The sequence below is a fragment of the Tenrec ecaudatus genome, chromosome 8 (genome assembly GCF_050624435.1).
Source record: "Tenrec ecaudatus isolate mTenEca1 chromosome 8, mTenEca1.hap1, whole genome shotgun sequence".
NCBI classification, from domain to species: Eukaryota; Metazoa; Chordata; class Mammalia; order Afrosoricida; family Tenrecidae; genus Tenrec; species Tenrec ecaudatus.
The window spans coordinates 40,121,933-40,250,643 of NC_134537.1; the positions used below are offsets into that span (position 1 = coordinate 40,121,933).

Here is a 128,711-nt window from a genome sequence, read left to right on the forward strand (position 1 = left end):
CTGGAAGAGTTTTCATTATCTGTCTTTTTATGCTTCTTGGATTGTGGGGATGTATTATCTTGCATATTTAAATGATCTTAAAACATTGCAAATAAGGAATTGTGGCATCTTGGCTTGCACCACTCTGGATGGCCTTTCTCTGCCTCTAGGTATTAGAATCTTATCCAAGAAAGTTTTTCAGCTTGAGAACTTGCGAGTAATCAGCATTATGGATTTTTGTTTAACTTAGCTGTAGGATACTATTTTAAAATCATCTGAATTGCCAGGTAGAGTGGAGGAGCTTGCAGCAGACCCCACTGTGAACATGTCATATATCATTCAATAGTTACATCATGGAGAATTGTACAATCGCCCCCACGTCAACCCTAGAGCTTCCCCCTCCTCCATGGTTAAATGGCCTCTAAGATGAGTTATGCAATTGCAGTCTGTGCTAGTGTTCCCTCCCCCTCCTGTCTTCATTAGTTACTCCCCAAACCCCTTTCCCTCCCTATCTTACCTTAAGATGCAACTTTAAAAGCTTCAGAACGTGACCGAAACAATGAAGATGAAAGCGGCTGAGAATATAGAGAGGAGAGGCTCCCTGAGAGCTAAACTTGATGTTTCACCCACTTTCCCTTTGTTTTAGGTGTGCTTTGGGTACAGTACAAGTCTCAGGCAATATTGGTGAACAGAAACTCAGAATTCTTAAGAGCCCATAAACTGGAATGATAATGTTAGAGACTTGAGAGCCGGCAGGTATTTCTTTCAAGATAATTGCAGGGTTGAATCTGCTCAGATCAGAAGCTAAAAAAGCCTGTAAAGATTTTATCAGGCTCACAGTGCTGATGAGACCAAAGATGAGGGGGAAGAACTCACCCCCCAGGGTCTAGGTGGGGAGAGCAGGGTTCTGCACTACCAGGGACCTGTGGATTCCTCTGTAGGGTTACAGTGATCTGACCTGTAAAGAGTTGAACTATGTATAGAACTAGCACTTCTTGCATAAGGTGGAACCACTGGAACGGACATGTACAAAGGAGCAATCACTGCCAGGGAGTTGGTGCTGACGTCGTGATCCTCTGGGTTTCAGAGACTAGCTCACTACTACCACCTCCTCGCCATTGATTTTAGATCTCCTTCCCTTGTCCCTGGGTTTCTTGGCTCCCCACTCCTTTCTCCCATCTCTTCCTCCCATGTCCCCTGGAACCGACCATCCACTTGTTTCTCCTCGGGATTGTAAACAATCCTCCCTATCATACAGATAGACATGAGGAGAAGGTGGGGGAAAAGCCTACAAATAGTTCCAGGTCTGTCTGCTGACCTTTATGAATGTTTTCCAGTCGGGTCTGATGAGGTGCCAGGCTCTGTCCACTGAGTCAAGTCTGTTTACGGGATTCCTCGGGGATTTCCTGGCCTTCCTTCCCTTGCTGCTCTGTGCTCCCTTTGTGTTTCGTCCTGGGTGGGGATGGGGGGGCCAGTTTTTTTATCCCCTTCTCCCCCCACTTGCAGGGTATGGTTGAGGGTTTCGGCCATTCATAGTGGCTGAGTTTAGGTGTGTGTATGACATAGTGTTGCTCATTTCTAGTGTGCATGCCCAGGTGACTCATCGGTACATGCCCACCTTTGGAACATTCTCACAGGGGTCTAATGTGCCCGATCACTTTCAAACCCCTTTATTGTGGCATGGTCAGCTAATTTTGTTTAGCTTAGGCAGTCAGTGGAGACAAACCCCTGTCCCTCATCTAAATCGAAACCACGTGCTCTGACAAGATGGCTACTTGAACCCTATACCTCACTACCTCTAAACTGTCTGCCTTCCTACTCCTTTGTCATTCCTGCTTCCATGTTTTGCTTTGTTACCTGCACCTCCTTAGGCCTCTTCCCATGGTGGTGTCGGGAGAATGGTGCCTGTGCAGCTGCTGTGACCTGGTACTCCTTCCACCTTCCTTTTCCTCTCCGGGACACGTCGCCCCTCATTGTTGCTACCTTCCTTTCCGAGATGATTGCGTGTAGGGAATTGGCTGCACAGGTGTTGACGCAAAAGAAGATGCTGGGATAATCCAAAGATGGTAAGTGCAAGAGGCAGCTACCACCCTCCGCTGGAAAACAAACGGGAAGAGTTTTAGAAAAGCGCAAAGGAGCTTATAATAGCTGTAAGGGCTCCTAATAGTGATGTATGTGTGCACTGTGATATGTTGTATGAGCCCCTAATAAAATGATTAAAAAATTTGAAAGGAAAAAAACAAAACAACAGGAGCTGAGGCTGCACGGAGCGCAGGCCCTACGGACTTGATATGCAGGCCTCTGAGAGCTGCTGCTAGTGCCTCTGAAAGGGCAGGGAGATGAAGTCTAGAAAGACTTGAAAGAATCGGGGGGATGGAGTTGACAACCTCTGCTGTGGCCATGCTGACAAGCACAGCAAAAAGAAACCCAGGAAATAATTCTAGTAATTTTTTTCCTCAAAGCTATGTATGTAAATTTGGTTTGGTTTTTTTGTTTGTTTTTTTTTAAACAAAACTACATCACCTTCAAAGTACTCCCCATTACACTTAATACCTTGGTCAAATCTGTGATTTCATTCTTTTTTCTTTTATTTATTTATTTTAATCGTTTTATTAGGAGCTCATACAACTTTTATCACAATCCACACATACATCAGTTGTGTAAAGCACATCTGTATAGTCATTGCCCTCATCATTTTCAAAATATTTGCTCTCCACTTAAGCCCTTAGCATCAGGTCCTCATATTTTCCCCTCCCTCCCCCCTCCCTCTTGAGCCCTTGATAATTTATAAATTATTATTTTATCATATCTTGCCAAGTGTGACGTCTCCACCCACTTTTCTGTTGTCTGTCCCCCAGAGAGGAGGTCACATGTAGATCCTTGTAATTGGTTCCCTCTTTCCAACCCACTCCCTCTACCTTCCCAGTATCACCACTCACACCGCTGGTCCTGAAGGTATCCACCCTAGATTCCCTGTGTTTCCAGTTCCTATCTGTACCAGTATACATCCTCTGGTCTAGCCAGACTTGCCAGGTAGAATTCGGATCATGATTGGTGGGGGAGGCGGGGAGCATTTAGGAACTAGAGGAAAGTTGTATTTTTCATTGGTGCTACATTGCACCCTGACTGGCTCATCTCCTCCCCTAGACCCCTCTGCAAGGGGATCTCCAGTGGCCGACAAATGGCCTTTGGGTCTCCACTCTGCACTTCCCACTTCATTCACTATGGTAAGATTGTTTTTGTTCTGATGATGCCTTATACCTGATCCCTTAGACACCTCATGATCGCACAGGCTGGTGTGCTTCTTCCATGTGGGCTCTGTTGCTTCTGCGCTACATGACCATTTGTTTACCTTCAAGCCTTTAAGACCATAGATGCTATACCTTTTGATAGATGGACACCACCAGCTTTCTTCGCCACATTTGCTTATGCACCCGTTTGTCCTCAGCGATCGTATCATGGAGGTGTGCATCCGATGATATGATTTTTTGTTCTTTGATGCCTTATAACTGATCCTTTCAGAACCTTGTGATCACACTGGCTGATGTGCTTCTTCCATGTGGGCTTTGTTGCTTCTGAGCTAGATGGCCGCTTGTGTATCTTCAAGCCTTTAAGACCCCAGACGCTATATCTTGATAGCTGGGCACCATCAACTTTCTTCACCACATTTGCTTATTCACCCACTTTGTCTTCAGCGGTTGTGTTGGGAGGGTGAGCATCATAGAATGCCAATTTAATAGAAGAAAGTATTCTTGCATTGAGGGAGTACTTGAGTGGAGGCCCAATGTCCTGCTACCTTAATACTAAACCTATAAATATAGGCACATAGATCTATTTCCCCATCATATATAAATACATTTGCATATGTACATGGCTTTATCTAGACCTCTATAAATGCCCTTTGCCTTCCAACTCTACTCTATTTCCCTTGACTGTCCTCCTGTCCCACTATCATGCTTCGTCTCCACCTGGGTTTCAGCAATACCTCTTGGTTGCATTACCCTTGATCATGCCCTATCAGGCCTCCCACACCCACCTCACCACCAATTCGAATCACTTGTTCCCTTGCCCCTGGGTTTGTTAACACCACTTCCTTTCCCCCCACCTCTCCCTATCCCCTGTCCCTCCAGAACTGTCGGTCCCGTTGTTTTCTCCTCCAGATTGTTCATCCAACCTATTTTATTTAGACAGACCTGCAGCGATAATAACATGCACAAAAACAAGACAGAGTAAAACCAATAATATACAGGAAAACAACAACAAACCACTGACAAAGGACAAAACAAAACACAAGAAAGAAAAGCTTGTAGTTAGTTCAAGGATCATTTGTTGGCCTTTAGCAGTGTTTTCCAGTCCAGTCTGTGGGGGCATCACGCCCTGGCCCCAAAGTCCACCTTCAGCATTATTCCCTGGGGACCTTGCTGCTCCGTTCCCTTGCTGTTTTGCTGCGCTCCCCCAGTGTTTTGCCTTGGTGTGGCAGGATCAGGACGGGCGCAGTTCCCACAATCCGGTGCTGTCTCCTGCAGGGCCATGGGTCTGTGAGGGGCGTCATATCTCATAGTGGGGCTGGCCAGGTGGTCCTCTCTGTGGACTGACTGCTCTAATTGGGGTCATCGTCCTCAGGGCCTGGTCGGCCACATCTCTAGTAATTCTTACGACTAGAACTTAATAGCAGAGTGACAATGGGGTCTGGTGAAATGTTTCTTATATCACAGAACAGAGTTTAGAAGGATAGATTTGGAGCTCAACAGTATGGCAAGTATAGGTTTCCTTTCATGGATTCTGGGACTAAGACATCTTGGTATTTCTAAGTAAGAAACCTGTGAAGCCCTATCCCAACCAGATGGAGTGCTATATGTGAGAAGATGCTACAAATATCCAGAAGAGGTTGTCAAACCACAGAGAATGCATCGGGGGGGTGGGGGGGGGAAGGAAAGGAGACTTCTCAAGCACCTGTAGAATGTCTTCCTAATTGTTCACTTTCTATTGTGCTAATTATATACCTACCCTGGTATTCTCATCTTGACCAATGCTAGACAAGAGTCACCTAAACCACATGCTGCCCCAAACCCTTGCAGGTTAACTGATTTCTCCCCCACAAGGATGCTAAGAACCCATTCTGAAATTTCCTCCACATAAAATTTTACCCTCGGGCACTATCCCTAAATTCCTGGACTTCCTAAAGACCATACACCACAAAAAGGATAAAGATAGATCATCAGGTGAGATTTTGTTTGCTAATTGAAGGGAGAGCATTTGAATAAGTGAAAGTAGACCCTAGAGCAGAAACTCCAGTGTCCATCTAAATTACAAAAAAACCATATGATAGACAACAGGGTCCCAAACTTATGCTAAGTGAAAGGACCCACTCATAAAACAGCACCTAGTATATGATTCCATGCATATGAAAAGTCCAGAATAGGGAAATCTAGAGAGAGAGCTAATGATGTTAGGGCTGGGAAAAGGACAACTAGAAAGCATAGGAGGTGGCAGCTAAAAGATGCAAGGTTTCTTAATGTGATGAAAATGTCCTAAAACTGTGTCAACCCTACTCAAGTCCTCCCTCAGCATGAGAACACTTAGTTCTAATTGGCATTCTGAGCTGCTCACCTTCCGGACATGATTGCTGAAGACAAAGCAGGTGCATAAGCAAATGTGGTGAAGAAAGCTGATGGTGCCCGGCTATCTAAAGATACAGCATCTGGGTCATAAAGGCTTGAGGATAAACAAGCGGCCATCTAGCTCAGAAGCAACAAAGCCCACATGGAAGAAGCACACCAGCTTATGTGATCATCAGGTGTGGATGAGATCAGGTATCAGTCATCAAAGACCCGGAGCAAAAATCATGTGAATAAGGAGGGGAGTGCAGAGTGGAGGCCCAAAGCCCATCTGCAGGCAATTGGACATCCTCTTACAGAAAGGTTTTGGGGAGAAGGGCCAGTAAGGGTGCAGTGTGGTGCCGATGAAACATACAGCTTGTCTCTGGTTCTTTAATGCTTCCTCCCCACCTCTATCATGACCCTAATTCTACCTTAAAAATCTGGCTAGACCAGAGCATGAACATGGGTACAGATAAGAGCTGGAAACACAGGGAATATAGGACAAACTCCTCAGGACCAATATTGAGAGTAGCCATACCAGGAGGGGAAAGGGAAGGTGGGGGGAGAAATGGGGAACTGATCACAATGACTTACCTATAACCCTCTACCAGGGGGATAGACAACAAACAAGGGTGGAGGGAGACATCAGACAATGCAAGATGAGAAAATAATTTGTAAATTACCAAGGGTTCATGAAGGGAAGAAAGGGAAAAATGAGCTGATACCAAGGGCTCAAGTAGAAAGAAATGCTTTAAAAACGATGATGGCCACAAATGTACATGAGACAATGGTTATATGTATGGACTGTGGTAAGAGTTGTATGAGCTGCAATAAAATGATTTTAAACAACTTAATAGTGTACGTATCTGTGAGTACACTAAAAGTCATTGAATTGCTCATGAATTGAACATTTTAAGTGGGTGATTTGTTTGATACGTGAGTTATATATTAATAAACTTTCTAAAAAATACATCTGAAGAATGATTGTTTGGAAAAACACATTATTATAAACAAATTACTTAATTCCTTCTATTGATAAATGTAGTGAAACTTACCTTTAAATATTTTATTTGTAAAAGTTTAAAATTTTTTAAAAAGTTTAAAATTATATGCATTTAACTGGTTTATTTTCAAAATAATTTGAGAGTGTTTAAACCAGCAATTACTTTGCTTTCAGAGTTTGGTCTTAAAAACAATTTTTCCTTTGGGACTTATAAAAACAGGTCACAGGCTAAAAATTAGATGAGAGGCCTACTTACCCAAGACTTCGGCCTTTAGCAAGGAAAGTGACAATTTTAATGTTGCTTAATAGCAAAAGCCCTGATTCTTAGATCAATCAAAATGGTGTTAGCTAAACCAACTACTCCTCTTTACTTAGACAAATAGTTTTTTAATTAAAAGAAGAATTTTAATTAAAGAACTATGCATTTTTCTAAAATACACATTCTCATGTATATTCAGTGTATTCGGTGTCTTCAAATGTCAAAATCTGATTTTTGACATTTTACCTTAATTTTATGGAATGCCCAGGCTTTACTTCAGGGTCCTGAGAACAACTACTGGGGAAACCAGTTCTCTTTATTTAGAATGAAGATGAACTTTTGCTTTTGCTTTTTTTTTTCTGTGATGACCTGGGGTTATTTGTACTTATTTTTCTGTTTGTGTTCTCTGCCTATTTTTCTTTTGGGTCATTGTTTTTTCTCCTTCTTGATTTTTAGGAGCTCTTTATATGGAAGGAAGATTGATTGTTTGTATGTAATGAATTATTTAAGAGTGTTTCCCATGAGAATAAAGAAAGTTCCCATACCCTAGGAAAAGACTGATTGTCCTGTAGCCATGGCAACATGTGACCACCCCAAACTGGTTATCCACCTGTCTAATCAATCAAGGACAACTGGTTCATTGAACCCCTATGAAAATCAACTAATCAATCACAGCCTCATGCTTTGAAAATCAAGTAATTAGCAATGGTCTCACCAGTACACACACTTCTATGGCAGACATCAACCCTCTCCTGCCTCTGTAACCCAATCAACACTACCACGTTCCGTAAGATTGGGTATCAATGCATTTTACATACTGTGAATATATCCTATGGTCTCATGGAGAAGCCGAGCTTTTGAGCACATTTTTAATGTAGTTTTGGTGCTAAAGTTAGGTGCCTCAGCTGATATTTGGTCAGCTTATACTTGAGTATGTACGGTACATGACCACCAGCATACATTACTCCACTTAAGCAATAAACTCACATTTGGTGGTCTTGTCCTTTGACTATAAGGGTTTTTTCTGGGTGGGACATGCTGAAGTTCATTTTTATGTAATTTAATTGGATTTTTAAAAAGCAAATTTTGGAGTTTGTGGAACAAGGGTTAGTATTTTCTCGCAGCTACAAAGGTTTTCACACAGACCCTTAATACTGTGCTTTTGTATATAACATCATGCATAGAACATGCCTTGAAAATGAATGCTTGAGAGGGTGATGTCGTTTCCAAAAACTGTATAATGTGCACACTATTTGTGTTAAAGTGCAGTACATGTGGGTCTTATTTTTAACATTTAAATATTCAATCCACTTGACATAATCTGGTATAAGAAAAAAAGGTAAGCCCTGATACTTGCCTCTTCCACTTACTCAATTTTTCCAACATAATTTTTTAAAGTCCACGATTATGGTCACTAATTTGAGATGCCTCTTTTTCATAGACTAAATTCCCATGAAAGCCCAGAGTCTGTTTCTGGATTTCCTATTGTGTTCCGTTGGCATTGTGTTGGTAGCACCCTCTAATTACTGAGGTCTGATGGTGGCCAAGTTAACCCTCATTGCTCTTCCTATCACCTGGCTATTCTTATTTTTCTATATAGGCTCTAGATTCCTATTCTGTCTCTGGCACTCTCGCCTACGGCCACTTCCTTCTTTCCCTTCAACACATACACATCTGACACCACGGAAACTGCCCCTGCCTTCTAGACTGATGCCTTCACTTAAATCTGTCCCCACTGAGCCTATGTAATTCTTTCTCCCTACCTCCCTCAGCTACTCCTACCAACTCTCATCCGTGATCTATCTATCCTCAGATCTGCTCTCAGGACTTCCACACAGAATGGACCCTCATCTTCTGAAGATAAAGACTTGTGGATGTTTTTCTGAGATCTGCCACCTCTAGGACCTCAGCACTTCCCACTCTTCTTCCTGTTCCCCTTCACACCCACTGCATCTTTTTGGCTTCCCAGGTTGTTCCCACTAGGATTTGGAGCCAAGTTGGGGAGCCCCATGTGACAAGGAACTCTGGATTCTGAAGATGGCCTCCAAGTAGCAGCCAACAAAAAATGGAAATTTTTTGGTAGTATATTGGCAAGGAAATATGCCAGCACTCATAAAAGTAGGGAAGTGGATCTTTTCCCAGTCAAACCTCCGATGAGAACCTATCCATGGCCAACACCTTGATTGTAGCCTGGTGAGACTCTGAACAAGGATTTTGCCAAAGTGTACCCAGACTCTCGACCCACAGAAACTGTGAGATAATATATATGCCATTTCAAGTTGTAAATTTGTGACGACTCATTGCAAAACAGGTTGCTACCAAAAAAAATACAGATACCTACTACACTCACTCCTCACTTACCAACATGGTAAGGTTCTAAAAGACGGGATTGTTATGGGAAAATCAGTGTTATGTGAAAATGAAGAAATACTACATCAGTTTACAAACTAGGATGCCTAATCAATGCCTAATCTGTATACTAATCAATTTAACACAGATCTTCTCTTGGCCTCTCCAGATCTACTTTACAACCATGTCCTTAGTGTGTCTCAAAGACATTAAAACTAAAGGTACTCTTTTGTGTTCTGGTTTATCACTAAGTTATGCCAAGGGGAATCCTGGCAGGTGGGAGGAGAGGATGATGGGAGTATGTGTTTGTCTGGATCATTCCTGGCAGGGTTGCCCTAGTCAAGGTGGTGGGCTGTGTCAAGCAACTGAAAGTCACAGCTCCTGTAAGGTCTCCATGACCAGGACACAGCTTTCTCTTTCCAAGTCTTGGTAAGAGGTTTGTTTTCATGATCTCTCTGGTCAAGGCCGGGTAAGAGCGCTCTAGTGTGGCCAGGGACCAGCTTGTGTTTCCCCTACACTCTGCTTACACTTTTGTAAAGAATCCTTTTATAAAATACTACTCAAATCATTCAACTTAACTGACCATTTCTTTGCCAGGACGATTGTTAGTTAGCAAGCATCTAGTATAGATGTTTAACATCTGGTGTAGATGTTAGCAATCGTGGAAATGATCCATGTCGTGAGTATGGTCCTGTTGATTACAAGGCAATATTCATTTGTCAACGCACACGGAAAGGCACACTAAAATGAATCCATTTTTTAGTGCATGCAAACTATACCATAATAAACCCTATCTTTAAAATAATCAACCTATGTAATGTCTGGCCCATGGCCACTAGTCTGGCTCATTACCATTAGTTCACATTGACCCAGTACATAGTCCCCTTATCACATGATCCCTTGCATCACAAGAGACCCCTGTATTGGACAGGGTTCTCTAGAGAGATAAACCAGATTGCTAGTAATTATATATAAATATATTTATAAAGATAGATATATAATTCAAGAAATAAACCATTAAATAATATACAGATAGATAATACAAGAAATTAATAGTTAAATTATAAAGCAGTGAGACACTAGCAGTCTTTCAAGTTTTGAGAGCTGCCAGGTGCCAGTCCCCTTCTATAGAGAGAGCTGGGCTATATATATATACCCAGGCAGCAAACAGCAAGGCAGGTCCCCAACTGTTATCAACTGTCAGTCCCCAGCTCCAGAGATGAACATTCCAATCGTGTGGGCTTAAAGAGACCTCAACTTACAGCGACACAGTCCACAAGCTAAGCATCCCACAGGTAGTGTACCCCTTTAAACAGGCACAGAACAACCAAGGTGAAGCTCACCGAGCCATTTATCCCTCTACCCTTCAGTTAATCCTACTTGTGTTTATCGGCCAGCCTGGCACAGTAAACTATAGCAACCCCTTAAGTCCAGAGAAAAATCGTTAATAGGAAAAAAAAATCCTTCATGACTTGCTCATGTTACTGTGTTAATTTCACACACTTGCTCTGAACAACTTTTAAAAGTTTGTAATTTCGGTTGTGTGTGTGCTTCCTTGTTCTTGTTCTTGCCTGCAGGACTTTATGGTTTTAGTAGGAATATTTTAATTACATAGTACAACCCATGAGTATGTGTGTGTGTGTGTGTGTGTGTCATATGCATAGGCATGTGATTCTTCCTGCAGTTATTAGTAAATGGCAGAGACTTACTTAAAATTGGAAGCTTTAGCCCATTGTCTCCTATCTTCTCCTTACCATACATATTCCCCTGAGAAAAACAAACAAATCCAAAATCCTCTTCCTTCGTTTTAGAAATTTTCAACAAGGAGAAAATAATTCTTCTCACATGTACTATTATGTGACTATATTGAACCAAAGAGAAAATTAAGTTGTTTACATTTTTGTAAAGGCGAATTCACTGCCATCAGATCAATTCTAACTCATAGCGACCCTATAGGACAGGGAGATGGGAGTTTCCAAGACTGTAACTCTTCATGAGAGTAGAAACCCTCAGCTTTCCCCTCACATTGGACTGCAGGTTTCGAACTGCTGACTTTTCAGTTAGCAGCCCAACATGTAACCACTATGCCACCAGGGCTTCTTATGGGAGTAGAAGGCTTATCTTTGCCCTGAAGAGTGCCTGGTGGTTTCAAACTGCTGACCTTGCCATTAGAGCAGCCCAGTACATAACCCAACAAATCTTTCTTGGAAGAAATCCAGCCAGAATGCTCCTTCGAGACAAAGACGGTGAGGCTTTGTCTCAAGTACTTTGAACACATTGTCAGGAGAGGCCAAACCTTGGAGAAGGACAGGATGCTTGGTAAGGTGTCAGGGCAGCGAAAAAGAGGAAGGCCTTTGACAAGGTGCATGCACCCAATGGCTGCCCGATGGCTCAAACAGAAGAACAATGTAAGGACGGCAGAGGGCTAGCTAGGGTTTCCTTCTGTTGCACCTTGCCTGCTATGAGTCAGAACCGACTCGGTGGCGCCTTATGACAACAACAGCACACATTGTTGTTATTTGCAATTATTAGATAATATAGAGAAAGCTATCTAGAAATTTAGTTCCAAATGTTTAGTAGATTACCAACCACTTGAAGACACGTTAACAACCACAAAGTTTGGGGAAATTCTGTTGAAAAGGTGACTTTACCTGGGATAGCTGCAGCCGCCCCTCTCGAGTCCCTTTCGTCAGGACTGCCTCTGCTTTTACAGCACTTTCTCTGGGACGCCTCTCCAGGGTCTCCGCAAGGCTTAGCAGGCCTGACTGTGGTCCTGGCACGCTGCTGAGAAGGGATCTTGGGCCAGTTCGGAAGATGTAATGGATTACATGCTCTTTTGAGTGCAGCTTTCTGTTAAGGGAGAAACAAAAGGGTTCCTAATTCTGCCACCCTCTCACCATCAGGGGCTGCGGGGATGCTTGCCTTGGTGGCATCGTCTCTTGGAGACTGCAGCCACTGGCCAGTTCTGACATGTTGATTTACAGCACAAATTCACATCACCTATATGGTCCCTGTATTACACAGGGTTCTCTAGAGAGATAAAAACAGATTACTGATATAGATATATATATATATATATATATATATATATATATATATATATATATATATATATATAAAGATATATAACATAAGAAACAAACTGTTAAATTATATTCAGATAGATATATAATACAAGAAATGAACAGTTAAATTATAAAGCAGTACAAATGGTTCAGTGCAACTCACTCACATGAGAGAGATGTGAGACACTAGCAGTCCTTCAAGTCTTGAGAGCCGCCAGGTAGTCCTCTGTAGAGAGCGAGGCTGTCCCAGCACAGGCAGCAAACAGCAAGGCAGGTCACCAACTGTCAGTCCCCAGCTCCAGAGATGTAAATTCCAATCGTGTGGTCTTAAAGGGACCTCAACTTATAGCGACACAGTCCACAGGCTAGGTATCCCACAGGTAGTGTACCCTTTAAATTGAGGCACAGAACAAGCAAGGCAGCTGCACACTGTTCCGATGATTAAAGAGCGAGAGACAAGAAAGGCGAGGCTCACCGAGCCATTTATCTCTCCACCCTTCAGTTAATCCCACTTGTGTTTATCGGCCAGGCTGGCACAATAAACTATCTCAATCCCCAAAACCTCATTATCAATTTAGCTTAAATTGGTCCCACTGTGGTAGTGGCGTTACCGGAGCCATTCAGTTCTAACTCATAGCGACACCTTACAAATGAAGCATGGTCCCATCCTGTATCACTCTCACAATCATAACCACGTTTGAGTCCCTTGTTACAGCCACTGTGTCGATGTATCTCTTTGAGGGACTTCCCCTTTCTTCAGTGACCTTCTACTTTAAGAAGCATGATGTCTGGATAACATGTCCCAAGTGTGTGAGACGAAGTCTCACATCTGTGCTTCTAAGGAGCAGTCAGACAGCACTTCTTCCACGACAGATGTGTTCAATCCTCTGGCACTCCATATTATATCTAACATCCTTCGCTAACTCCATATTCACATGCAACAATTCTTCAGTCTTCCTTAATCAGTGCCCAGCTTTTGCATAATTATGAGGTCAGATGCATCTCAATCCTGAAAGTGACATCTTCACTTTTTAACACTTTAAAGAAGTATTTTACAGCAGATCCACCCAATTCCATAAAGCTCCACTAGACTTCGTGACTGCTGTGTCCAAGTTCAATCGTTTTTCCATCCATGCTGATGATGTGAGGATTTTCTTTCTTTCTTTTTTAATGTTGAGGTGTCGCTGTACTGAAGACCGCGGTCGTTGCTCTTTTTCAGGGAATGCGTCGATTCCACCTTGCTTTCAGCAAGCACTGTTCCGTCCCCTGTCTACGGCAAGCTGTTCAGGAAGCTTTCTCCTGTCCTGACACCATGCTCCTTTTCCTGGAATCCTGTTTCTCAGATTATTTATCCAGCACACCAATTGAGTAACTATGGTGAAAGGATACAACCGTGGTGCCCACCTTTCAGGATTTTAAGTCATGCAGTCTCCCCTTGTTCTGTTAAAGGACTGCCTCTATGTACAGGTTTCACACGAGTACCATTAAGTGTCCTGGAATTCTCCTTTTTCACAGTGTTATCTGTGTATATCAGTATACCTCCTCACATTGTCAATAAAACGTGAGCATCTTTCTTGTATTCTTTCAACCAAGATCCATCGGACACAAGCGATGAGATCCTTCATCCCATGTCCGCATCTGGTGCCAGTTTCTGGTAGCTCCCTGTTGAGCTAGTGCTACAATGGCTTTTCAATTATCTTGAGCATCTTAATAACATTGCTTGACAATTTCCACATTTTTGGGGTCCATTCTCTTTGGTAAGGGCACAAATATGTGTCTTCTATCAGTTGACCAGTTGTTTCCTGGCATAGACTAGTGAGAGCCCCCAGCACTGCATCGGTTAGTGGAAATATTTCAATAGGTAATCCGCCATTTCCTGGGGTCTTGTTTTTCGCCATTGTCTTCAGTTGCAGCTTAGACTGTTGACCTTTTGCTTTCTTGAAGAGCCCTGATGCTGTGGAAGAGACACTGTGGAAGAGGCTGAGCATCCTGGAGAGAGAGCACTGCCCAGCACAGCCCACTGAGGGAGAAGCCTGTGACCTGTGTGCAGAGCATTCTTAGGTGAATTCCTTCAAACTTAAGGTAGCCTCATCCCCCTCAGCACTGATGAGGTAGTAGAAAAGTTAGAGAATATTTTCCAGGAAGAGTTTTCCACATCTTCCATGAAGGGCCTAGTGCTGCAGCTGACCAGTCCTACCAGAGGATGCCAGGCAATGCCATGGTGAGGGGCTTCTGAGTGACCTATAAGTGGCATGTGCTGACCATGGATGATTTAGGGACCTTGTATGGACAGAACTGGCTCTGTGACCAGGTGATGAACATGTATAGAGACCTGATCATGGACATGGTCCCAGAAAAGGTGCGTTTCGTCAACAGTTTCTTCTATGATCAATTCTGTACCAAGGGTTATGATGGGGTGAAAAGGTGTACCAAAAATGTTGACAGCTTCAATAAGAAGCCATTGCTAACCTTCACCCACCTGAAGGCGCATTGGTCTCTCATCTCTGTTCACCTGGGGCAATGCGCCATTGCCTATTTTGACTCGCAGCGCACTCTAAACCGCCGTTGTCCTAAGCATATTGCCAAGAGTCTACAGGCAGAGGCTTTGAAGAAAGACTGACTGGATTTAACCAGGGCTGGAAAGGCTCCTTCCAAATGAATGTGGTCAGGCAGAACCACTGTGGCGCCTTCGTGTTGCAGTTCTGCAAGCAGCTGGCCCTGTCTCAGCCATCCAGCTTCACCCCGCAGGACATGCCCAAACTTCATCGGCAGATCTACAAGGAGCTGTGTCACTGCAAACTCACTGTGTGAGCCTTGTTAACTCCATACCCCAAGCCCTTTAATGGACAAGTGAACGTGAGAAAACTCTTCCTTCCCAAGAAACTCCCAATTCCTCTCTTGCCTTTTCCCACCAGGTTCTTTTGGTTTCTCATATTTAAGTGTTTTAATTCCTGTATTCCCCACCCCCATCCCCTTTGAGAGAATATTTGTTGACTTCTGATGGGCAGGGGATAGCCATGGTCATGCCTCTTTGTCCCTCTGTAAAGGAATGTGGCCCTGTGGCCTTCATGGGGCAAGCAGCCCTCATCTATGTGCAAAGGGCAGGAATACAAGTGCTGAGGCCTGGGGGACAAGCAAAGGATTACTGCCTGCCCAATCTTTGAACATTTTTACCTGTTGAACATTTACCTGTTGAGCTATTAACCACAAAATCAGCAGTTCAAGCCCACTGGCAGCTCCAAGGGAGAAAGATGAGGCTTGCTGCTTCCATGTAGATTTATAGCCTCAGAAATGCTCGCGAGAAGTCCTACTCAATCCTATAGGATCGCTATAATTTGGAATCGACTCCTTGGCAGTAGGTTTATTTTTTGTTTGTTTATTTTCATTTTCTTCATGCCATCCCACAACCTGTCTGGTCTTTGGTTGCTAGTGTTCAGTGCATCAAATCTATTCTTGCAGTATGGTAAACGAAAAATTAAACCCACTTAAAAAATTTTTTTAAAACCTCTAAACTAAACCGACTGCTCTGGAGTTGATTTTGACTCGTAGTGTGCCATTTAAAAGCTCGCTGGTAGCAAAGATGTGCCCCCTCTAGAGAAGCGTACCTTCATATTACACCTCAAAGAGTTCCCACAAAGAATGGCCTGCTAAGAAAATAAGCATCTCACCATAATGAATGAATAATGCTTACAAAACTCCAGACACCATGTATGAAAAGCAGTATAAACAACAGGCAAAAGGCTCTGAATTGTAAAGAGGTCGATACTGGAATCACCAAGCACAGAGTATAAGAGAAACTAAAATATATTTTGAAAGCACCTGCAAAGTAAAAAAATTTCTTTTCAAGTAGTAGATTTGATGCCTCAATAGACCTTCTTAAAATAAAAAAGATAGTAATTTAAAATGTCTTTCAGCCATTTGAAATGAGAAATTTCAAACACATAGAAGAGTTGAAAAGCCACATAGGAAATGTGTACTGTGCCCATTATTGAGACCCAACACTTGTTAATAATTTATCATGTTTATTTTATTCTTTATTTGCTGAGACATTTGAAAATAAGCTGTAGACACTATACATATTTGATACTGTACTTTATACCTAAGTCAGAATGCATCTCCTAGAAATACTCTTCTTAAAAAAATACTCTTCTATAACTACATAATTATCACATATAAGAAAATTAACATTTCTTACTATTATCTCTTATCAAATTCATATTAAAATCTCCTATAAACTAGGCTTTTATAGCTTTATTTTAATTGTTTACAACTAGGACACAAAGCAGTACAGTAGGTTGTATAGGCATACTTTGTTCTATTGTGATTGCTTTATTGAGCTTCACAGATGTTGTGTTTTTATAAATTGAAGGTTTGTGAGAACCCTACATGGGGCAAATCGATTGGTGCTATTTTTCCAACAATATGTGTTCTCTTCATGTCTCTATGCCATCTTTTGGTCAGCCTCACAATATTTCAAAGCTTTATATAATGGTATTCCACAGGTAATAAACTACCAAAACTTCAACTCAAACCCACTGCCATTGAGTTGATTTTAACTCACTGTAACTTTATAGGGTTTCCAAGACTAATTCTTTACAGGAGCTGTAACTCTTCTTTCAGCGAATGGCTGGGGGCTTTGAACCACTGACCTTGTCTGATGTTTACCTGGCAGTGCCACAAGAGTTCTTTAATAGACTACAATATAGTGTAAACATAGCTTTTATACTGCAGTGCAATGAATCATTTAATATGGCTCTTCTAGCCATCGTCTTTGTCACTCACACCAAATAACTTTTCCTGATGGGTTTGGGGAAGAGAAATTGGGGGGGGGGTGGGAGGGGTACTGATTGTATTCAGTTGTGAGAGATTATTAACAGGGCTTATTGTGACCATTCCAATTGAAACCACTAGCTGCGCTGTGGGAGAAAAATGAAGCTTTGTGCTCCTGTGAAAAAGATACAGTCTTAGAAACCGACAAGGGTAATTCTACCTTGCTATGAGTTGGAATCGACTCGATAGCAGAGAAACGTGTTTGTTTGTTTAAATAAAGTTTCCAGTGACTTGTATCTTCTTTCCTAGTGACCACTTTAGTAGCATCGAGCAACTTGGCAAGGGTCAGGACTACTCAGAAGGTTTCTAGGTAAGAACAGAATGGGAACAAAGGGAAGTGGAGGAATAGTTTATCGATCACAATGAAGTTTTACAAATGGAGCAGATTCTGAACACAGCTGGTATCCGAACACTTCCCCTCTTTCTTCTTAAAGTTTGGGTGGGGCTGGGGAATGGGGATGGTCTTCACCTTCCTCTCGACAGTCACATGCTCTACTAAACTAGGTACACTATCTCATGGCCCTTGCTTGTGATTGATTTAGGAAGATAATTTAGACTCAATTCAGACTAATGAATTTTGAAGAAACATCTTAGGAGAGATTCATTATCGAGCTTTTAACTAATAGATGGGTGGTTCACATCCTCCAGTCGCTCGGCAAGAGGAAGATGAGGCATTCTGTTCTTATAAAGGGGTTCAAAACCCAAAGAGGCAGTTCCACTGTGTTCTACAGAATCACTCGGAATCAGAATCGACTGAGCAGCAGTGGGGTTTTGGATGTGAACAACTTAACACCCATCCCACACAATGCATCTTTTGGTGTCAGTAATGCTGGGTCCACCTGGGGAAAAAAGGAACAGATTTTTCTTTTTTGAACTCTCTTTTTGTAGTTGCCTTGTACCTCACTTCCCTTCCTTTTGGTCATTTTTGTCTGAGTTCAAATCCTGTGGTCACCCCTTCCTTTACAGAAGTGTCTCATTTTTAATGGAGTCAAATGTATTACTTTGTATTACTAAAGTAATACAAGTCTATTACTTTATGGCTCCTGGTTTTATGTCTTCCCTGGGAAACAAACACCTCTCTTCCTTGACCAAGACTTCCCTGATCCACAACTTCAGGGCAGTCCAATAACACTGTGTCCTACGTGAACTTGGCGTTGTGCGTGGCACAGTTCTACTTGAAGTTATTAGGATCAAGCCAAGCTCACTGCCATTGAGTCGATTTCAACTCACAGCAAGCTTACAGGACAGAGTAGAAACGCTCCTTTGGCATCTGAAGCTGCAAATCTTTACAGGCGAAGATAGCCTCGTTTTTAAACCTCAGCACAATTGTTGAATTTGAATTTCTGGCCTTGTTAGAAGTCCAACATGTTACCAGGTACACCACTAGGGCTCCTGTCATGTGTAAGTACCTGTATTTTCCTCTGGAAATGGAAAATGTTTACAATTTTCATTCAATTCTTCAATAAGTATATCTAGTTTTGAATCTGCTACAATGTTGAGATCCAATTTTATTTGATCTCAGGGCCATGGATTGACTAATCCATCCTTTCCTCCACTGATTTGGAATATCACTTCTCTGTGTTTGTGTGTATTTTTGTCAGTGTCTGGACTCTCTCTCCACTTCCATCAATACTACATGATCCCTATTAATTTCTCTTTATAATAATTCTTCAATCTGGGGAAGAAATCCTTCCACCTTGTTCTTTTACTTCAAAACTGTCTTCACGATTATTGATCGTTTAGGATTGGACTATTGCTGCTCTTAAATTTTAAAACCACCTTATTAAAAGATCTAAGAATGTCTGTGGGATTTTCATTGGAATTTGATGGAATCTATTGATTACTATCTAGAAGATAGACACCTTTACAAGACTGCATGAAATTAGATTTCTTCATTTATTTAGGTCTTTTTTAATGTCTATCAATAAAGGCTTACCATTGTTTATCCCTAAGTTTTTGTATATTTTTGTTACATTTATGCTTAGGTAGCTTACACTTTTACCTGGGCACTGGTGATTTCGTGGTAGAATCCTTGACTTCCATGTGGAGATATGGCTTCTGCAGCCACCCTCCGTCTGTCCCCGCAGTGGATGCTTGAGAGTTGCGATGATAAAGACCAGTTCCAGTGGTGCTTCCACCCTAAGGCAGATGAAGCAGACATGCCTAGTGATCTCACTTCTAGAAATCAGCCAATGTGAGGATTTAGGGGTTACAGTTGTCTGATCGGCAACTGACCGTAGAGCGAGCACAGGACTGGACAGCCATTTGTTCATTATGTGAAGGGGCCCCATGAGCTAACAACTAACAACATTTTTTTGTGAAGCAGGGCTGTTTTGGGTTGGTTTTGATATCAAAATTATGTTTATTTCATAGAATGAGTAATTTATCCCTTTTGATGTTTTTCCTGTGGAAGATTTTCTGTAAGTTTCAGATCATCTGTTTCTTAAAATTTTTTTCCAATTGTATAAAGCGCATTTGTACATTCATTTCCCTGATCATGCTCAAAACATTTGCTCTCCACCAAAGCCCCTGGCATCAGCTCCTCATTTTTCTCCTCCCTCCCCACTTCCCCTTCCCTCAAGAACCCTTGATAATTTATTATTATTTTGTCATATCTTCCCCTGTCCAACATCTCACTTCACCCACTTTTCTGTTCTGTTCCCCAGGGAGGAGGTAACGTAGATCCTTGAAATCGGTTCCCCTTTTCCAACCTACCCTCCCTTTACTCTCCCAGTATCACCCCTCACACCACTAGTCCTGATGGGATCATCCTCTCTGGATTTCCTGTGTTTCCAGTTCCTATCTGTACCAGTGTACATCCTCTGGTCTAGCCAGATTTGTAAGGTAGAATTGGGATCATGATAGTAGGGGAGGTGAAAGCATTTAAGAACTAGAGGAAAGCTGTATTCTTCATCGGTGCTACATCGCACCCTGACTGACTCATCTCCTCCCCTGGACCCCTCTTCAAGGGGATCTCCAGTGGCCTACAAATGGGCTTTGGGTCTCCACTCCGCACTCCGCCCCTCATTCACTGTGGTAAGATTTTTTTTTCTGGTGATCCCTGATCCCTTTGGCACCTTGTGATCACACAGACTGAGGTGTTTCTTCCATGTGGGCTTTGTTGCTTCTGAGCTAGATGGCTGCTTGTTTACCTTTAAGTCTTTAAGACCCCAAACGCTATATCTTTTGATAGCCGGACACCATCGGCTTTCCTCACCACATTTGCTTATTCACCCGCTTTGCCTTCAGCAGTTGTATAGGGAAGGTGAGCATCATAGAATGCCAATTTAACAGAAGAAAGTATTCTTGCATTGAGGGAGTACTTGAGTGGAGGACCAATGTCCTTCTGCTACCTTAATACTAAACCTATACACATATGCATATAGATCTATTTCCCTATGCTTATATATAAATATATTTGCATACATACATGCCTTTATTTAGACCTCTGTAAATGTCCTTTTCCTCCCAGCTCTTTCTTCTATTTCCTTTGGCTTTCCTCTTGTCCCACTATCATGCTCAGTCTTCATTTCGGATTCAGTAATTCCTCTTGGCTACATTACCCTTGATCACGCCCTACCAGGCCTCCTACCCCCTCCTCACCACCGATTTGAATCACTTGTTGTTCCCTTGTCCCTGGGTTTGTTAACACCACTACCTTTCCTCCCACCTCCCCATCTCCCATGTCCTCCCGGAACTGTAGGTCCCGTTGTTTTCTCCCCCAGATCGTTGATCCAGCCGATCTTATTTAGACAGACCTACGGAGATAATAACATGCACAAAAACAAGACAGAGCAAAACCAAGTAACAATGTACAACAAAACAACAACAAACCACTGACACAAAACATAACAGGAAAGAAAAGCTTGTAGTTCATTCAAGGATTGTTTGTTGGTCTTTAGGAGTGTTTTCCAGTCTAGTCTGTTGGGGCACCACGTCCTGGCTCCAAAGTCCACCTTCAGTATTCCCTGAGGACCTCGCCTCTCCGTTTCCTTGTTGTTCTGTTGCACCCCCTTAGTGTTCTGCCTCAGTGTGGCGGGATCAGATCGGGTGCGATTCCCACAGTGTCTCCATTGTTGTTCCCTGTAGGGCTATGGGTCAGTGAGGGACGTCATGTCTCATAGTGGGACCGGTCATGTGGTCCTCTCTGTGGACTGACTGCTCTAATTGGGAACATCTTCCTCAAGACCTGGTGTGCCAGGATGTGCTCCACTCTCTCCTCCTCTCCTGGAGCTGCAGATTCAATGCTGTCCTTTGAAATAAATTCTTCTGTGGGGAGGGGCAGGTGTCCACTTAGTAGGTGGGATTGGGACCGGCCCCCCCAGACCTCTCCATTGGTTCCCTACTCCATGCTGGCATGTTTCATTCACATCTTGGAGCACTGGGTTGAAGTCTGGTCCCTCTTTCCCTGTGGAGATAAAAACAATACCCTCCCCTTGGGTGGGTTAGTGCCCTGTGTCCCCACTATCCATTTCTTTTTTATTATTATTTTATTTCTTTATTTAACTTTCCCCACCTCTTTTTAAGTTGTCTACCATGTGTATCCCTGTATTTGGTCTGGTACCTGCCATATAACCCAACCTTCACTCCAGTAATGTTTGTATACAGTAGCTTTTTCCCTATGCCCCATTTGCATTTTTTAAGCTTACCTCAGCGAACTCATGTTGTACTTGTCCTTTTGTGCCTGACTTACTTCACTTAGCGTGATTTCCTCAAGTTCTTCCCATGCAGCAATGTGCTTCATATGTTCATCACTGCCTTTTAGCATTGCGTAGTACTCCATTGTATGTATATATCACAGCTTTTTAATCCACTCATCTGTTGATGGAAATTTGGGTTGTTTCCAACTCCTTGCAATTGTGAACTGTGCCACAATGAACATTGGAGCACAAATGTCTGGCGTTGGTTTATTTCTTGCCTCTTCTGGGTTTATGCCCAGTAGGGGGATTGCTGGGTCATATGGTAGGTCGATTTCCATCTCTTATAGATATCGCCAGGTCGATTTCCATACTGCCTATACATACTTACAAGTCCACCAGCAGTGGATTAGAGTTACTGTGTCCCCACAGCCCCTCCAAAACTTGTTGCTTTCTAATTCTTTTAATTGGGCTATCTTTGAGGGTGTTAGGTGGTACCTCATTGTTGTTTTAATTTGCATTTCTCTTATGGCTAAAGATCAGGAGCATTTTCTCATATGTTTGTTGGCCATTTGGATTTCTGCCTCTGTGAAACTTCTGTTCAAGTCCTTTGCCAACCTATCAAGTGGGCAATTAGGTTTTTTTCTTCTTGGAAGCTAGCAGATTAGTTTAGATTTTAGTAATAAGGCCTTTGTCTGATGTGTCATTGCTAAAGATGCTTTCCCAGTCCGTGGACTCATGAATTCTTTCGATGTACACAGGTGTTTTATCTTCAGTATATTCCATTTGTCAATTTGTGCCTCCTCTGTGTTTGTGTCCTTCCCTTTTTCTGATAACCTATGTATTCCCTGTGCCAAAGTTTTCAAGTTGGTCCCAATTCTCTCACTGATGGCCCTAATAGTTTGGGGTCTAACTTCAAGATCTGTGATCCATCTTGAGTTTATTCCTGTGCATGGAGTGAGATAAGGGTCTTGCTTCATTTTTCTTCAGGTAAATATTCATTTTTTTCCCAGCAGTACTTGTTAAAGAGGGCATGCTGATGATTTTATTTCTGGGTTTTCAGTTCTTTTCCATTGGTCTTAGTATCTGCCATTGTACCAATACCATGCAGTTTTCACAACTGTAGGTATATAGTATGTGCTAAAGTCAGGTAAAGCAAGCCTTCCCACTGTGTCCTTATCCTTGAGGAGTTCTCTGCTAATTCTAGGCTTCTTCCCTCTCCATATGAAGTTGGTAAAGAGTTTTTCCATTTCTTTGAAGAAAGATGAGGGTAATTGTATTGGGATTGCATTAAATTTACATAGTACCTTTGGCAGAACTGGCATCTTGACTATATTGAGTCTTCCAATCCACGAGCATGGGATATTCTTCCATTTGTTGAGGTCACTGTTGGTTTCTTGTAATAGTGTTCTGTAGTTTTCCATATATAAATCTTTTGTTCTTTAAATCAGGTGTATCCCTAGATATTTCAATTTGTGTTTAGCTATTGTGGAGGGTGCCACCTTTTTTTTTATCTCCCCTTCTGTGATCTTATCCAATGTGTATAACAGTCTGATGGACTTCTGTTTGTTGATCATGTATCCTGCCACTCTGCCAAACTCCTCTATTGCTTTCAGTACTCCACTTGTGGAGCTTTTGGGATTTTCCATATATAAAATCATATCATCTGCAAATAATGATAGTTTCACCTCTTCCTTCCCCAAACATATACCTGTGATGTCTTTTCTTTGCCTTATGCTGTTAGCTAAAACCTCCAGCACGATATTAAATAAGAGTGGGGAGAAGGGGCATCCTAGTCTGGTCGCCTTTTCAGTGAGATTGTGTTAGTCTTTTCTCCATTGACTACCAGGTTGGCTGCTGGTTTTTCATATATAGCTTATATTGTCTTGAGGAATTTTCCTTCCATTTCTATCTTCTCAATTGGCTTAAACAGGAATTGGTTTTGGATGTTGTAGAATGCTTTTTCTGCATGTATTGGTATTATCATGAGGTTCTTACAGTTTTTCATGTCAATGTTATGAATAATACTAATGGTCTTCGTATGTTGAACCATCCCAGCATCCCTGGTATGAATTCCACTTGGTTTTGGTGAATTATTTATTTTATATACTTTTGTATTCTGTTGGCTAATATTATGTTAAGGATTTTTGTATCAATGTTCATTAGAGTTATTGGTCTGTAGTTCTCAACTCTTGTGGGATCCTTGCCCCGTTTGGGTATCAGAGTTATACTAGCTTCATAGAAGGAGTTCGGGAGTTTGCTGTCTTTTTCTATGTTCTGAAAGACTTTGTGTAGGATTGGTGTTAGTTCTTCCCTAAATGCTTGGTAGAATTCTCCAGTGAAGCCATCTGGTCCAGGGGATTTTTTTGTTGGTAATCCTTTGATATCCTCGTCCATTTGTTCTATTGCTATGGGTCTGTTGAGATTCTTGACGTCCATTGAGAATTTGTCCATGTGTTCCAAATTGTGGAATTCATTGGAGTGCAATCAATCATAGTATTGTGTAATTATCCTTTTGATTTCATTAGGGTCTGTTGTAATGTCCCCTCTTCTATCCCTTATTCTTGCTATTGAAATTTGCTCCCTCCTTTCTTTGGTTAAGTTTGCTAGCGGTGTGTCAATTCTGTTTATTCTTTCAAAGAAGCAACTTTTAGTAGTATTATTTTTTTTCCATAGTTTTCTTACTTTCCATCTCCTGATTCTCAGCCCTGAGTTTTATAATTTTCTTTTGCTATTAGTAGGATTGTCCTGCTGACTCTGCTCTAGATATTGTATATTTTGTGCCAGCATATCAATCATGAGTCTCTTTTACTTTCTCAGGTGTACATGTATTATTATGAAACTTCTCTGATAATTGCCTTTGCTGTGTCCCATAAGTTTTAGTATGTCGTGTGCTCATTCTCGTTGGTTTCTAGAAATTTCCTAATTTCATCTGTGATCTGTGCCAGTACGCAATCCTTTTGTAGTAGAGAGTTACTCGTTCTCAAATTGTTTCCTCTTATTTTCTTCATTTTCCTTTTGTTGATTTCCAGCCTATGGCACAATGGTCAAAGAGAGTTCTGAATGATATCAGTGTGCTTAAATTTATGGAGATTCACCCTATGTCTGAGCATGTGGTCTATCTTCGAATATGTGCCATGTGGGCTTGAGAAAAATTTGAATTTGGATGAAAAGCTCTGTAAATATCTCTCAGGTCAAATTGGCTAATGGTAGTGTTGAGATCTCTAGCCTTCCTTGTTGAGCTTTTTTTTTTCCTGTGGTCTATCTTTCTTAGAGAGCGGTGTATTGAAGTTACCCAGTATAATTGTTGAGGCTGTGATTTCTTTTTTCATCTTTTGTAGTGTTTGGTTGACGTATTAAGTGGGTCTCTCATTCAGGGAATATATGTTTACAGTGCTTAGTGGTTCTTTGTTTAGTATTCCCTTGAGCATTATATAGTGTCCCTCCTTATCTCTTTTTATGGTTTGCACTTTGAGGTCAATTTTATCCGAGATTAGGTTTGCAACCCTGCATTTTTTGAATTGCTGTTTATTTGGTATTCCTTTCTCCAGCCTTTGATTCTCAGCCTATTTTTTCTGTAGCATTGAGATGTGTCGCCTGTAGGCAGCAGATTGATGGGTTGTGTTTTCTAAGGCTGTCTGCTAGTCTCAGTCTTTTAATGCCTGAGTTCAGGCCATTGATATCCAGGGTTATTATCTCCATCAGAAGACTCTGTGATGTCATCTTATACCTTTTTTGTTGGTGTTGTCCAACTTTCCTTTCTTTTTTTTTTTTAACATTTTATTAGGGGCTCATACAACCCTTATCACAATTCATACATATACATACATCAATTGTATAAAACACATTGTACATTCTTTGCCCTAATCATTTTCAAAGCATTTGCTCTTCACTTAAGCCCTTGGCATCAAGTCCTCTTTTTACCCCTCCCTCCCCACTACCCACTCCCTCCTGAGCCCTTGATAATTTATAAATTATTATTTTGTCATAGCTTGCCCTATCCGGCATCTCCCTTCACCCCCTTTTCTGTTGTCCATCCCCAAGGGAGGAGGTCACATGTAGAACCTTGTAATCGGTTCCCCCTTTCCAACCCACTCACCCTCTACTCTCCCAGTATCACTCCCTCACACCCCTGGTCCTGAAGGTATCATCCACCCTGGATTCCCTGTGCCTCTACTCCTATATGTACCAGTGTACAACCTCTGCTCTATCCAGACTTGCAAGGTAGAATTCGGATCGTGGTAGTTGGGGGGAGGACACATTTAGGATCTGGGAGAAAGCTGTATTCTTCATCGGAGCTACATCGCACCTTGACTGATTCATCTCCTCCCCTAAACCCCTCTGCAAGGAGATCTCCAGTGGCCGACAAATTGGCTTTGGGTCTCCACTCTGCACTTCCCCCTTCATTCACTATGGGAAGTTTTTTTTTTGATGATACCTGATCCCTTTTACACCTCTTGATCGCACAGGCTGGTGTGCTTCTTCCATGTGGGCTTTGTTGCTTCTGAGCTAGATGGCCAACTTTCCTTTCTCATTAATGTGTTTTGCATGTTTGTGTGTGCGTATCATTCTTGACTTCTTTCCTTCCTTAAACCAATGCTATCTTGGAGTTTGTTTTCTCTTTGTTGCCCTCTGGGTGACGTTGTTCTATGTGGTGGTTTATTATTTATGCTTGGTGAGTGTTGTTCTTCTGCCCATACTGGGTCGGCAAGGATCTTTTGTAGGGGTGGATTTCTTCTAATATATTCTTTGAGTTTTTCCTTGTCTGGGAAAACTCTTACTTCTCCATCTCCCTTGATCGATAATTTGGCTGGGTAGAGTCTTCTTGGGTTTGCGTTGTTTTCCTTCAATTATTGGAATATGTTATTCCACTCTCTCCTCTTCTTAATAGTTTCTGCTGATAGGTCTGAGCATATTCTTATTTGGGAACCTTTATATGTTATTGTTTGTTTTTCCCTAGCTGCTCTCATGATTTTCTTTTTTTCCACAAAGTTGGATAATTTAACTATTATGTGCCTTGGTGACTTCTTCTTGGGATTCAGTGTAGTTGGTGTTCTTTCAGCCTCCTGAATGGTTGCCTGGTTTTCATTCATTAAGCTGGGGCAGTTTATCTCCAAGAATTCTCTGACTATTGTAGCAGATGACATCTTTGTTTTGTCTTTCTCTGATAAGCCAATAATTCTAATGTTGTTCGCTTCATAGCATCAGACATAACTCTTAGGTTTTCTTCAGCTTTTCTGATGATCTTATTAGATTTTTGTTTGCATTTGTTAAAGTCAGCTTGGCTCTCCTCCAAGTCACTCATACGGTTCTCTACTTCCTCAAGTCTCTTCTCAAGGTCTGTGTTTTTGCTACTGGTTCTTGTTATAGCTTCCCTAAGCTCCTGTATTTCCCTTTGGTGTATGGTCTTTATCTCCTCTACCATTTCATCCTTTTTCTGTATTATTTCCCTCACATCCTGTATGACTCCAAGCAGCATTCTGAAAATTTCTTTTTGTGACAGCTCCAAGTCTGCTTCTATGCATGTCGTTATGTTCGGGACTTATTCTGCCATTGCCTTTTGTTTCTCCTGTTATTTCATTAGGTCGTTGGGGTCATAGCTGTTTGCCTTCCGTTGTTTTAGAGGAACCAGGTACAATTTTCCAGGGAGTTGAAGAGCACTGGCTCTCTCTGGGAGACTTGTAGGAATACTTCTTCGAACTGCCTACAGCTTATTTCACTATGGAATTATGCTACCACTTTATCCTCCTGTGGCTTCCCTCTCAAGGGAATGCCCCAGAAAGCTGGTGGGTTGCCTGCTTTGGTATTACGGATGTTGGGCAGAGGTTCCTTCAGTAGCTTGGAACATTAACAAGTGTTGGCCGAGCTGCCTTTGGTCCCCAGGTACACAGGCAGGAATTCCCCAGTAAGAAGTTGGGCAGAGTATCCCGTGGTGGATGTCGGCAGGGCTTTCTCCGATTTCAGGCTAGCTGCACAGGGTGGAGCTCACCTAGCTGGGCACAGACATAAATGCCCTAGCCTAATTGGAGTGCTCTGGAGGTTGGCAGTGGAGTGTGAGGGAACAGGAAAAAGACAAAGAGGAGAAAAAAAATTAAAAGTGCACTGAGACTGTGCAGGTATATAGAGAAGAGAGGGAAGCAAAAGTAACAATGTAGTTGAATCCCAATCTGCAAGGGTTTATTCACTGCCCTGAGGAAGGTGGTCACAAACTGTGGCTGTGTTGAGATTAAGCTCCCTTACAGGCTCCAACTGGTCCCAGCTCCGGCAGAGACAGTGGTGGGGCTAAGGTCAAGCCCTAGCTGGCCTCCACTGTGGTAAGCCAAAAGCCCTCAGCCCCTCAAAACCCTGTGGGTCTGTGCCTACTTATCTTTATGATGCTCCTTCTGCATTCCAGCAGTGATGGATTTCCCTCTAATTAACTCTCCTGGGCTGAATTCTGCGGAGTCCCTCTGGTATGTGTCACTCCGTTGCCATCTTCCTGGAAGTCCCCTTACATTTTTTTAGAAATAGAAATATCCTGTGAAATCACATGGGCCTGGTTGTCTCTTTTGTAGGGGATTACATTTAGCAGTCATAAGTCTATTAGTAGTCGAGTAAACAATATTTTCCCAGGAAACTGCCCTGTATGTGTTTTCATATTGCTCTAACCTTCTTCATAAGATTCTTATTTTTTGAAAGACTACTGTATTTGCTACACCCCTTCTTTCATTTTTAATAGTGAATGTCTTTTTTCCCCTTAAAATATAATTTTCCAAAGGCTTTTAATTTTACTTGTTATTTCAAGGAATCAGCTTCTGGTTTTATGGATCCTCTGGCTTTTTAAATTTTGCTTTCTATTTTATTGATTTCTGTTATTATTTCCCTACTGCATTTCCCTGAGTTTAATCTGTTGTTCCTTAGCTAATGTCTTGATTAGTTGAATAATACACTGCAATCCATTTGCTTCTAACTCACAGTGACCCTGTAGAGCAAAGTGGTACTGCCCCGTCGGGTTGCTGCAGCTGTAAATCTTTGTAGAAGCAGATAGCCTCATTTCTATCTCGCAGACGCTGGTGGGTTTAAACTGCTAACCTTGAAGTTAGATCACCACACCTTTTGGCCTAAAAACCTCTGGGGATCTTGAACCTTTGTTTTGGTTTAGTGGTTTGTTTGTTTGCTTTTAATGTTCCAAAACATATATGCGTTATTTTTAAAATCAACTTCTAGTTTACCTTATATTTAGAAAAAATGTTCTATATGATAATTCACTGATATTTGCTGAGACTTGCTTTGTGTTCTTTACATGGTCAGTTTTTATAAATGTTCCACGTGTGCTTCAAAAGAATAAGTATTTTCTATACCTTTATCATTTTTATCTGAGAAAAGGGAGTTTTAAGATCGTCCATTTGACAAATTTATTTTTAAAATATTAATTATTCCTCCCCTACATTTGGTGTCATGTTCTTAGGGGCATCCTGGTTTAGAAGTTTCTTTCCCTGGTGACCTTCTTTATCCCCAGTGACTTTCTTCTTTTCAGTCTATTTTGACTGGAATTAATATGATTATTGCAACTTCCCTTTCCTTTGTACATTAAAATATTTCCTTTCCCTTAAAATTTTCTTTATCCTTATGTTTTAGGTATGTCTCATATTAGCAGCATATAATCGAATTTTTACAGCTAAGTAACATAATTATCTTTTTAAAAACACAAACAATATTATTACTGTAATTTACAATCAACATGTACCAGGCTTCATTTTGCCACTGTGTGACCTCGATTAACTCTTTCAAACTCTCTGAGTCTCAGAAGAAGATTGAGTCTTATGTTGAATATCCCTAATAGGCCTTTTATTTTGTCATTCCATCAGTTTTAGGAACATGCTACCCACTGTTTTATGACAAGGGGTCTTAAAACCAGACCTGAATTATAAAAATAAAATGTTGGTATAACTTGGTGTAATAATTCAAATTGTAATTGATGTTAGTATTTATATTCACCCCTGTGTCATTTAAAACTTTAAAGTTTCATATTTTTGGAGTTTTATTTCTTTACTGAGGATAACCTTTTTCTAAACATATTTTCCATGATTTTAGGGATATACTTAATATATTTACCTGAGGTTTCAAATATCTTTCTTATTCAATAATAATAACTTTTCAATGTTATATTATTCATTTATTTTTGATTCTTTACTTTTTGATTATTCTATTATCTTTTAATTCCATTTTCCATGAACTTTTTGAAGCCCTCTACATCATAAAATTTTCTACTTTAACAACTTTATTTATTTATTAACCAGTTTTATTGGTATATAATTTACATAACATACAATTCAATACTTCTATCATACTAAGTGTTTTAGAATCATCACCACAATCAATTTTAGAACATTTTCTTCTTTTCTGTACTTATTATTATTAACTCCCCAATCCCTCCTCCCCCCAGTCTCTGCTGCCATGCCTCCAAGAAACCATCAAGCCTGTTACTGACTCTATAGAATTACCTATCTTGGATTTTATATACAGAAAAACATACAAACAACAACAACAAAACCAGCAACAATGATAAAATAAAACAGAGAAAACCTCAATCAAAATGAAAGCAAAACATATTAAAAATACAAAACATATTTAAAAATTTTAAATGGGTCAAAAGGGAGATCAAATGGTAAGTATTAAATTGTAACCTAACTGCACCTTCAACAATCCACTTTCCAATGCACTTTACATAATAGCAAGGCTGTTCACCTCCTGGTCTGTGGTCAGAGGGCATTCACGGGAGGCTTAATCCATATGTTGACACAGAAATGGATTTGGGCCTTCCAGTGTCATCCACAGCCTTCTGTAAACCAGGTGTTCACAATTTAGGCTCTGATACCATTCCTTCCTTCCGGTTGGGGTTTTATTATTTATCATCCTTGGATAACACAAGCTGGTATGCTTCTTCCATGTGGACTTAGTTGACACCTTTGTTAGATAGCTGCTTGTTTGAAAAGAAGCCTTTAACACCCCTGATGCTATTCTTTCTGATAGCTGATTACTACCTCATTGTACTTTGCTGTATCACCCATTGTACTTTGCTTTCCTCATTGTACTTTGCTGTATCACCCATAGCTCAGTGATCTCTTCATGAGAGTGAGCATCAAGCAGGGCCATGTCATATGAAATAATTGGTTCCCACTTTAACAACTTTTAAGTGTACCCTCCAGTGGCATTATGTTCAAAGTGTTGTGCAACACTTTCATCACCTCAAACTAAAAATCGGTACCCATTAAACAATTCCACTAGTCCCTGGTGACCTCTTACTATTCTTTATCCCTATACATTTGCCCATTCTAGATATTTCATGTAAGTGGGAACATGCAGTATTTATTCTTTGTTTCAGGCTTTTCATTTAAGATGTGGTTTTCAAGGTTCATCCATGCTGTAGCACACACTGGATCTCATTTCTCTTTATGGCTGATTAATATTTAGTTGTGTATGTCTTAGGCTGGGTTCTCTAGAGAAGCAAAACTAGTGAAGCTTATATATGTGTATGCAAAGTGCTTTATCTCAAGGAAATGACAGACACACATGCAGTATTCCCTTATTCTGTTCCCACAACTGCCTCTTGATCCATGTACAGGTTCTGCATGAGTACAGTAAAGTGTTCTGGAGTTCCTGGTCTTCACAAGGCTATCCATAGTCTGTCATGATCAACACAGTCGAATGCCTTGACATAGTCAATAACACACAAGTAAACATCTTTCTGGTATGCTCTGCTTCTAGTCAAGATCATCTGACATCGGCCATGATATCCTTTGTGCCACGCCCTCTTCTTTATCTGGCCTAACTTCTGGCAGCTCTCTGTCAATGTACTACCCCGACTGTTGTTGGATAATCTTCAATAAAATTTTACTTATGTGTGGTATTCATGATATTGATCTATCACTTAAGCATTCCGTTGAGTTACCGTTTGTTAGAATGGGTACAAATATGGGTCTCTTCATTCAGTTGACCAATTAGTTGTCTCCCAAATTTCCTGGCATAGACAAGTGAGTGCTTCCCCTGCTTCATCAGGTTGTTATTATGTCATCAATTTCTGAAGCTAATGCTTTGGCTAATGCTCTCAGTGCAACTTGCACTTCTTCCTTCAGTACCACTGGTCCTTATTCACATGCAGCTTCCTAAAATGGTGGAATGATGACTAGTTCTTTTTGATACAATGACTGTGTGTACTTCTTCCATCTTCTTTAGCTGCTTCCTGCATTAAATCTGTTTTGAAATTTGGTTGGATATACTCAAGGTTATATTTGGGCTTTCATGGACTTATTTACATGTTCGAAAACTTCAATCTAAACTTACACAAGCAATTGATAGTCTGTTCCACCGTCAGGCGCTGGCCTAATTTTAGCCACTGATATAATTTCCTTCTGCAGATGTTGTGAATTATATTTTTCTGCCTTCCTTCTGGAGACATCCACATGTATAGTCACTGTGTGTGTTACTGAAAAGAGGTATTTGCAATGAAGAAGTTCTTAAGTCTTGCAAAATTCTATCAGGCGATCTCCATCTTCATTCTATCACCAAGATCATATTTTCCAAATACTGTTTCATCCTCTATGTTTCTAGCTTTTGTATGCCAATTGCCAATAATTATCAATGCATTTTGATTGCATGTTTGATCAATTTTAAATGGAAGATATTGGTAGATTCTTCAATTTCTGCACCATTGGCTTTATTTGTTGGTGCTGAAATTTGAACAATAGTTGTAATGATTGGATTTCCTTGAATGTGGACAGACATACGATCACAGGCAGCATTGTACTTCTATATATTGAAATGCCCTTTTTAACAATGAATATAATACCATTCATCTAGCACAGTGGTTCTCAACCTTCCTAATGCCATGACCCTTTAATACAGTTCCTCATGTTGAGGTGACCCCCAATCATAACAGTATTTTCATTGCTACTTCATAACTGTAATTTTGCTACTGTTATGAATCAGTCAACCCCTGTGAAAGGGTCATGACCCACAGGTTGAGAACCGCTACTCTAGACTGTGTCACTCCTGGCATAGTAAACCATCTGATTTCTGATACAAAATGGCCAATATCAGTCCATTTCAACTCACTAATGCCTAAGATATTGATCTTTATGCATGCCATTTAATTTTTAATTATTAATTGATGTTTTTAGCTGTTTCTTTTCATTTAGTTATACCACATCAGCAAATGAAGATCCTGAAAGCTTTATTCCTTAAGACTCAACTCCATCGGTGTCATTATTGACTCTACTTTGAGAAGATAGCTCTTCTTCGGTCATGTTTTCCAGTGCCTTCTGACTGGAGGGGCTGTCTTCTGGCACTACCTCTAACAGTGTTCTGCTTCTAGTTCTTAGACTTTCTGTATCTGGCAATGTTTTGATGTGATACATATGGTCTCATTAACTAATTCCTCTGAAGTAGGCAATCTATTCCTTCTTTGTAGTCTGTTCTCAGTCTGGAAGTTCTGACGAGGTGTGTCCACTTTGGGTAACACTGCTGGCATTGGAAATAGCAGCAACATTGCTTCCACCATCCCAGCAACACACAAGCCATTACAGTACAACAAACTGAAAGACAACTGGTGGATTGAGTATGTTAGCTGTGGGTTTTTCATATAGGGTTTTTATCATGTTTTATCATTTCCTTCAATTCCTAGTTTCTTGAGTATTCTTATTATGAAAGGGTGCTGAGTTTTATTAAAAATTTTCCTGCATAAATTGAGAGTATGATGTTGCTTTTTCTTTGTTCTAGTCATATGGTATATTGCATCGATCATTTTCCTTTTGTTGAACTAGCCTTGCATTCCTGTGCTAAATCTCACTTGGTCTTGATGTATAACCCTTCTCATATGGTGTTGGAATCAGTTCGATAGTACTTTATAGAGAGTTATTGTATCTACAGCTTATCTAATTTTTAAGTTCTATACAGATGCCACAATCTATCATTTTTCACAATATTAATAAAAAATCATATCACTTTACATGAATTACTTCTAAATAACTCTATGGATCTCATTGTCAGTGTCTCCAGTTGAAGGAAGAGCAGTAAGAGCTAGATTTACACTCTTGTGGTTAACGGTTTCTGCTATTTTATTTGCAGCCTGACTTTGCTATAGTGAACCATCCACGAGAAAGAAAGAAGCCACGTTACTTCCTACTCTGGATCTTCTTTCCCTCCACACCCCGCCCCACCTTTTCTTTCCCTGCATTGAAGCATCAACTGTGAAAAAAGCAGCTTATGTGTCGGGTGTCAAAGTTTCTTAGTTCATGCAGAGAACAGCAGCATTCAGCCTCAGAGGTAGTGTAAGAACTAACCTCTGTCTTTTAATTGACAAGCTTAAACCATTTACACGTATTGGTACTAATGCTATATTTGGACTTTCCCCACCTGTCTTATCTTGTGCTTCTTATTTATACTGATTTTTCCACTCTCCTCCCACCCCCATTCTTTAAAAAAATGTTTTTTAAAATAATTTTCCCACCCCCATTCTTAAGGATTGATTTTCCTTATTTTCTCTTCCCACTCCCATCCACAGATGCTCTGAAGAGGAGACATTTGTAGAATGTTTTATTACTGCCATAACAATTACTCTGGGTGATCTGGAAGAACTCTAGCTATTGTGAAATGCACAAGAAAATCCCTTACATTAAGAAAGGCTGACACGCTCATCTTCAGTGGCCCTCACTGAAGAGGTCGGTCTGATGCTCTGGACGTGTGCGTTGGTTCCCTGGGTCGCCTTTGGGTTACGGAAGGCCTGTGGCGTGGTCCCTTGGATCCCGTGTGAGTCGCCCGCTTTCAGGCCCGTGCGCTGACTCTCACGAGTCCAGCTGTGTCCCGACCCTGTGGTGCCTCCTCTGGCCTTGAGGGTGGCGGGACCCACAGAGAGGTTGGCGGGATGGGTCTTCTGTGCTCCCCGCACCCTCTGCCCGCTGCAGGCATCCCGGGCAGCCGTGCCACGCTTAGCGGAGCACCTTCCACGCCCCGTGGGCTCCATCTCCCGTGTCAGGCACTCTTCGTGTCCTTTTGGCGGCTGTCCTTCAGTAGCCCTGGGTGGGTCTGGCGGAAGCAGAAACCGGGCCTTTAAAAAAAAACACGAAAGAAGTATTATATCCTGAACAACTATTGAAAATCCTGCCAGATATTAATGAAAAAAATACCCATTAATAATTTTGCAAGCTTAACTCCATTTTATAAATGAATCTGAAATTTTGGCTTGTTTCTTTCCCTTTTGGCATGGATTTATTATACAATGACATCTCTAGTACTACCAATTTTGGAGATACAGTAGTTTCTTCAATCCTTCTCAAGGTATTTTACATTATGAAAAAGCCTTGGATGTCATAGATAGCATAATCATTCATAACATCAATTTGTAGTTGTAACATGTTATGGTAACTATATGTATAGGTAAGAAGTCCTAGTGGTGTAGTGGGTTATGTATTTGGCTAATTACAAGATCAGCAGTCTGAAACCACCAATCACTCCGTAGGAGAAAGATGAGACTTTCTACTCCCATAAAGAGTTACAGTCTCATAAACAGATAAAGGCAGCTCTACTCTGTCATGTAGGGTCGCTAGGAGTGGAATTAACTCTATGGCTGTGAGTTTATGTGAAGGCACAAGCATCTGACTGCTTCATTGTTTTCTATTACACACATGCTTTACTTATTGACATGGTTAGATTCCAAAGACAAGGTTGTTATATAAAAATCAGCCTTATACCAAGATAGATGAGGACTATAGCATTATAAAACTGAAGGATTATATTATTACATAATTGCCAAACCACTGAGAATCATAACCCAGCCAAAGAATTATACACTGTCTCCATGATAGCCAGTGTTACTCTCGTCTTCCACCTCAGCACTGTCAGATATATACCATGAATGCATAAAGTAGTTGGATAGATTTTTACTATTGTTATAAATACGAACTGTTGAATAAACATATAGTTGATATGTGAGGATTAAGAGAATTAGCCCACCGCCAGCATTTACCTAATCTATATATAATAGGAATATATTTATTACATATCTGTTATAGACCTTGGGTGGCACAAATATTTAAGGATTCAACTCCTAGGCAGCTTGAAGTTACCCAGGGAAGCCTTGAAGATAGGCTTCACAGTCTGCTTCTGAAAGGTTACAGCCTAAAGAATCAGAGCTTTCTGCACATGTGGCGTTACCATGAGTCTGAACTGATTCAAGAGCAACTGATAACAACTGTAATCTTTGTGTTATAATGATTTTTATTTAAATGAGGACAGTATGTACATTACAAATGATAGGTCTAGATAGAATTTCATTTCAGGACAGTGAAGCAGAGTATTATAAATTAGGTGGAGGTTTCAAAGAGTTCATGGAAAAATGGAATGAAAAGATAATGCAACTTTCCCACAAACGTTTTGAATTCCCCTCATATTTGTATATGTAAAAAACATGCGGGTCTTATATGTTTAAAAAAGAAATATTAAGATGTATTAGTTACTTATTTCTGTGTAACAGATGACCTCAAAATAGTTTTGGCTTTAAAAAGCCACACACATACCTATCATTCTTGTATTTTCAGTGGGTCAGGAATTTGAGGTCAGCTTTACTGAGTATTTGTGCTTAGTCATTTGGTGCTGGGACTTCAGACATCTCACGCTTTGGCAGGGCTCACGTACATGGCTGACAAGTTGATGTGTGGGTGGTGGCTTTGGTTACTCTGCATGTGGGCTGCTCCCAGATGGCCTCCCCCAAGAGATTAATTCAAGAAAGTAGGTAGAAGTCATGGTGTCTTTCACGATCTAGCCTTAGAAATAACACCACTGCTTCTCTGTATTCTACTGTTGACTCAATGTAGGAGGAAGACTGCACATGAACATGTGCATGAGGGCACAAGGATCCCTGGGAGCTGCCTTGTCCTTGCTGCCCAATCACTTTACCAAAGTGAGTGATAGCGCCACCTGGAGGGCACTGTTCGGATCCACTCACTCTCACTGCCAATGAGTCAATGTCAACTCATAATGACCATATAGAACAGGGGAGACATGTCTCCGTGGGTTTCCAGGACTGCAACTCTCTATGGTAGTCGAAAGCCCCATCTTTCTCCTGTGCAGTAGCTGGTGATTTCAGGGTGGGTGGGGATGGAGGGGTGGGAGTGGGCTGCAAAATCAGATGCCTACACTTTTTCCTGGTTTATGGCTTCTAGTACAAAAGGTCTCTAGAGGGGTGTTGAGTAATTTTTCTTCTTTTTGTAAAGGGGGTAGTAGCCCAAATAAGTTTGGAGCCTCTGGCTGTCGATGTTCGGAAGTTATGCGTGCATTTCTATCTCTATCCTTTCAGTGGTCATATCTTACTTAGTGCTTTAGTGCTGCCGTAATATACCTAGCAAGAGTGGGTGGCTTTAACAAACAGAAATGTACTCTTTCATAGTTTAGGAAGTTAAAAGTTTGAATTCCTCAATGTTGCTGAGATCTCAGCGACCCACTTAAAAGAATACTTGTTATGATTTGGGCAGGTCTGCGTGGTCTGTCACGATGCCCTTGCTTTGCACAGAGTAGAGTACTCTTGGTTAGAAATCTATCTGATTTTATATGAATCATATTTTCCCAAAACTGCAGTCCTATAATTAGCCTTGATTTGACTTGGTTCTTTCTCAATTCTCTCTAATCATACATTTACAGGTTGTTTCTTAAGAATTCTCCAGATGACTCAGCACATCTTTTATTGGACCATTTTCTTGAGAAGATGCAAGGAGGCTGGTGAAAGTGAGAAGTCTAGGACCTAAACCAGGGCTCATTAACCATATTCTCTGGTTGGAATGTCATTAGAGCTTAGTGTACATCACGCATATCATTCTATCTAAAAATATCTTAAAAGATGCAAGTAACACCCACATATTCTTTAACAATAAAAGATTGTATCTTTCATATTAAAAAAATCTTTCATTAAAAAAATCCCTTTTCAACCTTGCTCTTTCCTCGTGGTACCCATTATCAGCATTTGAGGGTATCTTTGCAGTACTGTTTCAATACATTTTCTTTCCTCTCTACAGGATAAGGGGGCTTCAAAAAGGTTTCTGGAATTAAAAGATATTAGCACTCTTTGAAGCCTCCTTGTATAGACCTCTATATATTTTCATTGTACACAAATGACACCTCTTTATTTTATAGGTTTCACTCACTCAACATCATCAAGTCAATTCCAACTCATTGTGACCCTCTAGGATCGGGTAGAATTGCACCTTTGGGTTTCTGAGAGTGTACCGTCTAGGGAGTAGGCAGTCTCATCTTTCTCCCACAGAGTGACAGATGGTTTGAGCTGCAGGCCTTGTGGTTTGCAGCTCAGTGCATAATCCACTTTACCACCACTGGGCTGCTAACCACAAAATCAGCAGTTTGAATCCACCAGCCACGTCTTGGGAGAAAAATGAGGCTGTCTAATTCTATAAAAAGTTAGTCTTGGAAATACACAGGGGCAATTCTACCCTGTCCTATAGAGGCACTACAAATCAGTATCAATTCAGTGACCAAGGTTTCATTTTATAGATAAGGACTTATAAAATGTATAGGTAAGTTGGACCCAATTGGGAGAAACGTGAAGTTAAATTTATTGGAGAAATTGGACTGAAACATCATTTATTAAAATTCTACTATGTATAGTATTGGCCCCACCCCAATGAAAGAGAAGAAAGGAAACCAATGCCTGGAAGAAATTAGTCCACATGGTCTCATCTCTCCTGAGTCTAGAAGCAGATGGGGCCCAGTTAGCACTATCCTTCTGATCAAAGGAACAGCATTGTTGTTCCAGTCAGCTCTGACTCATAATGTCCCTATGTACAACAGATCACTGCCTGATCCTGCAACCAGCCTCACACTGTTTTGTGTGAGTCACTGCTACAGCCACTGCGCCAATCCGATCCCATTGGGGGTCTTCTTCTGCACTGCTCTTCTACTTTACCGAGCAGATGCCTGTGGTAGTTACACAATCTGGTGTCAATTTGAGAGGATTACTAGTGAAGGGGTAGAGTCTGGCCCGTCAATCAAAATATATCCAATGAGGCCTCTGTGTGGGCATGGCCGTCTCCTGAGAATTCTGGGAAATCCTATTTTTTCCTGCGTGGAGATGGGAGACAGACTCTCTCTCGGCTCACTCCCTGGGGGACATTGCAGCTGACAAGACACATGGAACTATACTAGTGTCCTGAGCTGGAGAAGCCACATGAACCCTGATGCCACCAGACCTCTGGAGTCAGAGAAGCCATGTAGAGACCCCTGCCAGTGCTGAGATGCTTACAATGCCACTGGATCCAAATACTTTCTGTCCACTGGCTTGTGATCATCCTGCATTCGGTGCCATTGCATGTGTTTTGTGAGTCTGAAGAAGACTTTATAGATTGGTATTGGATATATGGGCGAAGATCGGCCTTATGGGCTTGGACTGCCTGGGTTGGAATGTTTCCTTTATATTCAATTGGTCTTGCATATAAATCTCTTTCTTATAGACATATGAGTGTCTCTATGAATTTGTTTCCCTAGTCTACCCAGACTAACACAATGTCCTTATCTAGGGACTGGTCTCTCTCCTGATAACATGTCAAAAGTACATGAGACCAAGTCTTGCCATCCTTGTTTCTACGGAGCATTCTGGCTGTACTTCTTGCAGGTGAACAATAGAAAGTCCCAGATAGAAGGGGAGAAAATAGAGACCAAACTCAAATTCCTAAAATAGTCAGACTTAATGGGTCTACAAAGAGTGGAAGATTCTTTGAGACTATTGCCCAAAAATACCCTTTGAATTTGGAACTGAAGTCACTTCCTGAAATCAACTGTAATTCAGTTAAATAATAGCTTATAAAATAAACAATATCACCTCTGAATGCTGTGCTTCCTTAAAAAATCAACTGTATGAGACCCAACAATAAACATTTACTCTAAAGCAAATTTTAGAACACAAATTGGGGCAGGGGAGCTAGGTTAATGGGAACTGAACAAACAGAATGGAAATGAGAATGCTGACACATTGTGGAAAATGTAATCAATGTCACAGCATGATCTGCATCAAAGTTGCTAAATAGGATCCAAATATGCAGGGTAAACCTTCATTTTACAACACACCAAGGTAAACAAAACAAAATAAAACCCCACTAAAGTATTATTAAAAAACAAAACAAACACAAACCTACACTGTATCAAATACATGACTTGTCTGTCATACTGTGGTGGTGTGGGTGTTGCTGTGATGCTGGGAGCTATCACTGGTATTTCAAATGCCACCAGGGCCACCTAGATTGGACAGGTTTCAGTGGAGCTTCCAGACTAAGTACAGACTACAAAGAAGGAATAGGCTGTCCACTTTGGAAGGATTTGCCACTGGAAACCTTACGTACAACAACGAAACACTGTCAGATATGGACGGCCAAATGATCAGAAACAGAACATTGGCAGAGTTGGCACCAGAGACGAGTCCCTAAGGTTATAAGGCACAAATATGACTCTGGCTTCTCAAAGTAGGGTTGGCCATAATGAGATGAATGGAGTAAAGCCTGTGGAAGGAAAGCCTGTGGGGCCTTCATTTGCAGGTGGGGCCTGAGTCAACAGAAGAAACAGCTGCAAAAATCTGCTAATAATCAGAACTTGGAATGTATGACATGTGTGTCTGGGAAAATGGAAGTTGTCAACAATGAAATGAAAAGCATAAAGATCAATATCCCAGGTATTAGTGAGCTGAGAGACTGGTGTTGGTCATTTTGAATCAGAAAATCATATGGTTTAGTATGCTGGGAATGTAACAATCAAGAGGAATGGTGTTACATTCATCATCAAAAAGTATAGGTCTATAATTAAACTATTGGATTGTATGATATGTGGATTATGTCCTAACAAGACTTTTTTTTAAAAAAAAAGAACATTTGGGTTAGGGTTAGGGTAAAGAAAAAACAAAAAAAATATTTTAAAAAAAATAAAGAAAAAAAAAGAACATTTCACGATCTATCTTAAATCACAATTCTGTTGTGATGATTATATCTAAATGTACTTATTTATCTATCTATAAATCCAATAAATAGGGCTATTGTTCAAATCTATAGACCAACCATTAAAGTCAGCGAAGTAAAAATTGAAGAACTCAATGTCTTCAGTCTGAAATTGATCAAACATGCAATCAAATACATTGATAATTATAAGTGATTAGAAGACACAAGTTGGAAACAAAGAGGAAGGAAGAGTAGTTGGAAAATATGATGGTCTTGGTGATAGAAACAAAGATGGAGATCACAAGATCACATGACAGAATTTTGCAGGACCAACGACTTTACCATAGCAAATACCTTTGTTCTACAACAGACTTCTACAGATGGAATACACAGAAATCGAATAGACAACATCTGGGGGAGGAGACAACGGAGAAGCTCAAGATCAGCACCTAAAATAAGGCCAGGGGCTGACTGTGGTACTGACAGTCAACTACTTATATGGAAATAAGGCTGAAACTGAAGAAAATTAAAACAAGTCCACGAGGGCCAAAATAGAGCCATGAGTATATCCTGTCTGAAGTTCAAGAGCATCTCAAGAAGAGATTTGATGTATTAAACACTAATGACAGAAAACCCGATAAGCTGGGGGAGGACATCAAGCATGCCAATTACAAAGAAGGCAAAAGGTCATTAAGGTCATATTTTGGATATGTAATCTGGAGAGACTAGTCCCTGAAGAAGGAGACCGTGCCTGGTAAGGTAGAGAGGTTGTAAAAAAAAGATTGACTTTCGACAAGACTTCGATAAGAGAGGTTGTAAAAAAAGAAGACTTTCGACAAGATGGAATGCAACAATGGGCTCAAACATAACAATTGTTAGGGGGTCGCTGTGAGTCAGAAACCTAACACCAATCGTGTGTCCAATCCTGAGCCATGCTGTCTTAGCATTAAAGGTTCTGAAATGTTACTTCTGCTACACAAGCTCGCTGCTCCAGGATTGCTCAAGCAATTAAAGACGTTGGAGACCAGGTTCAGGAGTTGCAATATAGGATTTTGATTTGTGCTTCTGCAAAGTAAGCCGCAGGTTACGGGACTACAGAACAAAACACCTGTAATCGGCTGTTGGCTCTGTCAATAAAGCCTGGGAAGCTGCAACGCTAGTAACTTGCTACCTGCCAAGGCCGCAGCTTTCTCCCGAACCCAGGACCTGCCCTTGGAGTTTGCGGTGGGAGGCAGCAGAGGTTGCCCAGCAGGACGCGGCTAGCGGCCAGCAACCGAGCAGCCAATCACGAGCGCAGAGCGAGTGCTCCCGGACCGGCGGGGACTGCGCTTGCGCCTGACTCTCGGCGGCCCGGGAGGGGCGGAGCCTAGGGGGGCGGCCGGCTCAACGAGCCTGCGCAAAGCGCGCTGCGTGGTGGGGGAGGGCCGTGCGAGTGTGTCTGTGTTGTTGTTCCGCGGCAGCGGCGGCGGCGGTAAGATGGCTGCCCACGGGGGCTCCGCGGCGTCCTCGGCGCTGAAGGGGTTAATCCAGCAGTTCACCGCCATCACCGGTGAGAGACGCGGGTACCGGAAGGTGGGGAGCGGGGTCCGCAGGGGCGGCGGGGCTGCCCCGGGCTTCCTCCCTTCGTGCGTTCCTCCCTCGGGCTTTCCTCAGCGCTCCCGTCCTCCCTCCTGAGGAAGCGGCGACGACGGCGTCGGGGTCTCGGGGTTCAGGCGGGAGACAGCCCCCCTCCCCCCACCCTTCCCTACGTTCTCGTTCGCGGGCTCGTAGGGTGGAAGGGGACCGATCACTCCCCGTCCGCCCAGTGGGACCGATGGGCCGAGCCCACCGGTCCCCGCCGGCCCGGGGACCTGGGGGCGGGAGGAGTGGGGGGCCGCACCCGGGCCACCGCCCTCCTCGTCGTCCTCTTTCATACGGGCTTCTAGCCTCCGTCCAGCCCTGGGGTGCCGTGCATCCCCTCACCTCCTCCTTCCTTGACCCCCGGGCCAGGTCCTTCTCCCGGCGCCCGGTCTGCCCTTCCCCTTCCTGGGCCCTCGGAGCCCTCGCCGGGGCCTGGCGTGCTCGGGCCCTCCCGCCTTCGCGGCGGAGCACTGGGCTGCTCGGCGTCTTCCCCGATCCTGGGAGAGCGGCCGCTGGAAGGGGGCGGGGGGTGCTGAGGAATACCGTAGGATCTGGGGTCTAAGAGAAAAACGGGAACCCCCCCCCCAGCTTAATTGTGGAAGGATGCGGGGTGGCGTTTCCCAGCTCCCTATAATAAAATCATAAAGACCGAGACTATGGCGCCGGGGCTTCCTGCCGCTGAAATAGGGATGGCGGCAGAAACTTCTCTCAGACTACGTCGGTTTCTGGGTGTCAGTACCCCTCAAATCCTGGGCCTAGGGTCTTCTTTTTCTTAGGACCCCTGCGGAGGGGCACCCGCAGAGGCTCTAACTGCTGGCGGAAAGGCCCCACGCCGTTCTGTGAATTCTGTCTGTCTGGTTTCTCTCGGATGGTGCTGAACTTTTTTTGCATGAGTTATTAGAGGGCGGAGCAAATGATGAAGTTCTCAGTGGAGTGATTTGAGGGAAGCCTCCTCCATGTGCCGGAGTGTAATTTTGCCTTTCTAGTTTGTCATTTTGGAAGGAGGTCGGAATGTTCCTTCCATCCCTGAACAGATCCATACCTTATCTGATAAGTTTGTTAAATACTGAGGCTCTTTAGTGTTCTTAGAATTTGTCGTGCAAGCTCTGGCTAAGTAAAAGCTTATGTTTAAACCTTGTAGCTTGTATGCTACCTTTTGTTTTATAATTAAATCTAGTTTTATTTTTTTCACTCTGCAGTTAGATCTAGATGTTTGGTGCCTTGTTATCACACTTGTGAGCCTGTAGCACCATGCTGAAGTCAGTAAGCAAAATTTAATAAAAATGGAATGGGGAATGGGATGATTATTTAAAGATAGTATGTATTTTGCATCATTGAACCACACCACTGTCAAGAGGAAAATTAGAAAATAATTATATGTTAACATGATTGCCTTATGTTTATATAGAAACTTCTCTGTAGTATGTTAGATGTAGGGTGAATATCAATTGCACGCTTTTCTTGGGTTTTCTAGAGGTGTTTTAATTTAAGTAATCACTAACCTAATTTCCAAGTCTTATGGTAACTGGCGTACTAGGCTGTGCATTGAACAGCTAACAGCAAGGTGAGCGGTTCAAACCAACCACTCTCTCTGCAAGATAAAGATGAAGTTATCTGCGCCTGTAAAGATTTAAATTCTTGGAAACCCAAAGAGGCAGTTCAACTTTGTCTTTATAGGGTCATTTAGAGTAGATATCCACTCAGTTGTAGGTGGGTTTGTTTGTTTTATGGTAACTACAGGACTGGGACAGTGTTTCATTCTGTTGTACATAGAGCTGTTTTGAGTTGGAAATTATTCTGTACCATCTGACAACAACAACTACTACTGGCTCCATTGGGAACTCATATTACTTTAATCTCACATTATTTCTTTTAATGTAAAGTTTTTGTTAGATATAGGCAAAATCTTAAGCTGATTCACTTATTGCCTTTTATTCTGTTTCTTTCTGCTAGTCTACACTATTTGTTTCCCATTACAGGCTTTTATTCCTGAATCAGTGGAATGCTCACAGTACAGAAGTATCTGAAAGTCCACAAAAGGAAATACACAGATTGTTAGTGTGTTGCAAAATTTTTTAATGATTTCTTTTAGATTTTTTTTAACAAGGTAGTGATAAACATCAGAAACGTTAGACCTCCTCCACCCTTTTTGAAATAAAAGCATAAACTCTTTTAAGGTCAGTCTAATTTACCTAGTAATGAATTAAAAAGCAAATACTTCTTTCATAAATGATATCGTTTAAAAAACTTGCGAAAAGAGATAATCATGAGATTTATATTCACTTGTCTTAAAAATAAATCATGGCGTTCTCCACCTTCGTATATATTTTAAACTAGGGCTTATGATTTTTAACAAGTACTCACTTTTTTTTATTAATTGCTTTGTGAATTAGACTGACTTTAAAAGCTTAAGCTCTGATTTTAAAAAAAGGTTACTTATCTAGAAACTTAGCCTTCTGGTAGAAGCAACTCATCCAACAATTGTTTTAAATTTTATAAATAGTAGAAAAAATTGAAATATTTCTTAATAAATAAAGCTTCTTACTAGATTAAACTTATGTATGAATATAGTGTATATGCATGAAATAATGAATCATTTTTAATTTAAAATATTTTGAAAAAGAAGGAAACTGCGATATTGGGAAAGCGTTAGGTACAGAGACCAATAGAAGACTGCTGCATACATCCAAAAAGATACTAGTGCCCTGAAATAAGTCAGTATCCAAAGAGTGAGCTCTGAAAGATAGGGGGGAAATTAGAGGTGTCAAAATCAAGCTTAGGAATCCTGTTTTGGAGATCCAATTATATAACATATATATTTGGGTGTGTGTATGTACATGTGTATAAGCTTTTGAGGAAAAGATAATTAGTTCTATTTTGGGTAGGTTAAGTTACTATCAATGAAATTTCCAATTGGAACTATTCAATAAGCCATAGGCTCCCAAATTTATTTGTCTGACTGCCTCTTTTTCAGAAAGAAAGGGAAAACAAGGCCCTTGTGGCAATGGAAAACATTTACTGTATATACTTGTCAAGTTTATAAGTTACAAGTGAAGTTTTTTTTTTTCTGTTTTGTTACCTTTTTAAAAAATCATTTTATTGGGGGCTTGTACAAATAAGTCAAGTTTTGGGGCACATTTTTAATGCTGTTTTTGTGGTAAAATTAGGTGCCTCAACTGATATTTGGGTTGGCTTATACTCGAGTATATACGGTGTACTGTAGCCTGTAATCCAAGATAAAGTGTAAACCAAAGGAAACTCACTGCCAATGAGTCAATGCTGATTAACAGTGATCGCCCTGTGGTTTTCCGAGATTGTAACTGGAGTAGAAAGCCCAGTTTTTCTCCTGAAAAACTCCTGGTAGTTTTGAACTGTTGGCCCTGTGGGTCACAGCCCAACTCCACCACCTACTTTTGCAGCCCCTTGGATAATTCCAGCATTACCCACCCTACCCCAGAGGAGCATAATCATCTACTTTGGGAAACATTGCAGTAAACAAGTGAAAATTGATTTTAGAATAAATAGCGAGATCTGAGGAGTTGTAGTTTTGGCGTTTGAACTTATAGAAGAGGATGACATCTTGGCAGAGGAAAGTGTGAAAAAAAAAATAGGTTTCAGGACACAAAGCCAAAAGCAACAATCATAAGAGAAACCAAATATGTAGGATGAAAACTAGGAGACAGTCCTAGGCCCTCAAACATCAACAATAGATTGGTGTCTCAAATCAAACTAATTCCCATTTGTCTACTCCAACTTATAGAGACTTTATAGGACAGAATAGAGGGTTTTTGGAAGTTGTAAATCTTTGTGTGAGTGTTTTGGTGACATCTTACAGAGTAACTTAGTTTTTTATTCTGTAATTTATACATGCTTGTTTTATAACAGTTGCAATTCCTTCCATGTGAAGCCCTCTTCTCTGCCCTCCCTGGGTTGCCTGTTTCCATTCTTCTTTGCTGCCCTTCCTTCCTTCTGATCTTTGTTTTGGGGCACATGGCACAGTTGAGCTCTCCAGTGGTTGATGTTTGTGAGTAATTCACTCAAGAGTGTTTTGACTCATTTTCTAAGCCTGTATGTTTGACTGCAGCGTGATTCCCTTGGGGTGGCTTCAGTTTCAGGTCTAAAGGGCCATTGTCTCAGGGGTTCTCTATCAGAATAGTAAGTCTGGTCATCTTTTTTTTTTTTTTATCATCTTATTAAGGGCTCATACAACTCTTATCACAATCCATGCATACATCAATTGTGCAAAGCACATTTGTACATTCATTGCCCTCATCATTCTCAAAACATTTGCTCGCTACGCAAGCCCCACACCGGCATCAGCTCCTCATTTTTCCCCTCCCTTCCTGCTCCCCCCTCCCTCATGAACCCTTGATAATTTATACATTTTCATTTTTTCATGTCTTACACTGTCCGATGTCTCCCTTCACCCTCTTTTCTGTTGTCTGCCCCCCAGGAAGGAGGTTATATGTGAATCCTTGTAATCGGTTCCCCCTTTCTATACCACCCTCCCTCCACCCTCCCAGTATCGCCACTCTCACCACTGGTCCTGAAGGGATCATCCACCCTGGATTCCCTGTGTTTCCAGTTCCTATCTGTACCAGTGTACATCCTCTGGTCTAGCCACATATGTAAGGTAGAATTGGGATCATGATAGTGGGAGTGGGGGTAGGAGGAGGAAAGTCTGGTGGTCTTTATGATGTTTAATTTTGTTCTACGTTTTCCCTCTCATCTGTTCAGGACCTTCGGTTGTCCTCGGTCAGCAGTGGTACCATCTAGTTCTGGTTTCAGAGCAATGGAGGTTGTGGCTCACATGGTCTGTTTTTCGGACTAATGGCTTTACTGAGTCTGGTTTTCTTCACTGTTGTTTCCTCTAGATGGCCGTTTGATAGCTTCTAAGACCCTAATAACTGTAGGATGTGAAACGTTGTTGTGAACTCTCTTGTCTTGTGCCAGTTGACTTGGCTGCCCCCCCCACACTGGGACAAGGATGGGTTATTTCCTTTCACATGCTTTGGACATGCTTGCAGGAGAGACCAGTCCCTGAAGAAGGGCATCATGCTTGGTAAAGTGGAAGGGAAGTGGAAAAGAGGAGGCCCTGGATGAAGTGACTGGCCCAGTGGCTGCAAAAGTGAGCTCACACCTAAGAACAATTGTGAGGATGGCACAGGACCAAGGTGGTCTTGGGGTCTGTTGTACAGAGGATCACTATGAGTCAGAACCATCTCAGTGGCATCTAACAACCACCACCACCACAACAAACCTTAAAGCAGCTATAAATGTTGACAGAAGCAGTCTGCTATATTTCTCTCTCAAAGAACTGATGCTGAGTTCAAACTGCCAATCTTTCAATTAGCAGCCAAATACCTTGCCATCCAGGCTTCTTAAACCAAACCCAAATCCATTACTGTCAAGTAGATTCCCATTCATAGGGACCCTATGGGACAGAGTAGCTAGCACACCACGGGGTTTCTGAGATAGTAAATCTTTACAGAAGCAGACTGTCATTTTTCTTCTTGTGGTGGGTTCAAACCACTGATTTTTCAGTTGGCCGTCCAATGCTTAAACCACTGTGCCACCTAAGCTTCTTCAGGGGGTCTTGTTATAAGAGAATAGGAACTGAATAGTCATAGAGTCATAGGTGGTTTTTTTTTAAGGGCTGAAAGATAATCTTAAAAACCCTCCCAATCCATTCCTGAATAACAGAAATGGGATAATGGAGACCCAAAGAAGTAAAGTGATATAATATTGGATGTCAAGTTCAGAGCTCCTCAAACATATTTGTAGAAATTAAAAAAAATTAATGGGACAGTAGTTTTGTAAAATACAAGAAATACTAATTATTTAGAATAAATAAAATAAAAAACACAAAAACATAGATCTAAAACTTAAAAATTTAGGTGTAATTCACACACAATAGAATTTACCCATTTTAGCATATACATAGTTATGGGTTTAGGTTAATGCATACTTTCATGTTAGTACTTCTACCATTAAGATGCATAAGTGTTCCTTGGCCCTTAAAAATCTATCCTGCCCTGGAGGAAAGGGAAAAGAAGAAGGAAATAAGAAAACTGTATATATACAGGTATACATGTAAATATCTAGTTATTTAAATAGAGGTATATTATATGTTCATATAAAAGCAAATGCAACAAGGAGGCAGATGGGCTTTGGGCCTCTACTTAAATCTTACCTCAGTACAAGAACAGTTTGTTCTAATAATGTGGTATTGAATGATACCTTCTTAAAATGGTTGCTGAAAACAAAATGGGTGCATAAGGAAATGTGAAGAAAGCTACTAAAAGATAAAGTGTCTGGGGTTTTAAGTCTTGTAGTCAAACAAGCGGCCACGGAGTAGGGAAACAACAAAGCCCAGATGGAGGAAGCACACCAGCCTGTGTGATCACAAGGTGTTGTTGGGAAAAGGTATCAGAAGTTCAAAACCAAGCAACTAAATCCATGTGAAGAGGTGGGGATATTGTGCAGACCCCAAACCCTCTCCGAAAGGCTGTGAAGAAGGAATGACAGGTCCAGGGTGTGGCATAGCACTGATAAAGCACGGCACTATTCTGTAGTTCTTTCATATTTCCTCCCATTACTATTACGGTTTTTATTTGTTTTACCTCATTAATCATGTTAGACTTGCATATGTTCAGTTGTATAATTAAGATTGTTCGATATATGAAAGGCAAGATAGATAACCTTTCAGAAACAGTCACAGGAGTAACAGTTCCTTCAGAAGTGAGCAGGGAGGAATGGGGGAAAAGGGGAGCAACTGATAGCACTGATGATTGTGTAACCCCACTGGGGTGGGGACGACAACAGAATTGCTCGTAAATGGTTATATTAGATGGTGTAAGATGTGGCAAAAAATAAAATAGGGGTTCCTGGGAGAAGGGAGGGGATAAAGAGGAATTGTTATCAAGGAGTTCAAGTAGAAATAAAGTGTTTTGAAACTGACTGTGGTAGTAATTGTACAATACTGCTTCATGTGATTGAACTACAGAATGTTGTCATACGTGTAAAAGCTCCCAATAAAAAAATTTTTTTTAATCAAATCAAAAAAGAAAGTAAAAAAACAAACAAACCATCCTGCCCCTTTGTGGCCAGCCTCTTCCCCCACTGGTAGCCTAACCTGTTCTTGTCTTGGTTTGCCTTTTCCAAAATGTCATAACATGGATTCATACAGAATGTGGCCTTTCTTCCTTTTTGTGTACTACATTTGAGATTTATCTGGGTTGTAGTTTCAGTAGCTCTTTCCTTTAATTGGTCAATAGCATGCCTTGTGTGGCTCTATTATTGTTTGTTTATTCATTCATCATAGTGTTCAGTTTTTAGAGATTCTAATAAAGCTGTAAGCAACATTCACATATGTACAAATACGTGAGTATAAGCTAAGGTTTTTCTTGGATAAATACCTAGGAATAGATGAACTGAGTCATGTGATAGGTATATGTTTTAAATTTGTGTTTTCAGGATCTTTTCTAAAGTGACTGTGCCACTTTGCATTTTGCATTCCTATCAATATATAGAATACCAGACCTGATGCAAGGGGCTTAAGTGGAGAGCAAATGCCTTGAGAATGATTGGGGCAGGGAATGTATGGATGTGCTTTATACAATTGATGTATGTATATGTGTGGATGGTGATAAGAGTTGTATGAGTCCCTAATAAAATGTAAAAAAAAGAAAAGAGGAGAAAAAAATGATTAGGGCAAAGACTGTACAGATGTGCTTTATACAATTGATGTGTGTATATGTATGAACTGTGATAAGAATTGTATGAGCCCCAATAAATTGTTTAAAAAAATAAATTAATTAAATTTAAAAAAAAGAATACCAGTTGTTCTGGGTTCTTGTCAGCATTTGATATTATCATTTTAAAAAGTCATTCTAATAGGTATGTTACGGTACCTCGTTGTGGTTTCATTTTTTCTAGTAACAAGGTTGCCATCCATTAAATCTGTCAAACTCCAACTTTTTATGATTAGACTCTACAAACATACATTTACACTGTCCAGTTGATGTGAAACTTTAGAGTGTGGGCATTTCTGTTTTTATCTCATCATGGACCAATTGTTGGTCTGAGCACTACTGTTTAATCAAGTGTCCTCAAACTATGGCCTGCGGGTCACATGCGGCCCGCCAAGGACATTTATCTGGCCAGCTGGGTGTTTTTGCCCCATTTGTTTTTGTGCTTCAAAATAAAATATGTACAGTGTGCATAAGAATTTGTTCATAGCTTTTTTAAAAAAAAAACTATAATCCAGCCTTCCAATGGGTCTGAGGGACAGTGAACTGGCTCCTTGTTTAAAAAGTTTGAGGACCCTGGTAGATGTTGCTTTGGTCTAGATCAGCGGTTCTCCACCTGTGAGTTGCGACCCCATTAGGGGTTGAATGATCCTTTCACAATGGTAGCCCGATTCATAACAGTAGCAAAATTACATGAAGGAGCAGCGAAAATAATTTTATGTTTGGGGTGGCCACAACATGAGGAACTGTATTAAAGGGTCACAGCATGAGGAAGGTTGAGAACCACTGGCCTAGGTAATGACCGAACGGGTTAGACTTAGTACTCTGGTGTCCTTACAGACTCGTGTATTTTCTACCATATCACCACTTCTTCCACTGGAACTCATTTTGTTAATCTAACACAGCAGTTCTCAACCTTCCTTATGCTGTGACCCTTTAATGCAGATCCTCATGTTGTGGTGATCCCCAACCATAGAATTATTTTTGTTGCTACTTTATAACTGTCATTTTGCTACTGTTATGAATTGTAATGTAAATCTCTGATATGCAGGCTGTATTTTCATTGTTACAAATTGAACATAATTAAAGTCAGTGCTAAGGTTGAGATAGCTTCTTTCTCACCAGATCAGAAATTCTCAGGGCAGTCTTTGCAAGAGCACAATGAAGGTCATCTTTCACAACAAGTCTTCTTCTGTATTTAGACTTGATAACCAACAAGCTGGAAAACCCTGTTTCACAAAGATATGTTGTTGGAAATGGAAGAAGAAGGTGCAGGATATGAATGCAAACATTTTCAACTTTGGCTGTGAATGGGCTTCTGGCAAGTGCAAATGGGGTGTCAGGTAGATTTGGAAAGTGCAATGAAATTTTGTCTGCAAGTATCAATCCTTTTGTCTGGTTCAATGTCGTGTACCTCAAAGAAAGCAGATAAGGTAAGCAACATGTAAATTTTATTTTTTTGGCCAAAGGTGCAGTTACATTTGGAATGACCATATCTTTTTAGACAAATAGAGGCATGTTGCATTTGGTCCTTGCAGTGATAAATTTAACTCATTCAAGATGGCAAAGACGGCAGCCAAGTAAGCTATTTTCTGCAGTTCACTTTTATCACTGAAAAGTGCTTTGAACTGCAGTCTTGCTTTCTGATTAAAAAACCTTTTGAGTTCATCACAAAGTTCAACAACACGTTTTAAAACTTTTCCTCTTGACAATCATCTCACTTCAGTGTGAAATAGCAGAGCATTGTTCAGTGCATCCAGGTATATCCATCTCTTCCATTGCCATAGTTGCGAAAACAGTTGACTCTTTAAAATGCTCACCTTTACAATTTTCACAGAACTTATGATGCTTTTCATTACTTCTTGTAACGCTTGTGGTAGCATCTTCATTGCTAACATTTACCGATGGATCAAACAATGAGTTCCGGTGACTTTTGGTGACTCATTCAGTACCACACGTTGAAATCCAGATTGACATCCTAGCACAGCTTAAAGCACCATCTGTGCAAACACCACAAACCTTATACTCTTTAAGAAATGAACCAACTTACGTCAAATACATCACGTCCAGTAGTTGTCATTTCAAGAGGTGTGCAAAAAGAAACTATGGCAGTACTGGGAGGGTGGAGGGAAGGTGGGGTAGCAAGGGGGAACTGATTGCAAGGATCTACATATAACCCTGTCCTGGGGGACAGACAACAGAAAAGGAGATGTGAAAGGAGATGTCGGACAGTGTAAGACATGACAAAATAATAATTTAAAAATTATCAAGGATTTGGCGGAGCACAGGGGGAGGGGAAAATTATCAAGGGTTCATGAAGGAGGGAATGTAGGGGAGGGAGGGGACAAAAATAAGAAGCTGATTGATACCAGGGGCTCAAAGTAGAAAGCAAATGTTTTGAGAATGATGAAGGCAACAAATGTACAAATGTTCTTGACACGATGGATGTATGGATTGTGTGTATGAGCCCCCCAAAAAATGATTTAAAAAAACTAAAGTTGCCATCATTAATATACCTCATGTAAACCAGTAACTGAACAGTTTGCAATGTCTGTAGATTCATCGAGCTTGAAGCTAAATACTGCAAGTGGAGCAGATTTAATTTCCTGGATTACTTGATCAAGAACATTAGCAGACATGTCATCTATTCTGTGGATAGTGTCGTTAGATAAGGAAATTGCACTCAATTTTGTAGCAAATTCATCTCCAATCATGACTTGAACAATGTCTTTGGCTGCTGGCAACAGTAAATCCTCAGCAACGGTGTGAGATTTCATAGCTCTGGAGATTCTGAGTGCCACCAAATATGAAGCTTCAATGGCTGCTCCATTTTGTCTGTGGTACTTGCCACCAGGGTCAAGTCTGGCTTTCTTCAGTACATCAGCTTTGCTTCTGAAATAGTTGGTATCCTTGCTGGCAAAGCTCGGATGCTTGCTATTAAAATGTCGTTTTAGTTTGTTTGGCTTTATTGATTCGGATGGTAGAACTTCACAACAAATAACACATTGCGGTTTCTCAATTCCTGCTGTAATTATTGAGGTAAAACCATACTGTAAAAAATCCTCACTATATTTTCTTACTGTTCTTCTCGACATGATCCATTGTCATGGAATGGTTTGCTAATGAAAATAATGTGTAACAATAAATTTAATAATATAAAAATGATACATGGTATAGTTCAGTCAATACAGTTCATTAAAGTTTCCTATGACTTACCATTCTTTCTTTCTATCTATCTATCTATCTATCTATCTATCTATCTATCTATCTATCTATATCTATCTATACCTGTTACTATCACAAGGGTTGATTCACATCAACCACAGCTGAATATAAAAAGACCAATCAGCATCCAGATTAAGTTCCCATGGTACAGATTAATAGTTGATGATTTTATAGTACGATTTTACATTTATCCAGTAACTAGAACTCATGAAGTGTCGTTTTACCTCCAATACTGCTGCTTTCAACACAGCAGCTGCTTTCTACACAGTAGCTGCTTTCTACTCATACATTATGGCGCCAACCTTGTCACATACACCTGGATTTGTATGGGGTGTATGTGATGGGGTTGGCTCGATGATGTCATCACGCCAGGCAGTATGTGAGTGTACCTGCATGTGGGCAACCCGCCTGGATACGGAAAGAGGAGCTGTATCTCGGTTCCTAAGACCATTGGAAATATGTGTTTTTCAATGGTTTTAGGACTCTGTAATGCTGATTTTTAAATATTTTTTTTTCAGAATTTAGCATATGCTGCTTTAAGAGCACAGTGGCATTATGTAATAAGTATTGAACTGCTTACTGTAAGGTCCATGGTTCAAACCTACCCATCGACTGCTTCAGGCTCTCTGCTCTTGTAAAGATTTACAGCCTGAGAAACCCTCAATAGAGTCCTCATGATTCTGAATCTACTCTGGCAGTGTGTGGTGGTGGTCCTTCAGGGGGCAAAAAAATGTTGTGCTCTTTTAGGTTATCATTACGACAAGTTCAGGTGACAGAAGTCATTCTGTCAAATGTTAACAAGAAGATGACAGTTGTCTCATGTATACTGCTGCCAGTATATATTCTAGCATTAAATGATGAGATCAATTGATACTACTACCTCAAAATATCAGTCGTTTGCCTTATGATAGTTTTATTCTTTTTATGTTTATTTTAAGGTAGAATCCCTTTAAAACACACCAAACAAGCAAAAAACTTTAGGGGATTTTGGCCTCAGAGCTGCTCCATAATTGTATCAAAGGAAGGTTGGTGGCACAGTGTTTAAACATTTAGTTGCAGACTGAAAGAATGGTGATTGAAACCCACCTAGCATCTTCGTGGGAGAAAGAGCTGGCTCTCTGCTCACATAAAGGTTACAGCTTAGAAAAAATGATGAGGTAGTTCTAGTCTCACTTGGGGTTGCTCCTGTCAAAACTGTCTCTATTGCACCTAGCAACAGGAACAACAGCATAGTTCTACCCTGTTTTCTACTACCTGTGCATCAACACTTACTCATCAATCACATTGGATTAATGTTTAGTTCTTAACATTTCTCTGGAGCAGATTGCTTTCATGTGCTAGCCTTTATTCATAACATTCTTAGTTTATTTTATTGTACTGCTGCATTTTTAATGCATACTTAACATGAGTGAAGCACATTTATAATAGCAGATGAGTAAGAGAAAGGAAACTGAGCTATATTACTCTGATTGTTTACTAGCTGACAAAATGTGGTTCTCCATAGACTATATATAAAGTGTTCACACTTCATGTTTTCAGTGTTTTTGCTACTTATGTGTAACTCCACTGTTACAGTACTTAGAGCAGTTTGGATTTATTAATAGTTAACTGTTTGCTACCAACATTTGGTTCTAAACATTACTCTAAACAAGGAGCTATGTCGACTGAATGGGTATGCATTGAGCTGCGGCATGGTTTGAATCTACCAGTTGATTCATAGAGAAAAATGAAGCTGTCTTTTTAAGTAAGATGTTTATTTATCTAAATGAATCTAATGAATAGTATTTTAGGCAATATGTAAAGTAAAAAATAGGAAAAGACTTGTGACGAGTGACTATATATTTTTGTTGTTGTTGTTGTTGTTGTTTTTTAGAATCCTGACCTGTGCAGGGTAAGCTGCGTCTGCTCAGTCCTCAGGGAGAGCCAAATGGGTGACCCCAGCCTTCTACAATCTTGGCTCCGGCACCCTTAGTCACTGAAAGACATTGAGTCAGTGCTGACTCTTAGAGACCCTCTAGGACAGGGTAGAACTTCCTTTGTGAGTTTCTGAGACGCTGCTCTTTACCAGAGTACAAAGCCCAGTTTTTCTCCCACCCCGCCACCTGTCAGAAATATTTAGGAAAAAGTTCTAGTCTCAACTACTTACCTTTTCAATTCACCGACTATACTGTTTACAGACCATCTTGCCAGGAGAGTTTGCTTTAATGAGTTTATGACATTTGCGGCATCTTTCGTTGTACTGTAGAATCCACCAGTTCTTTAAATGGTTCCCATCACAGTGACATTGGAGCTTTGAGAGTTGGAGGGTGGTGGAAAAGGACATCTTGCTTTTAAAGTACAGGATCATTGAAAAAGAGGAAAACCCTGAAGGTTGGTGGGTTGACACAATGGCTACAACTACAGCAAACATAACAGTTGGTATTAGGATGGTGCAACAAGAACTGGCAGTGTCTGTGGTACACAGGGTTACGATGACTTGGAACTGACTTACCCTGTACCTTCTAAATACAGCATAGGACTTGTTGGTTGGGTGTTGAAATTAAAGGGGAGAGACGGGCCTTGAATTTGAAAAGAAGTTCCTCAGATTTGAGTAATATCTAAGTTCTTCTAAAGTAGTGGTTCTCAACCTGTGGGTCATGACCCCTTTGGGGGGGGTGGAAGGACTTTCACAAGAGTTGCCTAAGACCATCAGAAATAATGTGTTTCCGATATCGGAAAATACATATTTCCGATGGTCTTAGTAACTGAGACACCACTCCTCTGTCTCCAGGCAGGTCCCGCCCATATGCAGATATGCTGATCTGGTGAGAAAGAAGCTATCTCAACCTTCCCACTGATGTTGGCTTTTTACACATACTGTCACAAAATGTAGTAATGTAGTTTACTGTTGTTATATTAAGACTGTTACCCATGCTACACCATGCTACAATACAAAATTTCATTTATTTGTAATTAGAAATAAATATTTCACAATATATAATTACATATTGTTTTGTGATTAATCACTATAATTTAATTATGTTCAATGTGTAACAATGAAATTATATCTTGCATATCAGATTTATATTATGATTTGTAACAGTAGTAAAATTACAGTTATGAGGTAGCAACAAAAATAGTTTTATGGTTGCGGTCACAACATGAGGAACTGTATTAAAGGCATTAGGAAGGTTGAGAACCTCTGCTCTAAAGAAAACAAAAACCCTACTTACATACTCAGATGGAAGGCAAACACAAAATGTAATTCTGCATTTCTGTAGACCCTCTCCCCCACCTAAATATTTTTTTGGCTAACATGAACCAAAAGTTTTTTTAATGTCATTTATTGATTTAATATTAAATCTGAACATATTTTTCTACTCACATTTCATGAGATAATTCAATTTTTTTCTCTTAGATTTGTCTTTGCTAAACACTTGACAAAACAAAACTAGCCTGCATCATCTGACCCTTATGGAGAACATATTGGTTTAATTTCTCTTTACATTGTTACAGATACAGCACTGCTTACTTTTGTATATGATACTGTCATTGGAAATTTTACCTCAGGACCCTTTATACCAAGTATACTTTTGCTGCTTATGATTTCCTCAGGGAAAGCATATTGCTCCTAAAATTATATTTAAAACATAAGTAAAAGAAGTTGAAACAAAATTCAAAAGATAGGATTACCAGTTATTTTGGCATAGACCAGTGGTTCTCAACCTTCTTAATGCTGTGACACTTTAGTACAATTCCTCATGCTGTGGTGAACCGCCCCCCCCAACCATAACATTATTTTTGTTGCTACTTCATAACTCTCATTTTACTACTGTTATGAATTGGGCAACCCCTGTGAAAGGCTTGTTCAACCCCCAAAGGGTCGAACCACTGGCCTAGACCCTTTCTCCCTGGCAAATATACTAACTAGTGATCTATTAAAGTACTGTTGAGATAGCTTTAAGTCAATCTATTAGGTATTTATCACAAATTAGCAAACATAATGTTAGGTGTTAGAGATGCCAAAACAAGAAAACTATTCTCTGCTTTCACATATTGAAGGGAGGAATTTTGGGAGAGAACCAGAAACATAGACCAGTTCTTGTTGTGTGGTGGTGGTGGTGGTGAGGAGTGAGTGTGTCAGAGAGAGAAGTAAGCCGTGTATACTTGTTTAGTAAGTAGTAAGTGCTACGACAGAGTTAACCTGAATTTTTAAAGAGCATCACAGGATGGGAATGGGGGGGGTGCCTTAGGGAATACTTAAATCGACAAAGTTACACTTGGTGATTCTTGAAGGATAAGCATTCATATGCTAGTTGAAGGGAAAGATGAGGAGAATAAGGACACTCTTGTGATTCAGTATGTCTAGACCAGTGGTTCTCAACCTTCCTCATGCCGCAACCCTTTCATACAGTTCCTCATGTGGTGACCACCCCCCAACCATAAAATTATTTTCATTGAAACTTCCTAACTGTAATTTTGCTACTGTTATGAATTGGGCAACCCTTGTGAGAGGGTTGTTTAAACCGCCCTAACCCCCCCCCCAAAAAAAAGGGGTCGCGACCCACACGTTGAGAACCGCTGATTTAGTGTATAGAATGGGGATTAGGAGAGGCAAAACTACAGAGAAAAACTGAGGCCTGATCACACATATTTTCCAGATCATACCATACCCTCTGCGCTAGACTCATAGCAATCCTGAAGGGCAGTGGAACTTCTCAGAGAATTTCCAAGGCTATAAATTATAAATCTTCACTGAAATAGTCTGGCTGCCACATCTTTCTCTCATGGAGCTGCTGGAGGACTTGAACAGCTGGCCTTTTGGGTTGCAACTGAAAACTTTATCTCTGCACACCAGTGCTCCTTTTCCTGATTATAAAGACTCTAGAATTTATACTATAGGAAATAATCAGATTTGTAACTTAGAACTTATCCTCAAGATAGAAGTTAGGAAAGCAACTAGTTAGGAGGAGCCTGTAGCGGCAGTGCCCTCCTGAGCATATACCCAAAGACTTGTGTATACCAGATGAGCCAATAAACAAATGTGTTGAGAGTAGGATCCTGCCCAGTCAGAAGGGGGAATGAACTCTTCATAGGTGCTACAAGATAGATGGAGCTTGAAGATATGTGGCGTAAAATAATTCAATCACAAAAAGACAAATTTTAGACTTAATCAAAAAGTATTACAACAAAATAATACAAACCTTTATTAAAGGAAAATAACAAAATGTGAAGTTGTTGTTTCTTGACATATCCTCTACCTTGGTCTGTATATTTCTTTTTAAAACAATCATTTATTGGGGGCTCATACAATTATCATAATCCATACATCCATCCATTGGGTCAAGTGCATATGTACATTTGTTGCCATCATTCTCAAAACATTTGCCTTCCACTTGAGCCCTTAATATCAGCTACTTGTTTTCCTCCTCCCTCTCCACTCCGCTCTACCTCACGAACCCTTCATAATTCATAAATTGTTAGTATTTTGTCATATGTCACATTGTCCGACGTCTCCCCCTGCCTTCTCTGCTGTCCATCCCCCAGAGAGAAGGCTATACCTAGATTCTTGTAATCAGTTCCCCCTTTCCCTCCACCCTCCAGGCATCACCACTCACCACTGGTCCTGAAGGAGTCATCTGTCCTGGATTCCCTGTGTTTCCACTTGCTATCTGTACCAATATACATCCTCTGGTCTAGCCAGATTTGTAAGGTAGAATTGGGATCATGATGTGGGGGCAGGAGGTATTTAAGAACTAGAGGAAAGTTATATGTTTTTTCATTGCTATCCTGTACCCTGACTGGTTTTTTTCATTGCTACCCTGCACTCCTCACAACCCTTCAGTAAGGGGGTGCCCGGTTGGCTGCCGATGGGCTTTGAGTCTGCACTCTGCACTCACACATTTACAATGATATGATTTTTTGTTCCTTGATGCTTGATACCTGGTCCCTTCAACAGCTCGTGGTCACGCCGGCTGGTGTGTTTCTTCCATGTGGGCTTTGTTGCTTCTGAACTCGATGGCCACTTGTTTATCTTCGAGCCTCCAAGACCCCAGACACTATATCTTTTGATAGCTGGGAACCATCAGCTTTCTTCACCACATTTGCTTGTGCACATGTTTGTCTTCAATGATCGTATCAGGAAGCTGGGTGCACCCACTGATAGGATTTTTAGTTCTTTGATGTCTGATAACTAGTCCCTTCTACACCTTGTGGTCAGACAGGTTGGTGTGCTTCTTCCATTTGGGCTTTGATGCTTCTCAGCTAGATGGCTGCATGTTTATCTTCAAGCCTTTAAGACCTCAGACGCTATATCTTTTGATAGCCGGGCACCATCATCTTTCTTCACCACATTTGCTTGTGCACACGTTTGTCTTCAGTGATCGATCGTATCAGAAAGGTGGGCACCCACTGGTATGATTTTTAGTTCTTTGATAGTCATTTACCCTGTGTCAAAACAGTTTTGTCATTCTTGAGGGACTCAAATCCTATTCCTTTGCAATGCTCTTTGAGTCTGTGAACAAAAAGAACTCTGATGAGGACTGTGTACCGTGGATGGGGTAAGGGTACCCAAAGAAATTCTCATAGGAGAACCCTTGCTTCCCTAAAAGAATTTAGCTGGCCCAGCAGAGCCCCTGAAGCCACTGTTTTGATTGGAATTTTTGAGGTCACCCTCTAATGAGACTAAGATAATGTATTAATGAGAGAACTTGTTGCAGCCATCCATTGGTCACAGTTATGTTTAAACATATTTTGTTTAAACACATGCTTGTATGAACTAGACTTCTAGTGGCAATATTTTTTTTGACTGACCCTTTGCAGCACAATGAATTATTTAATGTGGCTACTTAGCCATAGTTTCTGTAACTACCTAAGGCTGTATACTTCTAAATGCAATATTTCCTGCTCTCTAACCCTCCCCTGGACAATTCTGTGCACGTCAGTGTACACCAAATCAAAATGACCAAACTATCTTTGTGGGTGATTGATTGTTAATTGTGATTGCCATCCTGGTAAGTATAAAATGAACCATCTTGGAAGCAGGAAGAGAGGATCTTTTCTACCAGACAGAACAGGGAGTAGAGTATGTCCTCTAGACCCAGAGGTTCCTGTGCATTGTACCACCTTGATCTAGGAGATTCCTTTGTCTCTAGAGGAGGAGCAGCAGCAGAATCAGGAGCCAGAGCTTAAGACAGAGTGGTGGGGTTCCTAGTTTACAGAGCAAGGAAAGCTGCATGCCATTAGCTTGTGATGTAGGGTATCTTCAGACATTTAACTATGGGAATAGAGGTGGGGGAAGGCCAGCCCCCACAACTAATCTCGGGTTCGATAGGCACAATTGTGTGGTTGAGATATATATATATATATATATATATATATATATATATATATATATATATATATATAATATAGTCATAGAAAGCATGAGAGATAGAAGAGTGATGGAAATAATGGAATCAGACACATTTCATGGTAGTATGCTCACCTGGATGGCCATGATTTTACCAGCCAGGCCCACACCATGGGCCTAGGTGGGTTGGAGACCCGGCAGCCAGCTGGCGACCTGGCAGGAGGCTCAAGGACCCTGTTCATTGCTAACCAAGGGTTATATCTCTTTGGGAGAAGTGATTACAGGTAGCCACGCGTTCACAGGAAGGGGCAGTACAATAGGCATACACATAGGGGTTGTACAATAGGCAGAAGTGTGACAGGAAGGGGATGAGCTAGGGGTGTACATGTGACAAGGGTGGACCCTAGATTCATGATGGTGGCCTAACCTTGGTCACCCTTAGGTGGGCTTGACCTCTCTGGAGTCTCCTACAAGGAAACAGTCAACTACTATCTTTATCAAAGGGAGTGGCTCCTGCTTGTTGTGGGATAAACAGTGGTGACTGCTTGCTCTAGATCAGGGGTCCTCAAACTTTTAAAACAGGGGACCAGTTCACTGTCCCTCAGACCCTTTGGAGGGCCGGACTATAGTTTAAAAAAACAAACAAACCTATGAACAAATTCCTGTGCACACTGCACATAACTTATTTTGAAGTAAAAAAAATGGGGCAAAAACAGCCGGTGGGCTGAATAAATGTCCTTGGCAGACCACAGTTTGGGGACGCCTGCCTAGATGACTGGTAACCTTTAGGGAGAATAACCCCTGACCTGTTTCTGTTGACCTCCAACTGTATAGTCATTTGCCACGTGTAGCGAGCACCTAAGTTTGGCATATATTTGGGGACACAATTTGGGAGAAATCTGTTTCCCACAAATAGAAAGCCTCATCTTTCTGAGGAGCAGCTGGTGGTTTCAAACTGCTGACCTTGTGGTTAGCAGCTCAATTCATGACCCACTACACCACCCCATAATCATGATTATTATTTGTGAGTTCTGGGTGACAATTGCAATGAGTCAGTGAATCGAGCTGAAAAGGAGCATCTGTTGAGGGAGGAGCATTTACTGTCTGGTTTGAACCTCATGGGAGTCGGCCTTAGGCAATGCTGATGTGGACTTTAGCTTTTATCCCCCCTTTGGGTAACTGAAGGGTATCAAGTACTACCCCCAAAATGCAAGTAAATAGATACTAAAGTTTACTAGTGGTTACCAAGGGTTGGAGGGAGCATTAATTGCATATGGAGTACTGATCTTTTATTTTCCTGGAACAACAATGGAAGGAAAATCTGGAATAGGAGGAGATTGCAAGGTCAGCAATTTGAAACCTAATAGCCATTCTATGGGAGAAAGAGATTTACCGACTTAGAAACCCACAGGGGCAGTTCTGGCCTGTCCTGTAAGGTCACTATGAATCAGAATTGACTGAAGGGCAATGAGTTTTTTTATTTTTATATGGAATATGTGACTACTTTTCTCCGTGAAGAACTGCTTCCTGTGCTATGAGACCTGAAGATGGGTGGTATCCAGATTTTTTTTTGAGATTTTGAATATTTATTTATAGCTTGATTGTTTCTAAAAAGAATTTGAGGATATTTAGAATAATGATAATAAATACAAGATCACGAAAATAAGAGTAAGGTTTAACTTGTTCCAAGTTCTGTGCTGTAAAATGATTTCCAACACAGAATGACCCTCTATTCATATGGCAGAGTAGAACTGCCTCATACTTTTTCTTGTAATGTTGGTAATGGTTGTAATGTTTATGAGACCAGATTACCAGGCCTTTTCTCCTGGCACCTGGTTTTTTCAAACTACAAACTTTTTGGTTTGCAGCTGATACTTACACCCCTGGAGCTGCTTGTTACGAAGTTTTCATAAAATGACTATATCAATTCATCTAGAGAAACTTTTTCCTAGTAAATTTTTCTGATGACTTAAAACTTTTAATTTTGTTGTTGAGACTATACACAGCAAATCATATAATTTTGATTTTTGCCTGTATATTTCAGTGATATTTATATATTAAAGTTGAGCAAACCATTCTCATCCTCCAATTCCTCTCTCATAAGCATAAACTCACTCTCCCTAAGGTTCCTGTCTGATCTTTTGGGTTGTTCCTGTGCTTTGTTCTCAGATCTAAAAAGAGAGCATAATGCTTTAGACCAGTGGTTCTTAACCTTCCGAATGCCACGACCCTTTAATACAGTTTCTTATGTCGTGGTGATTCCCTCAACCATAAAATTATTTTCGTTGTTACTTCATAACTATAATTCTGCTACTGTTAAGAATCAGGTGACCCCTGTGAAAGGGTCGTTCAACACCCAAAGGGATTGCAACTCACAGGTTGAGAACCTCTGCTCTAGACAGACATATTTTACTAGTAATTTAAGACTTCAAGAAAAAGTTTTGGTTTCAGGTTTAAAGTTGATTTTAGAGCAGTAGTTTCAGGGGCTCATCTAGCATCTATAAAAGATTACAGTATGTCTTTAGTCCATGAGTATTTGAAGTTCTGTAGAATTCTTCTCTAGAATCTTTGACCAAAACCTTCAGTAATGATAACCACAATTTAGTTATAGTTTCATGGTAAAGGAGGCAGTTGTTTATGGAGGCAGTTATGTATAGAATTTACACTGTCGTGTACTATAGGATAAGTATGAGTATTAAGTAAGAGTCTAAAACATGACCAACCTAGGATTTTGAAACATACACACCATTTCTAATTATGAAAATAACTGAAATGAAAAGCTCAATGAGAAGTGAAAACATGGGGGGTGGCGTGGAAACACAAAGCCCATCTGTAGACAAAATTGAACATCCCCTCACAGAAGGGACCGATGAGAAGAAACAGGACAATGCTCCTCTCTCGCCCTTCCCCGCCCCCTCCCTCTCCCCACTATCATGACCTTGGTACTATCTTACAAATTCAGCTAGACCAGATCATGTACACTGGTACAAATACGAGCTCTCGAAACATGGAATCCAGGACAGATAAAACCCTCAGGAACAATAATGGGAGTAACAATATCATGAGGATAGGGTAAGGTGGGGGAACCGATGCCAATGACTGATACTTGATGATGAACATCAGAAACAATGAAGGGAGACAGCAGATGGTATAAGATATAAAAAAAATAATTTATAATTTATCAAGGGTTCATGAGGGTGGGAGGGTAGAGGAGAGAGGGAAAAAAATGAGCTGCTGATTCCAAGGGCTTAAGTAGAAAAAAATGTTTTGAAAAGGATGATGGCAACATATGTACAAATGTGTGTGACATAATGGATGTATGGATTGTTATAAGATCTGCAAGAGCCTCAATAAAATGATTTTTTTAAAAGATAAAAAAAGAAGTGAAAAACATTAAGCACAGCTGGAGAGAAACTGTATGAACTGGAAGATAGTCTTAAAGAAAATTCCTATGATGTAGCACAGAGTAAGAGAAAGGTGAGAATTTCTGCTCCCAGAAAGATTTATAGCCTCAGAACCTTTAGGAAGCAATTAAACTCTGTCCTACAGGATTGATGGACGTCAGAATCAACTTGATGACAGTGGGTTTGTGTAGCATAGAGAAAGAGATGAGACAATTGTGAAAGAAAGGTCAAGATATAAAGGACAGAGTTCAGAGTTTTAACTTGAAGTTAAGCAGAAGGCAAACTAAAATGTAGAGGTGAATCAATGACCAAAGAAAAATGGCTGAGAATATTTGAGTTCATATATCAGTTCTCCTGTCGAGGAAACCCAGTGAAGAATAAAGTTAATAGCACGAAACTGCAGAAGACTAAAGACAGATCTCAAAAGCAGCCAAAGAGAAATGTCAGCTTGCTATAAAAATATTTTTCTCAGTGTGGCAGCTGGTTTTCCAGCAGCAGCAGCAGCAGAGCCATACAGACACTGGAAATAATGCCTTCAGTATGCTGAGGGAAAACCGCTGTCAGCCTTGAAATGGAAGGTCCAGGAAAGCTGCCTTTCAGAAATGAGAGCACAAAGCACAGAAAAGTGGACTTGCGAGACAATGAATTTTTGCACAGCTCTTTTGAAGCTGCCTTGTAAAGGTGTCTTCAGACAAAAACTTGGAAGACCATAATCACCACAAACCTCACTGAATGAAAGTTGAAGGGACATAATCCAGCTACAAGGAGCATCATCCCAAACAGAAAGTCTGAAATACACAGGACATACCCAAATTGCAACAAACCATATACGGACCATTTGTTTTTTGGTTTTGTTCTGTACATCTTATTGTTAGTAATATGTAAATTTGTTTTAAAAAATCAGTTTTATTAGGGGCTCATACAACTCTTATCACAATACATACATCAATTGTGTAAAGCACATTTGTGCATTCATTGCCCTCATCATTCTCAAAACATTTGCTCTCCACTTAAGCCCCTGACATCAGCTCCTCATTTCTCCCCTCCCTTCCTGCTCCCCCCTCCCTCATGAACCTTGATAATTTATAAGTTATTATTTTGTCATATCTTGCACTGTCCGACATCTCCCTTCACCCATTTTTCTGTTGTCCGTCCAGCAGGGGAGAGGTTATGTGTAGATCCTAGTAATTGGGTCCCTCTTTCCAACCCACCCTCCCTCTACCCTCCAGGTACCGCCACTCTCACCACTGGTCCTGAAGGGATCATCCACCCTGGAGTCCCTGTTTCTAGTTCCTATCTATACCAGTGTACATCCTCTGGTCTAACCAGATTTGTAAGGTAGAATTGGGATCATGATAATGGGAGGGGAGGGAGCATTTAGGAACTAGAGGAAAGTTGTATTGTTTTCATCGTTGCTACATCACACCCAGACTGGCTCGTCTCCTCCCTGAGACCCTTCTGTAAGGGGAGGTCCAATGACCTATACAAATAGGCTTTGGATCTCCACTCAGCACTCCCCACCTCATTCACTCTGGTAAGATTTTTTGTTCTGATGATGCCTGATAACTGATCCCTTCGACACCTTGTGATCGCACAGGCTGGTGTGCTTCTTCCATGTGGGCTCTGTTGCTTCTGAGCTAGATGACCGCTTGTTTACCTTCAAGCCTGTAAGACCCCAGACGCTCTATCTTTTGATAGCCGGGCACCATCAGCTTTCTTCACCGCATTTACTTATGCACCCGCTTTGTCTTCAACAATCACATCAGGGAAGGTGAGCATCATAGAATGCCAGTTTAATAGAAGAAAGTATTCTTGCCTTGAGGGAATACTTGAGTGGAGGCCCAATGTCCATCTGCTACCTTAATACTAAACCTATAAATATATGCACATGGATCTATTTCCCCATCCTCATATATAAATATATTTAAATATGTACATGCCTTTATTTAGACCTCTATAAATACCCTTATAAATTTGTGTTCTTGAAAGGTTTTACCATTTACTTTGCATCCAGCAGACTGTATTTATAATAGAGAATCTGTGAAAGGGCTAGTTTTAAATGATGAGAATCGACAATTTCTTACTTGATTTTTGACTGGTTGTGTTTTAGACCAAAGTGCTCTGGCTCATTTCTCTCTCTCTCTCTCTTCTTAATCATTTTATTAGGGGCTCTGATAGATCTTATAATTATCTATTATTAATTTGTATTAAGCACACTTTTATGTATGTTGTCATCATCATTTCCAAAACATTTTCTTTCTGCTTGAGTGTCTCACTTCTCTTGCATTGATTTAAAAAATACTTGTTAGCAAAGAGGAACATATCCAACAGATGCTTTTGTCCTAAAAGAAAACACCAACAGATATATACGAATAAAAATGTGGCAGATTGTTTTAATTTCTTCTTTTATTTTGAAGGAAGATTTATTTTTTAATGCTGTTATTTTTTTTAGCTCTGTATATTTCACATTAGCAAGTCAACAATTTAGGAGTGAACTAATAATTTGTTTGTTTTAAAGGTCATTCTATCTAAAAGGATACTGTTAATTTGCTTGGGAACTCTATAGTTTGATATGAGCTGTGTACAAGAAAATGCCTTTACATTTCTGTCTTTTCTGCTATTTCAGGTGCGAGTGAAAGTGTAGGGAAACATATGCTGGAAGCCTGCAACAACAATTTGGAAATGGCAGTCACTATGTTTTTGGATGGTGGAGGAATCGCTGAAGAGCCCAGTACCAGTTCAGCCAGTGTCTCCACTGTCCGACCACACACAGAGTATGAATTTATTCTTTATTGTTAGGAGTGTACCCCCTTGCCTAACTTGAATGGTTATGTTTTTATCAGTTAGGCTAATTCTCTGCTTTTGAAAATACTAAAGGTTGATAGCATTTTAAAAGCACCATATGAAATATATTAAGATTTAAATTTGGTAAAGAATAGATCTGTTACATCTATTATTTGATCCTCAAAAGAACCTTTAGTATGACATTGTTATTAACATTTTATAGGTAAGGAAAGAGAAGTGTAAATTGTAAATTGGCACAGCAATTAAGTAGCAGATAGAGAACTAATGCTTAATAAAGCTCAGACTTAACCAATTCTAGAATTTTGTACAATGTCCCGTGACAACTTTTAGGTGTCATGAAATTTTAGAGAAAATTCTTCTATACTTAAAAAGTTGCATGTTAATCATTAGAAGCTCCAGTATATGGAAGTATAATATATAGAGAATGGTAATAGATAGCAAAGAGTCTTGGTGCTTTTACCCTTTACATTTGATATTAATAGTTTGAAAAGAAGTATTGGGTAAAATTCCAACAGTCTTTATAGATAAACTTTGTTCACAGGAAAACGATTAGCTTTTGAACAAAAATTGTAAAAGATCTTTTAATGAAATTTTAAAATCTAAACCCTATATGACTCAGTTTTTATGAGAAGACCAAAAGCAAGGAATCCTCTTAAATAAAAGCAGGAAAAAGACTTAAAACATTAAGTGATTACTTGCTATGGATGTTAGTTTAATATCTGAGATAAAACTATAAAATAGCAATACAAGTTTTTAAAGGAACAAACAGCATTCTTAAGTCTATTTAAATAAGTGTTTTTCCGTGAAAGATTAGTAATATTTGTGAAGAATTTATATGCTTCCAGAAAGATGAGTGATACTTTTTTTTTGGTTTTATATGTGTTGTTGTTAGATGCCACTGACTCAGTTCCAACTCAGCACAACATAAGAAAACACTGCACAGTAATAGTGTGTATTTAATAAATAACAAATAATACCTTTGTTAGCCTTCACAAAATATATAAAATGTTTTGCCTGTTGATATTTATTTTAATACATTTTTATTTATGTTTATATTACTTGATGTATATAATTTTGATTTTTATTACCATATCTACACAAAGAACATGTGTTACACATTTTTTTTCAAACCATGATAGTTTCCTTTGTTGCTATTTGTGGGTATATTATGAAGGGGTACAAAAAACCAACTGGAATCTTACCCCCCCCCCAAAAAAAAAGCCCTATGTATTTAAATTTATTTTTGTCAAACAACTGTATCACTGTCAAAATACTCTCCATGACACTTAATACATTTATCCTATCTGTGATTCCATTCTTCGAAACATTTTTCAAACTCATCTGTTTGGATGGCTGACAGCACCTCCCTCGTTTTTTCTTCACCTCTTCTACATAGTCAAATTGCTGTCCTTTCATGTCCCTCTACATTCATGGAAACAAAAAGAAGTCACGTGGAGTGAGGTCAGGTGAGTAAGGTGCGTGGGGCAAGAGAGGCATGCTATTTATTGCCAAAAACTGGCACGGTGACATGGCTGCGTGAGCAAGCACATTGTGGTGGTGGCAGGCCAGTCCCCCCCGACTGCCACAAATCAGGCCTTTTTTGTTGCACACTGTTACACAATCTTTTCTGAACCTTTAAATAGAAAGCTTGATTAACAGTTTGACCTGGTGGAAAGCTTGATTAACAGTCTGACCTGGTGGAATAAATTCCAAATACACTATCTCCCTTACATCACCTCTGGTTTTTTGGGGGTTTTTTTTTTTTTTTTAGGTACCCTCTTGTATATACTTTTCTGTTCACTTTCTCCTATTTGGTTTTTTTTTTTTCTTAAAGAGTTTTTGATAGAGAAGTTGAGAGGGAAAGGAAAATATTTTTTGTTAATTTGCTCTCTCTTTTTTAAACCTTTAAGCTATCTCTGTCACATTCTTTTTAATCCAGGTAGCTTATGTATGGAAGCCATATAACAGTTATGAATTAACATGATACTTACAGTCGCCAAGTCCCGTTTTTATTTTATTTGTAATTAGATTATGTTTATAAATAGTTAACAAAGATAACAGGTAACAGAAAGGACTTTTAATTGTGGTCTTTTCCTTTTTTCGTTTTATGTAGAGAAGAGGTTCGTGCCCCAATTCCTCAAAAGCAGGAGATACTCGTGGAACCAGAACCACTGTTTGGTGGTAAGTCTGCCCTTTTTACATGTTATTTGGCTGCGTTGTTACCCATAGATTTTAATAAAACTATCGAGATACATGAAAGCTTGATGTGATAATGTTATTTCAAGTACAAAGTCACCTCCTGAAGTTTTTACTCCTTTCAGGAAATTTTCACAATTAGCTAGGAATGAGCCAAAATGAAAAAAATTGGGACTTATTGCAGAAGGCCCAAAATCAGCAAAGTTAACTGAAAGAACATATACTGCCTTGTAATGGAAACAAATCTGTTTCTAGAAAAAAAACTCAGGTAATTTTTTATTTACTAGATTCCTGCTAAATTACCATATTACTATCTTGATATACTTAATTGTTCCTCTTAATTTTTAGAAGTTCTATTTCTATTTTGAACTAAGGAAACAGTACCTCCTAACTTAACACAAAGCATATCAATCTGGTACACGGTGAATGAGGCTTTTAGTCAGAATTAAAGAAAATTTATAGCTTTAGTGTAATGAACTTGTTTTCCATTCATGAATGAAGTATTTTAAGGCTTAGTCAATTAAAAAACATAGGAGATAGAGTCTTAATCTGGTTGAGCAAATAGATAAATGTATATTGTACATATTAAGAACAATAACCCAGAGAAATACTTTGTATTGAAAATTGAGAACAGGAGACCTATATAAAAAGGTTTTTAGGTAACCTAGAGGACTAATTTATAAGAAAAAGATGTTTATAGTTAAATAAATCATATCAATAGACCTTTAGGTAGTATTGGAATTTGATTGTAACATGAATAAAGGAATACACCCTCCATATTCCAAAATACATAAAAGTGGATGGAAGAAAACTATAAGATCTGCTTGCCATGCCAAAGTGTACATATATTTTCTGGACTGTTCAGTTCAACCAGTCATTGTGCTGTTACATACCAGAAGAAATGAGGTACTTTTCATAATTTTATTTTTTTATATAAAAGTTATGAATAGATTTTTGAGTGGAAGAACAATGTCCTTGGGAGCTTTATTTTCCCTTTAAGGAAAAAGACAGGCTCTTTGAACAAAAGAGACAAAAGAATTCCATTGAAACTCTACCCTTTTTTTCTGGATTGTCGAATGTTAAGGAAAAAGATGAAAATTAGGATGAAAATGACTTTATGCAGTTAGGAAGGCAGTCCTAACTTTCATTGTTAGTTAGATCTTATTATAACTTGACAAGGGACTCTTCTGGAGAACTATGTTTTATATCATTGTTAATTAAAGCAGCAATTTGTGTGGTTTGAGTTCTCTGATAACCTTTCAGAAGGGTCTTGAAAGTCAATATTTTCATAATAATGTTAATGTAGTCTTTGTTCTTTATTGACATTTGTACCAGTGGTTTAGAGGTAATGGTGAATTTAACTGATATCATCTTAGTTGAATCAAAACAGTGATACCAAATTGCTGTTAGTTACTGAGTTTGCCACTGTCATACACTCACAAACGTTTTGGTGGAGAAAGGGTATAGTTTTATTTAATGATGTGATGGCAATTATTTTATTAGATATTGACCCTTGGATAGATATCTTTTTAATATTCTCTATGATAAGATAGGGTGTGTGCATAAAACACTTTTGTATACTGAAGTACGATGGGTGCCATAAGGAAAAGTACTTCGGTTGTTTGATTTGTGAGCGTAGTTAGCTGCTTTTTTCATGAAACACAGTTTTCCTTGAAAGATTGCTAACACACCATCATTCTTTGGCTTCAGGTGTTAGTGCCATCTAATTGGTTTAGAGATGTAGTGAGCTTATGTATAGTAGGAACAACTGCCAGGTAGGTCCCTTTACCAGCTTCACAATTGCTGTTATGTCTGAGTCCGTTGTTATAGCCTCTCTGTCAGTCCATCTCTTTCAGGGCCTTTGTCTCCACCCTGTGAGTATGACAGCTTTAGACTTTCTGATGAGATCCGTGATGATATTAACAGATGTGATCTAAAAAATGTTTAATGACATTAATATTGGACATAGTTATATAACATGGTTAACAGATTGTCAAAGGGCTATTGTATGCTGCTACAAAATTGTGTATAGGTAAAAGATCTATAGAGTGCGAAGCACATTGTATTAGATACTTATTGGTCTACAACAAATTACCCCAAAGCTCCAAAGTTACATAAAAAAACATTTGTTATTGCATTTTCCTTAGTCCAGGAATCCACTGTGCCTTAGCTGGGTCATTTTGTCTTTGACTCAGGGTCTCCTATAAAAGTGTTAGTCAAGGTATAGCCAGCGCCATAGTAATCTCAGATACCTGACTCGGGAAGGAGCTGATTCATGTGACTGTTGACCAGAGACAGTAACTTCTTACCCCAAACAGTAAAGGAGGAAGCCAGAGAGGATAGCCCAAAATATAATCTAATTTTAGAAGTGAAATCATTCATTTACCTCTGCCTCACTTTATTCAACACAAGCAAGCCATTAAATTCTATCCATGCAATTCATACATAGAATGTGAATATAGGATGTAAAAACCACTGGAGCCATCTTAGCGAATGCCTACCATATACACTAGTGGAGTTTAATGGAACAGATGAAAAGTTAATTGATAAGGTTAACTTTGCAACTAATCCTTAAGAATCTACCACTTGTTGTTTTGGTATATTATCAAAGATGTCCACAGGTATCTGAAAAAGCTATCAAAATCCTTTTTTGTTTTCCAACTTTGTCGCTCTGCATTCAAGAGCAGAATGTTGTGATACCCATTTGCAAATGTTAGATGGAGTTTGTGTGAAGGCAGAGAATACCAGAAAGATGTTTTGTTGTTGTTTTGCATTGAAAGATGTTTTGTTGTTGATTATATGAAAACGTTTGGCAGTGTGGATCATAACAAACCATGGCAATATACTAAAGAATGGAAATTCCAGAACACTTGATTGTGCCCTTACAGAACATGTACATAGATCCAGCAGCAGTCCTTTGAACAGTAAGAGGGAATGAATGTCTTACATAAGAGGCAAGCTACACAAGATAGGGGCTGTTTCAGTCAGGGCTTTTCTCTTCCATGGTTGCATGGAATATGGACTTAATTGAAGTTAGTACCTCTGAAAAGGGGGAGTGCGGTTATTTGAAAATGATGATGGGGCTCCTGGATTTCTAGTAGCTGGAAATCTACCCCAGTGAGGTTAAGAACTGACTGCGGTTTCTCTCTGTGTTTGTCTCATTGGGCCCACTTGGTGTCCCTGGGTGAGTCTTGGCTCCACACCATTCTCCCCTCGGCTTACTGGTGGCTTTTGTGTTGTATGCCGCAATCTGCATAGGATTCATCTCTGTGATGTTGAGGACCTTTCCCTCTCAAGTCCATGGCTGAAGGGCCTTCCCTCTGTCTTTCAACTCCTGGGAAAGAGATGAGTCTGACTCTTAGCTTATTTTCACCTGGCCAGTAGGGTGGTGGAGATGATTAGTCTGGGCCTTGAAGGCTGTGTGACTGGATGGACGTGGGGGTCTGGCAGTTGCTGCTGCTACCACAGCATGTCCCTGTAAGGCAGTGGAGGGAGCAGGCATCGGCCTCTTTTTTTGAGAAGTTTGGTTGGGCAGCAGGAGAGAGCGGGCACTAATCCTAGGGAAGCAAAGGTTTAAAGTCAGGAAGGGATGTGTCAGGGTTGTATCCTTTCACCATATGCATTCAATCTTATTCTGAGCAAAGCTCGACTATATAGGAAGAAAAATGTAGCACCAACGTGGGAGGAAGGCCTACTAACAACCTTTGGTAGGCAGAATGTGATACCCCCTTGCTTGTAAAAGTGAAGAGGACTTGAAGCACTGATAAAGCTCAAGGACCACAGCTTTCAGTTTGAATTCCACTAACCAAAATCCTCATAATGGTCCAGTAGACGCCACCGTGGTACACAAAGAAAAGTTTGAAGTTGTCAAGGATTTCATTTTGTTCAGATCCCCGATCAACATCTGTGGGAGCAGAAGCCAAAATATCAAATGACAAAATACATTAAAATTATCTGCGGCCCAAGACTCCTTTAAAGTATTAAAAAGCAAAGATGTCACCTTGAAGACCAAGAAGCACCTAGTGAAAGCAATATTTTCAGTTGCCGCATATGAGTGTAAAAACTGGATCAAAGTATAAAGAAAACCAAAGATGAGTGGATCTGTTTGAATGATGGGCTTGATGAAGAATCTTGAGTAGACCACGGACTGTCAGATTTAAGAACAAGTGTGCCTTGGAAGAACTACAGCCAGTACGCTCCTTCGGAGTGAGGATATCAGTATTCTGTCTCTTGTACTTTGGATTGTTATCAGGAGGCACCAGTTTCTGAAAAAGACATACTTGTTAAAGTACAGGGTTAATGAAAAAGAGGTGGTAGCCCCTCGGTAAGATGGATTAACACAGTGGCTGCAGCAGTGACTCAGGTGTAAGTAACAATTGTGCGGATGGTGTAAGACCAGGTTGTATTTTGTTTTAGTGTGTGTGCATAGGGTCATTTTGAGTTGGAACTCAGTGTATCTTTTTTTTTTTTCTCTTCTTTTACATTTTATTAGGGACTCAAACAACTCTTACCACAATCCATACATATACATAAATCAATTGTATAAAGCACATCCATACATTCCCTGCCCCAATCATTCTCAAGGCATTTGCTCTCCACTTAAGCCCCTTGCATCAGGTCCTCTTTCCCCCCCCCCTCCCTCCCCATTCCCCCCTCCCTCATATGCCCTTGGTAATTTATACCTCGTTATTTTGTCATATCTTGCCCTATCCGGAGTCTCCCTTCCCCCCTTCTCTGCTGTCCCTCTCCCAGGGAAGAGGTCACATGTGGATCGGAACTCAGTGTATCTTGACAGCAACAACATTGGCTGTTAAAGAGGGTCTTGGTGACTCAGTGGTTAAAATGCTCAGCTATTAACCTAAAGGTCAAAAAGTGAGTGGCTCATACCCACCAACCTATATACAGGCAAACATTTTCTTCCATAAAGATTACAGCCTTCTCTGTCTCAGAGTTGCAGAATTGAGATCGGCAGTGCTGTAGAGTAAGTGTTGGACTGTTAACTGAGATTCAAACCCACCAGTTGCTCTGAGGGAGAAAGATCTGCTCTCATAGATTTATAGCCTTGGAAAACCCCATGTAAGGTCACTGTGAATCAGAAAGGACTCAATGGCAATGTTTTGTTTTGGTTTTTTAATGGCTAATGACTTTGATTAACTTATGTGCCTTGTGGCCATTTGAATAATATTGTTGGTGAAATATGAGTACAGGTTCTTCACCTGTTTTTGCAGGTTGTCTTTTTTTCTTGCTAAGTTTAGAAGTACTGTAGGAATTTTGGATTTTAGACTTTTTTTCCAATATATTGTTCCCAATGATTTTCTCCATCTTTGTTCTTCCTGTGTCATGTATTTTTGATGTCAGAAGTAGGGTTTTCTGTGTTTCTCTGTGTTGTCTTTTGCTGCTTGCGCCTCTGTCACGGTAGCGGATAACCTAACAACATCGAATAACCTATCACAGCAACTTGATGCTCTTGTCTAGCCTGTTCTCTGCTGGGAATTCATAGTCGGATTCAGACTTGTGTCTGCATTTAATTTGTTTTTGTTTGTGGCTTGAGAATTGGGTCCTGGTACATTTTTCTGCATATCCAATTTTTTCCAGCACCATTTATTGAAGAAACTCTCCTTTCCCTGAAGATTGAATTTAGCTCCAGTTGAAAATCAGTTGAACATGTATGACTTTATTTTTATTCTCTAAATTCTTTTATACTGTTCTGTGTCTGTCGTTATACAAGGGAACTTCAAAAGTTCATGGGAAAAATTTCACTCTTTCCACAAACATTTTGAACCCTCCTCATGTAGGGAACCTTTGCTTTCTTAAGTATCATGATTAAAAAATACCAGATAACGAATTTTACACAGACTTTCTTTGTCAGATTGTATTCGTCCTAGATCAAAATAGTTCTAAGATTGAATGGAATGCCTTCATTACCTTGTTCTTAAAGAGAAAAAAAGAAAGCCATGTACAAGTAATGCTTACTGGAAAAAATGCATTACAAAAAGCTTTTTTCAAATCCTTTTTCTCACATAATATGATTCTTTAACATAAATACTGATATACACATACTTAATAGTCTTAGGTAGAGATAGTTATACTACTTAATGCAAATGCATATTGTTGGAAAAGATGCAGGCCATGGAGTAGGGAACCAGTGAAGAGGTCTGGGGGGCTAGCCCCAATCCCAACTACTGCTTGGACACTGCCTCTCCCCCAGAAGAATTTATTTCAAAGGACGGCATTGAATCTGCAGCTTCCGGAGAGGGACATAATCTGATCAGAGCAGATGAAGGGGGAGGAGGAGAGAGTGGAGCACATCCTGGCCCACCAGGCTGTGAGGACGATGTTCACGATTAGAGCAGCCAGTCCACAGAGAGGACCACATGGATGGCCCCATTATGAGACATGAGGTCCCTCATTGACCCATAGCCCTACAGGGGACAAACAACACCAGAGACACAGTGTGGGAATTGCGCCTGATCTGATCCTGCCACACCGAGGCAAAACACTTAAGGAGGTGCAACAGAACAGCAAGGGAATGGAGCGGAGAGATCCCCAGAGAATGCTGAAGGTGGACTTTGGGTACCAGACCATGGTACCCCAACAGACTGGACTGGAAAACACTCTTAAAGACCAAAACACAGTCTTTGAACTAACTTCAAGCTTTTCTTTCTTGTTTTGTTTTGTATCATTGGTTTGTTGTTTTGTTGTATATTGTTACTTGGTTTTGCTCTGTCTTGTTTTTGTGTATGTTATCGCGGCAGGTCTGTCTAAATAAGATAGTCTGGAGGAGAAAAGAATGGAACCGACAGTTCTGGGGGGACATGGGAGAGGGGGAAGTGGGGGAAAGGTAGTGGTGTTAACAAACCCAGGGACAAGGGAACAACAAGTGATCCAAATCAGTGGTGAGGAGGGTGTGGGAGGCCTAGTAGGGCATGAGCAAGTGTAATGTAACCAAGAGGAATTGCTGAAACCCTGGTGGGGATGGAGCATGATAGTGTGACAGGAGGAAAGTCCAAGGAAATAGAGGAAAGAGCTGGGAGGTAAAGGGCATTTATAGAGGTCTAGACAAAGACATGTACATATTTAAATAAATTTATATATGAGGATGGGGAAATAGATCTATATGCATATATTTATAGGTTTAGTATAAAGGTAGCAGATGGACATTGGGCCTCCACTCAAGTACTCCCTTAAGACAAGAATATTTTCTTCTATTAAATTGGCATTCTATGATGCTCACCTTCCCGACACAACCTCTGAAGACAAAGCAGGTTCATAAGCAAATGTGGTGAAGAAAGCTGATGGTGTCCGGCTATCAAAAGATAGAGCATCTGGTGTCTTAAAGGCTTGAAGGTAAACAAGTGGCCATCTAGCTCAGAAGCAACAAAGCCCACATGGAAGAAGTACACCAGCCTGTGCGATCACGGGGTGTCGAAGGGATCAGTTATCAGGCATCATCAGAACAAAAAATCATATCATTGTGAATGAGGGGGAGTGCAGATTGGGGACCCTAAGCCCATCTGTAGGCAACTGACATCCCCTTACAGAAGGGTCTCGTAGGAGACGAGCCAATCAGGGTGTAATGTAGCAATGAGGAAACAATACAACTTTCCTTTAGTTCCTAAATGCTTCCTTTCCTCCCTGCCTCCACTGTCATGATCCCAATTCTACCTTGCATGTCTGGCTAGACAGAGGATGTACACTGGTACAGATAGGAACTGGAAACACAGGGAATCCAGGACAAATGATCCCTTCAGGACTAGTGGTGTGAGTGGCGCTACTGGGAGGGCAGAGGATGAGTGGGTTGAAAAGGGGGAACTGATTACAAGGATTTACATGTGACCTTCTCCCTGGAGGGCAGACAACAGACAAGTGGATGAAGGGAGACGTCGGACAGAGCAAGATATGACAAAATAATGTATAAATTATCAAAGGTACTTGGGGGGCGGGGAGGAGCTGATGCCAGGGGCTTAGGTGGAGAGCAAATGTTTTAAGAATGATGAGGGTAGTGAATATATAAATGTGCTTTACACAATTGATGTATTTATAGATTGTGATAAGAGTTATATGAACCCCTTATAAAACTATTTTAAAAAAAGAAAAGATAGCTGGCATCTTTTTTATACTTCTTCATATTTGATCTTGCTAATAATCATTATTTGAAACATTGGTCTACTGTGATGCTGACCCGACTTTTAAGTCAACGTTCCTAAATTGAAAGAATCATTAAAGGGAAGCTTAAGAATACATGCACATAGGGAGATGTTGCTTTGATTATTGCTGTTTCAACCATATGTGTGAAATACTTTATGATTGGGTAGTATACACTTTACAGCGCTATCAGGGACTTTGATTCTTTTTAGAGAGTATTTTGTAATTAAAGCATTAGATAAGTGGGATTTTATTTTCTCCTCAAATTTAAAAATGTTTCATATTTAGAAGACTAAATGTGTTTACGTACTAAGATGTATCAAAATGTAATAGTTTAGAATTTAAGATTAGCAGATCCCTTACATCAGTGGTTCTCAACCTTCCTAGTGGCGTGGCCCTTTTAATACAGTTCCTCATGTTGTGGTGACCCCCCCAACCATAAAATTATTTTCATTGCTACTTCATAACTTTAATTTTGTTGCTGTTATAAATTGGGTGACCCCTGTGAAAAGATTGTTTGACCCATCCCAAAGGGGTCATGGCCCACAGGTTGAGAACCCGCTGCCTTAGACCTGAGTTGAGTATTTAAGCATTGATGTGGCTTCATCTCTCTGTGGAGTCATCTTCAGAATCTTTCTTGCTGATATTACTGGTTGATTTTATTTTCTTTTGTGCACGTTTGAACAAGTCTCATAGCTGGGCCATAACTTGGAAGTTTAATTTTTTGGAAGGAGGGTACCATTATGAATCTATTGTAATATTTATAGTTAAATTCTAGAGCTTATTTTCAAAATTAATATTTTAAAATTGTTAACCGACTCTGTTTTTTTTCCCAAAGCTCCTAAAAGACGACGGCCGGCACGTTCAATATTTGATGGTTTCCGGGATTTTCAAACTGAAACTAGTAGGTATCTATGAGCCACATTACTACCTACTGCTTTTATCATTTATCTCTTCCAAGTACAATATAATCATGCATTATCTCTTTGATATGAAATTTAATAATAATAAGTATAGTTTTAAGTTCCTAAGGAAGCACCTTTATAATTAAAACATTGTTACAGATTCTAAGGCTCTTGTGAGGTGCCATCAAGTCGGCTCTGACCCATAGTGACCCTATGCACAGCAGAATCAAACACTGCGTGGTCTTATGCATGGTCCTCACAAGTTGTTCCTGTGCCTGTGCCCATTGATGAAGCCACTGTGTGTCATCTATCTTGTTGAGGGCCTTCCTCTTTTTTACCACCCCTCCACTTTACCAAACATGATGTCCTTCTCCAGGGATCAGTCTCTCCTGACAATAATATGTCCAGAGTATATGAGACAAAGTCTCCACATCCTTGCCTCTAGGGAACACTCTGGCTATACTGTTTCCAATAGACAGATTGGTGTGTCCTTTGAGCAGTCCATGGTACTTTAATAATCTTTTGCAGCAGCACAGTTCAAATGCATCGATTCTTCTCCAGTCTTCCTGATGCAATGTCCAACTTCCACAGACATATGATGCACTTTGTTATACCAGGGCTTGGGCCAGGTGTGCCTTAGTCCTCATAGTAACATCCTTGCTCTTCAATACTCAAAAGTGGTCTTGTGCAGCAGATTTACCTAATGCAGTACATCTTTTGTTCTCTTGACTGCTGCTTCCATGATCTTTGATTTTGGATCCAAGTGAGACAAAGTCCTTGACAACCTCAATCTTTTCTCTGTTTATCATGTTACCTATTGGTCCATTTTTGAGGATTTTGGTTTCCTTTACATTGAGTTATAATCCATATTGAAGGCTGCAGTTCTTGATCTTCATCAGCAAGTGCTTCAGTTCTTCCTCACTTTCAACTAACAAGGTTGTGTCATCTGCATACCGCAGGTTTTTAATAAGCTTTCCTCCAATCCTGATGTAGCATTCTTCTTGATAATGTCCAGCTTCTCTGATGAATTGCTAAGCATATAGATTAAACAAGTGTGAGAGGATACTACGCTGACTCACACCTTTCCTGATTTTTAACCATGTAGTAGTCCATTGTTTTGTTTGCATAACTGCCTATTGATCCATGTACACGTTCTGAATCAACACAATGAAGTGTTCTGGAATTCCCATTCTTCTCAAGGGAAGACTGTGACCCACACACTCAAATGCCTTCGTATGGTTAGTGAAACATCAGTAAACATCTTTCTGGTGTTCCATACTTTTAGCCAAGATCCATCTGGCTTCTGCAGTGATAATCCTGTTCCACGTCTTCTTCTGAATCTCACCTGAACATCTGGCACTTCTGCTATAACTGTTGTTGGATAATTTTAAGTAAAATTTTACTTATGTGCAACATTAATGATATTCTATAGTTTGAACATTTTGATGGGCCACCTTTTTTTTTTTAAAACATTTTATTAGGGGCTCATACAACTCTTCTCACAATCCATGCAAATACATACATCAATTGTATAAAGCACATCTGTACGTTCTTTGCCCTAATCATTTATTTTTCTTTTTTTACATTTTATTAGGGGCTCATACAACTCTTATCACAATTCATGCATATACATACATCAATTGTATAAAGCACATCTGTACATTCTTTGCCCTAATCACTCTCAAAGCATTTGCTCTCCACTTTGCCCTCTGCATCAGGTCCTCTTTTTTTTTTCCCTTTCCTCCCCGCTCCCCCCTCCCTCATGAGCCCTTGATAATCCACAGATTGTTATTTGTCATATCTTGCCCTGTCCAGAGTCTCCCTTTCCCCCCTTCTCTGCCGTCCATCTCCCAGGGAGGAGGTCACATGTGGATCCTTGTAATCAGTTTCCCCTTTCCAACCCACTCACCCTCCACTCTCCCAGCATCGCCCCTCACACCCCTGGTCCTGAAGGTATCGTCCACCCTGGATTCCCTGTACTTCCAGCCCTCATATGTACCAGTGTACAGCCTCTGCCCTATCCAGTCCTGCAAGGTAGAATTCGGATCATGGTAGTTGGGGGGAGAAAGCATCCAGGATCTGGGGGAAAGCTGTGTTCTTCATCGGTACTACCTCGCACCCTGACTGATCCATCTCCTCTCCTAAACCCCTCTATAAGGGGATCTCCAGTGGCTGACACTTGGCCCTCGGGTCTCCACTCTGCACTTCCCCCTTCATTCACTATATACACACACACGTATATATATATATATCATGCAAAAAAAAAAGAATATATATATATATATATATATATATATATATATTCTTTTTTTTTTTTGCATGATGTCTTATACCTGGTCCCTTTGGCACCTCGTGATCGCACCAGATGGTGTGCTTCTTCCATGTGGGCTTTGTTGCTTCGGAGCTAGATGGCCACTTGTTCACCTTCAAGCCTTTAAGACCCCAGACACTATCTCTTTCGATAGCCGGGCATCATCAGCTTTCTTCGCCACATTTGCTTATGCACCCGTTTGTCTTCGGCGATCGTATCATGGAGGTGTACAGCTAATGATATGATTTTTTGTTCTTTGATGCCTGATAACTGACCCCTTTGGGACCACGCAATCACACAGGTTGGTGTGTTATTCCATGTGGACTTCGTTGCTTCTGAGCTAGATGGCCGCTTGTTTATGTTCAAGCCTTTAAGACCCGAGTCACTATCTCTTTTGATAGCCGGCACCATCAGCTTTCTTCACCACATTTACTTGTTCACCCACTTTGGCTTCAGCAGTTGTGTCGGGAGAGTGAGCATCATAGAGCGCAAATTTAATAGCAGAAAGTATTCATGCATTGAGGGAGTGCTTGAGTAGAGGCCCAAGGTCCTTCTGCCACCTTAATACTAAACCTATAAATATAGACACATAGATCTATTTCCCCATCCTCATATTTATCTTTGCATGTACATGTCTTTGTCTAGACCTCCATAAATGCCCCTTGACTCCCAGTTCCTTCCTCCAATCCCGTGACTTTCCTCCTGCCCCACTACTGTGCTCTGTCCCCACCTGGGCTACACCTATACCTCTTCTCTACGCAACCTTACCCTTGATCATTCCCCACCAGGCCTGCCACTCCTCCCTCACTACCATTTTGGGTCCCATGTTGTTCCCTTGTCCCTGTGTTTGTTAACATCGTTTCCTTACCCCCCTAGCCTCCTCCACCCCAAGTCCCCCCGGAACTGTCGGTTCCATTGTTTTTCCTCCAGATAGTTCATTCAGCCTGTCCTATTCAGACAGATCTGTGGAGACACTAACATGCACAAAAACAAGACAGAGGAAAACAAAGCAACAGTATACAACCAGACAACAAAACCAAACCATTGACAAAGAACAAAACAAAACACTTCACAAAAGAAAAGCTTGTAGTTAGTTCAAGGATCGTTTGCTGGCCCTTAGGAGTGTTTTCTAGTCCAGTCTGTTGGGGCACCACGCCCTGGCCCCAAAGTCCACTTTCAGCATTCCCTGGGAACCTTGCCGCTCCCTTCCCTTGCTGTTCTGCTGCACACCCCAGTGCTTTGCCTTGGTGTGGTGGGATCATGTCAGGCGCAATTCCCACACTGTGTCTCTGGTGCTGTCCCCTGTAGCGCCATGGGTCAGTGAGGGGCATCATTTCTCATAGTGGGGCCAGCCATGTTGTCCTCTCTGTGGACTGGCTGCTCTACTCAGGAACATCATCCTCACGGCCTGCCGGGCCAGGCTGTGCTCTACTCTCTCCTCCTGCCCCTTCATGTGCTCCCGTGTGCTCTGATCAGATATGTCCATCTCCCGGACCTGCAGAATCAATGTCGTCCTTTGAAACAAATTCTTTTGGGGGGAGGGGCAGGAATCCACTTAATTTTTGGTGCTGGGACCAGCCTCCCAGACCTCGCCACTGGTTCCCTACTCCACGCCGGGAGATTGCATTCACACCTTGCTGGGCCACCTTTCTTTGGAATGGGCACAAATAGGGATTCTTACCGTCATTTGGCCAGGTAGCTTTCTCCCATATTTCCAGGCATGGACAAGTGAATGCTTCCAGTGCTTCTTCGGCTTTTTGAAACAATTTAATGGGTATTCCTGGAGCCTTGTTTTTGGCTAGTACATTTATTTGAGCTTGAACTTCTTAATCACCAATGGTTCTTGCTCATCTGCTACCTCCTGAAATGGTGGACTATTGTCTAGTTGCTTCTGATACAGTGACCTTGCATTCTTTCCATCTTTTCTTTTTTTTTAACATTTTATTAGGGGCTCATACAACTCTTAATCACAATCCATACATATACATACATCAATTGTATAAAGCACATCTGTACATTCTTTGCCCTAATCATTCTCAAAGCAATTGCTCTCCACTTAAGCCCTTTGCATCAGGTCCTCTTTTTTATCCCTTCCCTCCCCACTCCCCCCTCCCTCATGAGCCCTTGATAATTTATAGATTATTTTGTCATATCTTGCCCTATCCGGGGTCTCCCTTCACCCCCTTCTCTGTTCGTCCTCCAGGTAGGGGGTCACTTGCAGATCCTTGTAATCGGTTCCCCCTTTCCAACCCACTCACCCTCCACTCGCCCAGCATCGCCCCTCACACCCCTGGTCCTGAAGGTATCATCCACCGTGGATTCCCTGTGCCTCCGGCTCCTATATGCACCAGTGTACAACCTCTGCTCTATCCAGCCTTGCAAGGTAGAATTCGGATCATGGTAGTTGGGGCTGTGGGGGGGGGGGGGGGGGGCAAAGGAAACATCCAGGATCTGGGGGAAAGCTATATTCTTCATCCGTGCTACATCGCACCCTGACTGACTCATCTCCTCCCCTAGACCCTTCTGTGAGGGGATCTCCCTTGGCCGACAAATGGGCTTTAGGTCTCCACTCTGCACTTCCCCCTTCATTCACTATGGTATTTTATTATTTTTTTTGCATGTTGCCTTATACCTGATCCCTTTGGCACCTCGTGATCGCACAGGCTGGTGTGCTTCTTCCATGTGGGCTTTGTTGCTTCTGAGCTAGATGGACGCTTGTTCACCTTCAAGCCTTTAAGACCTAAGACACTATCTCTTTTGATAGCCGGGCATCATCAGCTTTCTTCGCCACATTTGCTTATGCACCTGTTTGTCCTCGGTGATCGTATCATGGAGGTGTGCAGCCAATGATATAATTTTTTGTTCTTTGATGCCTGATAACTGATTCCTTCGGGACCAGGTGATCACACAGGCTGGTGTGTTCTTCCATGTGGACTTTGTTGCTTTTGAGCTAGATGGGCGCTTGTTTATCTTCAAGTCGTTAAGACCCCAGTCACTATCTCTTTTGATAGCCGGCACCATCAGCTTTCTTCACCACATTTACTTGTTCACCCACTTTGGCTTCAGCAGTTGTGTCGGGAGAGTGAGCATCATAGAGCGCAAATTTAATAGCAGAAAGTATTCATGCATTGAGGGAGTGCTTGAGTAGAGGCCCAAGGTCCTTCCGCCACCTTAATACTAAACCTATAAATATAGACACATAGATCTGTTTCCCCATCCTCATATTTATCTTTGCATGTACATGTCTTTGTCTAGACCTCTACACATGCCCTTTGCCTCCTAGCTCTTTCCTCTATTTCCCTTGACTTTCCTCCTGCCCCACTATCATGCTCCGTCTTCACCTGGGTTACAGCTATACCTCTTCTTTACATAACCTTACCCTTGATCATTCCCTACCAGGCCTGCCATACCCCCCCCCCCCACCAATTTGGGTCCCATGTTGTTCCCTTGTCCCTGGGTTTGTTAACACCACTTCTTACCCCCCCCCTCACATTCCCTTATCCCAAGTCCCCCCGGAACTCTTGGTCCTGTTGTATTTCCTCCAGATAGTTCATCCAGCCTGTCTTATTTAGACAGACCTGTGTAGATAATAACATGCACAAAAACAAGACAGAGGAAAACAAAGCATCAGTATACAACCAGACAACAAAATCACAACAGTAAACCACTGACAAAGAACAAAACACACAAAGAAAGAAAAGCTTGTAGTTATTTCAAGGATCATTTGTTGGCCTTTAGGAGTGTTTTCCAGTCCAGTCTGTTGGGGCACCACGCTCTGGCCCCAAAGTCCACTTTCAGCATTCCCTGGGGACCTTGTCACTCCATTCCCTTGCTGTTCCGCTGCACTCCCCCAGTGCTTTTCCTCGGTGTGGTGGGATCAGGTCAGGTGCAATTCCCACACTGTGTCTCCGGTGCTGTCCCCTGTAGCGCCATTGGTCACTGAGGGGCATCATGTCTCATAGTAGGACCAGCCATATTGTCCTCTCTGTGGACTGGCTGCTCTAATCAGGAATTTCATCCTCACGGCCTCATGGGCCAGGCTGTGTTTCACTGTCTCCTCCTGCCCCTTCATCTGCTCCTGTGTGCTCTGATCAGATAAGTCCATCTTCCGGACCTGCAGAATCAATGTTGTCCTTTGAAACAAATTCTTCTTGGGGGAGGGGCAGGAATCCACTTAATTTTTGGTGCTGGGTCCAGCCTCCCAGACCTCTCCACTGGTTCCCTAATCCACGCCGGGATGTTGCATTCACACCTTGTGGCACTGGCTTAATGCTTCCTGCATCATTCAATGTTTTGCATATAGAATCTTTCAAAATTGCAATTTGAGGCTTGAATTTCTTCTTGAGTTCCTTCTGTTTCAGATATGCTCGGCATTTATTTTCCTTTGGTTTTCTAGTTCTAGATATTTGGACATTTTGTTAAAATATTTGGCTTTGTCCTGATGGTGCCTGGCTATCAAAAGATACAGCGTCTGGGGTCTTAAAAGCTTGAAGATGAACAAGCGACCATCTAGCTGAGAAGCAACAAGAAAAAGTGTACCAGCCTGTGTGATAATGAGGTGTTGATAGGTTTAGGTATTAAGCATCAAGGAACAAAAAATCTTATCATTGTGAGTGGAGGGGAGTGTAGAGTGGAGCCCCAAAGCCCACCTGTTGGCAACGGGGCATCCCCTTACCGAAGGGTTGTGGGGAAGAGATGAGCCAATGGTGCTGTAGAGCACCAATGAAACCTGTAACTTTCCTATAGTTCTTTAATGCTTCTTCCACCCACTCTCAAAATCCAAATTCTACTTTACAAATCTAGCTAGACTAGAGGATGTACACTGATACAGGTAAGAGCTGGAACTACAAAGAATCTAGGACAGAGAAACCCTTCAGGATCAAGAATGAGAGTAGCAATACCAGGAGTGGCAGGGGAAGGTGGGGGAGAAAGGGGGGACCAATTACAGTGATCTACATATAATCCTCTCCCTGGGGGTGGGGGACGGACAACAGAAAAATAGGTGAGGGGAGACATCGGACAGTGTAAGACATGAAAAGAATAATAATTTATAAATTATCAAGGGTGTGGGAGGGAGGGTGAAAAAATGAGGAGCTGAGACTAAGGGCTCAAGTATAAAGAAAATGTTTTGAAAAAAGATGATGACAACATATGTACAGATGTGTTTGACACAATGGGTATATGTATGGATTATGATAAGAGCTGTAAGAGGCCCCAATAAAATAAATATATATTTGGCTTTGTTTTCTTGAGCTGCTCTTTGAAATTTTCTGTTCAGCTTCTTGACTTCATCCTTTCTTTCATTTGCTTTAGCTGTTCTAAGATTAATAGCAAGTTTCAGAATCTTTTCAGACATTCAATTTGATCTTTTCTTTCTTTGCTGTCTTTTTAAGGACTAATGTTTTTCATGAATGATGTTCTTGATGTCCTCCCACAGCTCATCAGGTCAACTATTGCATTCCAAGTTTCAATCATTGGATACTCTTTGTAGCTGTTTCTCTTTACCTTGAATCCTGCCCCAAGAGCAAATGAAGACCCAGAAGGCTTCACTTCCACAGTTTAAACAAGTGCTTTACCAGATTCTCATCACCATGGTCTTCTCCCCTCCAAAAAAATCATCTCTTCAGCCACATTTCCAGTGCCCTTGGAGCTGAGGGGTCCATCTGCCGGCAGTATCTCTGATGGTGTTCTGCTTCCCTTGTTTAGGCTGTCAGTATTTGAAAGTGCTTTGAAGCTGTGCAAAAGGTTTTCAGTGACTTCTTCCTCTAAGGTGGGGAGCAGAGTCCTCCTTCCTTGTCCTAATTCTCAGTCTGGAAGCTCCATTGGAAGCTGTGTGCTCTGGGTGAGCCTGCTGGCAGCGGAAACACCAGTGCCATAGCTTCCAGCATCACACAAGCCACCACAGTACTGCAAACTGACCAACAAGGGGTGGGGGTTCTAAGACTAGTTAATTTTAGAACCCCATTTGTACACTTTAAAGTGAGGTTAAATGTAACTTAGAACTTAAGTCAGGAACTTCTCTTTCTCAAGTAGAAGAAGCCGTGATGATTGGAGGGAAGTACCCACTTATTCCGTGATAGGTTGAGGTCCTGCTTTGCTTTACATACTTTAAAAATACTAAACCTGCCCCTAATAACATGTAAAAATAGAAAAATAAGTGTTTAGGGCAAAGACTGTACAGATGTGCTTTATACAATTGATGTATGTATATGCATGGATTGTGATAAGAGTTGTATGAGCCCCTAATAAAATGTTTAAAAAATACTAAACCTATAGTAATAACTTTGAAGATTTACCTATTTAAAAAGTGAAAGTATGAATTAAGTCTGTTTATAATTACTATTAATGCTCCCCTTGAGCAATTGGTCCAAGCTTTGCTTTGCTTTGCTTTACTTGGTGATAGCAACATAATATGAACAGTGGAGCTTATATAAGAACCTGGTAATTTATAAATTTAGATAATCAGCATCTGAATAAGCACTTAAGTGCTGACTACAATAAACTAAAAACGCATTTCCCTCAGGATTCTAACACATACCAATGGAAGAAATGACTACAATGAAAATGGTTATTGTGGGGGATTGAAAAATGCTAAGGAACTTCAAAAAGTTTGTGAATGAATTCCACTATCTTTTAATCTGCCTTTCCACATGTGTTTTGAAGCCCTGTCATAAAAGAAAAAGGTTCACCCCCTCGCAGCTACTATTAACATTTTGGCTATTCATAGTTGTTTCGGGATAGTTTATATGTCTGTAGAATAAGTTATAATGAACGGCTTGACATGTTTTGAGGATATCAGTCATTTAGCAACGGGATCTTAAAGACGTTACACTGAGAATATATGAGAAACTCTTGGACCATGCTTGGTTTTGTAGTTGATGTATAACGAGCTCATTGAGGTACAAAAAGGTTTTAGAATTTTCAGAGAGAATTGAAGGGCAACCAGAGGGACTCATGTCACCCAGGAAATCCTGTGTCCTTCGGGGAGAACGTGACATGGTGAGCATCATCTCTCACTACCAGAATCCTTTAAAACTGGAAATGTAAGTAGAAACAATAGAAAGGGAATTAAGATCATACTCAGATGAAACAGGAGTTTTTTCTTGTGCTAAAGTTAGTTTTGAAGATATGAAGAACTTGATTTTGATTGACTTCATTTTAAATTCAGTTTCTGTGTTTATTCTTGCCTTTGAATCTAGAACAAGTCTTAGGACTCCTTAACCTTCTGTTTCAGTAACAGCATTAGATCTTGTAATAATTGCTTCCGTTTTTGTGTTTTGTTGCGATTCTTGATAGTGTTACATGGCTAATTCTCCTGTGTTGCAGTTCGCCAAGAACAAGAATTAAGAAATGGAGGAGCAATAGATAAGAAGCTAACTACTCTTGCTGATCTATTCCGGCCACCCATCGACTTGATGCACAAAGGCAGCTTTGAAACGGTAAGTTGTTGGAAGTTTTAAACCTTTACTATGAATCCTGCATTTTTAATGTCATTTCCCCCCCTAAGAGCAATCAAAATATCATTAGCATATTGACATCTTTAGTATTACTAAATGATATATCTAAAACTACTTTCTACCAGTAGTGTTTAAGATTGCATGTGGGACGAAGCTCTTTTTAAACTTACACTTGATCTTTGATTACTACTGAGGCCGTATTTGTATGTTAGCTAACATGTAAATTGTTGGTGGGTATCCTTTGCCCATATTTTTATGGAGATCATAGTGTATTTCAAAAGAATACTCTAGTCATAGAATATATTCAACATCATAGTTCTTTTTGGTTTGGTTCTATCTATTGCCAAAGAACCTTTGAACGGGTTTATTTGATTTTCTGCTAGATTATAAGCTTAATGCAGGCCCTTAAACAAAAATCACTGCCATTGACTCAATTCTGACCCCACAGAACAGAATAGAGCTGCCTCGTTGGGTTTCTGAAATTTCAAGTTTGTATGGAGCAGTGTTTTTGAACTGTTGATCTTGTGGTTAGCAGCTCGGTGTGTAGCCCATTGTGCCAGCAGGGGGAATGAACTTGTTTTTTCATGAATAATCTGGGGCTCAATCTCTGATGCTTAATAGGAGAATAATACATGATTATAGTTAGGATATAAATATACTTGTGTGGAAGTATTCAAACTTTTGGAGTATTGACTAATGTGTCAGTGCTCGTTTGAATCATGTGTCATCCACAGAATAACAAAAGATTTTGTGTGCCAACTACATATTTGAGAACGAATTTTGATTGTTTAAAAAAATTGTCCTTTGACATTTTTATACTAGTTTAAAGGGAGACATTAGAAACATAACAGCAAGCTTCAGTTTCAGTTTTCTGACTTGTGAAACTTGAAGATGTTTGACTGCAGGCAATAGGAAACCCATATGATGGTGATTTGAACTAACAAGGATTTTTTTCCTTTCATGTGATAGGCTGAAGTTGAGGGAATTAATTGATGTTTATGTATCTCTTAAAAGCTAGCAAGGTAGCTGTCTCCTGATGACTATTTCAATATCCTCTCTAGTATCCTGTGGTAATACAATCCTCAAGAAGGAATCACAATAAAATAATAGACTAAGGCTCTGAGTGTGTTTTGACTTTTTTTTCAATTTCATTAGCCTTCTCAGCTGCCATGGTGTTTAATCGAGCTCAGAGCTTAGTTCAGTTTAGTTACTTTGCACTCATGAAGAACAATTTCTTTGCTGTTTGTTCATTGAGGGAAATTTTGAATCTCTTGATCGTATTTTCTGAAGTGCAGTTCATTTAAAGTTTTATCACCTATTTTTTCTATGATCAGTATTGTTTGCATGCAACAATCTATTTTTTCCCTGATAATACTAAACATTATCATTTAAAAATCTTTAAATAGATGTAAACACTCCAAGGATAAAGTAGGCATGTCATTATGATTAAAGGTAAAGCCAGCTGACTATTGAGAATTAGAAAGACACCCCCTGCTGGCTGCTCAGGCAAGTCCCAGCGCCATCTATCTCCTTACCAGGTAGATAGAGATCTGAGCCATATTTTTGCAGGTTTAAAAACTAAATTTACTTGGCATAAATAACCATGGTCTTACTCAGTGGGTCTGGCTCATGCTAACTGGTTGAGAGACTGGTTAATTCACTTGCCCATCCAGTAACTTTATTAAGTGCCTTCTATTGCGAGGCCTTGTTCTAGATGAGGGGTCGGCAAACTGCAGCTGAAGGGCCATATGCAGCTTTTTTATTAGGTACATGTGGCTCTGAAATAAAATTTCAAATAAAAATAAAACTATGATAGCTTCACTTAAAGGATACTATTCAGATAATAGTGATTTCATTTGTTTGTAAACTGCATTTATGGCTCTCGGATAATTTTTAAATTGTTGTGAGGGACAGAATTGGCTCCTCCGTCTCAAAAGTTTACCTACCCTTGCTCGAGGTGATGGGGATTCTGTTTGTTGGGGAAAAGATTCCACTACATGGGGTAGATACCAGATTAAACCACCACAACAAACAGTGCTTAAAGTCAAAATTTAGGCTTCTGTGGTGGCTCTGTTGACATAGTGGGTTCTGTGTTGTGTTGCTAGCATCAAGGTCACCCATCAGCCTGTCTGAGAGAGGAAGATAGGCTTTCTGCTCCCATAAAGATCTACAGCTCTGGAAACCCACAGAGACCATTTATTCTGCCCTATTGGGTTGCTATGAGTTGGAATCATCTTGACTGTGAGAGGCTGGTTCTGCTTTAGGAGAGTATTAGGGGTATAGTTTTTCTATTTTGTTCTGCCATCCCCTAGATCAGTGGTTCTCAACCTTCCTAATTCCGTGACCCTTTAATACAGTTCCTCATGTTGTTACTGACACCCCAACCATAAAATTGTTTTCATCGCTACTTCATAACTGTCATTTTGCTACTATTATGAATTGGGTGACCCCTGTGAAAAGGTCGTTAGCCCTCCAAAGGGGTTGCAACCCACAGGTTGAGAACTGCTGCCCTAGATCTTCTGTGCTCTGATTCAAAATGACTTGCCCCATGTTTGCTTCTCAGTAAGCTGGAAGGAGGAAGAGCGAGAAGGGTACCCGTCTCCTTTTAAAGGCACAAGCTAGAAGTTTACACATGACTTCTGCCTTTTGGGAAGCATGGCAAAGTGGCCAGGCCTAAATACAAGGCACAGTGGAAGATAAGGGTACTTAGCTAAAAATGGGAGGTTCTTTTACTCATAAGGAAGAAGGAAGGAATGGATGCTTCGTAACTATAAGCAGTTTTGCCTCAGGGATGTAAAGATGAACGAGTTAGACAAAGCCCTTATTGTCACATAGTAGAATCCAGTGCAGTGTTTCCAAAAGTGGGCTGTGTGCCGCCTCCCCAACCCCTCTCCCCTGGGAGGTACTAGAATGACCCAAGGAGCTGGCAGAGACTTACAATTTTCCTGGAATGTGGGTTTTAGCACTAAAGCTGTTAGTTGCTTAGGGGGGTGCTAAGTAGTTTTTTGGGTTTATTTTTCCCCATGAAAAGGAGGTTGTGTCTTAGGCCAAATGAGTTTGAGACCTTTTTATCTTGTAGGAACAATAAACTTTAAACAAACCAATAAATATAGATATGTAAGTTTCATATTATTGTATGTTAAGGAACGGAGAGAAGAGACTTGCTGGGGACCTTAAAGAACATAAGTTCTTCTTAAAGGAAAATCGAATGCATGGTGGATTTTATAGATTTGATAAATGCTTATAAGTGATGAGAGGGGGGGCATGTTTTACTAAGAAGCTGTTTGAGAGGATGAGATTGGAATAGAAGCCTGATTGAAGTAAAGTAATGTAAATGAAGTAAGCCATGAGCTGACCCACAGCAGATAGAACACATGTGAAGGTCGGTCCTACTGTTGGAAAGAACTTGGTGTATTTCTGGTACAGCCAAGAACACTGGAAAACCTTGAGCTGAGTACTTAGTATAACTCGTCTGAACCTGGGCTAGGGGACAGACCTTAGGGTTTCTTCTTTTTCTATTACCCTTTGAACTTTGTGGACATAGGGACTTGCCATATATACTTCAGTATAAGACGATGCAAATCTCAGCCGAGGCACCTAATTTTACCACAAAAACTGCATTTAAAATGTGCTGGAGTTGTAAAAAAAAAAAAAAAAATGTGCTGGAAAAACTCTGCTTATACTAGAGTATATCAGGTAATATAAATGCATGTAAAAATATTTAAGCTGAAAAATGGAGCCTATTCACTAACAAAATAAGTTCATGATAATAAACCAAATACCTTTAGTCATCCAACTCTTAGCAACCCTATGTAAGTTTTCTGAGGCTGTTGTTACTTCATATAAGTGAAATCATGCAATATTTTCCCTTTTGTGATTGACATATTTTACTGAGCTTAAGATCTTCAAGGTTCATCTGTGTTTTAGCATAAATCAAGACTCGGTTTTTTTTTATGCCTGAGTAGTATTCTCGTGTGTGTTTGTACTACATGTATCAGTTCATCCATCGATGAGTACTTAGGTTGTTTCTACCTTTTGGCTGTTGTGACTTGTTCTACAGTAAAAATTTGTATTAAAATTTTTTGTGTCTACTTGTGATTGTTGGGTACTTTGAACCCACCAGCTGCTTTGTGGGAGAAAAGGCCTGGCGGTGAGCTCCCCAAAAGATTTAGACTAGGAAATCATCTGGGGTGGTATTACTCTGTGCTATAGCGTCACAGTGAAATAGAATTGGCTCAATAACACTTAGCAACAAAAGTGGTAGTTCTATGTATCTTTTTAAGAACCACCAAACGGGTTTTCCACAATGGCTGTATTACTTTGCCTTCCCGCCATCAGTGAATTAAGGGTGCCCAGTTTCTCTGCATTCTAACGAACATACATTATTTTGGGGTTTTTTTTTTAGCCATCATAAAGGCTATGGGGTGATATTTTCTGGTTTTGATTTGTAGCTCTCTTACTGCTAAAGATGACTGAGCATTTTTTATATGCTTGTTGATCATTGAATATCTACTTTAGTGAACTGCATCAATAATTTCATCATAATAGAATTTTCCAGGTAGATGATGTCCTTTCTGAGTTTGGAGAGTGTAAAGTTCATCTCTATGTATGTGACATGAGAACAGATTTTTGTATTTTGGTAACTACGGTAACTCCAGCATCTATAACTACCTGAAGCATAGTGCTTACCGAGTAAGTTTTCTTTTTTCCTTTTTAATTAATTATTTTATTGGGGGGGTTCTTACAAATTTTATGACAATCATCATTCAGTTGTATTGTTAAGCACACTTGTATATATTTTGCCATCATTTCCAAAACATTTTCTAGTTTCAGCTCCTCTCAACACTGTTGTCTCCCTTCACCCACATTTCTTTCATTTATTCCCCTGGGGGGGTTGGACTGTATGCCAACCTTGTGATGGGTTCCCCCTTTTGAATAAGTTTTCTTGAATAAATGAGTCTGAATACATGAAAAATGAAAGTGAGTTAATGTACTTTAAAAACAAACGAGTCTTTATTTTAAAAATCTGGACTAATACTTAATTTTAGTTCATGCTCCCCCCTCCTTGTCCCCATTGTCAATGTTGTAGTTGGGATAAGAATCTGTCAGTTTACCTTACAGTATAATGTACTGTCTGTTCTGCTTCTTTAGAGTGTAGTGGTAATTAATTTTCTTTGTTCTGAAGTAGTTTTTCTTCAGTTAAGGCAGTTTATTCATTTTGCCCCCCCCCTTTAAAACCTTATATTATAACTGCTATTGTGAAGGCATAGCATGCATATACGTTTTTTAAAAGGGATGATAAATGAATGAATAATTGCGTATTTTATAATAAGCCTTTGGCTAGCATGGAGTAGGGAACCAGTGGAGAGGTCTGAGGGGCTGGCCCCAATCGCAACACGTGGATACCTGGCCCTATCCCAGAAGAATGTATTTCAGAGGACAGCACTGAAGCTGTAGCTCAGGGAGAGGGACTTGTCTGATCAGAGCCCACAGGAGCAAATGAAGGTGGAGGAAGAGAGAGTGGAGCATATCCTGGCCCACCAAGCCTTGAAGACGATATTCCTGCTCAGAGCAGCCAATACACAGAGAATATGGCTGGCCCTACTATGAGACACGACATCCTCGCTGACCCATAGCCATACAGGGGACAACACTGGAGACACAGTGTGGGAATTGTTCCCGACCTGATCCCACCACACATGAGGCAAAACACTCAGGGCCTGCAACAGAAAAGCAAGGGGAATAGAGCAACAAAGTCCCCAGGGAATACCAAAAATGGACTCTGGGGCCAGGGCTTGGCATCCCATCAGACTCAACCAAAAAACACTCCTAAAGGCCAACAAACAATCCTTGAACTAACTACAAGCTTTTCTTTTTTGTTGGTGTTGTGTTTGGCTTTTTGTTGTTTTGTTTTCTTTTGTTGCTCGGTTTTGCTCTGTCTTGTTTTTGTGCATGTTATTATTCCCGCGGGTCTGTCTAAATGAGATAGGCTGAATGAACAATCTGGAGGAGAAAAGAATGGGACCGACAGTTCCGGGGGGGACATAGGAGAGGGAGGTGGGATAAAGGAAGTGGTGTTAACAAACCCAGGGACAAGGGAACAAAAAGTGATCCAAATTGGTGGTGAGGAGGGTATAGGAGGCCTGGTAGGGCATGATCAAGGGTAATGTAACTGAGAGGAATTACTGTAACCCAAATGAAGGCTGAGCATAATAGTGGGACAAGAGGAAAGTCAAAGGAAATAGAGGAAAGAGCTAGGAGGCAAAGGGCATTTATAGACGTCTAAATAAAGGTATGTACATATGGAAATATATATGTGAGGATGTGGGAATAGATCCATGTGCATATATGTATAGGTTTAATATTAAGGTAGCAGATGAACATTGGGCCTCCACTCAAGTACTCCCTCAATGCAAGAACATTTTCTTCTATTCAACTGGAATTCCATGATGCTCTCACCTTCCAGACACAATCGCTGAAGACAAAGTGGGTGCACAAGCAAATGTGGTGAAGAAAGCTGATGGTGCCCGGCTATCAAAAGATATTGTGGCTGGGTTCTTAAAGGCTTGAAGGTAAACAAGCGGCTAGCTAGCTCAGAAGCAACAGAGCCCACATGGAAAAAGCACACCAGCCTGTGTGATCACAAGGTGCCGGAGGGCTGAGGCATCAGCATCAAAAAAAGACCAAAAATATCCTATCACTGAATGAGGGGAGTGAGGACCCAAAGCCCATCTGTAGGTAACTGGACATCCCCCTTACAGAAGGGTCATGGGGGGAGAAAAGCCATTCAAGGTGCAATGTAGCAACGATGCAACATACACCATTTACTCTAGTTCCTAAATGCTTCCTTCCCACCCACTATCATGATCCCAGTGCTATCTTACAAATTTAGCTAGACCAGAGGATGTACACTGGTACAGATAGGAACTGAAAGCACAGGGAATCAAGGATGGATGATCCCTTCAGGACCAGTGGTGAGAGTGGCTATACCAGGAGGGTGAGGTAAAGAGGTGGAACCGATTATAAGGATCTACATATAACCTCCTTCCTGGGGGGTGGACAACAGAAAAGTGGGTGATGGGAAGATGTCAGACAGTGTAAGATATAGCAAAATAACAATTTATAAATTATCAAGAGTTCATGAGGGAAGAGGGAATGGAGAGGGAGGGGGAAAAATGAGCCAATGCCAGGAACTTATGTGGAGAGCAAAAGTTTTGTGAATGATGAGGGCAACAAATGTACAGATGTGATTTACACAATGGATGTATGTATGGATTATGATAAGTGTTGAATGAGTCCCTAATAAAATGATAAATAAATTTTTTTTAAAAAGCATTTGACCAGTTAAGGACACTTTTAAAAAAATCTTTTTATTGGGGGCTTGTACAACTCTTACCACAATCCATACATACATCCATTGTGTCAAGCACATCTGCACATCTGTTGCCCTCATCATTCTCAAAACATTTGCTTTCTACTTGAGCCCTTGGTATCAGCTTCTCATTTTCCCCCTGCCTCCCTGCTCCCACCTCCCTCATGAACCCTTGATAATTTATAAATTGTTACTATTTTGTCATATCTTACACTGTCTGAAGTCTCCCTTCACCCACTTCTCTTTATGGACAGGACAGTTCTTTTTGAACTTTGAGTTTTCACCATTGGAATAAGTAACTATTAGAAAATAATTTTCCATTGAGGATTCATTAAAAAAATTGCATGACAATATATGTAAGCGTGTATAAACTTTCTTGAAGATCAGGTGCCATCAAGTCACCTCCAGCTCATAGCCACCGTTACGTGTAATAGAACTAATTGTTGTCTGGGCCTGTGATCCTCACGATTGTTGCTGTGGCTTTTTGTTGCTATTTTTTAAGTTTTGTTGGCATATAATTCATATATCATACAATTCAGTAATTTGGTCATATGAAGAAGAGTTGTGCCATACCTTTAGGTAATTATTAATCCAGTTACTGTCTCTGTAGATTTCCCTATCCTGGATTATTGCAGCCACTTTGTCAATCCACCTCTCAGAGGGTCTTCATCTTTTTTACTGATTTTCTACAAAGCAAGGAATGGTCTTTACTGATGTCTAAAGTAAGCAAGACATTCTCCCTTCTAGGGAGCATTCTGGTTGTACTTCTTCCATGACATATTTGCATGTTACTTTCTGTATTCTTCACCAGTATCATAATTTGAATGCATCGCTTCTTTGGTCTTCCCTTCTTATTTTCCAACTTTCACATGTGTAATAGGCCACTGGAAGTACTATGGCTTGGGTCAGAAACACTTTAGTCATCAACATGACATGTTAGCTTTTTAATTAACGCTTTAAAGAGGTATTTTGTAGCAGTTTTGTTTACTGTTAATCATTGCTAGGGTAGATCTTGAAATGTTTTTGATATTGAATTAAACCTCTTTATTTTGTCTTTCTGTACTAAGTTAGGGTTCTCTAGAGGTGCAAAATCCGTGAGTGAGTGTGTGTGTGTGTGTGTGTGTGTGTGTGTGTGTAGTTTATTTCAGGGAATTGGTTCCCACAGTTAGAACTGGCAAGTCCCAAATCTGGGCCAAGCAGTAGACTGAAGACTTTTGCTAGGTCATGTGATTGTCCAGATTGATGTACCCAAAATCTGTTGGTTAGGCAGTAGGCCGGAGAGTAGTTTATGCAAGCTTACATCCTAGTAACCAGAGGTTAGGCAGTGAGAAGGGTGCAGTGGAGAACATTAATCATCAACCAGCATAATAAGCCATTTGATTGTCAGGTTCAAGCCGTTCAATACTAGTCCTTTTCCACTCACTAAGAATACCTAAGATATCATTTTTTCCTTTGCTAACTTCCCATTCTTAGTCTTATATTTTCCAGTATTTACAAAATATTTTATGTTCTTTGATTGTTATTGGACTGAGTTAATTGATTCAGATTTTCCAATGTCAGAAAATTGGAAAATAATATTGTTCCAGGATAAAATGTTTCAAAATTAGAGCTTTCGTGTCACTTCTCGTATGTAAAGGGTTGAGGGACTGACTTACTACGTATGTGTTTTTTGCCATTCCTTCTGCCCCCTTCATTCAGTAATATTTCTTAAGTGTTTGTGGTGATGAGAAACAGCTAAAAGTACTTAACCGTATATATTCGTATATAAACCAAGTTTTCCAGCACATTTTTAATGCCGTTTTGTGGTCAAATTAGGTACCTTAACTTATAATCCAGTATATAGGGTACTCGTGTTGAAGGTGTTTTAGGAACTGGGGAATCTTCTGGAGATAATCTAAACATCTTTTGAGTCTGCAATCCTGTTTTGTTTTTTTTTTTAATATATATCTACTCCTAGGAAAATAATTCTTAAGATTTAAAACAAAAAGCAATCTAGCATTATTAAATACTGTGGCCAGTCCTAGAAAATTGTCAATAGCTAATAATTTGTGGTGCTGTGGGTTAGACAGGAGCCACAGTGGTGTAATGGTTATGCATTGGGCTATTCACCTCAGGGTTAGCCCTTGGAAACCTCCAGCTGCTCCTGGGAGGGGGCGGGGGGAAGACAAGGGTTTCTGCTCCCAGACAGTTTGAGTCTTGGGAACCCGCAGGAGCAGTTCTACCCTGCCCTGTAGGGCCGCCATGAGTCGGCATCGAGTTTGGATTTTGAAGTGGGTTAGATGTTGGACTGCTAACCCAGCACAAGGTCAGCCGTTAAAACCCACCAGCTGCTCCAAAGGCTAAAAAGGCTGCCTGCTCCCATTAAGATTTACAGTCTTGGAATCTACTTGAGTAGTTTTAATACCTGAGTAGTTCTTGTAAAACAGTTATGTGCTTAGCTGCTGACCAAAAGGTTGGAGGTTTGAGTTCAGAGGAGCTTTGGAAGACAGACGTGGTCATGTGTGTTCATAAACCGCTAAGGGGAGCAATGCTCTCATCCACATGGGCCTGCCAGGAGTCTGTTAACTCAGCAACAACTGTCGCTTTTGTCCTGCGAGGGGCGAGGGGGGGTTTAAAATAATTTGAAAAAACAAGATCTGGTAGTACAGAGGCAATATGCAATTTGACAATCGAGGTAAAATAGAATTGACCCAGCAGCAACTTTTAAAAGTAATAATTGAGAGAAATAAAGAGAAAACAGTTCATTTGACTTTGAGAAATGCATGAAAAGTGTAATTAATATGTATGTATGCAGATTAAATAGAAATTATGTTTATACCTAATTTAAAAATTATACTTAAAACTCTAGATGTTATACGTGAGAAAAAACTGCGTTTATATGAAGAGAGGATCACTTCTGAACTCTGAAAAATATTAGCTACCAAGTAGAAATTGTGTTTAATGCATATATAACTTTAACAGGCCAAAGAGTGTGGCCAGATGCAGAATAAGTGGCTGATGATAAACATTCAGAATGTACAAGACTTTGCATGCCAGTGCCTCAACCGGGATGTGTGGAGCAATGAAGCTGTGAAGAATATTATCCGGGAACATTTCATTTTCTGGCAGGTGGGAACTAGAGCTGACTTTTTCTTTTCAAGAGTATTTTTACTTTTGTAGTTTGTAAGATTGAGGAGGAATAACTAGGTTGGAAATGGAGTAGGGGGATTAATAATTTAAACTATGACATACTAGAAAAGCAAAACCCCTTTGGTGGCTGAAATAGGAAAGGCAAGTAGAAGTTAGAGCAGCGATGAAGAACTTCCAAGGGGAGGTGGTGAAGAAAGAGAGCAGAACGTTTAAACCATTATGTTCAAGATATCGTTTCACCGTATAATTAACATATATGGTATTAGATGATGCATTACCCCTTTAAAATTGTTTAAATGTTTTAAAATCTGGTATGTAGCACATCTCAATCCAGTCTAGCCACAATTCAAGTGATTCAGTAGCCGCATGTGGCTAGGGAGTAACCATATATGCAGTACAGATAAAGGTTTAGAAATTTAAAATGTTTGCCGGAGACTTATTTCTTGTTGCTGTTTTACTTTTTGTCCTTAGACCTGCAACTTAATCTTACTATTGCTCATTAATTGGCCAGTAAATTATCAAGGTAACATTAGGTGATCTTGCTCTAATTTTTTTTGTTTATGCCAAATAAAAGAAAGTAGGAACTTTGGAATTAACTTTTTCTTACGATAAGACATGCTATTAATGTTATTCACCTGTTTTATGGGCTTCTAAATTCAGTGTAACTTTTTGTTTTGTTTTTTCAGTATAACTTTCTGAATAGTAAGATTCCTTTTATTCATCATGTATTGATTAAGCATCTTCTCTGTTTAACTGAAGCTTATAATCTTAAATAGTGTGCTTTATTAAGCTTTTAGTAAAGGGAATTATTTCTTGGGGTGAATCAAGGATTATTACCTTAAAGAGCTAATATTTACACTGGGCTTGTAATATAAACAAAAGTTTGTCAGGTAGGTAGAAAAGGGCATTCTTGGCAGAAAATCAGGTCTATAAGGCTGGAGGCTCGAAAAATAATGTCTTCAAGGCAGTGAACGTGGTTAAATAACATTAGGCTGTTGAGAGAGATGTGGACCAGATTATTAAGAACCTTTATGTCCGAGATTCTCAACCTACAGGTTGAGACCCCTTGAGGGGCCGAATGACCCTTTCACAGAGGTCGCCCGATCATAACAGTAGCAAAATGACAGTGAGAAGTAGCAATGAAAATAACTTTTATGGTTGGGAGTCACAACATGAGGAACTATATCTTAAGGGTCATGGCATTAGGATGGTTGAGAATGCTTGGGCTATTTTCTAAAACACTGGCTGGCTGGGGACCTAGTTTAGGGAGGAGGAAGAGTGATGGAATTTGGGTACACGAGTTCAGAAATGAGAATATGTGAATTTGGTGAGAAGGGATACTTAGGAAATCATACTGCTAACTGATTTATTTTGTAGGGAAGGAAATGTGGTGTCACTAGAAAGGAAAATGCAGAAAGAAAGAAGGCTTGGGAAGCAAGATGAAGTTGTAAATGATTCTGGATATCCTTGTAGTGATACTAATCTGAACCTAAAACAGGAATCATTTAGCTCACGTAAGACTGAGGGAGAGGAGGAAGCTGACCATACCTAGGATCACACTAGCATTTAAGGGATAGTCTGGGAAAGATTTCTTATTAAGGACGTTAAGAAAGAAAGGTTAAAATGATTTAAGGAAGCCAGTAGAGTCATGGAATTGTAGGCTGTTTCTAGAAAAGGGGAAGTAGTTGATAGTGCCGGACCTTCAAAGGTAAAAAAGAGAAAAAGATGAAAAATAGTTATCTGTGGAATTGTTAGTTAGAAAGTCATTGTGATTTTGTGAGAGCCATTTATCAGGGCACAGGGATCTTTTGTAAGGAAGGGAGCTATTTAAGCATGTTGAAAGGCTAAGATGGAGGCGCGGGGTGTAGCTATTAGGGGACTGAGTAAAGCAGGGGTCCTCAAACTTTTTAAATGGGGCCAGTTCACTGTCCCTCAGACCCGTTTGAGGGCTGGACTATAGTTAAAAAAAAACTGAACAAATTCCTAGGCACACTGCACGTATCTTATTTTGAAGTAAAAAGGCAAATGGGGCAAAAACACTTGGCGGACCGCATGTGGCCCACGGGCCGCAGTTTGAGCACCCCTGGACTAAAGGATGGTCAGAAGGGAACAATTGCACCATTCTTTGCCATTAAGGAAGTCGTAGGAATTGGTAGTCGAGAGCATAGAGAGAAACACCTCTTCTGGAAAGGGTTGGTGGGATGGATTAGTATTTAAGGTAAGTTTCAAAAATCGTTAGAGGCCAGGGAGTTGAGAGAGTTCACACCAGATGACCTTTATATAAAATCTTAAGATATATACCAAGGGCCTATTTGGAGAATTAAATGTTATTGGTGTATAACAAGGTGGTATATTTTTTAGCACCTGACGTGTTTTCTATCAATGCTTTCACAGGTTTATCATGACAGTGAAGAAGGTCAGAGATACATACAATTTTATAAGCTAGGGGATTTCCCTTATGTTTCCATCTTGGACCCACGGACAGGTAAGACTTATGTCATCTTACAGCATGCAGCCACTAGCATTTGTCTTTCAATCACTCAAATCACTGATCTTCATGAGTGCTGGTTCTAACTTCAGGTTTATTTATAATAATTTGGGTGAGGAGTTCTTATTCATGTACATTATATTTATACCTATTTAAACATTTATTGAAGCATGTTTTTAAAAGAATGTAAAGGTTTATTGTTTTTATCATTTTATAAGGGATTCCCTTAAGGTTTTTTATCATTAAAATGTTAAGATTATTCCTGTACTGGTTGTAACTTCACCTAAGAAGCTGGTGATAAAGAGTTGGTTTTATTATTAATTGATTGAATTATACATAAATACGACCTTTTCTTTCTCTATTCTTCCTCATTGGCAATACGTGATATCACTGATAAGGTAATTAGCCCAACATGATGGTTAAGAATCCTTTCAGTGGGATATCATTGATGTCTTCTAGGTTATGAAGACACTGTATAACTAAAACTGGTGAGGGGATGGGGACAGTGGTCATAGCAAATTTTAATAATGTATATATGCAGAAGGAGATACTTATTGGTGAGAATGTTAAAAATGTAGTATTTATTTATTTTTAAATTCTGGTTCTTAATCTTCAGGTCAGAAGTTAGTGGAGTGGCACCAGTTAGATGTCTCTTCTTTCTTGGACCAAGTGACAGGATTCCTGGGTGAACATGGGCAACTAGATGGACTTTCTAGCAGTCCTCCCAAAAAATGTGCCCGTTCAGTAAGTATGACAAGGAGGTAGTTAATGGCAACAGAGTGCGATTGTGCTTACACATTTTGTATAAACGGTTCGAGGTTAGGACGTCTGTTATTATTTGTGGCTATACAAGAAGTAGCTTTTTTAAAAAGATATTTTATTGGGGGCTCTTACAGCTCTTACCACAATCCATACATCAATTGTATCAAGCATATTTGTACATATGTTGCCATTATTATTTTCTAAACATTTACATTCTATTTGAGCCCTTGGTATCAGCTCCTCTTTTTACTCCCCACCTTCGTGATCTGTTGATAAATTATAAATTATCATTATTTTCAAATCTTAATACCGACTGCTGTCTTCCTTTTCCCTACAGTTTCTTCCCTCCTGCTCTCTTCACCTTCCCCCTACCCTCCTGGTTTCGCTGCTCCCATTTCTGTTCCTAAGGGGTTTATCAGATCTGGATTCTGTGTGTTGTGAGCTCTTATCTATACCAGTGTACATGCTCCAGTCCAGCCACAACTGACAGGGAGAACTGGGGTCATGATGGTGGGGCGTGAGGAATGTTGTGTGTTTCATCAGTGCTATACTGCTCCCTGGTTGACTCATCCCTTCCTTGCGACCCTTCTGTGAGGGGATGTCGCTTTGGCTACAGATAGTTTTGGGCTTTCTGCTCTGATCACTTCTCAGAAATAAGGTTTTTTGTTTATTTGTTTGTTTTGGGTCTTCTGATGCCTGTTACCTGATCCCGTTGACATCTTACGATCGCACAGGCTGGTGTGCTTCTTCCATGTGGGCTGTTGCTTCTCTGCTAGATAGCCGCTTGTTTACCTTCAAACCTTTAAGACCTCAGATACTGTTATCTTTTGATAGCCAGGCACCATCAGCTTTCTTAACCACATTTGCTTGTGCACCCATTTTGTCTTCAGCAATCATGCAGGGAGGATGAGAATCACAGAATGCCAGGTTGTTAGAACAAAATGTTTTTGCATTGAGGGAGGGCTTGACCAGAGGCCCAGAGTCCATCCACTTCCTCAGTGTATTGCCATATAAATATATGTACTTATACCAATGCCTCTTTACTAAGTGCACACCTATCTTTATACTTCTATTCATAACTTTGCTTCCTAGATCTTTCCTTTGTTTCTTTTTACCTTCCTCCTTTCCCACCATCACACTTGCCCTTCTTCTACATTAGTAATTTTTCTCAGCTAGGCTGCTGTTGCTCCGACACCCCCAGGAGCTCTACGTCCTCCTTGTTGTTGATTTTAATTCCCTAGTTGTCCCCTTGTCTATGAAGTTTGCTCACCGCTGCCTTCCCCCTGTCTCTTCTTCCCCTTCTATCCCGTTGCTTTCTCCTCGGGCTTGCTTCCCATGCCTATCTTATATGGGTAGGTAAACCATCAGTAATGTAGACAATACAAAAAGAAAACAAAAAAAATTGAATAAAAGGAAATAGAAAAATATAGATATAAAGAAAAATATTATTTCTATAATAGTTGATATTTTATAATATTACTATTAAGTAATGTTAAAATTATAGAAATAACTAGCAAAAAAAAGGAAAAAGTAAAGCTAATTCAAGGTTTGTCCACTGACCTTTATGATTATCTCCCCCACTTATCCTGGGGTGTTCAAGGAACTGCCCCTCCTAACCTAAAGTCTATTTTGGGGGCTCCTCAGAGGCTTTGTGACTTTGCTCCCATTGCTGATCTGTCATGTTCCTTTCTGGTTTGCCCTGCTGTGAGGGATTCAGACTGGACTCACTCCCCACAGTGTGTCCCCAGTATTGTCCTCTGTCATGGTACCCTCCAGTGAGGGGACATCAGGTCTCGCGCTGCTGTTAACCCTACTGTCTTCTCGGTGCTTTCACAGCTCCGTGCAGGGATGTCATCCTTAGGGCTTAGTGTGCTGATATGGGGTCTAGAACTTCACTCGCTTTTTCCTTCTTCGTTAGCTACTGTCTGGGTGTGGCAGACTGACTCCTCTCCCCAACCTATAGGTTTAGTATTGTCCTCTGTAGCACATACTTCTCTAGGGAGGGGGGTCAGTTTGGCTTTGATTGGGGCCAGCCCTGTACTCCACTCTGTTCATGCATTGTTCCTCGTGGTTACGTTGCCTTCAAGGTTTGGTCACCATGGTGGTGTCTGCATGCACACTCCCAATTCTGTGGAGATATAAACAATACTCTCCCCTGGGTGCCATCATTTCCCCCCACCTCTTTCCTCCCTCATCCTTTCCTGTTCCCTCCTCTTTTTTGGAATGATGTGCATCATTGAGTTTGACCTATCCCCTACCTGACTACCTATACCTCAACCCATGTGGTGTGAGATAATAAGTTGCTTTTCTTTGTACCTACTGTGCTGATTGTACTTATCCCAGTGGACTCATACTTGTCCTTTTGTTATTGACTGACTTTGCTTAGCATCATTTCTTCCAGCTCTTCCCATGAGGCGATGTGCTTCATGAATCATTAGTGCTTCTCAGTGATACGTAGTATCCATTGTGTGTATGTGCCAGAGTTTACTAGATGGACATTTAGGTTGTTTCCAATTCTTTGCGATTGTGAATGGCGCTGCAATAAATATTAGGGCACAGACAACTGATCATGGTCTATTTCTTACCTCTTCTGGGTATATGCCTGCTAGAGGGATAACTGGGTCAGACGGTTGCTCAATTTCCATTTGCTTTGAATATCTCCAGATCGTTTTGCACAGAGGCTTTACATATGTATCTACGTGACCGCCAGCAGTGGAGGAGAGTTCCTATCTCACTATACCCCTTCCGATATTTGTTGCTCTCTGATTTTCTGATTTGGCTGTCCTCGGGGGTGTTAGGTGGTATGGCATCTCATGGTTGTTTTCATATTACTCTGATGGCTAAGGAACGGGAGTATTTTCGCATATATTATTTGGCCATTTGGGTCTCCTCCCAGTGAAACTTGTGTTCAGGTCTTCTGCCTACTTCCTCAGGTAGATTTCAGGAATAAGCCCGTTGTCTGTTGTGTCATTGCTAAACATCCTCCCCCAGTCTGTGCGTTCTTGTTATTCTCTTGGTGAAGTCGTTCGATGCACACAGGTGTTTTATCCTTAGTGTATCCCACTTGCGGATTTCCGCTTCACCTGTGTGTACCCTTCCCTATCGCAGTTAACCTATGTATTCCCTGAGCCAAGGTTCTTAAGTGTGTCCTGATTCCTTTGTTGATGATCTTGATAGTTTGGGGTTTTACTTCTAAGTCAGTGATCCACCTTGAGTTTGTTCTTGTGCATAGGGTGAGGTAGGGATCTTGTTTCATTTTTCTACAGGTGGATCTCCATTGTTTCCAGCACCACTTGTTAAAGAGGGCATCTACCTCCCACTTGATGCTTTTGGGGCCCTTGTCAAAGATCAGTTGTCTGTATGTTGAAGGTTTTATTTCGGGGTTTTCTATTAGTCTCAGAAATCCTACGCAGTTCTGGTTACTATGAGTCTTAATTGACTCAAACACTGGCAATGAGTTTGAGTTTTTTTGTTTGTTTGGGTTTATATAACATCTTAGATAACTTCCTCATCCTTGATGATTTCCCACACAAAAGTTCTGTATTCCCATGAGACTCATTCCCAGACTCCCTTGCAGCTAGGGTGCATTGAATAAAGCAGTAAGGAGGACTGATCTGGCAAGCCTTGTTGCAGAAGCACCCACTTATTTAATGACTACACTGAAAGAGCTGGTATTGAGTTCCAAGCAGCAGTGGCAGTGTTCCGTTCTCATGTGTAGTTATGCATTGCCACTAGTTATCCAGCTTTAGAGCTTGGCTCTCTAGTCCTTTCAGAGTTTATTGGAGGTACTTAATCTGTAATGTGTTCTAACGGAAACAGATTTGATGGGTTTTGTGTCAGTGAGGATAAAATTAGGTTGTTTTGTTTTTAATCATTTTATTGGTGGTAAAATTAGTTTTAAAGGGTGTCCTTTTGGTGGTACATACCATGCGATGATGAAAAAGTTAATTCTTAAAATCTCATAGAATCAAGTACCTATTTAATGAAAGGCTTTTGTGTGCTTGCCAAGTAGTGGCATCAAACTCTTCTAAAGCAGAAAACAAGTTGCTGACCTTTTGTAGTCATAGTCTGGTTTCAAATACTGAGTAGTTCTGAGTTGCTGAATTATAATTGAATTTATGACTTCATTAAATCTGTTACAAGTTAAGGGACTTTAATGGTAAAGAATGGGAACAAAAATTTGTGTGACTTCTATTTCTTGGCTAAATGTCTATTCAGATCTTTAACAAATGTTTTAATTGAGTTGTTTTGCCTTAATGCGTTCTAAGTTGTTTTAAATAAATACAAGTCCTTTTAAGGATCTGTGTTTTGCAAGGATTTTCTTTTTTATAATCTCTTGAAAAGCAAACTTAAAAGTTTTTATGAAATCCAATTTATCAGTTTTTTATATTTTGTGCTTTTTGTGTTACTCAAATCTTGGTCTACCCCAAGATTTTATTCTGTTGTTTTATTTTTAATAGTCTTAACTGTATGACTATGATCCATTTCAAATTAATTTTTACATATGATTTTAGGGTAGGCTTGAATTTTATTTTTTATATATGGCTATTACTTTTTCCAACAATTTTTTGAAAAGATTATCTTTCCACAATTGGGTTGCCTTTGCAACTTTCTAAAAAATGAATTTATTATGTATGTAAGCTCTGTTCTGTTCTAGCAATTGCTCCTTCTTTACCCACCTGCATTTTACTCTTAAATTTCTGTAGCTTTATAGTAAATTTTAAAATCATGTGGTATAAGATTTTTAACTTTGTTCTTTATCTAAGTTTCTTTGGTTATTTTAGGTCCTTTGTATTTTCATATATGTTTTAGCGTTATTTTGTCACCAACAACCACAACAATGCTTCTAGGTTTTTGATTGACATTGCATTGATTCTATAGGTCATTTGGAGGAGAATTGACATCAACAGTAATGGGTCTTCTGACTTAAATAGGATTTAGATCTGATCATTTACTTGAGTCTTTAATTTCTCTCAGTGGTCTTTGGTAGTTTACATTGTATAAGTCTCACCATTTGTGGAGAAACATTAAAACAAGTTAAATGGTTAAAAAAATCCTTCACAACCTTAAGTTTCTTATTTTTTTAATTTTATTATAAAAGTTACCTTCCTTTCAATTTCTGATTATTGCTAGTTTCTAGAAATACAATTGTACCTTGCTTAAACTTCTTATTCCAGTGACACTTGTAGAGTCCTTAGAATGTTTTATGTAAGTAGTCATGTTTTCACCAAATAAAAACTGTTTACTTCCTTTCCTTTAAAAAAACGTTTCCCCTCGCTTGCCTTGTAGTGGCTAGGTCTTCCAGTACAATGTTGAAAGGAAGTGAGGTCACGAACACCTTCATTTTATTGTGGATTGCTGGGATGAGAGTTTTAGGCCTTTTACTGTTAAGTCCTGGTTTATCCATTGAGGTGAACATATGGTTTTCCTTTTTAGTAGATTACATTAGTAGAATTTCTCATATATCAGTCCTGTCTATATCCCCAGGGTAAATTTCATTTGGTTATGCTGTGTTACTTTAAAATATTTGTAAAGTTTAATGTGCTAAGGTTTTGTTAAGATTTTTTTGTGCTTATGAAGGATATTGATCTGCAGGGTTTTGTTTTTGGTGTTTTGTTCTGTTGCAGTGTCTTACAAAGTTCCTGCTAGGTTTTACTGTCAGGCTCATGCTGGCCTCACAATGAACTGTGAGTGTCTGTCCTCTCTGTTTCCTGGAAGAGCTTGTGTAGAACGGATACTATTGCTTCCTTAAAGCTTGACGAAATTCATAAGTAAGGGTGCCTGGGCCTTCAATGTTATGAATAGATGTACAATTACATAGTGTACCTGTTTCTTCTTCAGTGAGCTTAGTAGTTTGTGTCTTTGTAGATATTTGCCCATTTCATCTAAGATGTCAAGTATATTGGCACAAAGATGTTCATTGTGTTCCTTTTCTATTCCCTTAATTGCTTTTGGGGTTGTAGTGATAGCGTTTCTTTACTCCTGTTATTGGCAGTTTGTGACGCATCTTTTAAGTCTCGCTGAGCCTTAGTCATTTTATTGATATTAATGAACCAACTTTTGGTTTCATTACTTTTTCTCTATTGTATTACTGTTCTTGAGGCTTTTTATTTCTCTCTCTCTCTCTTTTTGGTTATTTTCCTTCTGCCTAGTTTTTGTTTAGTTGTCTTCTAGATGGATGTTGTTTGTTGTTTTAAGACAGACACTTGAGTCATTTACCCGAGACTTTTCTTTCCCTGTATGTGCTGCGTTAGCTCCAGACCACAATTTTTCCCCTAACTTCAAGGGAAACTGGCCAGTAGAATTTTGACCTGAATAATTTTTGAATGAAATTACTGGCAGAACATGAGAAGGGCAGCGTAGCTATCATATTATGATCTGTTTGACTTTACTGACTATATTTCTGTTTAATGGGTTTTGGATTTGGTTTTGTTTTTTCCCATCAGTGTTTTATGACTGTATCTTCCAGGAGAGCCTGATAGATGCAAGTGAAGACAGCCAGCTAGAAGCTGCCATCAGAGCCTCCTTGCAAGAGACACATTTTGATTCGACACAGACGAAACAGGACAGCCGTTCAGATGAAGAATCTGAATCTGAACTTTTTTCTGGCAGTGAGGAGTTTATATCCGTTTGTGGCTCCGATGAGGAAGAGGAGGTAGAAAATCTTGCCAAATCCAGAAAGTCTCCACACAAAGATTTGGGGCATAGGAAAGAGGAAAACAGAAGGCCATTAACTGAGCCCCCAGCCAGGACTGATCCTGGAGTAACTACAAACCACCAAGGACTGCCGGGTGCGGATTCAGAAATCCTGGAGATTTCACCTGAAAAATCAGATGGAATAGTGGAGGGAGTAGATGTCAATGGTGAGTTACATTCTAAACTTGTTTTCTGTAAGACTTGAATATTATTAAAAGGATTTATTTGAGTTAGTCTTCTTGATCTGCTTAAATTGATCTTTTGTATTAAACTACTGTATTGCATTTTGTTGTGTTTTTTTCCCTTCAGGACCAAAAGCACAGCTGATGTTGCGGTACCCAGATGGAAAAAGGGAACAGATCACTCTTCCAGAGCAAGCTAAACTCCTAGTAAGTGTAAGAATTGGAAGCTTTTGCTTGAAGCAGGAGAACTAATTAATTGGAGTATGTCCAGCGAGCGTTGCTTGATGATCCTTTGAAGTAGGTGTTAGGTATTCAGTCTTATTTCTAACTGGGGACCTAACTGTGATGAACTTTAATTCTAGTCTCCTTTCTTTCCAAATTGTCCTAGGTTAGAGGCAAGCTACACAAGATAGGGGCTGTTTCAGTCAGGGCTTTTCTCTTCCATGGTTGCATGGAATATGGACTTAATTGAAGTTAGTACCTCTGAAAAGGGGGAGTGCGGTTATTTGAAAATGATGATGGGGCTCCTGGATTTCTAGTAGCTGGAAATCTACCCCAGTGAGGTTAAGAACTGACTGCGGTTTCTCTCTGTGTTTGTCTCATTGGGCCCACTTGGTGTCCCTGGGTGAGTCTTTGCTCCACACCATTCTCTCCTCGGCTTACCTGGTGGCTTTTGTGTTGTATGCCTCAATCTGCACAGGATTCATCTCTGTGATGCTGAGGACCTTTCCCTCTCAAGTCCATGGCTGAAGGGCCTTCCCTCTGTCTTTCAACTCCTGGGAAAGAGATGAGTCTGACTCTTAGCTTATTTTCACCTGGCCAGTAGGGTGGTGGAGATGATTAGTCTGGGCCTTGAAGGCTGTGTGACTGGATGGACGTGGGGGTCTGGCAGTTGCTGCTGCTACCACAGCATGTCCCTGGCCTCGTGTTTGCAAGGACGGGGGGATAAGGCAGTGGAGGGAGCAGGCATCGGCCTCTTTTTTTGAGAAGTTTGGTTGTGCAAAAAAAAAAAAAGTTTGGAGGAGAGAGTGGGCAATACTCATAGGGAAGCAAGGGATGATTAATAATGTTCTCTAACATAAAATGACTATGATGCCTGTAAGATGAGCTGGAGACATAAAAAGCATAGATTATGAATGGATTTGGGGCTTGTACTTAATTCTAGCCCCAATCTAAGAAGAGTTCGTTGTTATGACTTGGCTGTGGTTGATGCTTGCCCTCATGAAAAGTCACTGAAAATATGGGTCTTATAGAAAGGTGTAGTGAAAAAACTAGATTATGTCCAGCTACCAGAAAGAATAGCGTTTGGGCTTATTTTCAAACAAGCAGCCATCTAAGTGAGATATCAACTAAGTCCCCATGGAAGAAGCACGCCAGCCTGTGTGATCCAAGGATTATAAGTAATATAATCCAAATTTAAAGGGTGGAATGCTTGGCATCAGAGCTTAAATTGTGAACATGTAGTTTACAGGAGGCTGTGGATGACAGTAGAAACTCAGAATCCTTTTGCAGGGTCCACACATGAATTAAGTCTCTCGTGAATCCCCTCTAATCATAGTGGAGGGATGTGAATAGACCTGCTATCAGACAGAGAGCACTGCGAGTCCATTATGGCAGATACAGTTAAGTCAACCTGTGATAACTTTTTATTAAATCATTTTATTGGGGGCTCATACAACTCTTACATACATCAATTGTATAAAGCACATTTGTTGCCCTCAACATTCTCAAAACACTTGCTCTTCACTTAAGTACTTGGCATCAGTTGCTCATTTTCCCCCTCCCTTCCTGTTCCCCCATCCCTCATGAACCCTTGATAATTTATAAATTATAATTTTGTCATATCTTACATTGCCCGGCATCTCCCTTCACCCACTTTTCTGTTGTCCATCCCCCAGGGAGGAGGTTATATGCAGATCCTTGTAATCGGTTTCTCCTTCCCACTCCATCCTCCCTTCACCCTCCTGATATCTCCACTCTCTCCACTGGTGCTGAAGGGATCATCCGCCCTGGATTCCTTGTGTTTCTAATTCCTATCTGTACCAGTGTACATCTAGTCAGATTTGTAAGGTAGAATTGGGATCATGATAGTGTGGTGGGGGGAGCATTTGAGAACTAGAGGAAAGTTGTTATGTTTCATCATTGCTGCACTGCACCCTGGGGCTCTTCTCCCCGCAACCCTTCTGTAAGGGTCCAGTTGCCTGCAGATGGGTTTTGGGTCCCCAATCTGCATTCCTCCTCATTCACAATGATTTGATTTTTTGTTCTTTGATCCCTGATACGTGATCCCTTCAACACCTCATGATCACACACTGGTGTGCTTTTTCAATGTGGGTTTTGTTGATTCTGAGCTAGATGTCTGCTTGTTTACCTTTAAGACCCCAGACACTATATCTTTTGATAGCCGGGCACCATCAGCTTTCTTCACCACATTTGCTTATGCACCCATTTGTCTTCAGCGATTTTGTCAGGAAAAGGAACATCATGGAATACCAGTTTAATAGAGCAAATTGTTCTTGAATTGAGAGAGTGCTTGAGTGGAGGCCCAATGTTCATCTGCTACCTTAATATTGAACCTATAAATATATGCACATAGATCTATTTCCACATCCTCATATTAATATATTTACATATGTACATGCCTTTATTTAGACCTCTATAAATGCTCTTTGTCTCCTAGCACTTTCTTCTATTTCCGTTTACTTTTCCTCTTGTCCCAATATCATGCTCAGCCTTCATTTGGGTTTCAGTTCCTCTCAGTTACCTTGATCACGCCCTACCAAGCCTCCTACACCCTCATCACCACCAATTTGGATCACTTGTTCCCTTGTCCCTGGGATTGTTAACACCACTTCCTTTCCTCCCACTTCTCCCTCTCCCATGTCCCCAACATGTAATATTCTTAACATTTGATCTCCCTTTTGAGCCATTTAAAAATTTTTCCATTAAAAAAAATGAAGGGGAACCACTTGGATTAAGCCCTTAGTATATCCCCTCTGACCATGGACCCAAGATGTGTGAATAGCCTTACTAACATGCAGAATACATTGGAAAGTGCTTTTTTATACATGCAGTTAGGTTAAAATTTAGCACTTTATCAATTGATCTCCCTTGGGCATTTAAATTTATTCTAGTTTTTAATATCTTCTGCTTTCTGTTCAATTGAGGGTTTTCTCTGTTTCACTTTGTTAAATTTTTTTTCTGTATATGAAATCCAGGATAGGCAAATCCATTGAGACAGAGGAGGTTGGGTGAAATGGGGTGCTAATACAGAAGTGTACGAGAATGGAGAAAATTTGTTAAAACTTGCTTGTGGTGATGATAGTACTACTCTTTGGGACTGTACAACAATTTGGATGTGAATGAACTATTGAATTGTAGGATGTGTAAATTATGCCAACAAAACTTTAGAAAAGCAATCTTAAAAAATTAAAAACAACAAGAACTGAGTATATGTAAGCATCTCTAGAGAAGAAGACACTGGAGCTACTTATAAAAAGATGGGATCACCCATAGTGAAAGGTTCTGGAAGGCAAGATCAGAAGGGATCTGTGTCCATAGGTAGGATAAAAGATGCAGCTTCCCTGCCAAGAAGGAAAACTGCCAAAAACTAGGGTAATCGTTTCATAATTAACAATTGAGTTGTTTCAAAATAGTAATAACTCTGTATTTTAATAATCACCCCAAGTCCTAAAGTATTGGGCAAAGAGTTTATTATCTTCCCATCCAAAAAGTTTTGTTGGCCCTTCAAAAAAATCTAAAATAACCTAAAATGTTTATTTCATGTGATGTAATAAAAATAAATTGGTATTTATATTTGACCCACCAAAAAAAAAAAAGCTTTTTCCTTTCTTTCCATCTAAAAACTTGTCTTTCTCTTGTTTTTCATAGGCTTTGGTGAAGCATGTTCAGTCTAAAGGATATCCAAATGAACGTTTTGAACTTCTCACCAACTTCCCTCGAAGGAAACTGTCTCATCTGGACTATGACATTACGTTACAAGAGGCTGGCCTTTGTCCTCAAGAGACTGTCTTTGTACAGGAAAGAAATTAACACCACAGCCTGACCTCTCTCAGCTCACCCCTTTCTTTCCCTTTCCTGGGAGATGCCGTGTTACTGAGTATGCATTTTGGCTTGTAGGACCATAGAGCCACCACTGAGCAAGCAAGTCACCTGCCTTCTCTTTTACTTCTCACTCTCCTCTGATCGGTCTCTCTGTAACTTTGTCTCTCTCTCCCTCCCTGTCTCCCGTCCTCCTCCTCCTTTCTTTTCCCTACTTTTCATTCTTTGTTTCTGTCTTTTCTTTCTTACCTAATCTGGTGACCAAATGGAAGTGTAAGAGTAAGACCTTTCCTAGTACTTGCAGCCAAAAGTATGTTCCATAAAGTGATCTCTTGTAAGGCACTTCTATGGGATCAAATGGTAATGTTCCTCCTCAGACTCCTGTGGCTAAGGAATGGCTAGATTAAAAACAAGAACAATCTCTTTTTTTTTTAATAGGAAGAAAAAATTCTCTTAACACATGTTTTGTTTTTGCATGTAGGAAATCTGTAACAAAGTATCCAGACTTGGGTTTACAGGAAAAAATTACCCCTTATGATTATTGCTTATCTCATTTAAAATCCTTTAAAAAAAGATTTCCTTCTTTCCAGTCCCAAGAATTATTTCCATGACTTATATTATTGGCAAAATGAGTGCAGGGTGAGTAGCGAGTGGCTCCTGCCCCGAGACAGCTACTTTAGTGTTACTCTCAAAGCCTGTTGATCGTGCTAGCCCTGGAGTGGGCATTTTGCGAGCAGATTGTGGTGACTGGGATTGGAAAATGCTTGCTATGTCTGCCACCAGTACCGTCTATTAGCTCCTTTGGCCCCTCCATTGTCTGAGTCCACAAATGATTGATGGGAAGGCAGTTATTCAGTAATCATGCATTAAAATGGCTTGTAATTGTGACCACCATGGTTATTGCTTGTCCTATATGCTTTAGGCCATACTTATGTATGTCCCAGAAGAAAAAGAAATCGATGCAGCTGAGAGTTGCTAACCAAGTTACGTTGGTTAAAAATTATGATTTATTGGACCCCTGGTTTGAATAGTCTCTTAAAAGGCTCGGGTGACTAAATGAGCTTAAATCCTCATGCTCTTTTGTTGCAAAAGATATCAAAACTAAAAACTTCATGAAACTCAATTCACAAAGCAAACATTTAGTAATGGGAAGGAATTACCAGTAATCTTCAAATGGAGAAATTGGTTTTTTTTCTTGCCAACAAAACCCACATTCAGATTGTTGTTGGTACAAGCTCCCTCACCCCATCCAGAGGAGGCCATCTTGAATCTACATAATACTATTTGCTTATCCGCTTCATCATATTCTCAGTTCCCATCTTGAGCCGTCTATTGAGTCCCTTGGAGAGATAATAGTGATTCTGGTGGCGAAATCAGAACTTTAACTTGTTATAAAACCAGTGTATTTCATGGACGTATTTTGTTAATTGGGGCGTAAAATTGATGGATTCTACTTGTTATAAATTACTGTTGCTCAGAGACCTTTATTCGAGTCTCATCTACTTGAAGGATGCTCTCTTGGCAACGATAAAGATGCTAACCTATTGCTAGTACAGGTATAGAATGTGGTTCCCAACGGTTGGTTGAATTTTGAGGGGCCCTCCCTGAAGAATAAGTTCTGTATCTCCTCTAGGAAATCATGGGATATTCTGTTTACTCTTGAGTGAGTCCTTATAAATTAATGTTCTTACATTTTTTAAGTCTGTGTAAGTGCTTATGTATAAGTATATGATTGTATAAATATTTATAAATATATTTATATAATTACAATTTCATCTTTACCTTGAGTCAAAGTTCTCTCTTTAGATTGATGACTGAATAATACAACTTTGATTTCCCCCACCCCGCAATAGACTCTTGGGGCACAACTCGCAGTTTCTGAAACATTGAGGAAACATACTATGGTTTTCATAGTACTTCTTCAGTTATGTCTGACTTTGAATAACAAACTTCTTTTCTGAGGAACAGAGCTGCATACTTAAGGGGCAGAATCTCGTTGGTACTGGACAATAGAAAGGGTCAGAAGTCTAAAACTGAGGGAAGCCCAGGTAAGAAGCGAGGGTAGGCTCCACCTTGGTGCTGTGATGACGCCCATGTCCACGTCCAGCAAAAGCACAGCTAAAGCCCAGGTCTTTTATAGGCTTGGGAAACAAAATGTGAATTCAAAAATTTCACTGTAGGACTCCGTTTCATTCTCTTAATTACTAGTTTCTCTTTATGAAACCCCTCCAAGAGCACCCAAGACGGCATGTTCTCTAGTGACAGGGCGTGGTTCTTTTAGTGCGTTCAGCCCTGGTACGTCCACTGGTGAGAAAACCAAAGTGGCTTTTTCAGGGTGGATTATTGTAAGATGACCAAGTATATATAAAGGGGTTTCAATACTATATCCCAGCTAGGACATGGGATAGTCATCCAGCTTTAGATACATTTCGGGATTTAGAAGATGTGGTGGGTTCATTTTGTTTTGAGATAGGAATATAATTAGCCTGGACCTGATACAGGACCTATAGAGGAAGAGGCTATGGCTCATCCTCAGGAAGATCCTGTTAAGAGATCCTCCTGTTTGTCTTGTTTTCTCTACACATTTCTTTGCTCTTTGGGTCAAAGTTTTATTAAATAGATTAAAGAGTTCAGTCAGGTTCTTTTTTAAAAAAAAATAATTTTATTGGGAGCTCTTATGGATATCTTACAATCCATAATTCAATTAGATCAAGCATAATTGTACAATTGCTGCCACTATCATTTTCAAAACATTTCCTTCTTGAACTCTTTGATATTAGCTCCCCTTTATCCCCTTCCCCCCATGCTGCCCCCCAGGAACCCTTAGTAAGGCTCATGTTTTAAAAACTCTTCCTTGTAGGTTTTGGAAACAGCCTGGAGTGTTTGGAAGTGGAGGCGGGAAAGAACAAGTAGCAAAGGACAAATGCAGGGGAAGAAAGGAAAACTAGGGGAAGTAAGAAGACCTTTTAAGAAACTTTTCAGGAGAAGTCACTAGCATGCCATCTGGTGTGTGTGGGGGGTGGGGGGGAGACGTTTTTTGAGTAACTAGCATGTGCTAAGTACTTTCTGTAAATTACCTGCCTCAATCTTTCTGAGAACCCACCAAAATGTGTACTTTTCCCATTTTGTAGATACTGAAGAAAATAATGGCTCAAGAGAACTCGTTCAGTATGTCACAGAGTAAGTAGGGAAAGCAGAATTGAACATCTAAACCCGCAGTCTACTTACTGTGGTCACGCCATCCTGCTGCACTGCAATAGGGGCTCCGGGTGACTGTAGACCATCATTTGCACTGTTTTCCTGACTGACAGGAGGAAAGTTGAGATAAAGCTGAGGGGATTTGCCCCCTCCAATTGCCTTTTGTTTCTTTTCTTTTTCCCTTTTATTTCTTATGTGCCATTCTTTGAGGCCTAAATTATTCATTGATGTTTTTAAATGATGTTTTGATGATAATGTGAAGAGAAAATAAGTAAGTAGTAGTATTTTCCAAGAATAAATGCAAAAGATATAAATTAATTTCATCAGTTTTTATGTCAATTTCCAGAAAAGATAAAATTATCTTCTCTGTGTCCTGCTATACTAGCAATTGACCCCTCTGTGTATATTATAAATCTTTGCAAAAATTATACTTACTTGACTCTTTAAACCAACAACTATGTATTGAGTCCTTAATCAAAGTTAGACAATTTTTTAAACAAAAGATTTGGTTTTGCCTGTTACATCCAGTAGAGGAGACATGCTCCATGTAGATAATTGGAGAATTTGCAATTGCTGACGTTTCTGGGACTGAACTATAATTATAATAGAAACTTTGGACAGGGAAAAAATAGTGAAGGCTTTAGTAACAGCTTTACAAGGAGGTAAGCGTGAAAAGTGATTGCACACGGCACCTCAAATCTTCATTTGCTTCATCTATATTCCTTATATCCGCCATCTGTAACTACCGCACATAGGGTGTGGAGTTCATCGGTAAGGTGTGCCCAGGACCCAAGTAGGGAAGGATTATCGAACCTGGGATGAAAGATTCGTAGCCAGCAGAGACCTCTCATTTGGCTGTGTCAGCAAAAATACCAAAGGGAGCCACTAGCAACTGAAAAATAAAAGTTTACTTTCCCTACCCAGGTACAGAGTAGATGTATGTTATGTGTTATGTGAAGGGTACACTCTATTTTAGCATAAGTACGTTTTCCTTAACGGCTCAGCCAGTAATTCACTGTTAACCTTGAAAAGACTCTTCTCCTAGTCTCAGGTTCCTCATCTGAAAATTGAGAGGATTAAGCTAGATCAGTAGTTCTCTGTCTTCAAGTAAAAAGACTTACGGTTTTAAAATGTGCAGGGGTGGGAAATTGTGAGGTTAAATATTGCTACTATCATTTCCATAGATGGAGAAAATGTAAATGGGCATGGAATTGATGCTCCCTTACAGGCCTCTGGGAACGCCCCCTAACCCCTCAGGTTATAGACCACTGAATGAGACTGACGATCGCTGAAGTCCTTTCCCACTCGGACATGTTATGCTTCCAGTCTCTCCCATTTGCTATTTATTTTCCCTAGGCTAATTAAAAAATGTACTTGTTAATCCATTTCTTTACTTTCCCCCCACTTGTGTCCAGGTTCTATTTGCCCAGTAACTTCACCTAACATCATTATGGTGACTGAAATCTCCGAAACAGAAAAAATAAAGGTTATTGCTAGATTTGATGAGCATCATTCAATTTTAAAACTTAATGCCGTATTCCTAATCTGTAGATTAGGACTAAATGACTAAAATGTCCTTGAGAATTGCATATTTCATTGATATGGGAGTTAAATTTTATTTAACCTTTATGCTTAAACAAAGCACTTTACTGGCCAATTTTTGATTTGTGTAAGTTGCAGAATTCACACTTAGTTTGGGCAGAAATAACTTTTTTTTTAAGATTCTATTTTGTTGTTGGGTGGGGGGGATTGGCTATCTTTTATTTAACTACTGAATAGTAAATCATGCGATGATACATACTGATGAATAAATAAGGTCTTTTATAAAATTGAATGAGGATAGAAGGAGCCAACCCTCGGATTAACGTGGAAATTTTCTGCTAATGCAGTCCTGGATGCACAGGCTACTTAGCGATGGTATACTGTGAATATCCAATTACATTGGTCTGTCCTGCTTAGCATTTCAACTATCTTCCTATGAAAGCCTGGACTGTGACATGGTATGTGCTTTCAAATAGTGGCAAGAATGTCCTTTTTTTTCTCCTGTTGTGCAGTCATACTTGACTGGGCCTTCCCATATACTGTCTATGGGAGTTGGACGGCCCAGTCTTTCTCCCTTGGAGTGACTAGGTGGCTTCAAACTCCCAACTCTGCAGATCGCTGCCCAGTGGGTAACACTGTTGTTGAGGACTGAAAACATCCCGCAGACACTACCATACCAATATGTCGATTTCTCTTGTCCTGTAGAGATGAGCATTTGAGGGATGGTGTTCTTGGTCTTTGGCTAACAGGTTTGTTAGATACTAGAGATACCCACCCTCTACCATTGTGTAGATTCTAACATACACTAGAGACACAGTTTAGAGTTAATAGTATTATTATAGAGAGCTTGGTAATTTCGGTAGTTCCCCATGAGTTGAACTCGTGGCTGGATTATTGGATGCAATTGGACCGTTAATTAGGAAATCTTTTAATCCTTTATTTTTCTCTGACTTCTCAATTCTCTATTGATTTTAGACATCCATTTCCTGGAAAGAGTAATTTTGTGATTAGTTAAGAAAGTCTTTCAAGTCTTAATGTGCTCCATATAAATTACTAGTCAATCACATTTTGCATATACTGTACTCACATTGATAGCATGCGTAGCACATGAATATACTGTTTGCAAAGCCATGTAACACGCATGCCATTTATGTAAAAATATTGTGACATACCAGAGATGAATTTTGAAGCACCATCCTTATGGCTCATTTTCTCTCTACATGGAGAGGCAGTGGTTTTATTCTAGGTAGACAATGTCAAGTGTCACGAGCTCCCTCTCCCTTTTGGCTGGCAGGATGCTATTGTGTTGCTTAAAACCTCAGTCTTTATCATAAATATGATAATTTTGGTGACCATTCTTTGCCATATCATCTCAAAGTAAACTTAGAGATCCTATATGTGAACTACTGTAATAAAACATAATTCAGCATTTCTATAGTGAGATATATGTGTATTTAAAACAACCAGATTTATTTGTAGGGTTACAGATGCAAATACCAATGGTAGATTTTGCTAAGAACAGCCACATGTTTATTTAATATAGAGAGGAAGTTTCCTTGTACTGAATTCTTCAGCAAAAACTAGCAGGTCTTTGTTTAGATATTGCCTCTCAAAAGATCAAAATGACCTGGGATTTTACATCCCTTATAAAGTCACTTGAGTTTTCCAACAGGAAGAGATAACTAAGCTGAACATCCATATATTTTAATCTCTACCAGAAGGTGTTACGTGGTAAATAGGAAGCATTTCAAATTGTTAGGTAAATTCTGACCTGGATTTGAATTCTTCTTTGCCAAAACTCTCGGGTTTTTTCATGGACACACTAAGAGAATTTGGACTATTAAGAGACATTCTTTTTCCAGAACCGTTTTATGCCACTTGGCCTCTTTCCTCTCCTGAGGTAGCTGGCTTTATAGTGCAGACCACTAGGATTCATGTCAAGTTAGTGACAATGCAATATTGTTGCTCAGTTGCGTATCTTGCTGTTTCAACACCCTAATTTGTCAAAGCTCCTGTGTTCTTAAAGAATAAGCAGTTTGGTTAAAGGTTTATGCCAGTGATCACGTGGTCTTGACGTTTTGGTAGGTCCCTGCCCTGTAAGTAAAGCCCACACAGAGTAGCCATTGCCCCCTTTCACTGCTAATTCATGTGAAAGTATTGTGTGGTCTCCATCTTTCCATGAACAGCAAGCTTGCAATAAGGACTGTTGTGTCCTACCCATCTGCAGCCTTGGGTCTTGTTCCTTTCCAGGTTTCGCCCCCTCCGATTAGAAACTCACTGGGAAACATAGTAACGCTCTGAGTTGATCGTCTAGTCTTAGATACAGAGAAATGAGTACCAATTGATGCTAACATGACATGACACTTAGAGGGGATTTCATCCAAGCTTTAACATGAGTCCCTTAGACAATTTTCTTCACTCCTGTAAGTCTTTTTTTCAAGAATGGTTTTTCTTTTGACAGTTAACAAAGTCTAAGCGTAGGATGTCTTTTGTTTTCTTTTTAAAACCCATTAACAGTTCTTTTCTAGTTGGAATAGATTATTACATAGAAATCCTCGGTGTCTGTGTGAATTCATTTTGAATAATGCATTTAAAATCATCTGGGATGTCCATTTCTGCATGTTGTCACAGATTGTGTTTTCAAATATTTTTCATGTCATTTCACAAACCTTACATCCCATTTTACTCACCAGGGTTAGTCAGGAAATGGAGCTGGTTGGGGTTGGGAGGGGTGGGCTGGGGATTGGAGTGAAGTTAACTTGGGTTTGCTTAAAGTATTTCTCAAGCTGTTCCTAACAGTCTTTAGAGATTCCTTGGAATGTTTGTTTGTGTACTCGATTTATTCTGGACAAAGTGCTGGTCTTCCTGAGCTTTGCATTTTTTTGTGCGGGAAAGGCTCTGTATTTAATTTGTGTTACTTTTAACTTACAGAATCCCAAGAAGGTAACGGACAGAGACAGTGCTCCTGTTGTCGTGTTCTGGCACATGCACCCTAAGATACCATACAGTTCTCAGTTTGCTGGGCCTTTAATCCCATGGTGCTAGGAAATACCATTCGTTGCTGTGACTCTTTCCCAAAAGTAGGGAGAAGGCTTTGGGACCAGTGAACCAGGGGCAACTAGATCAGCAACTGATTTTTTTTGTTCTGAGACATACTAGAGCCCCTCCTGTCTCTCGAGTAAGTTGAAATAAAGGTGCTAGGGAAAGCCTTTGGTTTGAAGGCTCCAGGAGGCGGTGGAAAATACAAATTTACAGGATACAGGTAAAGCCCAACTGTAGCTGCTGGCCAAGACTCATCGGAACTTCTACTTGCTCCCAAACCAGAGGCATCTTAGATAACGGGGTGTGATATATCTATAGATGTGCATAGTCTATAGGTAAATACTTTCTAAAATGAGAACCTCTCAGTTGGTCATCCTCTAGTTTTGGCTGTACCAAATTGTGAATATTCTTGCTGTGTTGTACCCAGTTGCTTTATATTGATACTGCAACTTGAATTGGGGGGGGGGACAACTGGGGAGGGGAGGTGGGGAGTGGGACGATTCGTCTTTTGAAGACATCAGCTCACTGTGCTGAGAGAGGGACCAAACTCAAGGAAACCTCTGATCTATAAATTCAACTGCTGCATTTTTTTATACATACATGTAAATGTCCTGTTGTAATATTTGATCTTGAAAATAAAAACTTTTCAGTATTGGTTTTTCTGTGGTATTTTTGCATGTTAAGAGTCTGGATATTACTTCATTCCTGCAGTTCGGTAAAATGTTACGCTGGCCCTTCTGAATAACCAGAAACCAAACTCAGCCATCAAGTTGATGCCAACTCCTCATGACCCGACAGGACAGCCTAGGTCCTGCTCCAGGGAGTTTCTGAGACTGTAACTCTCCATGGGAGAGAAAAACCAATCTTTCTCCTGCAAAACAGCTGTGGTTTATCAAACTGCTTAGTACCTTGCAGTGTCACCACTACGCCACCAGACACTAGTATTTTTTTAAATTATTTTATTGGGGGCTTTTACAGCTCTTATAGCAGTCCATACATCAATTGTATCAAGCACATATTTACATATGTTGACATTATTTCCAAAATGTTTTCTTTCTACTCGAGCGCTTGGTATCAGCTCTTCTCTCTCACCCTCGTGAACCCTTGATAATTTATATATTTTTATTTTCATATCAAACCATCTGCTATCTCCCTTCACCCATGTTTCTGTTGATGTCTCTCTGGGGTAGGAGGTAATGTGTTGATCATGGCGATCAGTTCCCCCTTTATTTCTTTTGTGACTTTGTAGACCCATTATGGAGAGTAATGTTTGCTAGCTTTTTCTCTGCCCTTAGTGTATTGAACACTTACGGTAAGCATTCCGTAAGTTGAATTTTCATTTTAAAAATTGCTAGCCTTTTTAGGGAAGTAAGATCCTATGTCTGACATTTGATCAATTCAAGCCTCTAATCTTCAGACTAGAATAATGAATAGTTACGGACTCAGTCCAAAGGAAAAAAATTATTGATAAGTAAATGGGAGAAAATCCAGACAAGGAAAAAAAATGCCCTATGAATATCTCCAGGTCTGTCTGCTGACCCTTAAGAATTCCAGTCGGGTCTGGAAGCAGTGCCAAGCCCTGCCCCCTCTGAGTCCAAAGTCTATTTTCTGAATTCCTCTGGACTTCATTGCTTTGCTCTCCTTGCTGCTCTTTGTGCTCCCTTCATGTCTTGCCCGGCAGAACTGATGGCGATGATTAATGTACAACCCTGCCTCCGCCCAGAGAGACAAAGAACAGAACCATGGGTGAAGGGAGACAGCAGTGTAAGATATGAAAATAAAGATAATTTATAAGTTATTCAAGGGTGGGAGGGAGGGGGTAGAAAGTTGATACCAAGGGCTCAAGTATAAAATGTTTTGAAAATGATGGCAACATGTACAAATGTGCTGGAGAAAATTGGTATATGGATTGTTGTTAGATCCCTCGATATGATTTATATTAAAAAAGAAAGTACCATAGCTTAGGTCAGCTGTGCCTTAGTCTTCAAAATGGTGTCTTTGCCTTTGTTAATGCTTCAAAGGGCTTCGTTCAGTAGACTTGCCCAAGGCAGATCTTGACTGCTGCTTCCAGGCGTGTCCCTGAAGGCAGGATTAAAGAGAGCCTGGCAAAGGTCATATATAGAGGTCTAAATAAAGGCATGTACATAAGTAAATATATATGAGGATGTGGAAATAGATCTATGCATATATGTATAGGTTTAGTATTAAGGTAGCAGACGGACATTGGACTTCCACTCAAGTACTTCCTCAATGCAAGAGTACTTCTATTAAAATGACATTCCTTGATGTGCACCTTCATGACACAATTGCTGAAGACAGTGCATAAGCAAATGTGAAGAAAGCTGATGGTGCCCGGCTATCAAAAGAAAATCTGGGATCTTAAAGGTAAACCAGCAGCCATCTAGCTCAGAAGCAACAAAGCCCACATTGAAGAAGCACATCAGCCTGTGTGATTACGAGGTGTTAAAGGGATCAGGCATCATCAGAATAAAAAATCACATTGTGAATGAGGGGGAGTGTGAAATGGAGACCCAAAGCCCATCTGTAGGCAACTGGACATCCCCTTATGGAAAAGTCGCAGGGAGTGAGACAAGCCAGTCGGTGCAGTGTAGCAACAATGAAACATACAACTTTCTTCTAGTTCCTAAATGCTTCCTCCCCACCCACTATCATGATCCCAATTCTACCTTACAAATCTGGCTAGACCAGAGGATGTACACTGCTTCAGATAGGAACTGGGAACACAGGTAATCCAGGGTGGATGATCTGTTCAAGACCGGTGATGAGGGTGGAGATGCTGGGAGGGGGAACCAATTACAAGGATCTACATATAACCTCCTCCCTGGGGGACACAGCAGAAAAGTGGGCAAAAGATGTCAGACAGTGCAAGATAGGGCAAAATAATAATTTATTATGATAAAGTGTTCATGAGGGATGGGGGAAGAGGAAAATGAGGTGATGCCAGGAGCTTACATGGAGAACAAATGTTTTGAGAATGATGAGGGCAATGAATGTGTAAATGTGCTTTACGTAATTGATGTATGTATGGATTGTGATGAGCTGTATGTGCCCCTAATAAAATTATTTTTTTAACTATATAAATAAAAAGGGTCTGGATCCAGCCCCGCTTCACCTGTATTAGGAGGCACAGAGGTGGCAGATCACATGGTGGCGGGCCACCAAAGGGACCCAGTATGAGTGTTCAAGAAGAAGGAAGTGGCCAACTGTGTTTACTGCTACCCAGAGACCAAGAAAAAGGGAAGTTGCTGTACAGCAAGACGTTTGAGTGAGATAGTGGGAATTGTAGTCTAATGTGAGTGGGTTGAATTTTGCAGTATTTTTCTACTAATGAAGAAAGAGGAAGAAAAAACTTCCTCTTCAGTGGACTAGTATAGTGGAAGCGCTTTTAACATTTCCTATCTTCCTTTTTTCCTCTCTCCCTCCAATTAAGGGAGTGTGCTCTCTTGTTTTGTCAGCTGTCAGTTGAGGTGGTGAGCTCACCCACAGGAGGCTGATTAGTCTGTTACTCTTATCTGGGAAAAACAGCTGGCCTGGTTGCCTGCTATATCATCTTTTCCCTTTCCCTCCCACTAGTGAATTCCATTTCCTCTAGTCTTTGCTCAAAGCTCCTCAACATCCACAGTAGAGCAGCTGTCTTATTCTCCCCAGCTTTTCACCTAGGAAGCTTTTGACAGCATTAGGTAAAATCCGCTTTTAATTTGTGCCCTTTCTATATGAGCAATAACTAGTACATGTGTGTCTAATAGAGACATTCTAAGAAAATCCTATAAAACTGTTCATGCTTTTGTTCTTACATGGCCAGGGCCAGATTGCTGTTAACATACAGGACCAAGCACAGGGAAGAAAAGAACCAAAGTTGGCCTTTTTTAGTAAAATTGTTTATCAAAAATATATAGGCTTCTAAAATGAGTGTCTTTTTCACAAGGTTAACTACTAAATTGTCCCAATTTATTTACTGTAAGAAGCAAAAACCACCACTCCTTACTGAATTTATCACTTTCAGTGACTAGAGCTAAATTCCAGCAGTTTTCTTTACCCATGAGCGCCTTTCAAATAATACCCATATAAGCTGATGGTGCCCGGCTATCAAAAGATACAGCATCTGGGTCTTAAAGGCTTGAAGATAAACAAGCGACCATCTAGCTGAGAAAAAACAAAGCCTGTATGGAAGAAACACACCATCCTGTGTGATCATGAGGTGTCGATGGGATCAGGTATCAGGCATCATCAGAACAAAAAATCATATCATAATGAATGAGGAAGAGGGTGGGAGTGGAGACACAAAGCCCATCTGCAGACAATTGGACATTCCTTACAGAAGGGTCACAAGGAAGAGATGAGCCAGTCAGGGTGCAGTATAGCACAGATGAAACAACTTTCCTCTAGTTCTTTAATGCTTCCCCCACCCCACAATCATTACCTCAATTCTACCTTAAAAATCTGCCTAGACCAGAGCATGTACACTGGTACAGATAAGAGCTCGAAACAGGGAATCCAGGACAGATACACCCCCAGGACCAAGAACAAGAGTATCCATACCAGGAGGGGAAGGGAAGGTGGGAGGGAGAAAGGAGGAACCAATCACAATGATCTACATATAACCCCTTCCCAAGGGGACGGACAACAGAAAAGTGGGTGAAGGGAGACAGCAGTTGGTGTAAGACATGAAAAAAAATAAGAATTTATAAGTTATCAGGGGTTCATGAGGGAGGGGCGTGGGGAAATGGGCTCATACCAAGGGCTCAAGTAGAAAGAAAATGTTTTGAAAATGATGGTGGTAACATATGTACAAATGTGCTTGACACAATGGATGGATGGATTGTGATAAGAGCTGTAAGATCCCTCAAGAAAATGATTTTTTTTTAATACATAACACCCATATAACCATGCAAGCTCCTAGATCTGAGTGGAACCTTCTAATTGTCCCTGGGAAATGCTCTAACACATAATACATATAAAGGTCCTTTTGCCAGTCCGAGATCCAATAGTACAAGGAAAGAAAGAACTAAGCTGTGGTAGTAATTTTGAATCTTATTACAATAAACTTGTGAGATAAGTAGGCATTGTTTTACAAATGAGAAATAGGTTCAGACTATTATTACTGGAACTCTAAACTACCCAAGGAGCCGTGGTGTCACAGTGGGTTATGCATTGAGCTGCTAATCCCAAGGCTAAATATGGAACCCAGCAGCCTCTGTGTGAGAGACAATTGAGGCTATCCAGTCTGGTAAAAGATGTACAGGTCTCAGAAAACCACAAGAGCAATTCTACCCTGCCCTATGAGCTGAAATTGACTCAATGACATTAGGACAAGGTACCCAAACTTTGCAGTTAAGTAACAAGTATTGGTAGCAGGTGTCTCAAATGCCAAGATGGTGGGAATCTGGGTTGGAAAAAAGAAAAGATTTCATCCATCAACGAAAGCCCTTCTTACTTCACTGAGTTAACTCTGAGCTGATCAAACCCCTGTGGGCTATCAGTGTACAATGTGGCTGGCCATTTGTTTCACTGCCTTAAGTCTGTGGTGAAAATCCAATGAGACAGTTTACAAATCTGCTTTATGAAGGGAGTAAGCATTCCTCCTTACTAAGATCAGTGAGTACTCAGCATAATATCTTCAGCCAAAATTCTATTTTCTGAGAAGACAGAACAATTCATTTAAGTTCTAAAGGATTACCCTTTACAATGAAAACAGAAACTAGATCCAGCTTAATAAACTTCCCGTAGTAGTTAGCTCACCAACTGTAGTTTGTGATGGCTGTACATCTGCATACATAGAAATCGCTCATGCAAAGGCGAACCGCCCCTCTGGGTTACCAAGACCGTAACTCATGATGGACGGAGAAAGCTCTATCTTTGTCCCAAGGAGTGCAGTTGGTTTCATGCCACTAACCTCGCAGTTTAGCCGCCCACTGTGTGACCATTATGTTTCCAGTGCAGTTTGAAAGAATTAATGGACAAGTCACTATGGAGTTCCTTATCAAGGAACCTGCTGTAGCTGCCTAGTAATTATGGGATTGCTAACGACAGGTCAGCAGTTCAAACACACCAACCGCTTTAAGATTTAAAGCCTGGGGGTGGGGTGGGGGGGATAAATAAATAAAAAGAGTTAAAGCCTGGAAAATCTAATGGAGTCAGAACCAATTTGATGACAATGGGTTTATTTTGTTATTATTTTTTATTTTTGTTGTTGTTAAAGGTACTTATACAAACAAAACAAAATAAAGTGATATACATTTGAGGGAGCTTCAAAATGTTCATGGAAAAATTAAAGTAAAAGACGATGGAAATTTTCTACGAGCTTCTTGAAGCTACCTCATTTGTGCCTAAGATTTTCTCCGTCCTCTTGTTTTGGTCACTGCAATAACGATGTGTACACAGTGGGCATGCCTGCTCTTTCCTCCAGGGTTCTTGAAGCCTGGCCGTGTTCCAGGCTCTATCTGCTGGTTTCCGAGCACGCAGAGTTGACCACGGCCGTCTCTGCCCTCAAGGCTGCCTCACGGTTCTGTGGGGGAAAGAAGGAGGGGTTTGAACATCAGAAGAAAATAGCAGAGCAGTAGAAAGTGAGCAAAGAGTCCTTAAACAGGCCACAAAATGCATTTATCCTAAAAAATTGATAAATGAGATTTAGCTACACTCAAGAACTTCTCTTCATCCTGAAGAGATTGAAAAGACAAACCACCACCTGGGAGAAAACTGAGAAAATCTTTGGCACACATGAGGTAGTTTTAAAAAATTAATAGAAAATTTCCATGACTTTTTACTTCCATTTTTCCACATGCCAGGGACATATATCTGACAAAGGATTCTTATCTATAATTCTAAAGAATGTCTAACTCCAATAAGAAAAATACAAATAAGCATTTTTGAATCATTTTATTGGGGGCTTGTACAATTTTTAAAAATCATTTTATTAGGGGCTCATACAACTCTTATCACAATCCATACATACATCAATTGTGTAAAGCACATTTGTACATTCATTGCCCTCATCATTCTCAAAACATTTGCTCTCCACTTAAGCCCCTGGCATCAGCTCCTAATTTTTCCCCCTCCCTTCCCGCTCTCCCCTCCCTCATAAACCCTTGATAATTTATAAATTATTCTTTTGTCATGTCTTACACTGCCCGGTGTTTCCCTTCACACACTTTCCTGTTGTCCGTCTCCCAGGGAGGAGGTCACATGTAGATCCTTCTAATCGGGTCCCCCTTCCAACCCACCCTCCCTCTACGTTCCCAGTAAGTATTGTCATGCACACCACTGGTCCTGAAGGGATCATCCACCCTGGATTCCCTGTGTTTCTGGTTCCTATCTGTACCAGTGTCCATCCTCTGGTCTGGTCTAGCCCTAGCACGGTATAATTGGGATCATGATAGTGGGAGGAGGGGGGAGCATTTAGAAACTAGAGGAAAGTTGTATTTTTCATTGTTGCTACATCCCACCCTGACTGGCTTGTCTCCTCCCTGAGACCCCTCTGCAAGGGGATTTCCAGTGGCCTACAAATGGGCTTTGGTTCTCTATTCCGCACTCCCCTCCTCATTCACTATGGTAAGATTTTTTTATTCTGATGATGCCTGATACCTGATCTTTTTGGCACCTCGTGATCGCACAGGCTGGTGTGCTTCTTCCATGTGGGCTTTGATGCTTCTGAGATAGATGGCTGCTTGTTTACCTTCAAGCCTTTAAGACCCCAGACGCTGTATCTTTTGATAGCTAGCCACCATCAGCTTTCTTCACCACATTTGCTTATGAACCTGCTTTGTCTTCAGAGGTTGTGTCAGGAAGGTGAGCATCACAGAATGCCAATTTATAGAAGAAAATATTCTTGCCTTGAGGGAGTACTTGAGTGGAGGCCCAATGTCCTTCTGCTACCTTAATACTAAACCTATAAATATATGCATATAGATCTATTTCCCCATCCTCATATATAAATTTATTTGCATATGTACATGTCTTTATCTAGACCTCTATAAATGCCCTTTACCTTCCAGCTCTTTCCTTTATTTCCTTTGACTTTCCTCCTGTCCCACTATCATGCTCCATCCCCACCAGGGTTTCAGCAATTCCTCTTGGTTACATTACACTTGATCACACCCTACCAGGCCTCCCACACCCTCCTCACCACTGATTTGGATCATATGTTGTTCCCTTGTTCCTGGGTTTGTTAACACCACTACCTTTCCCCCACTTCCCCCTCTCCATGTCCCCCCAGAACTGTTGGTCCCATTGTTTTCTCCTCCAGATTGTTCATCCAGCCTCTTATTTAAACAGACCTTTGGAGATAATAACATGCACAAAAACAAGACAGAGCAAAACCAAGCAACAATACACAACAAACTAATGACAAAACAAAAAAACAAAAAAAAGAAAACAGAACAAGAAAG

At 40.4% G+C, this 128,711-nt stretch overlaps 1 protein-coding gene and 1 pseudogene across 1 annotated transcript; both read left to right on the forward strand.

Annotated features, from left to right (window-relative positions):
• The first annotated feature begins 13,567 nt into the window (after positions 1 to 13,567).
• LOC142455367 (sentrin-specific protease 3-like) lies at positions 13,568 to 15,066 on the forward strand (annotated as a pseudogene).
• A 27,013-nt stretch (positions 15,067 to 42,079) lies between these two features.
• Positions 42,080 to 116,177, forward strand: UBXN7 (UBX domain protein 7). Its single transcript, XM_075556261.1, has 11 exons — positions 42,080 to 42,233; positions 66,641 to 66,788; positions 68,933 to 69,000; positions 77,999 to 78,064; positions 87,703 to 87,815; positions 98,167 to 98,313; positions 100,729 to 100,819; positions 101,439 to 101,566; positions 108,054 to 108,447; positions 108,590 to 108,669; positions 112,354 to 116,177. Exons 1-11 carry the CDS (start codon positions 42,161 to 42,163, stop codon positions 112,513 to 112,515), a joined length of 1,470 nt encoding a protein of 489 aa, XP_075412376.1. The 5' UTR covers positions 42,080 to 42,160; the 3' UTR covers positions 112,516 to 116,177.
• The last annotated feature ends 12,534 nt before the right edge of the window (positions 116,178 to 128,711 follow it).

What these genes read in the sequence shown, in the direction of transcription:
- UBXN7 (XM_075556261.1), top strand. Translation starts at nt 42,161, where the DNA reads ATGGCTGCCCACGGGGGCTCCGCGGCGTCCTCGGCGCTGAAGGGGTTA. An exon ending in ACCAGAACCACTGTTTGGTG is followed by an intron (nt 69,001 to 77,998) that starts GTAAGTCTGCCC and finishes TTTTTCCCAAAG; the next exon opens with CTCCTAAAAGACGACGGCCG. An exon ending in GGAGGGAGTAGATGTCAATG is followed by an intron (nt 108,448 to 108,589) that starts GTGAGTTACATT and finishes TTTTCCCTTCAG; the next exon opens with GACCAAAAGCACAGCTGATG.